This window comes from Schistocerca piceifrons, chromosome 9 (genome assembly GCF_021461385.2).
Source record: "Schistocerca piceifrons isolate TAMUIC-IGC-003096 chromosome 9, iqSchPice1.1, whole genome shotgun sequence".
NCBI classification, from domain to species: domain Eukaryota; kingdom Metazoa; phylum Arthropoda; class Insecta; order Orthoptera; family Acrididae; genus Schistocerca; species Schistocerca piceifrons.
In genome coordinates, this window is record NC_060146.1 from 16,939,552 (window position 1) to 17,083,730 (window position 144,179).

Genomic DNA, 144,179 nt, shown 5'->3' on the forward strand with positions numbered 1-144,179 from the left:
ACAACTACTTTAGATAACAAGCATAATTATGTAGTACATTATTGAAATCTTAAACAATATTTATCTTTACGAATGCAACTTACGAAAATACATAAAGTTTAAAAATTTAAACAATCTGATTGGTAAAAAAAGTATATAGAACTAAATACACAGTGAAGAACTAAAGCCACAAATAATTTTGAAAAATATTTCTATAAATTAAAGAATAATTCTGGCATTTGGCAAAGCAATGGTAAATATAAGAAATACACAAGATATAAAATTAGTTTCAAATAGTAAAATATGTGATAAACTTGTACCTAAACCAAACACTATATATAGAAATATATTTAATGAAAATCTAGCTGCTATTCTTATGAAAAAAACTAAAATAATATTTAACAAACCTATTTATGTTGAATTAAGTATGCTTGATTTACCTGAAGAATTAATGTATCATTTTTACTATAGAGTTATGAAACCTAAATATGAAGAAAATATTGAGTTATGTTAGCAAGATACAGATAGTTATATGTATAATATTAAAACTGAAGATTTCTATGAAGATATGAAAATGATGATTAATTACTTTGATAGAAGTGATTATCCAACAGATAATATATACGGTATTCCACAAGTAAACTAGAAAGTTGTTGGAAAAATGGAAGATGAATGTAATAGAAGGGTAATGGAAGGATTTTGTGGTTTAAGAGATGTATGTTTATAAAGTTGGTGACAAAATAGAAAAGAAAACTAAAGGAATTAAAAAATCTGTTGTTAAAAACAGAATACGTTTAGAAGATTATAAAGATCGTTGGTTTAAGAATATTGAACAATACAGAAAATTTAATTTAGTTAAAATTTTAAAACCTGAGTCACAGGTAGCACCTGAAGAAGGCAACGAGCTACGTGGCCAAAATACTGTGCCAGAGTGACACAAACATCTGGCTGTAGACCCGATTATTCCACATGTCAAGATCTCGCCGGGAAAGACCGACGAGCTACAATAAATATGATAATCTGTGAAGTATGATTTTCCACTTATATAGATAAAAAATTATTAAATTCTAAATTATTTCACAAAATACAATAATATTTACATCTACCACAACAGTTTTAACAGAATCTTTCAATGTTACAGTTATAAAATTTGATTTGTGTACCATAACTGATTAATTATTATTATTTATTTGATGTAGCTTATGAGCCACACTTAATGTAATATAAAAATCATCAATGTTTAAATTTATATTTATATTTTTACGAACTACAATAATCCATTTAAGTATGAAACCACATTCATAATTGTTAATTTTTTTATTCACCACCTGTTATAAAAGTATTATTTGTTTATCATACACTTTAAGGTTACTTCACTCATTTAAGTATGGAGGTAAATCTATTTTTGAGAAATAAACTGAAAAAACTTTTCTGCTTCCTTTTTTGAAAAGAAATTTTTGAACGTGTTGATTCTGTTAATTTTTGCATTAAATTGTGTATTGTTGACACAGTTATTTAATTGTGTTAGAATGCTTGTTTATTCAGGTTTTGTAACTTATTCCATTTATACTTTTTTTCAGTAACAGCATCCTTTGCATCAAATGGATCATTTACATTAACATGTCTTCCATTTTTTGAACCAAAATTGCCTTTACCTACTTTAAAAATGGCATAAAGATATTTAATTACATTAGTTATCTTTGGATCTATTAATGATTGAAGTTGTTTAACACTACTTTCTATATTTTCTAAATTTAATGTAGAGGTATTAAGTACTTGTAACTTATATCCAAAAATATCGAATTATTAAATCTAAAATATCATTAAAATTATAATTATCACAAAGCAATTTTAAAACAAATATACACAAATGACGACATATTACTCCATCATAATTTTATACTCATTTTGTATTGTAGTATAATTCATTTTCTCCTAAGTATTTGACTACTTTTTTTGGTATATGACCATGAAGTGAATCAAAAACAAATTTTTATCATTATTTTTATAATAACAAATCCAATGTGTACCACGATTATCAGAAGTATCTAAATTTACTATAACACAATAAATTTTTAATTCTTTATTTGGCAATTCATCCATTATGTATACACTACAAAAGTGTTTAATTTTTAATTGTTTAGTGAGTCTTTCTACATCAAAATTACTTAATGCATTAGGATATTTATCAATTACTTTTTTGAATTTTTTTTTGTTTTCTTTCTTCCATTAACAACAGCTTTCTTTCCCATTTATAAGTTTTGTCTATTTTGTTCTTCTAATTCTGTATCATTTTTCATTTTATTTAATACTGCATTTGTAATTGCTGCAGAACCACCAGCTAAAGAATCAAATGTTGTTAAATATGGTAAAGCAGCTAATAACAATGCTAAAAAGCCACCTTCATCTTGTGTTAATCCTGTACCTTCTCCTTTTTTTGTTAAATATTCAATAATTTTGTTAACAACAGGAATAGCTAATGTAACAAGTAAATTTCCGCCAACTTTCTTGCCTTTTTTGATTTTTGAACATCTGTTAAAAATAGTTCAATTGCAATTAATTGTTCATTATTTAAATTTAATTTAATTGATTTTGGTTTATTTTTGCCACTAGGTAGCATTCTATAATCAATTGTAAAGTTATTCATTTATATAGTTAAAAATTTAGTAATAAAGTTTTAATAAGTTTAAAAATGTATAAAGTTTAACATTTATAATGATTTTTTTATATAGTTAACAATTTATGCAGTTTAAAAATTTATAAAGATTTTTATAATCCCCAACCATTATCATCAAGATCTAAACCCATACCTAACAATCTTTTTCCATACATTATTCCTGTAATAGTTGTTGCTGCTACTTTTTCACCAAATGTAGTATCATTTGCATACATTATTTCATTTCCAGCTAACGGAAGTTCTTAATCAGACATAAGTCTTTTTCCTAAACCTTTATTACCTCTATCAGCAATACCATGTTTTTTGCAAGCTTCATCTAATGGATTTATAGCTTTATCACCTTTAGTATTTCTTTTGTACCTGGACCACAATAAACAAAACTTGCAATATGCATTTCAAATGCTAGTTTGTTAATTAAACTGTTTTCTAATTCTTTCCCATATTTATCACTTTTCCAAAATGTATGTGGAAGATTATTTAAAAATCTAAATAAATATGGAATTCCTTTTGGATTATCAATTGTAAAATTGCTTAATTTATTTAACATTTGTCCAATACTAACATTTTCATTATGATAATTCATATTTCCACCTAATTCTTCACCATAAAATACTCCTAGTCTGTCAATTAATTGGCTACCATCATTTACCCGAACATATTCAATTGATTTATCTGTATATTTTTTAGTTAAACATTTACCTTTTCGTTCTGGAGAACAATTATCTGAAGAAGCTATAGTTTCTTTTCTTAAATTTGGAAAATAAACATCGAATATTTCTTTTATTAAGTAGTTATATTTTTTACCTCTACTTGATCTTAATTTATTTGGATAATTATCAGAATATAATGCTCCTGAATTAAATAATATATATATGCATAATTTGATAAATTTACAGCATCAAACGTTTTATTTAAATCTATCATAGTAATTTGTTTTTCAGTTAAAAGTTTCATTAATCCGTCTATACCTTCATATGTTTTATCGCCAATTTTAAAATTATGGCAAATAAATTCTACAGGTAAATTACCAACTTATTTAAATATACCAACAGGTTTTATACCAAATACTTTATCTTCACTATGATCTGTATACTTTAACATTTTTTCACTAACATTTATGTTTTTAGTTTCGTTTATATTTTTACTTTAATTTTCATTTATATTTTTACTTTCATTTTTTTCTTCATATTTATTAAATATATCATTAATATCTGTATCTCTTAATGTATAATCATATTTTCCAGGTATATTATCAGAGTAATCTTTTAACGTTTTATTGGTGATAAATCTCTAAAATCTTCTATATGATGACAATATGGAATCATTTGTTTTTCGACTTCTCTATTTTCTTCAGTTGTTTTCAAAACATTATCACCTAAACCTTCAATACCTTGTTTTACTTTTTCAATAGCATCAATGACAGGTTGATCTTCCTTGTTATATTTTTTATATTCTGTTGTTGGTTGCTTTTTCCAAAGTTTAAATTTTTCTTTTAATTCTTCACCTTTCTTTCTATTTTCATGTGCTTTTTTAACAACTTCTTCATCATACTTTGCACCCATTTATGAAGGAAGGAAAAACATTAATTATGTTTAATGTTTATGTTTATGTTTTTTATGTTAAAGTTAATGTTACAGTTAATGTTTTTATTTAATGTTTATGTTTTTAAAAACGTTGTATTTTATTTCTAAATTTTCCTTAATTTTATTTTCTAGACATATCTATTGTTAAAAAACCAAATTCAGCATTTCAAAGTTTACTACATATTTCTTTAAATATCAAACATTAAATCTCCACCAACAAACTTATGGTAAATATGATTTAAATTTGTATCATCTTGTCTAAATATATTTCAAAATATTAAAATGCCTCTAACTAACTGTTTTGTTATTTTTAATATGTTTGAGCTAAATAAATCAATCAATACCTTGTGTATGCCTCTACTAAAATAATCTCTAACGACAGCTTGATATTATAAAATTAAATCATCAAATACTAAAAGTGAATTTTCTTTACAGTCATCTAATGGGATAATTTCTTCATTATTTTCAATAAAACTAACAATTTGTTTACTAATTTTATCTTAATTTTTTTACATTGTTAAATAAATTTTAATAAAATACTTTGGTTCTTATAAACGTATTAAATAAATATACAAATGTTTAATTTTACTCCAGTTTAACGATATGTAGTTTAATATAATTATCAATCATTAATGTTGCTTTTCCACAACCACGTGATCCAGTTATTGAACATCTTATAGGATTTGGTAAAAGCTTACCACTTTTGTTTTTTAAATTATTTTCCGGAATTCTTACTTTAGGTATCCCAATATTTTTTGTTCATTTATTTAATAATTTTTTTGTTTACTTATATTTTTCATTTAATTATATTTTTCAATACTTAATAATTTTTTATATGTATTTATAATTTTTCAGTAGTAAATGAGATGCCTTTTTCAACTTAGTGATAAATCTAGTATACTTTGAAAAAGATTAACTGTTCCAGTAAGTGATAATTATAATAATGTTTCATTAATTGGTTTTTTATCAACTTTTTTAACACCAAATATTACAACAAAAAATAATAAACTCTATTGTGATGGAGAAACAATAGAAATTCTTGTAGGTCAATATAGTTTTAAAAATTTTAAAACGTTTATACATTTTGAAAGCCTAATATACATGTTAAAGCAGATGAAGTTTTGAATAGAATTATTATTGAAAGTGATGTAAAATTATATATGGATATACAATATAGTATTGGAAATTTACTTGGTTTTACAAATCAAGTTGTTTTACCTAATGATAAAGATGTAGCAAAAGATGTTCCTAAAATAATTCCTTATAAATTAATAAATATAAATTTTAATCTTGCTGATGGAATGTATATAAAACATAATGATTATATTCATAAAGAAATTAAAATTATTGCTTCATTTAAAGCTAATGCAGAATTTGGTGGACCAATAATTTATGAACCAAAATATCCTGTATATGTTCCTATTTCTAATACAATTCAATATTTAGCAATTACTATTACTGATGAAAATGATAATTTAATTTACTTTAATGGTGCTACTGTAACAGTTATTTTAAAAACATCTTAATTTTTTTCCCGAATAAATAATTACTAAAACAATATTAGACTGTGTCATGAATAAAATTGAAAGTTATCACTTTTACTCATTTTCTGTTAATGAAAAAACTAAAAATAATTAAAATTTCCCTAAAAAAGATACAGAAATTGAAATAAATATTGGTGATGGTTGGCTACATCCAAATCATGCACAATTATACATGAATTCTGGTATTATTGGAAATGATGGTACTGATTATCCAACTTGTGATGTAAAATCAAACAAAAAATTAATCGATAGTTATGTTACTAAATTATTTGACATTGTAAAAATAAACAAAGGAAATAATATGTTATCTAGAAATGAACAGCCCTTTATTTCATCAACAGTTTGATTAGATTTAACTTCATCGGTTACTGACAAAATATGTTTAGAAGGACATATTCTTAATACAAGGAAATAAATAGTAAAACAAATGAAGTACTTTATCCATTATCATTACTTGGTGGATTTTTTAAAGATTATAAAGATATTATCTTTGAATAAGACTTAACTGTAATTTTTACATGTGGTTCATCTTCTGGAGATCTAATTCTACATTGGTCTGATACAAATGATGCTGGAATTGAAATAAAAGATAAATTACCTAAAGAAGGTAAAATTATCATAGAATCTATGGAAATTCGTGTACCTGTTATTAAATATGAATCAAATTATGAACTTGAACAACACGAAAATATTTTTAAAAATCCTAAAATTCTTATTTCTTTTTATGAACTTCAAACAAAAGAAGTTGCTAGTTTATCTGGAAAAAACAGTATGAACTAGATATACCAAATTACTATAACTCTACAGAATTTGATATGCCATATTTTGTACCTGTTGCATTTCAGACAAATCGTAAAAATAATCAATATGTTGATTCACCATTATTTGATCATGGTAAACTACAAAATATATATTTAAAAAATTGTAGAAATGAAGTTTTTCCTCAAGAAATGTGTAATATTACTCCGCCAAATAATTTTCTTGAAGCATATGATACATTTGTGATTTTATAAAAATTGCCTGACTAAAATCAGTTATTCATATTAGTCCATTTAGTTTTATAAAAAAATATCCAATTTATGTAATCAATATGACATGTAGAAAGAATGTTGTAAGTACATAAAAACAACTATGTAACTTTATGCAACTTTTAATGATAAAATTCCAAATGATACACTTGCTTATGTATTTATGTATGGTAAAAAGAATCTTACATATGATGCATGACAAAGGATACTTACTCAAAACTTTTAGTTATTAATATTTACTTCTATATAATTGAATGAAAAAATTAAAAAATTTATAAAAATGTTAACTTCATGTTTATATACATTTCTGAACATTTTAATAAAGATATAAAAAAATAAAAACTAAAAATTTTTATATAACTTAATTTTGTTAACTAATTCATTTTAATTATTTACTTTTGTTAACTAATACATTTTAATTAATTACTTACATTCCAAATGTGGTTTTTTAATATAATGTACTTTTTTGATTAATTCATTTTATTTAATTTTTAATATAATTTACTTTTGTAACAAATACATTTTAATTAATTTACTTACATTCATAAATATTGTTTTCAAAAAGTAGCTGAAACGAGGTAGATGAAAGAAAAGTAATGTACTTTTCTTACATTTCTGAATGTGGTAGAACTGTAAATAAGTCTTCCTTCATAAACTCATAATAATCTTATAGCTACTAAAGCAGGAACAATTGTTTTAGATACTTATTCTTTAATATAATTTTAAAAAACACGTTTTCCACAATAGTCAAAAATAGGACGATTTTGGGGCTAAGAAAAAGTTGAAAAAATGCTAACTTAAAAAATTTTTTGAAAATAATTTTAAAAAACACGTTTTTCACTAAAGTCAAAAATAGGACAATTCTTGCTACTAAGAAAAAGTTTTAAAAAAATCCTTTTTTAAAAATTGTTTTGAAAATAATAGTTAAATCTCTAATATATTTAATTTGATATATTTAATTACATTACATTCACCTATGGAAAATTATGTAAAGTAAGTATATTTTATTATAATTATTTTAATATCATATTATATTATTATTAGGTAAAAGGGATAGTAGATAATAAATGTAAGTTCTGGGGGAATAGCGCAATTTTATGAAAATAGCAAATATTGTGAGCGTTATCGAACGATATTTGTTATTTTCTTAAAATTGTCTTAGTGTCCCAGAACATACATTTATTTTCTACTAACAAGAAAATTCGTTTCTGAAATGTTTTTCCCAAAAGCACTCGCCCCACACACAAGACGAAGGTTTAGACCTGCCTCCGCTGCCCTCTATTAAACCCAAAGCAAACGATACGTTGCTAATGTTAGACATTATTCCATTTGCGATTCTAGTTTACAAAACTTGATAAATATGCCCATAGTGCCTCACCACCACCAGCTTGTTGGATGGCACCTGATGTTCAGCAGTGAGTCCCTTGTGGCCTGTGGCCAGTGGCCAGTAGCCAGTGGCTGCTGGTACTGGTGGCTGAGAAAGCGAAGCGACATGTCTTTGATGTTCCAACAGACTGATAACTAGAACACACTTGAAATGCGATTTAAGCAATAGAGCATGGAATGGGCCTCATTTCACTAGTTTATGTTTACATTGCCTGATGTTTACTATTAGGGGACGAGCGGACATGGTACTGTAACACCCATATAAGAAGTTCGTATTTCCTACAGATGCTATCGTATCATACAGCATTGCCATATTGGACTTATTGCTACACTTCGAGTTCTAAGGGCAGACAGTGGCCACCTTAAGTGAACTACTTTTTATGCCTTATGTGAACGACTCAGACTTCATCTCTGCGGCAGCCATCCGATGGCCAGTTATTATGTGTAAGAGTGTATACACTCTGTGTGATCAGGAGTATCCAGACACCTGGCTGAAAATGACTTACAAGTTCGTGGCGCCCTCCATCAGTAATGCTGGAATTCAATATGGAGTTGGCCCACTCTTAGCCTTAATGACAGCTTCCACTCTCGCAGGCATACGTTCAATCAGGTTCTAGAAGGTTTCTTGGGGAATGGTAGCCCATTCTTCACGGAGTGCTGCATTGAGGACAGGTATCGATGTCGGTCGGTGAGGCCTGGCACGAGGTCAGTGTTCCAAAACATCCCAAAGGTGTTCTGTAGGATTCAGGCCAGTCTATTACAGGGATGTTACTGTCGTGTAACCACTCCGCCTCAGGCCATGCATTATGAACAGGTGCTTAATTCGTGTTGGAAGATGCAATCGCCATCCCCGAATTGCTCTTCAACAGTGAGAAACAAGAAGGTGCTTAAAAAATCAATGTAAACCTGTGCTGTGATAGTGCCACGCAAAACAACAAGGGGTGCAAGCCCCCTCCATGAAACACAACCACACCATAACACCATCGCCTCTGAATTTAACTGTTGGCATTACACACGCTGACAGATGGCGTTCACCGGGCATTTGCCATAGCCACACCCTAACATCGGATCACTACATTGTGTACCATGATTCGTCACTACACACAACGTTTTTCCACTGTTCAGTTGTCCACCAAGCGAGGCATCGTTTGGCATTTACAAGTGTGATGTGTGGCTTGTGAGCAGCCATTCAACCATGAAATCCAAGTTTTCTCACTGTCATAGTACTTGCAGTTGATCCTGATGCAGTTTGGAATTCCTGTGTGATGGTCTGGATAGATATCTGCGTTTTACACATTATGACCCTCTTCAACTGTTGGTCATCTCTGTCAGCATGCATTTGTGCTGCATGTGTCCCTTCACGTTTCCACTTCATCATCACATCGGAAACAGTCGACCTAGGGATGTGTAGGAGTGTTGAAATCTTGTGTACAGACGTATGACACAAGTGACACCCGATCACCTGACCACGTTCGTAGTCCGTGAGTTCTGCAGAGCACCCCATTCTGCTCTCCCACGATTTCTAATGACTACTGAGGTCACTGATATGGAGTAACTGGCAGTAGCTGGCAGCGCAATACGAAAAACGTATGTTTTTGGGGGTATCCGGATACTTTTAATCACATAGTGTAGCACCCTTTGCTGGATGTTTGCCAGAGAATTCCGATTTTCTCCGTGATCATGATGAGATAGGTCCCCACTGGCCCAAAACCTGGTTACTTTTTGTTGATGGTTGGTTACTCCATGGGGTACAGTTGCTTTGTTCCCACAAAACATGATTGCTTAAAATGATTTTGTCTGGTGTTTCTACTAGTAGTTCAGGAACTGGTACTGTAAATTCTTCAAACGTCAAGTTTGCTGCCATACACTCCCCCATCCCTCACCATGTTACTACTTGCTCCAAGTCAAACACAAAGAAGTAAATTTTGTTAAAAGAGTTATCTCTTCTGCTAATTTCGCCAGAATAAGATTCACCTCTCTGCCTGCATTATTGTTACTAACATCTTCACAGTCGTCCTAACAAGGGGTTATTACAGGCATAATCACCTGCACCAGCTGAACCCTCAGTATTTTTTGAGGTTGTCACCATACCCTTACCTCTCTCCTTCCCATTGGCATGATGAAGCCCTAGGTTAGGGACCAGTAGAGTGGAGTTACTACTTTTGGAGGCTGTTGCCATTAATGTAGCTAGTGGATCTACCAAGGAGTATATAATTTTGGATCCAAGTTTTTCAATGGGAGTATATTTTGATTTTTCTGTGCTGTACTTGTGAATACAGTATCTGGAGGTGGCACTTTTGACTGTAGCCATTATTACTGGCCCTCACTGACTTACTTTGGACATTTTGAACCATTTTAAGACAGAAACAATGAAGCCTTTTCTATGATTTTTGCGATGACGAACTTATCTATGATTTTGCAATGACAGACTTATCTGTCATGTTGCCCAAGGATTAGTTTGCATGCGAGTTGGCAACGGCAATCAATGCTTCATGAAAAATAAAGGTTTGAAAGCAAAGGACATTCATGCCAATTTCCAGAATACACTGGAGGACTCTTCTCCTTGCTAAGGGGTCAAATGAATTAAAGTTTGGTCAGGAGAGCTTAGATGATGATCCATACAGTGGTCGGCCAAGATGTGTCACTACTCCAGAAATCATTACAAAAGTGCACAAAATGGTCAGGAATGATCGCCAATTGAAAGTGCGTGAGATTGCTTACATTTGCCAAATGTCATCTGACAGGGTAGATCACATTTTAACTGAAGAATTAGAAATGAAAAAATTATCTGCAATAGGAGTGCAGCGACTCTTCATGCTGGATCAAAAATACATGAGAATGGACATATCAGAACAATGTTTGGCCCAATTTAGGAGAAACGAACAAGATTTTTGTGCTGGTTTGTGACCACAGATGAAACTTGGGTGCGCTAATATTCCCCAGAGACAAAACAACAGTCAAAGCAATGGAAACATTCTGATTCTCCGCCACCAAAGCTAAGACCAATTCCTTCAGTGGGAAAGGTCATGGCTACAGTGTTCTGGGATGCGAAGGAGATTCTGTTTGTATTTTTTCTCCCCACTGGGCAAACAATTACTGGATAATACTAAGCAAACCTCCTGGACAAATTGCAACAACAAATACGAGAAAAAAGGCCAGGTTTAGCAAAGAAGGAAGCCATCTTTCATCAAGACAATGCGCTCCCGCACACATGTGCCGTTCCCATGGCAAAATTGTTGCAAAACCCGCCTTATTCACCTGATATGGCTCCGTCAGAGTTCCATCTCTTCACAAAATTGAAATTTTTTCTTGGTGGATGAAGATTCACTCCAAATGAAGAACTGATAGCTGGAGTTGACAACTATTTTGCAGGCCTGGAGGAAACTCATTTTCGAGATGAGATCAAGGCACTGGAACATAGTTGGACCAAGTGCATTAATCTCCAAGGGAACTAACAGAAAAATTAAAAAATAAAAGAAGGTTCAGTGATGTTAAGTACTTTTTTCTATTCCATTCCGAGAACTTTTCAAACCACCCTCGTAGTAGGAAACAACAAAGGCGACTGTAGCTGTGAGATGGCAGACACTGACAGTTGTAGTGCCACAAAGAGGTAATAACAATGAGGAGGAGGAGGAGATTAGTGTTTAACATCCCGTCGACAACGAGGTCATTAGAGACAGAGCAGAAGCTCAGATAGGGAAGGATGCGGAAGGAAATCGGCCGTGCCCTTTCAAAGGAACCATCCCGGCATTTGCCTGAAGCGATCTAGGGAAATCACGGAAAACCTAAATCAGGATGACCAGACGCGGGATTGAACCGTCGTCCTCCCGAATGCGAGTCCAGTGTGCTACCCACTGCGCCACCTAGCTCGGTGGTAATAACAATGAGCAGGGCGGAATGAGTGAGTGAGTGAGGTTGGTCAGTTTGGACTGAATGGGCACAAGAGATTTACAGCGAAGGACTAGTGGATGTGAAAGAGAGCAGCTTGTGCGAGTGAGAGGTGAGTTGAATGTTAAACAGAGTGTGATATGTTTGCATGCCAATACTTCCGCAAAAAAAATTTTTAAAGTGCTGAGGAACGTAAAGAGAGGCACCTGGTGCCCCAGTTTTGAGTCAGTCTTTTAATAAAGAGTGGCATATTCGCCTTTTTTGTGCTCTGATAAGAGCATTTTTCTGCTGGGAGACAAATTCGTAGCTTCTTGTTCCCCCGCCCCCCAAATATGCAGTGTATAAAGCCAATCAGTTATGTTCCGTGCAAGAGCTTTGTGCAAACCGCACAACATAATTTCCGGTAGCTCTTTGTCATTGGCGCAACATTATTGTTAACTTCAGTCAGTTTTGCTTCTCAGTTTGCATCATCACATTTTACGAATTTGATCAAGTATGCCTTCTTCACAGCACAATATGAGGAACAACAGCAACTAGCATATCTTACTCCATCCTAATTCTGTCTAAATAAACTAGACTAGTAATTACTGTGAAGTGCCAGAATGCATTAATTTTTCTTTCAGCAGATGTGCCTTGAGTAAGGAAAATGTTTGTTTTAGTCATCCAATACACACTTCTCATTTTTGTGACGACTACAGGAAATAAACGACGAACTATTTCATTGTTAATAAAATATACATTGTTCAAAAATTATCATAAGATCTGGGCTACAGGAACGTTTTAAAAAATATTTCATGACAGCAAATGTAAGTCTTGATTGTGGGAAGTCGTCTGTTGTGCAACATAATACACTGCCTCGATTTCGTTTCTTGTACCAGTCATTTATGTAACAATTACATATGCTACAGTTTTCAAAAAATTAACGATTTGACACATTTCTGGTACAGTTTAGGTACTTGAAGTTAGCGTGAGTGTACTTTCGACTTTGCTCTATTTAAGCGATGCTACATTCTCTCTTGTAACTTGTTATTCGCCAGATCACGTGCTAGGAGGGAAGGGATGAGCTAACAATAGACATTTATACTCTGTGGTGCAAACCGCTGTTATAAGCGAGTCTTCGTGCGACAAAACTGAATTTTTTTTAATGCTTGCATTGAAACCTAGGAAGCTAAAATTTTGACAATACATTTTTTTCGGTGTGATAAATTTCAGAGTAGATTTCGATATGTCGGATTGGACCAGTCCTTTGTTCGACAAAGCTATAAACATATAACAACAGGAACGTTGGATATAATCGCTAACGATGACGGAATCTGTTAATATGTTAACTGTGATCGCGGAAAGTTGGAGCTGGAGGAAAACAGTAACGAGCTATGCAGTTTCCGACCTGGTAATGTCTTCTTTCATGAACTCAGGGCAGATATTAAGTCTGTAGGTGGGCTAACTTTGGCTCTTTACCGCGAACAAGCAGAGCGTGTGCTCATCTTTTTGTAAGTTTAGCTGTTTTGATTTACTGCTATACACATGCTGCTACAGAATGATTTTAACAATATTACGGGAAAATACGGAAAATGATTTTAAACAACGTAACACAAGGGATAGAGCAGAAGTGCTGAACCTGCCGGTAACACCCATCTGTTTTGACTCACATCATCTCCAAACACTTAAGGCCCGTCCACATGCAACGATCTGTCTGCGCAAATGTCTGCGCACATCACATCTGCGCAGACAGATCGTTGCGTGTGGACAGAAGATCTGCACCAACCTGAGGTGTGTGCAAACCTGGAAGTTGGAGTTGGAGGTTTGAGCGAAACCTCTTAAATCTGTCGGTTCAAACCACATCTGCGCAGACAAGTTGGAGCGTGTGGACAGGAGATCGTCGCAAATCTGGCGCGAAACAGCTGTTTGCTCAGTCTAGTGTTTGTATTTGTGTGCACAGGACATTAAAATGGCTGATACTCGTCAGTGTTCTCGAGAGTTTGTAAGTGAATTCATTGAAATATACAGAAACCACCCATGTTTGTGGAAGATTAAAAGTAAAGAATATAGTGACCGAGACAAAAAGACAGCAGCATACAATGCTCTAATTGAAAAATTGCGGGCAGTTGGCGCCTCGGCAAACAGAGAAACGGTAATAAAAAAATAATTTCGTTGCGAACTGGCGATATTATTTGCGGATGGATGTCGAAACTTATAATTATCTCTTAAAGCATGTAACCCCTCATATTATAAGAAAAAATACTTGTATGAGAAGGGCAATTTCTCCTCATGAACGCCTGGCAGTAACATTAAGATTCCTAGCAACAGGAAGGAGCTACAATGATTTGGAATTTTCATCTGCAATATCGAAACAAGCATTGAGTGAAATAATACCCAACACATGTGAAGCTATTTACGCTTTCCTGAAGTATGAGTTCATGAAGGCAAGTCAAGTAAATTAGTCTGTCAGCGAACTGTTTACCGAAAAGAGTTATCCAAAGTTCAGAAATCTAGAAGACCTGGTGTAGGAGTAGATCAAGTATACCAGCCAACGTTATGGTATTTTGATCTACTTGGCTTTCTTAGTGATCAAGAAACGCCAAGACCAAGCAGGAGTACAATTGAAGATGAAATTGGAGTGCCAATGTGCGAGGAAATGGAACACGAGGTTATGTAAAACAAAACAGGTTCGCCCTGCAACTCTCGCAGTAAATTTACGTGACAAAACTGCTTTCGCTTTAGCAGCCACTGTCTGCACCATTTTGACCGCTTTCTCTGTTTCCTGCGGTTGGTCTGAATGTTTTTTGCAACACAAGTTGCGAACACAGACCACAACAGAACTTCCTCCATTTCTATATTTCAAAATAACTGAATTAAATTTTGACGTTTTCGGGGAGCGTAGTCGCTTGCCACTGATATTTCTTTTCTACACCGACAGATGGCGGGCGAGTAGTAGATTGGGGTTTGTGTCGCGTGAACACACCACATTTGTAGCGATCTTTTGCATGTACAGACATCTGCGCCGATGTCTACGCAGACAGATCGTTGCGTGTGGACCGGGCTTTACGATAAAGTCCCAATAAAGATCAAATCAAGTACACAGTCAATCGATAAATTCTTTTAATAAACTCATCATCCCGTTAGCTTTGTGGGAGCATGCTAGCTAATTCCTTTCCTAGGAAAAGATCATTTAATATTTTTTGCAAATCAGACGTTGTTTTTTAAATCATTTCAAATCGAATTTTGTCTCTCACTCACATCGACATATCTTTTTCATCGATTATCCAGACCTGCCATCAGATCACCAAAGCTTCATTTTATTACGAAACCTTAATAAAACGTTTTATCACTGAAAAATGCTGTATAATAACTGTGTATCAACACAATACTTAGTGCTTAAAATTGCGCAATTGGCGGCACATTATAGCAGTGCTTTATCACTGCAGCAAATAGCCTAAATATCTCTGACAATACCCCTTTGGCAACCCTATCGTGCAGTTCGACTAAACGTCAAGTTTTGTTTACAAACAGTGTCCCAGATGTTGCTGGCGTTAAGAAATTTACGAATAGAATATTTAAAGAAGTATTCCTGATTTCCATTTCAAAACACGTCGCTGTGAATATGGTGAGTATATGATAACCGTTGACTGAGCTGTGTACAACCTTTATCGTTGGAAGTGACATTTTTTAGCAAACTCAAAACAAATTTGTCTCTAAAGTTAAGTTAGTAGGATAATCAATGCGTAACGTGCAACATGAAATTAAATCATAATGAGAGTTATTTCGCACGAGAACAGCATATTAAATATAATATGTGGTGTTTTCATATGAATTCGGTGTAACATTAGTAGTCTTTTAAGGATTGTTATATTATTCCGTGCATTCGGACTTATTTATTAATTAGCTGATTACCCGGTTGCGTATTTGTCATATTTCATATAAGATCTGAAATGAAATGAAATCTGCCTTCGTGCAAAAATAAACGTAGAATACTGGATTTAGAGAAATGTTCGATACGAGTTCTAAAGCGGGCTACAGATCACACTTTTTTTTTTACCTTTCTGCTTTCTCCTCCTTCTTCTTCTTCCACATTAGGTGGCGTCACCAACAAAAAACAAAACTGTGGACATGTGCACCGAAAGGTAGCGTGACAGCAGCAGTTTACATTACCTCACCAGCCAAAGTCAACGACGCTTATTGAACATGCCACTTGACGCGGAATATTTACATGTTGGGACATCCATAGGAAGCGTGTCAGTGGCTCCTACATACCCATATCCACCGTGAATGGAATTTTACTTAGTTATTCCTTGTAGAATAGAAACAAATATGCGCAAAAGTTGAGGTACTACATAAATCCTGGTTTTATGAGGCTTTCAGTGGAGAGCTACAAGATTTATGGGATTTACAATAGTTTTGGAAAACAAGAAGGCTGCTTAAAGTGGAATCTGGTGCTGAATGTATATAAATATACGTATGAGATACATACACAACTTTTCTGCTCAACACACTTTTAACAGTTCAGTTTTATTAAGTTTCTACATATTTGGATTCAAAATTGGTAAATATTAACACCACCAATTTTTTATTTCTACTTATTAAGACAGAGCAGGTGTTTTTCTACTGATTTTTTTTTTTTTTGAGATGCTACGGATAAGGTTCAAATTATGAGCTAGAAAATACTTCTGTCAAGCATTCCCAAAGCATTCATTAATTACAGCTCTTACAAAAATTTTATTATTACACTTAACAGCCCATGTAAGACACTTCTAATCTTACTCAAAGAAAGCTAAAAACCATAGTTTTTATGTTATCAGAAAAGACTTGTGAAGCCACAGCATGGTACTGACCAACATTTTGTAGCAGCTGTCAACATTTACTAATCTCAATATGAAGAAACGCATTTTTTTTTTATTTCAACTCACTTTAGGTCATCATAACAAAAAAGAATATCATCACTACTGATTATTATAATTTTGTGATTTAAAGCCATTAGATCCTGCAATCCAACCACAAATTTTACTTTATACCTGACTAATCTTGCTCTTTATGAAGGCTTTTGTATCTTATTTTGAGAGTTTGACAATTTTAGAGGAGAATGGCCAAGATTTGGGAAAGTACAGTTGATTCTTTCTGCTGTTTCCATTTCTTTATCACCATGTTAAACCTTTCAGGAGGATAACAGAGCAACAGGTTTATTGTGACTTCATCCTGACATATTGAACATGATTTTTGTTTTATTTATTAGTGCAGCTGCTCTTGTTTTATCAAAAGCAAATAAGCCAATTTGTTGACCTATTTTTTTTTCTCTTCTTCATTTTTGGTAAGGGCTCAAACTGAGCAAGAAATAAGGCTTAATATTAGAAGCAGATCATTGAATCTGTTTCATTGTCTTAACCAGGATGTGATGTGGTATCAACAATCTTTGTTGATCAGGCTGGAATCTAGTTAGTGATACACCAGTTTCTTAAGCGATAAGAAAGGCCTGATGGTACTCTGAATTTTCCAAACAACCAGTTGTGTGAGATGATTATGTCAGTGCCCACATCTTGATTCATTTGTGTACACACCATAATTTTAAACACCCTTTGATACAAGAAAGTTGTACTTGTATTGTAGGCTCAACAACTAAACTGGCAAAGAAGAATGCAAAAGTTAATAATTTATGATTATAATTAGAAAAAAACCTATTTGTACAAATGTACTTTTTCACGTGCTAGCCATATCCACCCATAGCGGTTTCCAGACACATCTGGAGGCAGCATCAATAATTATCACCCTAACGATTAGACTGCCACTAAAAATTATAACACAGCATATGTCAGCCAGTGTGCATCTGGAATCAACAGTGCGTGAATGTGTTTTATTTTATACAAGTCATTTATTGCTGAATTGTAGTCTGTTCTCCTTTTTGGACATTTCCCATGTGTCATAATTTCATGAATATGATTAGATATCATAAATATTAAAAAAGTAGCAAACCCACAACATTACAGGACCTGAAAATTACAAATAGGTATAGAAACTTATATATGACAGTTTACAAATACACTGGTGTCTGAAATTAAAGCAACAAACCACTATTTCCCAATCTTGTGTCTAATTCATGTGATAAACATAGACTGTCAACCTGCGGCTGTCACGAGGTGCTGTAGGCCCATACTTCTTATTGATGGATAATAATACTCGACCTTACGGAGCATGGGTTGTTGATGTTTTCTTGGAAATAGAAAATATTGTATGCATGGCGTGGCCTGCTCACTCTTCGGTTTGAATCCTATAGAGCATGTCTGGGAAGCACTAGGGAGATGATTTGCGTCACATCAGAATTCACCAACCACTCTTCAAGAGAGAATGTGCATTATTGCCTCAATGTGAGGCAGCATGCCCCCCATCATTGTCAGGCCTGTATTGGTGCCAGATGTGGTCACACCCCATACCGAGCACATTAACTAGTTTTTGGAATGTGTGTGCAAATCCGTTATGCTGGAGAAAACAAAAAAAATATTTGTCTACCATTATGCATGTTGCAGTTGTTTACATTCTGCATCCTTTACATTGTTTCTACTATACTGTCACCTGTTTATACTGTTTTGTGGCAAAATGAATGCAGCCGTGGAAAATTTCTGTCTGCTGCTCTAATTTTTGACACCAGTGTATTTGACTCTATAACTTTGAAGATCATATTATAAATCTTATCCGCAGAGTCTTCAAAGCAAACAAAACTTTTTTTAGTAAAGAAACACTCTTTCTAATCAAAAAAAGTAAGAAAACAAGTGGTAATATTTAGTAACATGGCATGAAAGTACAAAGAAATTTGATAAATTAATTGCATGTTTACACTTTAACAACCTCTATAATACTCACAATAACTGCTGCAGTTTGGTAACATTGATAACAACTAACTTCTCTGCGAACATGCTAAATGGCTCTCAACGTGCTTTGTACAAAGAGTACTGAAGCCCCAAAATGGTTGAAAAATTGTCATGTTCAACTGTTCCTCAAATCTGACTTCACGTAGCATGAAAATGATGAATGTTATAGCCCTGAAATTTAAAAAAAATGGTTGTGTAAAGAAAGAAATTTATCTGACCCAAATATACAGGGTGTACATAAAGTCTGGGAACACTTTGAATTATTTATTGCACAAGAACCAAACATTGTACAGGTATCAGACATATGTCATTTTGAAGAGAAACCCTGAAAGTTTTTTTCATGTATACCGCCACAGCATAGTTTAGTAAATCGCCGATAGTCAGCGCTAGTCACCAACATGGCGAGTTTAGGTGCGGAGCGAACTTTCTGTGTGTTGGAGTTCGACAAAAACAGTGTGGTTCAGCTGTTCAATGGATGTTTAGAACCAAATGTGGTAAGAAACCACCAACAAGGAAGGCCATTCACCATTGGCACAACAAATTCATTAAGACGGGTTGCTTGTGCCCAGCAAAGAGAAGTCCCAGTGTGAGTGAAGAGAATGTGGAGCGCACATGGGAGATATGCTTGAACGGGTATGGTAAGAATTCAGTTACCATATTGACGTCTGCCAGTCACTCATGGTTCGCATATCGAATGTTAAAAAAAAAACTTTCAGAGTTTCTTCTCAAAATGCAATATGTTTGACATCCATTCAGTGTTTAGTTCTTGTGTAATCAATAATTGAAAGTGTTCCCAGACTTTATGTACCTCTTTATATTTTCAATTACTGCTAGTTTCAATTTTAAGCCATCTTAAATTTGGCCAAAACTACTATAGAGCTCTCATTTTTCTTAGCCTACCACTGAAACCATCCTTAAACATTTAATTTTTGCATCTGAGCTCAAATTGTGCCTAGTTTAGGTTTTCTCTACAGGGAACATCAACATGAAATTTGATTGAAACTGGAGATGGTCAGTCGAAGACCACTTGATGTGGTATTATCCTGTTATTAAAAGTGTAAATTAATTATTAACCCCTCTGTAGACAATAAACACCCCCCCCCCTTTCCTATGAACCACGGACCTACGGACCTTGCTTGTGTATCTCAGCGATACAGATAGATGTACTGTAGGTACAACCACAACAGAGGGGTATCTGTTGAGAGGCCAGACAAACATATGGTTCCTGAAGAGGGGCAGCAGCCTGTTCAGTACTTGCACGGGCAACAGTCTGGATGATTGACTGCTCTGGCCTTGCGACATCAACCAAATCAGCCTCACTGTGCTGATACTGCAAATGGCTGAAAGCAAGGTCAAACTGCAGCTGTAATTTTTCCTGAGGACTTGCAGCTCTACCGCATGGTTAAATGATGATAGCATCCTCTTGGGTAAAATATTCCAGAGGAGGCTACTCAGAGGATGTTGTCATTAGTAGAAACAAAACTGGCATTCTACAGATCAGAGTATGGAATTTAAGGTTCCTTAATCAGTCAGGTAGGTTAGAAACTTAAAGGGGAGTGGATAGGTTGAAGTCAGATATAATGGGAATTAGTGAAGTTTGGCAGCAGGAGGAACAAGGCATCTTCTCAGATGAGTACAAGGTGATAAGTACAAAGTCAAATAGGCATAATGAAGGAGTCAGTGTAATAATAAATAAGTAAACAGGAATGTGGGTAAGCTAGTATGAAGAACATAGTGAACGCATTATCATAGCCAAGATAGAGGCGAAGCCCACACCTGCCACAGTAGTACAAGTTTATATGCAAACTAGCTCTGCAGATGATGAAAAGATTGAAGAAATGTATTATGACATTAAAGGAATTATTCAGATAGTTAAAGGAGATGAAAATTTAATTGGGATGAGGGACTGAAATTCCATAACAGAAAAATAGTAGATGAATATGGGGTGGGGGAAAGGAATGAAAGAAGAACCCGCCTGGTTGCACAGAACATAATGTAATCATTGCTAACACTTGGTTTAAGAATAAAGCCTGCATATGTGGTTGAAAGCTAGAGACACCAGCAGGTTTCTGATTGAATATATAATGGTTAGACAGAGATCTAGGAACCAGAATTTAAACTGTAAGATATGTCCAAGGTGGAAGTGTGGACTTGGGCCACAATTTATTGGTAATGAACTGAAGAAATTGCAAAACAGTTGGAAATTCAGGAGATGGAACTTTAATAAGTTGAGAGAACCAGAGGGTGTTGAGAGTTTCAGAGGGAGCATTAGGCAACAGTTGAGAATAGGGGAAAGGAATACAGTTGTAAACAAATGGGTAGCTTTAAGAGAAGAAGTAGCGAAGGCAGCAGAGAATCAAATGGTAAAAAGATGAGGCCAACTAGAAATTAAATTTAATTGATGAAAGGAGAAAATTTAAAAATGCAGCAAATGAAGCTGGAGAAAGGGAATACAGATGTTTAAAAAATGAGAGTTACAGGAAGCGCAGAATGGCTAGAGGACAAGTGTAAGGATTTAGAAACATATTACAATAGGGGAAAAATAGATACCACCTACAGGAAAATTAAAGAGGGATTTGGGGTAAAGAGAAGCAGCTGTATGATTATGAAGAACTCAAATGGAAAACCAGTCCTAAGCAAAGAGGGGATGGGTAGAAGGAATATATGGAGGGTCTATACAAGTGGGATGAACTTAAAGGCAATATTATAGAAAGGGAAGTGGACGTAGATGAAGATTAGATGAGAGATAGGATACTGCGAGAAGAATTTGACAGAGCTCTGAAAGATCTAAGTTGAAACAAGGCCCAGGTGTAGACAACATTCCATCAGAACTACTTATAGTCATGGGAAAGCCAGACATGACAGAACTCTTCCATCTGATGCGCAAGATGTATGAGACAGGCGAAATACCCTCAAAATTCAAGAAGAATGTAGTAACTCCAATTCCAAAGAAAGCTGTTGCTGAGTGGTGTGAAAATTATGTAAAGGTTTTTAACTACTGCTACCAGCTATAAAATTTGTTAACTAATGTATTAGTTATTTATTGTGTAACATGTTTTGAGGGTGAGACACTCTGCTGAACCTGCAGGACAGGACAATTAGTTTAAATTGTGGAAAGGGGTCAAAATAAGTGGCTGCAGTTACACTTGAACATACAACTTTATTTACTTGATAAAACATTACAAGAACCTTAAGAATTTTTTTTAACACACAGCTTTAATTTTTGGGACTTAATTACTGGCTGAAAGCCACTTTAATTTAAAAACGGCTGAAGGTCAATAACTTAAAATGCAAGCATAATCAGAAATTTCAAAGGCAAGCCTTATCTTACAAAAGTTCTTTATTTAGGTTGACGGCCCAAAGAATCTGAGATTTTCAGAGCAAACAATTTGAATCCAAAATCGGCTGTAAGCCCAACACCTAAAATTCAACAACATTAAAATTTTTAAAATGCCAAAGGCCTTATGTGAAACAGTTCTTTACATTAGACTGAAGGCCTAAAGAATCTTACGCCTTAAGGGCAAAACAACCTGAATGTAAAAATTGGCTAGAAGCCATACAAGTACAAACAACAAGAACAAATAAAATAAGGCAGTACACCCAAAGGCGCTTAGGTGAGACAGGCAGTTGGCCCAACCATTCTCAATCCGACGGCAACCCAACCGTCAGACAGTCAACAGACCAACGACTGAGATCAGTTCCCCTCCACACTTGCACCAAAACTCAAATGATGCTAACAGCAGAGACAGTGGAACAACAACAAGAATGGATCACAGACAACCCATAAGCAGTGGACGACCCAAATACACATTGTTTAATCAGACGACCGACCAAACGGTCAAACAAGGTTGTTGCCACTCAAATGTGTGTATCAGCAATCGTCAGATGAGTGATGGCTATCCTGTCCTTCCTTGCTACTCCACGCCAACTGACGAATTCAGAGCCAGTACGCTGACAACATTTAAATTAACTTGTCAGTCAAACTCACATAAACTACCCACAGTTTCACGAACACTAGCACGAAGAACTAGATGATGCTAACGGCAGTGACTGTGCAATAACAAGGACTAATCATGAGTCAGTACACACAGGCAACCTATAAGCAATCGCTGGCCAAATACACGTCATCCAACAAGACGACCAACCGACGATCAACCATTCCCACCCATATCAAGTGTGTCGGCAATCATCGGCGAGTGATGGCTATCCGCGCCTCCGTGTCACTGCATGCCCCCACTGGTGCTACGACATGACTGCACCAATCGACCAACTGCTACACATCAGCGCGGAGACAGCACTAAAATAACTGGGCAGTCGACATCACAGGCTATACACAATTTCACAAACACTTGGACGAAGAACGTGAGGAATGCTAAAAGCAGTTACTGTCCAATCACAAGGACGAACCACGAGTTGAGACACAAACACCGCCAACCCATAAGTGATCAGTGAGCAGATACACGTTGTCCAGTAAGACGATCAACCAAGACCGTTCACACTCAAGCCATGTGTGCCGGCAATGGTCGGGCGAGTCATGGCTATCCGAACCTCACTGCTGCTCCAACCCTACCGAACTTTTGACGCATCCCAATTGTCCGACTACCAGGTCCGAACACCACTGCTGGTGCGTTCCAACTGACTGGTCAACACACGACGACCGGGAAATAAAATCCAGCAAAGATAATACCGGAGGGCCTATATCGATAAGCACTGCTGCTGCAACTCATGGGCAGGCAAAGCAACAACTCAGTGACACCAGTAAATGAAATTAGCATAATGAGGTGACAGTATGGTAAAAACAGGATATTAAATAAGAGATGGCAGGAAGACGAGCACGCACAGCTCAGAGGGTATACCCCATCCTCAGGCTGTATGGCATTACACAAACAAATTCACAATAGGAACATACCGATGTTAAACAGTCTTTTCATAAATGCTGTGGTCATCCTGTGGAAGAAGAGAAAACCTAGTAAGAGGCAATGTGACTTTGCAAGCTGGACTGATGTATGCATGAAAATGTTTTGTAACAGTCTCTCAGTTCTTACGGAGTAGCAGTCTAGTTCTGATGAACTGAGGCGTTTCCATTTCTGTGGCTCTCTTGGCTTTTTTAATCACTGTTCACAAATTTTCACAACAGGATAATCACAGCATTTATGAAAAGACTGTTTAACGTCTGCATGTTCCTATTGTGAAATTGTTTTTGTAGTGCCATATTGCCTGAGGATGAGGTGTACCCTCGAAACATATCACACAATAAATAATACATTAGTTAACAAATTTTGTGACTGATAGCAGTAGTTAAAAACCTTTACATATTTTCTGAGACAGTCACGGTCGAAAAATAGTCAAAATGGTGCGAAAATTACTGAACTATCAGTTTAATAAGTTATGGTTGCAAAATACTAGCACTAATTCTTTGCAGAAGAATGGAACAACTGGTAGAAGTCAACCTTAGGGAAGATCAGTTTGGATACAGGAGAAATGTAAGAACATGCAAGGCAATACTGACCCTACCACTTATCTTGGGTGACAGGTTAAGGAAAGACAAGTGTACATTTATAGCATTTGTAGACTTAGGGAAAGCTTTTGACAAAGCTAACTGGTAGGGAAAGCTTTTGACAAAGGTAACTGAAGTAGGGAAAGCTTTTGACAAAGCTAACTGGTAGGGAAAGCTTTTGACAAAGGTAACTGAAGTACTCTCTTTGACATTCAGAAGGTGGCGGGGGTAAAATACAGGGACGAAAGGCTGTTTACAACTTCTCCAGAAACCAGATGGTGGTTATGAGAGAAGAGGGGCATGAAATGGAGGCAGTGGCTGAGAAGGGATTGAGGCAAGGTTGTACCCTATCTCCCATGTTATTTAATCTGTACAAGCAGTAAAGGATACCAAACAAAATTTGGAGTATGAATTTAAGTTCAGGGAGAAGAAATAAAAACTTTAAGGTTTGCTGATGACATTGTAATTGTGTCAGAGATAGAAAAGGACTTGGAAGAGCAGTTGAACAGAATGGACAGTGCCTTTAAAGGAAGACATAAAATGAACGTCAACAGAAACAAAACAAGGATAATGGAATGTAGGCTAATTAAATAAGGTGATGCATAGGGGATTAGATTAGGAAATGAGAGATTTAAAGCAGTAGATAAGTTTTGCTATTTGAGCAGCAAAATACCTAATGATGGGCAAAGTTGAGAGGATATTAAAGTAGAGTGGCAATGGCAAGAAAAGCATTTCTGAAGAAGAGAAATTTGTTAACATCAAAAATAGATTTAAGTGTTTGGAAGTTTTTTTCTGAAAAGGTATTTGTCTGGAGTGTAGCCATGCATGAAAGTGACAAAAAGAGAATAGAAGCCTTTGAAATGTGGTGCCACAGGAGAATGTTGAAGTCTAGATGGGTCAATCACATAACTAATGAGGAAGTAGTGAATAGAACTGTGGATACAAGACATTTGTGGCACAGCTTGACCAAAAGAAGGGATTGGTTGATAGGACACATTCTGTGACATCAAGGGATCACCAGTTGAGAGAGAGAGAGAGAGAGAGAGCGCGCGAGTGAGTGTGTGTGTGTGTGAGAGAGAGAGAGAGAGAGAGAGAGACCAATGAATAAATACAATAAGGTGGAAATTTAAGGAGATGGGACCTGAATAAACTGAAAGAACCAGAGGTTGTACAGAGTTTCAGGTAGAGCATAAGGAAACAATTGACAGGAATGGGGGAAAGAAATACAGTAGAAGAAGAATGGGTAGCTTTGAGGGATGAAATAGTGAAGGCAGCAGAGGATCAAATAGGTAAAAAGACGAGGGCTAGTAGAAACCGTTGGGTAACAGAAGAAATATTGAATTTAATTGATGAAAGGAGAAAATATAAAAATGCAGTAAATGAAGCAGGCAAAAAGAAATACAAACGTCTCAAAAATGATATCGACAGGAAGTGCAAAATGGCTAAGCAGGGATGGCTAGAGGACAAATGTAAGGATGTAGAGGCTTATCTCACTAGGGGTAAGATAGATATTGCCTACAGGAAAATTAAAGAGACCTTTGGAGAAAAGAGAGCCATTTGTATGAATATCAAGAGCTCAGATGGAAACCCAGTTCTAAGCAAAGAGGGGAAAGCAGAAAGGTGGAAGGAGTATATAGAGGGTCTATACAAGGGTGATGTACTTGAGGACAATATTATGGAAATGGAAGAGGATGTAGATGAAGATAAAATGGGAGATACGATACTGCGTGAAGAGTTTGACAGAGCACTGAAAGACCTGAGTCAAAACAAGGCCCCCGGAGTAGACAACATTCCATTGGAACTACTGACGGCCTTGGGAGAGCCAGTCCTGACAAAACTCTACCATCTGGTGAGGAAGATGTATGAGACAGACGAAATACCCTCAGACTCCAAGAATAATATAACAATTCCAACCCCAAAGAAAGCAGGTGTTGACAGATGTGAAAATACCTGAACTATCAGTTTAATAAGTCACAGCTGCAAAATACTAATGCGAATTCTTTACAGACAAAGGGAAAAACTGATAGAAGCCGACTTTGGGGAAGATCAGTTTGGATTCCGTAGAAATGTTGGAACACGTGAGGCAATACTGACCCTACGACTTATCTTAGAAGAAGGATTAAGGAAAGGCAAACCTACATTTCTAGCGTTCTTAGACTTAGAGAAAGAAAAGTTTGGAGTAGGTATTAAAATCCATGGAGAAGAAATAAAAACTTTGAGGGTCGCCGGTGACATTGTAATTCTATCAGAGACAGCAAAGGACTTGGAAGAGCAGTTGAACGGAATGGACAGTGTCATGAAAGGAGGGTATAAGATGAACATAATCAAAAGCAAAATGAGGATAATGGAATGTAGTCTAATTAAGTTGGGTGATGCTGAGGGAATTAGATTAGGAAATGAGACACTTAAAGTAGTAAAGGAGTTTTGCTATTTGGGAGCAAAATAACTGATGATGGTCGAAGTAGAGAGGATATAAAATGTCGACTGGCAATGGCAAGGAAAGCGTTTCTGAAGAAGAGAAATTTGTTAACATCGAGTATAGATTTAAGTGTCAGGAAGTCGTTTCTGAAAGTATTTATATGGAGTGTAGCCATGTATGGAAGTGAAACGTGGACGATAAATAGTTTAGACAAGAAGAGAATAGAAGCTTTCGAAATGTGGTGCTACAGAAGAATGCTGAAGATTAGATGGGTAGATCACGTAACTAATGAGGAGGTTTGGGGAGAATAAGAGCTTGTGGCACAACTTGACTAGAAGAAGGGATCGGTTGGTAGGACATGTTCTGAGACATCGAGGGATCACCAATTTAGTATTGGCGGGCAGCATGGAGGGTAAAAATCATAGAGGGAGACCAAGAGATGAATACACTAAGCAGATTCAGAAGGATGTAGGCTGCAGTAGGTACTGGGAGATGAAGAAGCTTGCACAGGATAGAGCAGCATGGAGAGCTGCATCAAACCAGTCTCAGGACTGAAGACCACAACAACAACAAGCAGATTGAGAAGGCTGTGGTTTGCAGTAGTTATTTGGAGATGAAGAGGCTCAGACAGGATAGAGTGGCATGGAGAACTGCCTCAAACCAGTCTTCAGACTGAAGACCACAACAAGAACAACAATAGCAGCAGACAGTAAACATTGTATGGATGTTATTCATACCTACACGAACATTTTATGTAAATTAACTGCAAAGAAAATGCAACATACTACAATATTACAAACTAATCTATGTAACGTAGTACAATATAGGAACTCATTTCTGCTCTTGTAGTGATCATTGTCTGTTCTTCATAAGCCTTGGTTAGTTTGTTTTAGCATGTTCCATGGGTCATGTTCATGATAACTTGCCATGGTTTGGAACATGTTAATAGGTTCACAAATAAGAAACATTTTCTCTGTGAAAACATGGTCGCATGCTGGCTGTTTACACGACTGAGTTTGTAAAGCTTAATGTGTCACAGAATTGGTAAAAGTAACCCAGCCACTTAGGTACTATCTTCTCATCAATTTATCAATAGGATAGAAGGAATTGTCAAGGAGAAATTATTCAAGTTTGGTTTTATGCCTTTATTTATCTGCCAATGTCTTTAATTCACAAGAGATAAGGTCAAATATTTTTATAGCTGTGTACCTCACTCCTTTTTGTGCAAGAGTAAGTTAACTTTGTGGATAGTTGAATCTATTTTTGTTCCAAGTGTAAAATCAAACAATGAGAAATCCAGGATGGCATAATGACAATATTATGAAAAGGACAGTTGCTACTAACCATACAGCAAGGATGCTGAGTTGTACACACACACGTGTGTGTGTGTGTGTGTGTGTGTGTGTGTGTGTGTGTGTGTCTAATTCTGAAGGCCTGTTTGGCCAAAAGCTTTGTTTGACATTGTTATGCCTACCTACAACTCAGCATCTTTGCTGTATGGTTAGTAGCAACTGTCCTTTTCATAATATTGTCTTTGTTCCTAGTTTCATATTTATGAATGCAACTTTCAAACTGTGGCTGATTCTTCACAACGTACTTCAAGATTGTGAAAGAATATCCTTACAGCATATTTGTGCATAATGAACACTTTGGGCCTGTATGGAATTGCCCCAGAAAATTATTCCATATGACATCAATGAATGGAAGTATGCAGTGTAAGCTAATTTTCTAGTGCTTTCATCAGCAAAGTCAGCTATTACATGTAGAGAAAATGCTACTGAAGTTAAGCATTAGAGAACATCTATAATATTTTATTTCTAATTCATGTTCCGATCAAGAGCAGCTCTGTTGGACTTGATTCCGGTGCTTACATCAGCACTAAAATGCAATATTATTTCTGCTTTATTGGAGTAAGATGAAAGATAATTTACATATAGGGAGAAGAGGAGTGGTTTCAGACTTGAAACCTGTGGAATGCTGGTAGTAATTTGTCCCCATTAAGCAGATCATTCATCACAAGAGCTGCATGACATTTTGCTTCATATTAATGAAATGATAAGGGAACCATGTGCTCACTGTATGTAAAAAATCATAAACTTTAATTTGCTCCTAACAAATTTTGTCATTTGCTCAGTCAAATGGTTTTAACAGATCACAGAATAAACATCTAGGCAAAATCTCGTCATTCAGGTATTTTAATAAACAATTACTGAGATGGTAGATAGCATGTTCAGTGGAGAGGTTCTTGTGGTATCCAAATTATGACATACAGAATCTTATATTTGTCGATATGCTTTACCATCATGAAATACATTACCTTCTCCAGAATGTTTGAGGAGGAGGTTAATAGTGAAATCAGGTGATAGTTGTTAATGACTGCCTTACTAGTTACAGAGGGGTCTGACAGTGACTTAGTGAAGTCTGTCAGGAAAGCTACATTGTAAAAGCAATGCAGTGCATTAAATATATTTCTGAATACAGTAGCCATATCAGAAGAATATGCTTTTAATATTTTGCTTGGAAGGTTAGCAAACTCATGAGAATATTTGCTTTTGAGAGATATATTTATCTGGAAGAAGTTGGAGTGATCTTTTATTGGTAGGACGCTTATGGTGCAAGTTGTCACATATAGCCTACAGAAATTCTTTTTTCTGCAGCTAATAAGAGGGGCAGTTTAATATTTTCTCATTAACATAAGTGAATAGCTTTGAGCTTTTCTCAATTTGCCACCTTTTCATCAGCAGTCATTGTTCTAGATCTTCGGTTGTCTAGGAAAGTATTTGCTGCTGCAAAATATCATCATTGCTAACAAACTGGTTAACATATGACAGCGAGCTCTACGTAGCCTATGGCATCCTCAAAAAGTTTTTGTATATGCTTCGAGGTAGACATTTCATAGTTACTGTGAACCACAAGCCACTCATTTTCACCTTCCGTCAGAAGCCAGGCAATTCATCACTGCACTAATAGTGGGATTAGGACTTCATGGCGCAGTTCACTCCAGACATTTAACATGTTTATGGTAAACAGAATGGATGGGCAAATGCTCTGTCTCTCACTGATGCCATTGCAAAGGGAATTGGCTAGCTAGCACTTGCTGACACTCAAGTAGGAGACAATGAACCGAAGGCTTCCTGCCCAGGCTTCTTCATATTCCATACTAAAATGTAGCAGTGTATTGCAAAATGTCAATTTCACAAGTGGATCTGTTCATATCAAGTGTACTTGCTCCAGTAAGCAATCTTGCTGTCTACAGCTTCTCCTGTACAGGATTATAGTCTGCAACATGACTATTAATAAAGGCATTTGTTTGGCCATATATCAAGAAGGACTGCAAGGCATTTGTCCACTAGTGCAACAAAATAACGTGCCACATTGTGATTCTGCTCAGTACTTCCACCCCACTGACTCAGAGATTTGAGTGTATCCATGTTGACATCATTGGGTGTTAATGACTATCAGAAGGATATCAACACAGACTTGGCCAGCTGTTTCTCTCATTGGCTTGAGGTTTACCAGTGACAGATTCATTAGGAGCAATTGTAGCCACAATATTATTCCATAAAAATACCTCGTAAACCACATCTCCTCTGATTTGTCTAAATATTATGACTCACAGATCTAAATTCTACATAACTCAAATGTACATATTAAACAGAACTTTACTTTGATAGTGAAGAGACATTTAATAGGGGTCCATTTAAAGGAAATACTTTATTTGAAGTGTTAAACTAAAATCATTTGAGAAAATTAGTGGTATCCATAATTTGTGATTGATATACTTCACAGGAATAGGCAGCAGTTGCAGCCTGTGCCCGTTAATGTGTAACTTGATTCATTTCATGTCCCTAAAGGCTGCCCTTCATGATGAGATTTATTGAATGTGATCTGTGAATAAATGAGTGAATATTTGTCTGCTGACTTTGTTTTCTCTCCATTTTTGCTCATTCGTCTGGCCTGTTCTCTTCTCACAGGAATCTGCAGGAGAGATAGATGCAGTACCAGCGTATAGCGAAGTGGATATCAAGGAAGAACCAGTAAGTAATACGAATGCAAATACTCATTGTAGCTTCTCATTAACATATTGCTTACACACACACACACACACACACACACACACACACACACACACACACACAGATGTGAAACATTCCACATGGCTTGTCTGTATAGAAAGAAACATTCCACATGGGAAAAATATATTAAATAAGGATGCTGTGACTTACCAAACGGGAAAGCACTGGTAGATAGACACAATAAAAAACACACAAACACACACACAAATATCGAGCTTTCGCAACCCATGGTTGCTTCATCAGGAAAGAGGGAAGGAGAGGGAAAGACGAAAGGAGGTGGGTTTTAAGGGAGAGGGTAAGGAGTCATTCCAATCCCAGGAGCGGAAAGACTTACCTTAGGGAGAAAAAGGGACAGGTATACACTCGCGTGCGCGCGTGCTCACACACACACACACACACACACACACACACACACACACACACACACACACACACACATATATCCATCCGCACATATACAGACGCAAGCAGACATATACATATTGCTGTACTGTGTCCCATATGTGTTTTGTCCTCTCTCCTAATGCCCATCTGTATGTCTCACTTTGGTTTGTATCTCCACAGTTGTTACACTCATGTCTTCCCACCTGTCACTAGTGCATCTGTGCTCGATTTTGTGGTCTTCTGTAGCTCTGGTCACAGCCACTCCTCTTGCAGTGCCCATTATCGCCTACTGACCTCACTTACAGTCAAACATTTTCTAACAAGTTATCTCATTTTATCCCCTAACCGATCCACCCCTCTTCCAAAGACTGTTCTTGTGGTGTCACCGCCAGACACCACACTTGCTAGGTGGTAGCCTTTAAATCGGCCGCGGTCCGTTAGTATACGTCGGACCTGCGTGTCGCCACTGTCAGTGATTGCAGACCGAGTGCCGCCACACGGCAGGTCTAGAGAGACTTCCTAGCACTCGCTCCAGTTGTACAGCAGACTTTGCTAGCGATGGTTCACTGACAAAATACGCTCTCATTTGCCGAGACGATAGTTTAGCATAGCCTTCAGCTACGTCAATTGCTACGACCTAGCAAGGCGCCATATTCAGTTACTATTGATATTGTGAATCATGTACTGTCAAGACCGACGTTCTTCATTAACGGATTAAAGTTAAGTATTTCACCAGCTACGTCCGTTTTTCTAAATTCTAATTTCCTTGCCCTGTTCCAGACCTCACGCCAGCCTGCGTGAGCTAAAACGCGTGCCTTTCGGCCTCCTCTAGTAACACGGTGTTGGCTCTCCTGCCAACCAAAACAGATCTTGTCATTATGACATGCGATATCTGTTGTGATTTCCTTACCTCCAGGAATCCTAGTCCCGCAAAGTGTGCAGGAGAACTTCTTTGACATTTGAAATTTAGGAGACAGGTACTGTCAGAAGTGAAGTTGCTAGTGTGGATTGTGAGTCGTGCTTGAATACTAGGCAGAAATGCTAACCGTTACACCACCACAGCACCATGGTTAACATTGCTGAACGAACTACCCGAGCTGAGTGCCCTCCCCAACACACACGTCAGTTCATATCTTCTGCTTATTTTCCCTTACATTGTCACTACTGCCAGGGCTCTCTGGCATTGGAATAGCACCCCAGCATTGGATGTAATGGGAAAGTCCTGTATCGTAGGTGGCCTTATAGATATTATAATCGTATAGATAAAGAAGAGACTTAAATGTCTCAGGGCAAAATATAACTATAAGATCTTTAAGATCACCTATGGTACGAGACTTTCCCATTATGTCCAACGCTGGGATGTTATTCCAGTGCCGGAGAACCCTGGCAGTAGTGACAATGTAAGGGAAAATAAGCAGAAGATATGAATTGAAGTTTTTGTTGGGGAGGGCAGTCAGCTTGGGTAGTTCGTTCAGCAATGTTGACCATAGTGCTGTGGTGGTGTAATGGGTAGTATTTCTGCATAGCAAGCAAGAAGACCAGGGTTCGAGTCCCGGCTGTAGCACAAATTTTAATTCATGCTTGAATAGTTCAGCTGGTAGAGCACTTGACTGCAAAGGAGAGGCACCTGGTTCAAGTCCTGGTCAAGTACACAGTTTTAATCTCCCAATAAGTTTCAAATATGTTGTTGTTTTTGTTGCTGTCTCCACCACCACCACCACCACCGCATTGTTGTCATCATCGTCATCATCATCATCATCATCATCAGTGTTAAGAATAGTTTGATGTAGTTCTCCATGCTAGTCTATCCTGTTCAAGCCTCATCATTTCTGAGTAACTAATTCAACCTATGTACAAGACGTGATCAAAAGGTAACACAAATTTTTGTTTTCTTAAAGAACTTTTATTTATTCATCAACATAAACTTTGTCCCCTTCAGAACAGTCTCCCTCAGATACACTTATCCGGGCACTTTTTCCAGTCTTTGAAGCACTTCTGAAATTAATTTTGCATTATCATCTTTAGCTTTTGCAGCAATTCTGTTTTTATTACATCAGTGATGACAAAATGACATCCTTTCATAATTCTATTCAGCCTCTGGAATAGAAAACACTCACAGGGGGCCATTTCTGTTGAATACAGTGGCTGAGGCAACATGACAGTTTTGTTTTTTTGTCAAAAAATAACAGACAAACATTGAGGTGTGAACAGGAGCATTATTGTGATGCAATTTCCACAAATGGTTTTGCTACAGTTGTTTTTTCTTTGGAGTGCTTCACACAAACGGTGCATGACTTCCAGGTAGTATTCCTTATTGACTGGTACAATCATAAGACAGGAACTCATGATGCCCTATGACACTGTAATTGAAGAAAACAGTGAAAAGAACCTTCACATGTGATTGAACTTGATTTTTTTTTGTCTTGACTACTCAGGCAGTTTCCATTGGGAAAATTGGGCCTTGGTTTCATCATACCTGTATACCCATGTTTTGTCACCTATTATAGCCTCCTTTAGAAGTATTGGATCATTGTCAACATCATTCAGCAATCCCTGAGCAATCCAACAATTTCAGAACAAACTTTGCTGCTACAAATTTCATACCCAAAACACTAAGAAAAAATTGCTTGGCATGAGCCAGAGGATATGCTGACACCATCAGCAACCTTTCTGATGGGGATTATTCAGTACTGATTCCTTTAGTTTTTCCACACTGTCATCAGTAATTGTTGTGTTAGGATGTCCATGGCAGTTGTCTTCTTCAGCGCCTTCTCAACCCTCTTTGAAATGTTTCTACCACTCTTAAACTCTTGTCTTACTCAAAGTAGATTCACCAGAAGCCACAGTCAACATTTTGAATGTGACACTTATTCCACTATTTGAGCAAAATTTAATGGAAATTCTTTGCTCTGTTTTATTGCAAAAGTAAAAATTCACCAAGCACTTGAAAACACATATAACCGTTTCGACTGTCAACAGTAAACTAAATAATTGAAACATCTGAAAAGATAAATGTACATCAGGAACATGTGTACCAACAAGATAAAAAGAAATAAATTTGAAAATTATGTATTTAAAGCTTGCGAAATTAAATATTTCCCATTACTTTGTGATCACATCGGACGTCAATCTACTTACTGTATTCATCCCTTGGCCTGCCTTTGCAATCCCCCACCCCTCTTCCCCCTTCCACCCCCACCCCTCTGCCCACACACACAAACACACACACACACACACACACACACACACACACACACACAAACACAAACACAAACAGTTCCTTCCAGTACCAAACTGACAATTCCTCGATGCCCCAGGATGTGTCCTGTCAGTTGATCCCTTCTGTTAGTTACGTTGGGCCAGAAGGTTCTTTTTTCAACAATTTGATTCTGTACCTTCCTGTTTGTTATTCAAACTACCCATCTAATCTTCAGCACCGTGTTTCAAAAGCTTCTATCTCTTCTTGTCTGAACTGCTTATTGCCCAAGTTTCAGTTCTGTTCAAGAAAAAAACTTGCCTACACCTAAATTTTTATTAGATTTTTTCCACAGAAATGCTATTCTTGCTATGGCTTATCTCTATTTTATATCCTTTCTACTTTGACTGTTGTCAGCAATTATGCTGCCCAAATAGCAAAACTTATTAACTATTCTTAGTTTCTCATTTTCTAAGCTTATTCACTCAGCATTTCCTGATTTAATTTATCTATATCATTTATCATCTACCATTTATCATATAGCTATTTATCATTAACCTTCTTTTACTTTTGTTGATATTCATTTTACAACCTCCTTTCAAGAAACTGTCCATCTGTTCAGCCGCTCTTCCAACTTCCTTGCTTTCTCTGACACAGTTAAAATGTCATCAACAAACCTCAGAGTGTCTTATCCCTGAAATTTACTTCTCTTTCTAAATTTCTCCTTTGTTTCCGTAACTGCTTGCTCTGCTTACAGATTGAATAACATTGGGATAGGCTACAAGTATGTAATACTTCCTTCTCAATCACTCTTTTTATTTATATCCTTCAACTCTTACAGCTGCAGTCTGGGACAAATTGTAGATAATCTTTTACTCTCTGTGGTTAATCCCTGTCGCTTTCAGAATCAGAAAGAGTGTTCTGCAGTCAACATTGGCAAAAGCTTTCTCTAAATGTACAAAAGCTATAAGTGTAGGTTTTCTTTTCTTCAATTACATGCTAGGATAAGCCATAAGGTTAGCATTGCCTGGCGTGATCCTACATTTCTAATGAATCCAGACTGACCTTCTCCAAGTGCGGCTCGTATCAGTTCTTCCATTTGTCTGTAAATTTTTCATGACAGTATTTTGCCACCACAACTTATTGGAAATGAAAGTTCAGTAACATTCACACATGTCAGCACCTGCTTCCTTTGGGGTACAAATTATTCTTAAAGTCTGAGAGTACTTAACCTGTCTCATAGATCTTGCACACCAGGTGGGACCTGTTTTGTCATTGCTGGCTCTCCTACGGATCTTAATAATTCTGAGTGAATGTTGTCTACTTCAAAGGCCTTGTTTTGCCTGAGATCTTATAGTGCTGTGCTAATTTCTTCTCACGGTATCGTATCTCCCAACTCACATTTATTTACTTCCTCTCTCCGTTCTGTTACTGGGTGGTTATAATTAAACTTCCCTATTTAACACATTATAACATGAAAACTAATTACCATATGAAGACCAAACATGGTAACATTAATGTCAAGGACATGGGGAAGAGAAATAATGCAGACTCAATTAAATTGAAACACTTTTAACTGTCTCCAGTGCTCTTCAATTGTGCTCTTGAAAAAGTTGTTCGAGAATGGAGAAAAGCAGGTGCACCAGCACACAGACTGGGACCAAAATGTGAGGGCATAGAAGTAGACTGTTTAGCATTTGCTGACGACATGGCACTGATGGCCCAAGACATTACTGATTCACAGAAACATCTAGAATTATTACAAGAGCAGGCAGCAAGAATAGGATAGATTTATGACTGACATCAAAGATGCACCTTCTTATCTCAAAATTGGTAATAACTACATTTCTCGAGTAAAAGAATTGAAGTATTTAGTTGAATGAATTGCAGAAAATTGTAATGGAAAGAAATCTGTCAGATCAAGAGTACACAAAATGAAAACGGCATTTCAGCTAACAAAAAACATTTACAACAAAAAGAGTCTCTCATGGAACTGCAAAATACGACACTACACAACAGTAATTACGCATCTGAGACACTAAATCTTCAACACAGAACACTAAAAGGGGAATTAGAAGTGAAAGAATATAAAATAATGAGGAAAATCCTAGGACCAAGAACTAAAGATGGTGTGCATTATCCAAAACCCAATGCAGAAATATATAAAATATCTCCAAAATAACAGACACAATGCACATGAGAAGAGTCCAATTCATGGGGCATTTAGAAAGAATGGACTCACAGGTTAATGTGCAAAATCCATACATTTTTAAAGAACAAAACTACAAGGCTGAACTGGTACAAACAGATGGAAAAAGACATGAGAGAACTAGGGTATCCAAATCTACATGACAGAAATAAAATCAGAAAAATCACAAACACGCAGGGTTTTGAGGAAGAAGAGAGAAAAACTATCCAACATACGTGATCTCTGCAACGGAAACTAGCCCATTCGTTGCATATGAAGGAATACTGGGCGAAAAGGAAGGCCAACAAATGTTGATAGCCGTGGTCCTAAGTGAAGAAGAAGAGAAACACTTTTAATGTACTGCTAAGGTGCAGTGTACCATTATATACCAGTACCATTACTGCTACAAAAGGGGCTCAATATGGCACCCATCAGTGTCCAGAAGAGTCTGAAAGTGCAGGACTGCACTCTGCACAACAGAGCGAAGGCGTTTGAAGTTATGCTGGCTGCCTCTCTTAATATGCTGCACTTCAGATCAGCGCATGTGTGAATGTTCCCCTGGTAAACCCTGAACTTCAAATAGCCCCACAACCACAGATTATGGGGAGTGAGCGCAGGTGATCATGACAAAAAAGCATTTGGAAACAATTGGCTGATAATTCGATTGTTTCCATATGAGTTGTGGAGAAGCAAGTGTTCTTCAAGAGAGATGTGCTGTGAGGCCCCATCTTGCAAGAAAACTGAGTTCAATGCATCTCTCTCCTGCAGGGTGGGTGTGACATACTTGCAAAGCACATCACAGTAACACTGGCCAGTCACACTGCACGTCTTTGGTCCTCGAGCACCAACCTGGTCAAAAAAGAATGGGCCACTGATGAACATAGCCATGAAGCCACAAATACAGTGACACATTCACCATACAGAGGAAGTTCATGCAAAGTGACTGGAGGTGAAGATCCCCATTTCCATGTGTCCGCCCCACCCATAAGAGGGAAATAAGCTTCATCTGTCCATAGGACGGTCAAGGGCCAATCCTCGTCAACTTTGATCCTTGCGAGAAAGTGGAGTGCGAAGTCAACATGTCGTTATGTATCCTGTGGTGCAAGCTGCTGTACAGTATGGATCTTGTGCAGATACTATTTGAAAATGGTTCAAAGCACCTTCCGTACAGCGGACCGTGGGATGTTCAACTGTCATGACTCAGACGTGCACTGTCTGATGGTAGGAAATTGCACACAGTGTTGTCTTCCATAGCACAGAGATTTCATCAACCAACTGTGGTGGTTGTTGGCCTCTTCCCAGAATGATGCCCAGTTCTCTAGTTGATTTGAACTTCTTTATTGTGGAGGTAATTCTTTCAGTCAGTGATATTCTCAAAGTGCTGCTGTAGCATTTCTGTTGTTTTGATAATAGAGCTTCGCCAATAATGCCCTGCTCTTTTTGTCCAAGCTCATGTTGGCATGTCAACAAGTTCACTGTGACTGGTCAGATGTGTTAGAGTATGAATCATGATGACTGATAATGGCACCAGGTGGCCATAGGTAGAACTGGATGGTGGCACTATGTCACTTGGGAATCATGCACCCCATACTCTGGATATTAATGCTACCAAGTTTGGTACTCTTACAGTAATTATTTTCCATGCTTTCCTCTTTTTTCATCAGTCTTCTGACAGGTTTGATGCAGCCTGCCATGAATTACTACTCTGTGCCAACCTTTTTATCTCAGAGTAGCACTTGCAACCTACATCCTCAATTATTTGCTGGATGTATTGCAATCTCTGTCTTCCTCTACAGTTTTTGCTTCTACAGCTCCCCCCTGGTACCAGGTAAGTCATCCCATTGTGTCTTAACACTCTGCCCTCCGGCGACACCACAGTGGTGTTGTGAGCATAGTATCGTGCAGTGGCTGGTGACAGCACTTTAGTATGTTTTGTTTAGGTAACAGTAAGTTACACAAGCCAACAAGTTTTTTGTTTTTATAAGTACTTGTGGCCTTTCATCATATCGGACAAAAGAGACAACACAATTATTTACGATGAATGCGCGGAGCAAAACTTGGAGGTTGCCACTGCATTGCGTACGTCTCATCATGATCCGGTTGACAGCCTTCCTGTCTCATAAAGCAACACCAGCTAATAGGCCTGCATATTTCTGAAACGAATAAACAAAAACTAAGAAACTGCAATGTATGTTCCCAAAACAAAAACAAAAAATGACAAACTTAATATGGAAGTCTTGTGGAGTTGCGTTACATCTTGGAGACTGTTTTGCTGCATATCATATGAAATGGAGATACTAAGTACCAAAGAGAATGCAAATAAACAAATACATGGAACAACAAAATTTGTATTTATTTACAAAATTTCATGAAAGTAGGGGAACAGGATTGAGAACTTATGAGAACTAACGATGAGATTAGTCCAATGTTACAATTTATAATCACCCGATAATGTCAAGAACGGCTGGCGACAAGCCAAGTAATACGAATTAGTGCTGCCAGCACCAAGCGAATAAATTTGTATGAGAAGTGCAGACATCAAAGTGTTAACAGATGTCCTATCATCCTGTTCCTTCTCCTTATCAGTGTTTTCCTCTTATTCCTTTCCTCTCTGATTCTGTACAGAACCTCCGCTTTCCTTACATTATCAGCCCACCTAATTTTCGACATTCGTCTGTAGAAGCACATCTCAAATGCTTCAAGTCTCTTTTGTTCCGGTTTTCCCGCAGTCCATGTTTCACTACCATACAATGCTGCACTCCTAACGCACATTCTCAGAAATTTCTTCCTCACATTGAGGCCATGTTTGATACTAGTAGACTTCTCTTGGCCAGGAATGCACTTTTATCCAGAGCTAGTCTGCTTTTAATGTCCTCCTTGCTCCATCCATCATTGGTTATTTTGCTGTCCAGGCAGCAGAATTCCTTAACCTCATCTACTTCATGACCATCAATCCAGATGTTAAATTTCTCACTCTTCTCATTTCTGCTACTTCTCATTATTTTCATCTTTCTTCGATTTACTCTCAATATATAGTGTTCTCATTTGATTGTTCATTCCATTCAGCAGCTCATGTTATTCTTCTTCACTTTCACTCAGGATAGCAAGGTCATCAACAAACTGTATCATTCATATCCTTTCACCTTGAATTTTAATTCCACTCCTGAACCTTTCTTTTATTTCCACCATTTCTTCTTCGATGTCCAGATTGAACAGTAGTGTCTTACAACCTTTTTAATCTGAGCACTTCTTTCTTGCTCGTCCATTCTTATTAGTCTCTCTTGGCTGTTGTACATATTGTGTGTTACCCATCTCTCCCATTTTTTCTCAGAATTTTGAACATCTTGCACCAGTTTACATTGTCGAACGCTTTTTCCAAGTTGATAAACACTATGAAGGTGTCTTCATTTTTCTTTAGTCTTGCTTCCATTATCAACTGCAATATCAGAATTGCCTCTCTCATGCTTTTACCTTTTCTAAAGCCAAACTGATCATCATCTAGCACATCCTCAATTTTCTTTTCCATTCTTCAGTTGTCAGCAACTTGGATGCATGAGCTGTCAAGCTGATTGTGTGATAATTCTTGCACTTTTCAGCTCTTGCCATCATCGGAATTGTGTGGATGATAAAGACTGCTGCCTCTTACAGTATCACTTCATAATGTGTAATACAGACTGTGGCATAAATCTAAGTACTGAGTGCTGCGACGGTTTTACGGTCATTTTCCAATAATAATGTTCTCATTATTTACCAATAAAATGATGTAAGAGGGTCTGTTTGCTGGAGCAAAGCTGTGCTTTAACTGTTTGGTGGAACATTGATCTTAAGTCCTCCAAAGCTCTTTTAAATTCTGATTGTAATACGGGATCCCCTATCTCTTCTAAATTGACTCCTGTTTCTTCTTCTATCACATCAGACAAATCTTCCCCTCACTGAGGCTTTCAGTGTATACTTTCCATCTATTGGCTCTCTCCTCTGCATTTAGCAGTGGAATTCCTGTTGCACTCTTAATGTTACCACACTTGTTTTTAATGTCATAGAAGGTTGTTGTTTTGACTTTCCTGTATGCTGAGTCTGTCCTTCCAACATTCCCTTCTTTTTAGATTTCTTCACATATTTCACGCAGCCATTTTGTCTTGGCTTCCCTGCACTTCCTACTTATTTCATTCCTCAGTGAGGTTTAAAACCTTCTGAAAATAAAGCTTGAAAAGTTTTTCGTACACCGGTTATGTGTCAGTTGCTCCACCCCACTGCAGCTGCTTAATGCCTGAGCACAAACTGGTGTACAACAGAGTGACAGCCAGAGGCCTTCTGTTCACTGGATGTTGAAGGGGGAGGTGGACAAATCTGCCCCCACGTGTTTTGAAATCTTTTCAAGAACACATAATTTTACATGAAAAGAGTATGTAATATGTAAAATTCTCACACATTTATATCTCATGAGACATTCTGGTTCTGAAACTGTACTTTCTCAAACACTATCTTTGGAGGAACATCCTTAAGGGGACATTGTATGTACTATGCCACCAATATTAAATTATCAAATTTTCTGACCCATTATCTTGGAAACTTTTCAAGACACCAACTTACAATTTTCCGTAATTATTGAATGCACCTTTCTAGATACACTGAACCAGAGGTATTACTAAAATTGTATGTGGGGCATGTTATCCCTTTTTTTTTTTTCAGACACTCAATTTTTTGACAGAATTTTGTAAATAAATGAACATAAAAACAAAACAACCAAGGATATTTTAATTATTCTAGTTCCATATGTGTTGAATCTCACACTTGGCATGCTGTGAAAAGTTCATATCTCTACCATCAGTACTTTCTTAGAAAACGGGTCATTTATTGCAAAAAATGTAGTTCAGAGATACTGAGGTTTAAAACTTTTTTTATTGCAATTTCTTATACAGACTTACATTTCTGCATCTTTTATGCACTAGAATTGGCTTCTTCAGTGTCACAACAGCCCAGTGCTTGCCTCCTCCTTTTCTTTCTAGCTTCTTTTGTCATTTGCTGAGCAGCTAACTCTGCTACAGGTACACAAAGCTCATCCAGTTCCCGTATTCCTTTAGTTGTGTTCTGTCCAAATCTTACCCCTAACTTCTCCAGAACCTTAAGTCTTTTATAGTTCCCACCACTAAAAGTTATTACAGTGTCAGACACTGCTAACTTTAAAGTCATAAGACCAACAAACACAGCACCACACAACATTATTGAAAGAATCATTCTCATTCTGGATCTTCTCATGCAAACACTTCCTTAGGAGCTTAGGATTTGCCAAATCTCTGCAAATAGGTTTGATTGCCATAATATCATTACTTTTACCACTGTCATCCATTCCTAAAGTTACTTTCCTTTTTGATGCACTAGGGGCTGGGGTCACTTCAGAAACATTATCGTGGTTTCCTTCACTGTTAGTACACGTATTTTTAAGTACTTCAGAAGAAAACGCCCGTCTCACGTATCTGTTACCAGCAAATTTGTGTTTCTTGAAGTTACTTTTACACTTAGTCATTTTATTTACATATAAACAGCAATAGAAGTTTGCTTACTACAAAAATAGCTGATAATCACACTACTTTCAACAAAAACTAGTATCAGAAACAAAGGACTGATTTGTTTATTCGTAATGCCAACTTCCGAGATGTAGCAGTAGACACAAAACAAAGCAATTCACAGCCTTCTAGACTGTGTAGTTCCTAAGATATAACTGCTCAACTGTGGCTGTATATGCGTAGCCGCAAAATTTGACAGTCACATGCCAACATTAAAAATATTATTTGAAGGTATCACAATTGTCTGATTTTAATGTATTATATACCAAAATGTTCAGGAAAGTCCAAAGTACTTTATACAGTGTTCCCTTAAGTAGTTTTAAGTACCCAGATTGACAGTTTCACAGTTTTCAAGAGTCCCTGTGCTGTACTGCCCAGCAGCTTCATCGCCTCCCATGGAGATATCTTGGGCATCATCTCCTTCATCCAATTTACTGTTCCCCTCTCCTCACAGCCAAAGACTAGAGACCTCCTGAATTTGGGAACTTGACTTACACCTGCCCTGATCTTTTGAAAGAGAGCAAACTGAAATAGCTCCCCCTGCTGCACAGTGATGTTAACAAGTGGACATCCTTGGTGGATTACCACCATCCTGAAATATGAGACTGCTGTACTGTAAGTCTGTTTCCCTGTTTCCTGTCTCAGTTTTTGCTGGATTCAGTTAACCTGGGAAGTGGGAGTAAGGAACTCCTCCCTCATTCTCTTATTCACTGTTGTGGAAGTGATACGGATCTGTTTACCCCCTTCACTTGGAGATGGCACTTTTCTTGGAGACCTTAGGTTCAAGACCCTTTAATTTCCTCTATTCGTTCTTAGGAAGCCATTCTTTGGCTTCCTTTTCTCTTAGAAGTTTCCTCCTCTGTGCCCTAGACAAGGCTTTGATCTTGATCTAGTCCAATTTATTAGCAATGTTTTCCACATCTTGGACTTCTCTGTCCCCCAAACCAGTTTCGAAAAGAGCCTACATTGTTTCAGTGCCCGATTTTTGGTTATTTGAAATATCATCAAGTCCTTCACTTTTTAGATTAGTTTCTAAAGGACCACAGATTTTAATGGGAAACTGTACTACTGAAAAAATACATAATTTGGCGATGATTTGATTTTTGTTCGGCAGTGAAAATGTGTAGTTAAAAGTGGCACATTGGGGTAATATGTGATCCCATAACACCACACTTCCTGACATGCTATATCAATAACTTATAATTCTAAATGCATCATTTTGCAAATGCATATGGGATATAACACCCAGAAACTCAAAAGTATGCATTAGTATATAACAAGTAAAAATATTTCGAATATAGTGCCACTGGTGAAACCCAAGCTGCCAGACATGTACACTTAAGCGAACAGCTAGCCTCAGATATCAACATTTAAACAAGTCATGTTAACATGCGTTTAGGGCAGTTGGGATTGGAACTTCCAAAAATGGGCGTACTATGTGGGAAAAAGGCGGTAATGAGGAACGTACAAATGAACTGTATATCAGACAGTATTTTTTGATGTAATCATCTTGCTCTTTGTCCCATGTTTGAATGCACACTGGACCTCACCTTCAGTAGAAAATCCTTTTAACCTGTAAACAAATTCAGAGCAGTGAAAAGATGAAAATCTGGAAGTGTTACATCAGGGCTGTGAGCAGAATCCACATCCACATCCATCCTCTGTATACCACGAGGAGGTGCATCGCAGAGGGTATGTCCCTTTGTACCAGTTATTAGGATTTCTTCCTGTTCCATTTACATATGGAGTGCAGGAAGAATGATTGTTTGAATGCCTGTACACATGCAGTCATTATTCTAATCTTATCCTCATGATCCCTTTATGATCAATACGTGGGAGGCTGCAGTATATTCCTAGAGTAATAATTTAAAGCTGGTTCTTGAAACCTTGTTGATAGACTTCTTTTTGGGGTAGTTTACACCCATCTCCAGAAGTCTTACAGTTCAGTTCCTTCGGCATCTCTGTGACATTCTCACACGGATTAAACAGACCTGTGACCATTCGTGCTGCCCTTCTCTGTATATGTTCAGTATCCCCGTTAGTCCTATTTGGTACCAATATTTTAGAACCTGTCACACGAGTGCTTTGTAAGCAATGTCCTTTGTGGACTGATTACACTTCCCCAGTATTCTATCAATAAACCGAAGTCTACCACCTGCTTTACCCACGGCTGAACCTATGCTCAATTTTAATGACTTCAGTGATGCGAGGATTAAATCGGAGAAATTGTCCTAGGTTTTCCTTTGTAAAGGAACATTTGAAAATGGAGTGAAGCATTTCAACTTTTGCTTTTCTACCTTCAGTTTCAGGTCCTGTTTCATTCACTGTGGACTGGACACTAACTTTGGTACCACTACGAGCCTTTACATACAACAAGAATTTATTTGGGTTCTGTAAAGATCACTTTACAGTATTCTGCTACGATAGTCATTGAAGGCGTCACGTATTGCTCTCTTGACAGCCAAATGTGTTTCATTCAGCATCCCTCTAGCTGTAGCCCTACACTTTGTTTTACACATATTATGCTGTAATCTCTGTTTCCTTAGAAATTTCTTTACAGTGACTGTATGCCGTGGAGATTCCCTACCATTATGAACTATTCTACTGGATACATATCTATCCAGCGCATGGTGAACTATTCTTTCAAACTTGTGCTTCCGCCTTGTGCTGAAAGTTTCAAGTTCTTAATTGAGATATGAAACTACTGACTTTTTATCCTGTTTACTTAACATACATATGTGTGGTAATCATTGTTGCCACAACTGCATCATGGTCACTGATACCAGTTTTGATGTGGGCGTTCTCAAAGAGGTGAGGTCTGTTTGTTGCCATTAGGTCACATATATTTTCACCATGAGTGGAGCTCCTAACGACCTTATCTAGGTAGTTTTCAGGGAAGGCATTTATTAAGGGAGGAGGAGTGGAGAGCAGAAAAGGAGAAGAGCAGAGAAGTGGAAAAGACTGTTGGATACATTAGCAAAGAGTGGCACATAATGAGGGTGAGAGGACATGAATTGAGAGGAGGTGATTTGACAGAGGGGCAGAAACTGTTGGGTGGAGGACTTCAGGACAGTAGTTACCCTTGGTTGAGACAGGGATCATTTCTGGAGCCCCACTCGACATTGCTGCATCTGCTCAACATGATGTGTGTGTGTGTGTGTGTGTGTGTGTGTGTGTGTGTGTGTGTGTGGGCGCGCGCGCGCGGCAACTCAATGTGTCATCATTACAATTAGTAGCAATCTAACCTTTTCATAATATTGTTGAAAAATGTACTTAAGATGACTTGTGAAAATGAAACACATACAGATGAAGCAGATCATTGTAAAAGTGTGCAATCAGTGAAAAATAAAGTATAGCAATTTGAGATCCGACTTCAATGTTTAAATACTACAATAGTGTAGGGAGACAGAAATCCGCATATTGGAACATTAACTGTTATTGTAGGACTTCTATAAAGGGTGAGGGATCATGCATTTATATCTAAAAATTATCCCAGTTTAAAGAAAGTGATAAGCTTACTACAGTTAGTGGTGATGAATAGCTTAAAGCATCAGGCACTGAGCTAAGAGAGATTTGCATTTAGAAAAATATTAATCATTCTTTGAGTATATCAATCCCGGTGTTAGTATTCATACATTTTTATATGCATTAACTGAAGTTCTAGACAAAGAGCCAACTCACAAACTAAAATGTTATATACAGAAATGTATAATTGGCAGATTTATCCTCCCCCCCCCCCCCCCCCCTCAAAAAAAAAAAAAAAAAAAAAAAAAATCATGTGTGTCTAGGGTCTCATTGAGTTTTTTTACTGGCAGATATTAACTGAACCCAGCCAGCAACCATGTGAAGAAGATGAACACATCATCATTAAAGAAGAAAATATTGTGAGTATTGCCAGCTATTTCTTCCTGTATTTTATGTGGAGTTTTTAATTAATTAGTGTATATTACACAAATATTTGGTTTTTACATTACGAAAGTGTTAAAAGAGGGAAAATACACATTTATGGAATATAAATATATGAGGATTAAAAAGAAAGATTTAACTGGCTTTAAGACTTTTCCTCTTTAGCTGCTGCAGGCAACAAAAGTGTTGGCACCCACAGCTTGTAGATGGTTCATGTGGTAGTTGCATAAAATAACATTACTCTCCATCTAATGTAATTCTTAGGCCAGTCATAATATCCTGAGAATGAAGCACGCAATTCCTGAAAGATCATATAAGCTCGTAGTGGTACCAGGGCTCCCACATATTTCGAGCTGTTGCTTCTGATGTCACGTGTACACACTGTTCCACACAGATGAGTCCATACATTATGAACAGTTGCTTCATAGCATATTACTCCCCCTTTGGAATGCAGTAAGCAGCAAGCCTGTCATTGGTAGGTGTCTGAAGGTATGAACCACCAGATGTTCCATTAATTACTAGCTGTTGGCTTATGAGTGTGAAGATTGCACCCAATAGTGTCCCAGAAATGTTCCACCAGATTACGATTAAATGAAGTTGGTGCCAACACATCAGTGATAGTTCAGTGGCTTGCTCCTGACCATGTCACATGGACAGTTATCCTATTTAAAGATGCCACCCCGATTGACAAAGACATCACACTTGCAAGGATGCAGTTGGTCCATAATGAGGTTCACATCATCCACAGCTGTGTGTGTGCCTTCGACTACCACCACAAGCCTCGCAGAATCCTTGGTGAATGTTCCCAGTGACAAGATACTGCCCCCACCTTACACCACCATCAATCCAATATAACAAGAAACACGATTCATGTGACCAGCCGACATATATCCATTGATCCGTGGTTCTCACTTGATGATCCAGAGCCTACTGGAATCACAAATGATGATGTCATTGTGTCAACATGGGAACATGCAGTGGTCATATGCTGCAGATCAACATGCTCAATAGTGTGTGCTGGAAAAGTATGCTCAGAACCACTTGTGCCCATGACAACACTGTACTCTTGTCATCTGGTTTGCCATAGATCACTGGCTATTCTAGAATTAAATTTTTACTCTGCAGCAGAGTGTATCCCCCCCCATGAACCATGGACCTTGCCGTTGGTGGGGAGGCTTGCGTGCCTCAGCGATACAGATAGCCGTACCGTAGGTGCAACCACAACGGAGGGGTATCTGTTGAGAGGCCAGACAAACGTGTGGTTCCTGAAGAGGGGCAGCAGCCTTTTCAGTAGTTGCAAGGGCAACAGTCTGGATGATTGACTGATCTGGACTTGTAACAATAACCAAAACGGCCTTGCTGTGCTGGTACTGCGAACGGCTGAAAGCAAGGGGAAACTACAGCCGTAATTTTTCCCGAGGGCATGCAGCTTTACTGTATGATTACATGATGATGGCGTCCTCTTGGGTAAAATATTCCGGAGGTAAAATAGTCCCCCATTCGGATCTCCGGGCGGGGACTACTCAAGAGGATGTCATTATCAGGAGAAAGAAAACTGGCGTTCTACGGATCGGAGCGTGGAATGTCAGATCCCTTAATCGGGCAGGTAGGTTAGAAAATTTAAAAAGGGAAATGGATAGGTTGAAGTTAGATATAGTGGGAATTAGTGAAGTTCGGTGGCAGGAGGAACAAGACTTCTGGTCAGGTGACTACAGGGTTATAAACACAAAATCAAATAGGGGTAATGCAGGAGTAGGTTTAATAATGAATAGGAAAATAGGAATGCGGGTAAGCTACTATAAACAGCATAGTGAACGCATTATTGTGGCCAAGATAGATACGAAGCCCACACCTACTACAGTAGTACAAGTTTATATGCCAACTAGCTCTGCAGATGACGAAGAAATTGCAGAAATGTATGATGAAATAAAAGAAATTATTCAGATTGTGAAGGGAGACGAAAATTTAATAGTCATGGGTGACTGGAATTCGAGTGTAGGAAAAGGGAGAGGAGGAAACATAGTAGGTGAATATGGATTGGGGGACAGAAATGAAAGAGGAAGCCGCCTGGTAGAATTTTGCACAGAGCACAACATAATCATAACTAACACTTGGTTTAAGAATCATGAAAGAAGGTTGTATACATGGAAGAACCCTGGAGATACTAAAAGGTATCAGATAGATTATATAATGGTAAGACAGAGATTTAGGAACCAGGTTTTAAATTGTAAGACATTTCCAGGGGCAGATGTGGACTCTGACCACAATCTATTGGTTATGACCTGTAGATTAAAACTGAAGAAACTGCAAAAAGGTGGGAATTTAAGGAGATGGGACCTGGATAAACTAAAAGAACCAGAGGTTGTACAGAGATTCAGGGAGAGCATAAGGGAGCAATTGACAGGAATGGGGGAAATAAATACAGTAGAAGAAGAATGGGTAGCTTTGAGGGATGAAGTAGTGAAGGCAGCAGAGGATCAAGTAGGTAAAAAGACGAGGGCTAGTAGAAATCCTTGGGTAACAGAAGAAATATTGAATTTAATTGATGAAAGGAGAAAATATAAAAATGCAGTAAGAGAAACAGGCAAAAAGGAATACAAACGTCTCAAAAATGAGATCGACAGGAAGTGCAAAATGGCTAAGCAGGGATGGCTAGAGGACAAATGTAAGGATGTAGAGGCCTATCTCACTAGGGGTAAGATAGATACCGCCTACAGGAAAATTAAAGAGACCTTTGGAGATAAGAGAACAACTTGTATGAATATCAAGAGCTCAGATGGAAACCCAGTTCTAAGCAAAGAAGGGAAAGCAGAAAGGTGGAAGGAGTATATAGAGGGGTCTATACAAGGGCGATGTACTTGAGGACAATATTATGGAAATGGAAGAGGATGTAGATGAAGATGAAATGGGAGATACGATACTGCGTGAAGAGTTTGACAGAGCACTGAAAGACCTGAGTCGAAACAAGGCCCCCGGAGTAGACAATATTCCATTGGAACTACTGACGGCCGTGGGAGAGCCAGTCCTGACAAAACTCTACCATCTGGTAAGCAAGATGCATGAAACAGGCGAAATACCCTCAGACTTCAAGAAGAATATAATAATTCCAATCCCAAAGAAAGCAGGTGTTGACAGATGTGAAAATTACCGAACTATCAGCTTAATAAGTCACAGCTGCAAAATACTAACACGAATTCTTTACAGACGAATGGAAAAACTAGTAGAAGCCAACCTCGAGGAAGATCAGTTTGGATTCCGTAGAAACACTGGAACACGTGAGGCAATACTGACCTTACGACTTATCTTAGAAGAAAGATTAAGGAAAGGCAAACCTATGTTTCTAGCATTTGTAGACTTAGAGAAAGCTTTTGACAATGTTGACTGGAATATTCTCTTTCAAATTCTGAAGGTGGCAGGGGTAAAATACAGGGAGCGAAAGGCTATTTACAATTTGTACAGAAACCAGATGGCAGTTATAAGAGTCGAGGGACATGGAAGGGAAGCAGTGGTTGGGAAGGGAGTAAGACAGGGTTGTAGCCTCTCCCCGATGTTGTTCAATCTGTATATTGAGCAAGCAGTAAAGGAAACAAAAGAAAAATTCGGAGTAGGTATTAAAATTCATGGAGAAGAAATAAAAACTTTGAGGTTCGCCGATGACATTGTAATTCTGTCAGAGACAGCAAAGGACTTGGAAGAGCAGTTGAATGGAATGGACAGTGTCTTGAAAGGAGGATATAAGATGAACATCAACAAAAGCAAAACAAGGATAATGGAATGTAGTCTAATTAAGTCGGGTGATGCTGAGGGAATTAGATTAGGAAATGAGGCACTTAAAGTAGTAAAGGAGTTTTGCTATTTGGGGAGCAAAATAACTGATGATGGTCGAAGTAGAGAGGATATAAAATGTAGGCTGGCAATGGCAAGGAAAGCGTTTCTGAAGAAGAGAAATTTGTTAACATCCAGTATTGATTTAAGTGTCAGGAAGTCATTTCTGAAAGTATTCGTATGGAGTGTAGCCATGTATGGAAGTGAAACATGGACGATAAATAGTTTGGACAAGAAGAGAATAGAAGCTTTCGAAATGTGGTGCTACAGAAGAATGCTGAAGATTAGATGGGTAGATCACATAACTAATGAGGAAGTATTGAATAGGATTGGGGAGAAGAGAAGTTTGTGGCACAACTTGACCAGAAGAAGGGATCGGTTGGTAGGACATGTTCTGAGGCATCAAGGGATCACCAATTTAGTATTGGAGGGCAGCGTGGAGGGTAAAAATCGTAGGGGGAGACCAAGAGATGAATACACTAAACAGATTCAGAAGGATGTAGGTTGCAGTAGGTACTGGGAGATGAAAAAGCTTGCACAGGATAGAGTAGCATGGAGAGCTGCATCAAACCAGTCTCAGGACTGAAGACCACAACAACAACAGAGTGTATGTGCTGATATGAAACTTCCTGGCAGATTAAAACTGTGTGCAGGACCAAGATTCAAACACAGGACCTTTACCTTTCATGAGCAAGTGCTCTTCCAATTGAGCTAATCAAGCACGACTGATGACCCATCCTAAAAGCTTTGCTTCCACCAGTACAGGCGGAGAAGTGAGGAAGACTACAAACTACATATTCTACGATGAGGTGTGGATGTCCAACTCCTCGTTGCCATCTCATGGTTTCACCGTAGTTCAGCCACTTTCCATAGTTACTCATGGCAGCAAAATGTGAACATTCTACCAGAATCACTATTTCCAAGACACTTATTCCTAAGCATCAGGCTATAACAATTTCCTCTTTGTCAAAGCTGCTTATGTTAGTGAATTTCCCCAGTTATGGACCGTGTCATGGCTAGAATGACACCTCGTTCCTCTCTGCTAAACTTAAATACTTTCCTTAACATGTACACTACACTACACTACACTACAAGCCAACATCCAATGTTGGTGGGAGGAGGGGGGGGGGGGGCAGTTGTCATAATGTTTTGGAGTACATGACTTATAATCATATCGATTTTGTCATTGAATTTAGCTTTGGCAGTATAATTTGTCTGTTGATTTCATAATCATGAAATATTTGCCTTTTTAGTAAGTTATTTCTTTATGACACCAACCTTTCATACTTGGTCATTAATGAGCAACAATTAGTGCTCAACTAATTAAAAGATATACACAGTTACACCTCATAATTTGCAGACTATGGACGTAGAACAAGAAACATTGATTGTATTTCACTATGGCCTTTAAGACAATCCAGTGAAGACGCGAGCTACAGTGTGACATCTGTATTTTTGGAACGAGATTGGCATCTGCTCCATATGAATGTCACTGCCCTCTGTAGTGTATTAGTTTCTGATATAAGAGTAACAAAAAGCAAGTACCAATTTGTGTAGTAAATAACACACACAGTTTGGGAGTAACTGTTACATGCACATGAGACCATGCCTCTCTCAGCTATAGGTAATGTTGTCACATATGTAACATAAGTTTTTATGCAAGTTTTTATACCATCATGACATATAGTTACAGCTGTGGAGACCCATCTACAGCCATATTGTTCGTACCTCTGTGGTATGACTTGACAGCGATTAATTCTTCACAGAGAAACTGTTCCAATTCCTATAGAGGTGCTGGACCATAATAACGGACCTGTAATTGTGCTCCAGGGCAGACCACAGAAGCTGGATACATTGGGTGTTCCAAAACTATTCATTCAAATTAATACTGTAGATAGAGACCATCAAAACCAAAGAAATTTAACTGTGGTATATATGGTCTCTGAAATTAATTTCTGATGCTGGGGGCTATTTATGCAGAAGGTAGTTTAGCATTCAGGATGCACAATCATTATCCTGTACGCACACATTATATCATCGGGCCATCGACTGTTGTGTCTGTTAGAAGATTCCTGGCACATCCACAACGGTACCAGCAGCAACGGCAATTCCAGCAAAGAGATCTTCATCTGCTCCCACAGCTGTTTCAAACACCTGGTGCTTCATATGCTTCCAGAGGAATAAATCTGGACACACGAGGTCAGGCAACATAGGTGGCCAAGCAGTGGGGCCACCTTGGTCTGTCCATAGATTTTCTAAGATTACTCTCACAAGGCCTTAACCTTTTCGGTGCTCAGAATTTGTCTTGATTTTTTTTTTTGTTTTGCTATGGGTTGTGAATGATGCCATCCCATTGACTGGCATTTTATTTCTGGACTTTCATGTGAAACCCAAGTCTCACCACCAGTAACAAAGTATTTCAAAAACACCTCACAATCCTTGTCATACCAAGCGAAGAAAGTCAGTGCAGACCCCTGGTGCTTCTTATGCTTCCAGAGGAAGAAATCCAGACACACGAGGTCAGGAAACCCACCTGACACACAGACTTCTCTGTATCCAGTTCACCATAACAATTGGATAAGGAACTGATCATGAGATTTCAGGAAAGCATAAGCTCATTTCATTAATTGTGAAACATCTCTTCTGTTGAAATTTTTACTCAGTTCTTGATTTTAGTTTTGTCAGTCACAACTGAAGGTCACCATGAACATGATAAACATTTCCATAAATTTCAGTTATCTGTCAATACATTTTGATCGAACAATTTTTTCGTTCAGAAACCATATTACAGTATGAACTTCTCATTCGTCTGGTTCATTATTTTTGTCACATTTTTTAAAATCAGACAAATAGACAATAAACAAATGTTCCTGGTCATTGTTAGCATTGTACTGGCACTGATGATTCTCCCCCACTGACAGTAGCAGTGGGGGGGAGGGGGGGGGGCGAATTGTTGTGCAGCTTCTAAGATCTCAACATTTTTTACTTTTGTAATAATCCTCATATATTATGTAGAGTTGTGGTGATGCAGCAATACCACTCCTGTATCATAAACAGTGTCTGCAAGCAATTGGCCAGTCTAATTCTGAAGCCAGAGTTCAATTGTTTCAATGTTTTATCCAGCATTAACTGCTCATGATGAGGCCTCTTTTAGCTGTGTTGGTTTCATCAACTGCCATTGGAGCCAGCTGTGGTGTGATGGAATTCCACAAGTCACACTTGTGTCAGAACTCTAGCCCGATTACATGCTTTGAGACTGAGACTGGCACTCACCACTATGGCCAGTTGCTTTGGGCTTAAGTTGTTGCTGTAAGGTGTAAGTTGTTTATAATAATGAAAAACAATGTGTTTATTTCTGATGATTAAGTCTTATCTCAAAGTACTCAGTCTACAGTCCTCCACCGTGCATGTTATATTGATGCCACCGATTTGAAATCTGCTCCTTTCACCACTTGTCAATGTTATATTGTTCTATATCCTCTTCAAAAGTTTCTTAAATTGATCACAATCTACTGAGTGGAACTGTGGAATGAAATGACAATACTGAATTACCATTTTGTGTGGCTTCATGTTGTTGCTGTTCTTATGGGTATTGGTCCAAATACTGATTTTATGTAGCTCTGTGTGTTAGCCCACCCTTTTCAGGCCTTTTCATCTCTACATTACTACTGCAACCTCCATCTATTTGATCCGTCTAACAGTAGTCAAGTCTTGATCTTCCTTAAAAAATTTTACCTCCACACTTCCCTCCCGTTGTAAGCCTCACTTCAGGGCACAACATATATTGGAAATAAATAACTTCAGTAAATTGTCACTTGGTCCATGGATCAAACATTAAGAGTTTTTGGTGAAACATTAATCTTATCCACAAATAGAAATTGTCCTGAGATCATTCCCAAGTAGTAGAATAAAGCCCAAACACAACTTAGCTAGATAACAAGTATTTCATAATCAGAGTTCCCAATAGGCTAGCACTAATCACACAGTAAACAGTCAGAGCATTGCAGAGTCCAAAGCCACAGGTCAAATGAGGTGGACAGCACTACCGTGTAACCTTGTACTTGTACTGCAACAAAAGTTCATGTGACCAACCTGTGATACTGGCTTTGTTCCTGATGCAGTGCCCTTGTCAAGTGTGTGCTACATATTCTGTGGTGGGCAGAAGACCCTCTCCACTGAGGACGTAACCTAAGTAAGTGATTGGTGACTGAAAAAAGGTGCATTTTTATATCTTGCATTAATGTCCTTTCTGTGCAAGGACTGCAAAGACCAGGCAAAGATTGCTCGAATGTTCATCCATTGTGCAACCAGTGGCCAAAATATCATCAGTGGGACTGACACAATACAGAATTCTGGCAATAATCTTTGAAGAAACTTCTGGAACACGATGGAGGTGCTACTCACATGAAAGAGCAATGTGTGAAATTGGCATAGTCTGAATGGTGCATTTGAGACTAATATCGTCTCTGAATCTTCATCAGGAGGCAGCTAAAAATATACTCTTTGCAAGATCAGTTTTGGAGGATTGTTTACCTCCTGAAAGTTTAGAAAAAGATTTCATCTGAATGAGGCAAGAGATCAGAATCATTGCATGATCAGTAATGGTTTGCTTGACATCTCAAAACGCCCAAGTTTCCTGACCATCATCAACAGTGAAGCCTAATGACTGTAGGAAATGGGGACTTGTTGTTTTTGTAATTGATACAATTGAGTCCCACCCCATGAACCATGGACCTTGCCGTTGGTGGGGAGGCTTGCGTGCCTTAGCGATACAGATGGTCGTACCGTAGGTGCAACCACAACGGAGGGGTATCTGTTGAGAGGCCAGACAAACGTGTGGTTCTAGAAGAAGGGCAGCAGCATTTTTAGTAGTTGCAGGGGCAACAGTCTGGATGATTGACTGATCTGGCCTTGTAACACTAACCAAAACGGCCTTGCAACACTAACCAAAACGGCCTTGCTGTGCTGGTACTGCGAAAGGCTGAAAGCAAGGGGAAACTACAGCCATAATTTTTCCCAAGGGCATGCAGCTTTACTGTATGGTTAAATGATGATGGCGTCCACTTGGGTAAAATATTCCGGAGGTAAAATAGTCCCCCATTCGGATCTCCGGGCCGGGACTACTCAAGAGAACGTCGCTATCAGGAGAAAGAATACTGGCGTTCTACAGATCGGAGCATAGAATGTCAGATCCCATAATCGGGCAGGTAGGTTAGAAAATTTAAAAAGGGAAATGGATAGGTTAAAGTTAGATATAGTGGGAATTAGCGAAATTCAGTGGCAGGAGGAACAAGACTTTTGGTCAGGTGAATACAGGGTTATAAATACAAAATCAAATAGGGGTAATGCAGGAGTAGGTTTAATAATGAATAAAAAAATAGAAGTTCGGGTAAGCTACTACAAACAACATAGTGAACGCATTATTGTGGCCAAGATAGGTATGAAGCCCACGCCTACGACAGTGGTACAAGTCTATATGCCAACTAGCTCTGCAGATGATGAAGAAATTGAAGAAATATATGATGAGATAAAAGAAATTATTCAGGTAGTGAAGGGGAATGAAAATTTAATAGTCATGGGTGACTGGAATTCGAGAGTAGGAAAATGGAGAGAAGGAAACATAGTGGGTGAATATGGATTGGGGGAGAGAAATGAAAGAGGAAGCCGTCTGGTAGAATTTTGCACAGAGCATAACTTATAGCTAACACTTGGTTCAAGAATCATAAAAGAAGGTTGTATACATGGAAGAATCCTGGAGATACTAGAAGGTATCAGATGGATTATATAATGGTAAGACAGAGATTTAGGAACCAGGTTTTAAATTGTAAGACATTTCCAGGGGCAGATGTGGACTCTGACCACAATTTATTGGTTATGAACTGTAGATTAAAACTGAAGAAACTGCAAAAAGGTGGGAATTTAAGGAGATGGGACCTGGATAAACTGAAAGAACCAGAGGTTGTACAGAGTTTCAGGGAGAGCATAAGGGAACAATTGACAGGAATGGGGGAAAGAAATACAGTAGAAGAAGAATGGGTACCTCTGAGGGATGAAATAGTGACGGCAGCAGAGGATCAAGTAGGTAAAAAGATGAGGGCTTTAGAAATCCTTGGGTAACAGAACAAATATTGAACTTAATTGACGAAAGGAGAAAATACAAAAATGCAGTAAATGAAGCAGGCAAAAAGGAATACAAACATCTCAAAAATGAGATTGATAGTAAGTGCAAAATGGCTAAGCAGGGATGGCTAGAGGACAAATGTAAGGATGTAGAGGCTTATCTCACTAGGGGTAAGATAGGTACTGCCTACAGGAAAATTAGAGAGACCTTTGGAGAAAAGAGAACCACTTTTATGAATATCAAGAGCTCAGATGGAAACCCAGTTCTAAGCAAAGAAGGGAAAGCAGAAAGGTGGAAGCAGTATATAGATGGTCTTTACAAGGGTGGTGTACTTGAGGACAATATTATGGAAATAGAGGAGGATGTAGATGAAGATGAAATGGGAGATACGATACTGAGTGAAGAGTTTGACAGAGCACTGAAAGATCTGAGTTGAAACAAGGCCCCGGGAGTAGACAACATTCCATTGGTACTGTCTGTGATGCGGACATTTAATGTCGCTTGCCTCGAGAAGCACCACAAAGCTTTCTTGAGGTATTTACCATTATTGTTGAACGTTGTTAAATGACTGAAATGTGAGTGTGGCTGGGACCATCTGTGACTACTGGGGCTGCTGTTGTCGTTCATTTAAGTGCTGCTGCTGTTCCTGTAAACAAAATAAGTGCTTGGTCAACTTGTGGTGATGTTACTGTCGTTAGTTTAGCTGTTGCTGTCAAAGCTCAAGAAATGTGGCATCCATTTAGCACTTGTTGAAACAAAACTGTGATCGCCTTGTCGTCAATGTTGTAAGGCTCACATCAAGCAACAACGTTTATTGAATATAAATAACTTAGATAACGATGACGTAAATTGTCAGTTGGTCTGTGAACCAGATGGTAATAGTTCTTGGTAAAATATTCATCTGAATCACACACAGAAATTATTCTTAGATCATTCCGGAGAAGTAGAATAAAGTCAGTTGTATAACATGTGTTTCGTAATCAAAGTTCCAGTAGGCAGACCACAAGTTCCTGATTTATCACACTAAATACACAGTAAACAGTTGGAACATTGCACAGGCAGAGGGGAGTTGGAATACAGCAAATGAGGCAAGAATACAGTATTGGCATTTTTCCTGTTGCAGTTGCCCTCACCAGATGTGTGAGATCTGAACTTCGGGGGCATTCCTAAACATAGTTTACCAAACTCATAATTTCGTGATGCTTCAAGATGTGCCCTATGAGCCATTCCTTAGTTCAGTCATGTTGTGCCACAAAAATTCTTTTTTCCCCTCAATTCAATTCAGTACCACCTCAGTAGTTATTTGATCTGCCCACCTAATCTTCAGCATCCTTCTGAAGCACCAAATTGCATAAACTTCTATTCCCTTCTAGTCTGAACAGCTAGACGTCCATGGGTGACTTCCATATAATGCTAAATTCAAGGCTGATACTTTTGGAAAACGCTTCTTAACACTTTTGGACAATGTAAAGTAATTGGATGGGTAAAAAAATGTACTCACGATTTGGCAGCATGAGAACACACAGCAAGTCTTCCCTAACCCGGTGTTATAGGTGACTTTTCCAAACTCTTCCCGTTTTTCTAAACCTCTCCATTCCTTTTTTTAAAATTCTTTATTTATGTGTGTCTTCTTCTGCCACCGTTTGGCAAGTAGATTTTTTTATCTATACAATTACTTTTTGACACTTTAATTTATACACGATATAACAAATTCCTCTTTTTCACAACCACTTCTTTTCTTGCTAGGGCCAGGTTGCAGTTCTCTCTACTTCAGCCATGTAAAGTTATTTTGCTGCCAGAATAAAAAGAAACACATATACTCTTTTCAGTGTCCCATTACCCTCAGCATCAGGTGGTTTATAAGGGGTGATCAAAAAGTTTTTGTCCGAAAACCATTACACTGTCGAGAACCAGTATTCCAATTGGGCAAAATCATTGTGGGCATTGAGGGAATCATCCAACCAATGCACCAGCTTGTGGATACCCATTTAGTAAAACACCATGTCCTGCTGTGTGAAGAGGTCCGTAACAGCCTCCTGCACATCATTGTGCTACAGAAATCGTTGACCCTTCACGGCCTCTTTTAAGTGACTGAAGGCATATTAATCACATGGGGAAAGATCAGGACTATCGAGCTGGTGCTCATGTGTCTCCCATTTGAGTTGGCATAATTTCTGTCTTAAGATATTTGTGATCTGAGCTCACGCATTATCATGAAGCAGCAGCACCAGCTGTCATACCATTCCACAATAGTGCTTTTTGACAGATATGCTGTCCCATACACATTCTTCATTCTCCGGTTCTCTGGTGTTTGTTCTTTGACAGCTAAGAAAAGAATTACAGCAACTTGGTCCTGTGTGGACACATTTGGTAAGAACGTTGTCATATTTCATGTTTTCACATTTACCACACACATGTCAGAAGGACACAAATGCCACACTAATTCCTTGCCTGTATGTCAGTGCTTGTATATCTTCATTAGAGTCACACTTTGTTGCACGTATGTTGCAGCAACACCCTCAGATGGAATTCTTTTGAGCACCCCTTATAATTTGAATACATGCCATTGTCCTTGACTTCCTTTGGTTGATGTTCATCTTATAACCTCTTTTTGAGACATTAAACCTTGTTCCGATATTATGGTTGACAACCTTTCAGTCATTCTCGAGGTAAGGTGCTCGCAAAATTAAAGTGCCGTACATTGTGGAGTAAACACACACATGTCAGAGATAACACTGTTGGTAATGAGTGTCAGTCATAGATAAAACTTTATGCCTCTAAGAATAAGACAAAGCAAGTGCGGTATCTAAAATGATTGACATTTACACCGATAGTGAGTAATGTAGATGCACCTACTTATTGGTTGGCCAAGTATTTAACCTCGTTGTTGAGACCTTTTGAAAGTAAATGTGAACATCAGCAGATTTTATTAGATTAAAAAGCTTGTTTTTTGTGATGGTATGGGAACAGGATACGATTATCGGTTGAATGCAATAACTATCCAACTATCCCCATTAAATTCCACATAGAGATATATTTCACAGTAAGTCATATATGTGTACACAGCTTGTGATACAGAACAGAACTAAAAACTAACATGGTGGCTCGCCAGAGCAATCAGAGTCCAAAGATAATGTTAATCGTGGTCGATACGACCTATCGATGCCACACGGATGGTGATACCAGTCGGGCAGCCGAACCTGCCAATAAATGAGGAGACGAAACCGTTGGCCACAGTTTCAGCAGTTATGTTGGGTAAAGGAACAGCTTCCACCCCATGAGACATGCAGTCGGTTGTGGAGAGAATATATCTGTGGCCCTCCGACGGTGGTAGTGGACCTATAAGGTCAATATGTAAATGACGAAATCGTCCTTGTGGAATGTCAAACTTGCCTAGTGGAGGGGTGGTGTGGTGGCCGATTTTGTTGCATAGCCAGGAGACGCAGCTGCGTGCTCAGTTCTGACAGACCCGTACAACATTTTTCCAAATGAAATGCTTGGATACGGGCCACGTAGTGGCACAGACGCCAGGGTGAGCAAGGCCACGCAAGGCGTCGAAGGCTTGCCTGCACGACGTGGGTGGGAGCAGCTGCCGCAGGGTGCCGGTAGAAGAATCACACCACACCACGCCTCATCCAAAACAATGGAGAACTTGGCTTTGGTAAACACAAGAGATGTTTGAGGATCCGTGAGGAGAGCTTGAGATTCCTTGTCGGAGGCCTGGAGAGCGGCCAGGTTGGGTAAGTCGATGATGCGTGAGACAGTGTTGGTCCGCGAGAAAAAATCAGGGGGGATGTTTTCTGTACCTTTGATGTAGCGGACGTCTGTTGTGAATTGAGAGACTAAATCAAAGTGGTGGAAATGCCGAGTGGGTTGGTCCTCGGGACGGTTGCAGAAAGCATCTGCTAGTGTTTGTGATCGGTGAGGATGAAGACAAAGCGGCCCCCAACATCGGGGCGAAAGTGTTTCTTCTGAACTGTTGACAGTTTTCTAGAGAAGAAATGAAGGGGAGAAACTGTGTCGCTCTTGCGTTGCTGTAGTACTGTCCCCACAGCGATGTCGCTGGCGTCCGTAGTGATGAACAACTCGGCCAACGGGTCGAGATGGGCGAGTGTCGTGGCCTGAGGTAAGGAAGTTTTTAGAGCCTTGAAGGCCTCCAGCATAGGCTCAGTTCAGCAAACTGGTTTAAGGCCTGAAGTCTGTTTGCCCAACAACAAGTCTGTCAGCGGGGCCTGCATGGCGGCAGCAGAAGGCAGATGCCGATGGTAGTAATTTATTGTACACAAGAAACGTTAGAGTTCTTTGTAAGTAGCCAGAGGCGGCAGTGACGTGATGGCCTGCATTCTGTCTGTGGAGATGGTGTAACCCAAAAATGTGACAGAGGACTGGTGCAATTGGAATTTGTTCTTGTTGACCTCGACACCGTTGGAGTTCAAGCTCTGGAGAATCTTGTATAAATGATTTTCGTGTTCCTCAGCCGAGTTGCTGAAAATGAGTGTCATCCAGATATGCAAAGCAAATCTCGAACTGTCATAAGATTGAGTTGATGAAATGTTGCCATGTTTGTGCCACATTTTTCAAGCCGGATGGTATGAAGTTGTATTGGAACAAACCGAGCAGCATGATAATAGCTGTCAATGGAATGTCTTCAGGCACAACAGGAATCTGGTGATAGACACTTTTACTGTCCATCACACTGAAGACTGTGGCACCTGATAACATACGAGTGAAATTGTTTATGTTCAGCACGGGGTAATTTCCCATGACGGTACGAGTGTTTAAGCATCTGTAATCACCGCACATTCAAAAAGAATCGTTGTGTTTGGGGACGAATCGGTGAAGACCAGTTGCTGTCCAACGGTTGTAGAATACCTGCCTCCAAAAGTTCGTTAATTCGCTGCCGGGCCACGTGCAATTTAATGGGGTTGAGGCGTCTAACCTTGTGCCTAATAGGAGGGCTGGCAGTGGTAATTATCTGGTGTGTCATTCCGTCAGTGACAGAAGAAACTGAGAACTCCACACGAGACTGAGTTACAGCCTGACGTGAAGTTTTTGGACGAGTGGGGCACAACGAGGCGTAACCATTAGCGCGGATGGGAAAAGTCAGCACGAAAGTCACATGTCTATTACGTGAGCACAGTGTGCGCTTGTTTGGAGAGGTCGGATGCACGTGCAGCACGGAGCGGGTCAGGATGCACAGTGACTGTCTGTTGTCAGTCTTGCCTCGGGTAACTGGCGGGGACGAGAGAGGTGTTGGGGTCGCGCAGGGAACAGCGGTGACCGCCGAGTCATGTGGTTGGCGCGCAAGAGAAGGGGAATGTTTATCAACACGCGGGGCAGCTGCCTGCGCGGTGGATGTGCTCGTATCGCACGCACGACTGTCATTAGAAACACTGTTTGAAACACGTGGCACTGAATGTGGCGAGCGCATCAGGGGTACGGTGTCTACCGAACGCGAATCGTCATACGCAATTAATGTTTTTGGTGTAACCTGCTGAGTGTCCGAGCTGGTGTCTGTTGGAGAAACAAGGTTATGTGGTGGCACTGTGTACTGCAGTTTCAGCAGTGAGGTACGAGCCGCGACAAGCTCGTTGTAAGTGTGTGCTATTCATTGTTTCAGCTCGTCGTTTTCCTGGCTGAGTTGTCCCGCCAAGTCGTATTCTGAAAGTGGGTTAGTGACGCAGGTCACAGTGTTGCCCGTGAGGGCAGAGCACTCGTGTACTAACTCACATGTTGCGAGAGAAACAGAACTTGGAACACAAGTGCGGGAGCACAGTATTTGAATGTTAGTGGGATGGTGTAGCACTGAGCCCTGAACCATGTTCAGAGAGAGTTTGTAAAGGGACAAAAAATCCATACCACGAATTGGTTCACCAGTGTCGGCAATGTAGAAAGTCCACAGAAAACACAGAGAAGGAGATAGGTGCACTGTAACTTTGACATAGCCTGAGGTTCGTAATGTTGATTTGTTGACAGCTCACAGAAGTGATCTCGTCGGTGAAAAGACGGGGGGGGGGGGGGGGGGGGGGGGGGGGGGAAGCCATCGATGTAGGTATGACGGACACATCAGCACCATGCTGACTAGGAAAACGAGTGATGAAATGTCGGTCACGTATAAACGACTGCTCGGCCGGGCTACGAGTGGACGGAGTGCAACGTATGGGGACACCTGTGAGGTTCCCTGCAGGACTCGGAATCTTTCAGGTCCTACGGTCGGCTTCGGTGCTGACAAGGTAACTGGCATTTCTTAGGATTATCGCCGAAAATCTTGTGGTACCAGCAGTACAGATGGTGGTGGTGGTGGTGGTGGTGGTGGTGGTGGTGGTTGTGATGGTGACTGCAGCAGCGGAGGAGGCTTGTCCTTGTCGATTTGTTCTGGCACGTATACCGGCACATACGGTGTGTGGGCAATCCTGGAATGTTTGGACAGTGGAGAGAGCAAGCGGATACTGCCAGGTGGTGTAGAAAGTGTGGATTGGATGTGGGGTGAGCTGTGCCTGGCAGCAGACAGCAGGTAAACAGGAGCAGTTGTGGCGAACAGTGGTGAGTGGTGAGCTGGCATAGGAATCCGTACAGCTGGTATGTGATGCAGAGACCAGAGCCGATAGACTCGAAGGAATGCAGTAGCAGGTGAATCTGTAGGTCGGTAGGCAATTTGGCGAACCATACCGCCCACTGAGTGACGTCCGGCATTGTATGCTCACTCGTGAGCAACTGAAGGTGACGCCAGAGTTGTGACGGAGTCCGGTCCCCCAGATGTTCCTCGTACAAGATCTTGATGATTAATTCTTGTGGTAAGCAGGTGAGTCAGTCCACGATTGTTTTTTTCGTGGACTCGTACTTCGGTGGCGGCGGTGGCGAGAGGAGTAGATCGCAAATTAAGTCTAAGTGATCACGGAGGTGCGTGACGAGACACAGGAATTTAGAGTTGTTGTTAGACACGTGATGCAACTCGAAAAGATGCTCGACAAGGGCACACCACGATACAGGGTTGTCCTCGTATAAAGGAAGCAGCTTCGGCAGACGACCAGGGGGAGGAGACGAAGGTGGCTTCGGTGTCCCTTGGAAAACCGGGTGGTCCGTGGTAGGAGAGGCCGTACAGCGGGCCGGCACAGTAGGCGTACGTGTGTTACTGGCAGGCACGCCCACAGCAACGGCGGGCTGCATTGTCCTTGACGTGTCGTGAAAACATGATGTGGCTTGCACAGCCAGTACCATAGGAATGAGTGGTTGCGCAATACGTGCAGGGGTCCCGTAAACTGGACCGGGGATTACAGGTACTGAATTGTATTGAGCCACTCTGGACATAACATGGAATGCTGGCACGGCAGACACAGGCGGTGCTGTGAGAGAGGCGAGTGGCTCAGCAACCGAAACCGGGGCCCCCTGCAAGTGGGGGGGGGGGGGGGGGTGGCAGTAACTTGTGTGACCAAAGTTTAAGTTCTTCTTAAGTGAGCGTGGAGAATTGTGTGCACTAAAATGTTCTTGATTATTTTGCCAATGAGGCAAAACTGGAACAGGTCACAGTTGATAGTGGCCAGGTGCATTTTGCAATAATGGCGGTGTTGTTGTTGCAGTCTGTTGGGAGTCAAAGTATGTGTGCGAATGTAGATCACTTTGAGCATTATATGATCGATCAGTAAGTACACAGTTCTGAATATTATTCACTTCACGTGTTGGTGAGCCCAGTCCGGCGACACAAAACCCAAGTCCATTGTTTGTGTTAGTAGCGTAGCACTCAGCCATTGTAGAGTGACAAAGTTTGAAGTTGATGTGGCTGGAGATCGTGAATCACTATGAATTAATGTGGAACCGGTCGTTGGCGAAGGAATGAAGATGTCCGACGATCATTGTTGTGCTTCCAAATCTTCAAACAAAGTATTGGCTGAGGTAGCCATGGCGTTGGGCACATAACCTATTGATTTACAACACCCACTGCGGAAGTCGCGGAAGACGTAGAAACTTCGGGGTCACCAGTATGGGAACGGGATACAATTATTGGTTGAATGCAATAACTATCCCCATTAAATTCCGCATAAATATATATTTCGCAGTAAGTCATATAGGTGTACACAGCTTGCGATGCAGACCAGAACTAAAAACTAACATGGTGGCTCGGCAGAGCAATCAGAGTCCAAAGATGGTGTTAATCGTGGTCAATATGACCTATCGATGCGACAGTGGCTTGTATACATGTCGAAGAATTTTAAACTCTGGCATGTGCTGAAGCATAAATGTTTGCAGTACCACTTGAAAATGGCCCAAAGACTGAAATTGCAATTGTGAAATAAATAACTTCTACAGTCAATGGTTAATACAATTTCCTTGGGGGGGGGGGGGGGGGGGGGGAATGAACTACTGAATCTGAAAAATAGGGGGGGGGGGGGGGGGGAGGAACATTATAACACAGTAAGTGAAGCAGATAAAACTGAGTTCATACATAAAAAGAGAAATTGACAAAACATGCAAATATGGAGCAGTAAGAATGAGTATGTCATATACAGGGAAATTAAAGGAAACATCGGAGAAAAGCGAAGCAGCTGTATAATATCAAGAGCTCAGATGGCAATTCAAGACCAAGCAAAGAAGGGTAAGCTGAAATGTGGAAGGTGTGTACAAAAAGGCTATCTGTATAAAGGAAATAAACTCAAAGACAATGTTACTGAAACGGAAGAGAAAGTAGATGAAGATGACACGGCATGTGTAATATTGCAAGGAACGTTTAACAGAGCACTGAGAGAAATACTAAAGTAAGACACCTAGAGGAGAGAACATTCCCTCAGAATTATTAAGACCTTTGGGAGAACCAGGTATGACAAAACTATTCGCTATGTAGAATGTATGAGATAAGCAAACCACCCTAGACTTGTTCCAATACCAAAGACCTGTGTGAATGTTAACAAGTCATGGTTGCAGAATAATAGCACAAATTATCAGTAAAAAAATGAGACAACTGACAGAGGCAAATTTGGGGGCAGAGGGGAGGGAGATAAATTTGAGTTTCAGAGAAATGTAGGAACATGTGAGACAGGACATCTTAAAAGATAGATTGAAAAAAGGTGAACCTTTATTTACAGCATTTGTAGATTTACAGAGAACCTTGGTAATGTTGACTGTAACAGAAAGTGGTTTCCAAAAACTGGTTTCTGTAAATCCTTTTGCTATTTTACTATTTGTATTTTGTTACTGGTAGCTTCAAAATTTCAAGGAATGTATTTCTGTCAACATAATCAAAAGCTTTATGTAAATATAGAAATACTGTAAATATAGGTCTGTCTGTTTCAAATCCATCTTAAAAATAAGTCATAGAGCCAGTATTGCTTAACATGTTCCCACATTTCTCTGGAAAACAAATTGATCTTCTCCCATGTCAGTTTCTGCTGGTCTTTCTAGTCTTTTGTGAATAATTCATGTTAGAATTTTTCTGTATGGTTGGTGGTTTGGTAATACTAACGCCTACCAGCATCTGCCTCATTTGGTACTGAGGTTATTAGTCTTCTTGAAGTCTGAGAATATTTCTCCTGTGTCTCATATCTTACACATCAAGTGGAACAATTTTATCATTGCTGGAACTCCTAGGGATAGTTCTGAGGGAATGTCGGGTAGCCCTGGTGCTTTATTTCAACTTAGGTTTCTCAGTGCTGTGTTAAATTCTTCTGGCAATAAGTCTTCCATACCATCTTCATCTGCTTCCTTCTCTCTTTCTATAATTTTTTTTTTTCAATTTTGTTTCCCTTTTATAGACCCTGTATGTATGCCTTCCACACCTCAACTTCCTCCTCCTTGCTCAGTACTGTTTTGCTATCTGCGCTCATGATACTGATACAGCTACTTCTTTTCTCCAACAGTTTCTTCAGTTTTTCTTATAAGTGACTACTTTCTTTCTTATAGCCATGTATGTTTCTACAGCATTACGTTTCTCCTCTACATGTTTCCACTTTGCCACTTGGCCTGCCATGTCCCTGTAATTTTGTAGGCATATTTACTTTATTTTGTCTGATTCATTTGCTGCAGTTTGATATTTTTTTTCCTTTTATCGATAAATTCAATATCTCATGTTTCATGAAATGATTTATATGAGGCCTTGTCTTTTTACCTTTTTGATCACCCTCTGCTGCTTTCACTACTTCATCACTCAAAACTACTGATCCATCTTCTGTTGTATTACTTTCCCCTCACTGTTACCTATTATCTAATGCTCTCTTTAAATCTGTCATTAATATGGTAAAGTTCAGGAAATCTACGGGAGGAGGAAATATGTTAGAGGACAAGTTCCTATATCTGGAGTTCTAGGAAATGTAGTTTAGGTGGGAGCAAGTAAATGTTATGTGTGTAATTGCAGTAGTAGGCACTCAGCTCCTTTTAGAGCATGCTCAACAGCTGGATTAGAGGGGTGGAGACTTCCTTTGTATCCATTTGTGCCTTTGCTGGATTCGTACATTTGTTTGTGAAAGGCTATACAGTGGGAATATGTTAGACAGATTTTACTTGCAGCAATGTTTGACCGAAAGTACACTGTTCCACAAAGTGCTCAGATTTCTAACAGCAAAGTCTTTCACTTGAGTTTGGCAGCTGATTTAATTTCTGTGTGTTAAATGATATATGACTAAACTAAAATATGGCCCGCCTGGTTAGCCGTGCAGTATAACGCATTGCTTTCCGGGCAGGAAGGCGTACCGGTCCCTGGCACGAATATGCCCAGCGGATTAGTGTTGAGGCCCAGGGTGCCGGCGGCCAGTCTGTGAATGGTTTTTAAGGCAGTTTTCCATCTACCTTGGTGAATGCATGCTGGTTCCCCTTACTCTGCTTCAGTTACACTGTGTCGGCAATCATTGCACAAACACTTTCTCCACATACGCATATGTCATAATTACTCTACCACGCAAACATTGGGGTTACACCCATCTGGTGTGAGACGTTTCCGGTGGGGTCCACAGTGGCTGAACTGCACAATAACTCTGGGTTCAGTGTGGGGCGGCGGTGGGGTGACATGGACTGCTGTATCCTGTTGTGGGTTTGTGAACCACTGAGGGCTACGATGGGGACGAAGCCTCTCTGTCGTTTCTAGGTCCCCAGTTCTATACAATACAAACTAAAATATAGCCATTTCAGAATCGAGTTGCAAAATGAAACTATCAGATAAAAAAAGACAAATTTTTTATTTAAACAGTTTTCAAAAAATTGGTCTGAACAGATTGTGTAGTGAATCCAAACAGGTTTGATTTCACTTGATTTTTAAAAAGGTAAAATGTGTACAAAAAATGGCACTTCATAGCTGCATGCTGTTACTGAGCCTGAAGGAACAGCATTATTGTTTCTGACATAGCCTACCAGAGATGTAGGAAAGAGAATATGCTTGCATCTTGTAAGGTTTTAGGTATCAAACAAAGTGTGTGTTTTATTTGGACGATGAATAGCACATAACACATAGTAAGGGAGTAAGCGTATTTTCTAAGCACAGCGCTTAATATGTTCTTGTCATTGAGTTTGAGATAAAAGGTCTTACTTTTATTATTTTGAAAGCCACCAGTTTCTTATATCGTGTGATTTTCAGACTAAGAATAGGAATTATAAATACAAATTTATTTGTGTATGTACATACTAGTATGTTGGAATGAAGGTAAATTAATATAAGCCACATTAATTTTTGCAGATTTTTGAAGATTCTGATGTATGTGACCCACTACAGATGAAGAAAGAGGTAAGTGATACCTTATTTGCAATATTCTGGTCTATTTAATGTAGATGTAATTGCCATAATTAATAATGTATGACAGACAGACATGAAGTTATATAAGAGTCACTTTGAAAAAAAAAAAAAAAAAAAAAGTTGGTTGGTTAACTTTTTGCTGGGAACAGTAGGTTACTGTAGACACGCTGGGATGCTTTTGGCTGTGGAGAATGTGTCGTAAGGCTAACTCTCATCTGCGAAATTCAGAAAAGTTGGTGGTGGAGGGGAGGAACCAGACGGCCTGAGTTGCGAGCTCACAACCTGGGCCATCTGGATCTTCCCTCCTCCATCAGCTTTTCTGAAGTGCGTAAATGGGAGATATCCTTACAACACAGTATCCGCTCCCAAATTATCTCATCCTCAACCTACTGTCCCCAAACCCTCCACCAACAGTTTCCACTGCCTCTGTTCTGTCACCTCCTCCCTTTCATGTCCCCACACCCTCATTGTGTCCTGCCCTCTGCCAACACCCCTACCTATCTTTCTTCTCCCTTGCTTCTCTACTTTTCTGCTCCCCTCTCCCTCCCCCCGCCCCCCCCCCCCCCCCCCACCTCCCACACCAAATCTCCCTCCCCTACAGACTCCCAATGCTGCACTTAGCAGTTATGTCATGCCTGCATCTAGTTCCTGTATGTTCCACTAAACAGTGCTCTTCTCTCTTCCCATTCATCTCTTGCTATCCCTCCCTCTTCTTTGCCCCACTCCAGATTGCCACTCAGTGTGACAGTTGCATTCTGGTCCAAGCTGCCAGAGATGGCAGTCATGTATGCTAGAGATATGCTTGCTTGTGTGAATGCGTGTGTGTTTTCTTTTCTGCAGAAGGCTTTTGCCAAAAGCTAAATGTGAAACAGTCTTTTCATTGTATCTTTCATATGTACGGTTAGTAGATACGCAGTTTATTTATTTCAAAATTGTGTTGGCTTTCATGGCCAGTTGCTGACATATTGTGTGTTGGCTTTTGTCTTGGAATCTGCATCCTAAGTTTGTTCTACAATTTTTCTGACATTTTGCCAGCACGAGTAGCTGGCATTACCGAAGATTCACACTCCATTGCTAGTGGTCCGCCACTAGCAATGGACGGTGCATCTTTGATAACGCCAGTGACTTTTCCTGGTGTAGTGTTAGAAAAGTCATAAGCAAATGTCAATCAAAGATCACAAGATACGGGCTAACTTTATTTATTGTTTATAAAGTGTCAAGAATTAGAACCAAAAAAAATTGAATGAAGTATTAAAAAAATTGCACTGTGACATCAGTCTAATTGCCACAAATCTATACGCCTATATGAAGCAGTCCAAACAGTTTATCACAGACTAGACATTTGCAGTGATCTGTGAGCTATAGGACAGAGGTAAGGCAACAGTGTAACTGTGAGCGTAGGTCGTTTGTTTTGCCCAAATATGTTGTTCAGTTAGGGCACGGCCTACAAAAGATGGGGCTCTAGCTTCTAGGTCATTGCAAAACAGCACAAATGGCACTACTTATTGAAACATACATTCCGAACTAAGATCATTCATTCTGACAAACTTTAACTGTTACACATTGTTTTCTTTGAACTAGATAATACATCTATATTTGTATTTCCAAATCCTTTGTAAATAGCTACAACATTTAGTAAGCTTGTGCCAATAATTATTTCTATGACTACTTCTGATACCATTTTTCCACCCGTATCGGAGGTGTAATGCAATCTAGTGTGAGAGCACAAAGAAAGCTGGCAGTCCACACGGCTAAGTGCTATTACATGCATCTGCTGGTGGACACAGCACACACTTGTTAATCTGCCAGTTGAGGTGAAGCAGCATTGCAATCAATAGGATATCTCTAGTACACTGGTTGCTTTTCACTAGTACGCTGGTTTTAAAGAAAATATGTGGTAAATCATAGCCTCATTTGTCAGCTTGATAGTGAACTGCCTATCTTTTTGTTAATAGTCATAGTTATGGTGATATATGAAAATTAAGTAACCCACCACACCAAATTTGAATAGTTTGCAATGAAAAATAGGAGTCACTATAAGTTTACATTTGATGCAATGTTGATTATACGTTACTGCATATGACATGTAGCCAACACATACTTTTTTTCTTTAAACTTGGGAGGACATGTCCACTCTCGAGGAAATTAATTATGTGTAGCACTCACTTCTGTCTACATGTGTAAACAATACAGCAAGAGTGAACTATTCATAACATCCCTTGCATCTTAAAAATGCTTCCAGGTATCAGTACAAATTTTAGCCAATTATTGCACAGCAAGAGGAAAATATTTCGGGATATGATTAACATGCAAAATTTTCTTATCTATCCCAATATGCAAGTACAGGAGAGCATCCATTATCCAAAACAATTCGGGACTGGAGGTGTTCAGATGACTGATTCATTGAATAACCAATCCTTGTGGAGAAAATGTGCCATTATCAAGAGACCAAAATGAAACAAAGAAACAGATATATGTGGTAAACAAAAAACTGGATATATTTTATATGTATTGTGAATTCTGTACATACCTTACATCAATTAGTCATTTAATGTTATAGTAGCCGTACAGTTTATGAAAAGAATTCCAAAATTGACTTTAGTGTCAGAGCTGAGACATGCTTCTTTGCTTCTAAATCAGCACATCTGATTAAAGACAACAACTGGACAACATCTCACTCTTCTTGTTTTTCAAACTTCTTAATAGCCATCTCAAGGCTGTTAAAAGCTTCGTCGTTGAATGGTCCTTTTACAGTATGGTTGTTACTAGGTTCTTCTTTGTTGTTGCAAGGCTGTTGGTCTTCAATGTCACTAACAATGACTTCATACCCTCAGTAACTGATAACCAGGGTCACCAGCATCACATTCCATCCAGTCTTGAATGTTTTTGTGGTCACAGTCTTCAAATCCTGAAGATTCTTTAATCAGCCCAGGCAGTTGTGAAACAAATTGGCTGTTTGGTGGGTCTTCACTTGTGGTGATAATCTCATATGGTAGGAGCAGCTTATTGCAATTGTTTGCTACGGTGGTGTCCTCCACAGTAGCCCCATCTTCTGCTGCCATGGTACGCAGTGTTCCTCAAGTTAATTTCAGTGTACTCATCCTCAATTGCTTTTTGACTTTCCTCCCCAATCTGAACCACACGTGGAAATGCCTTTCTATAATACAAACTGAAAATTTCAATGATTGCCTGATCCAGCTGTTGGAGGGCTGAAATAATGTTAGGAGGGAAAAAAAGTAAAAAGACCAACCTTAAAATTGTCATTTTCTCTTTTCATTGAAAGGTTTGAGGGAAGACTTGGGGTGTTATCGATCAAAAACAAAACATTGCTAAGAACCACCAGTTGTATGTTGATGCTTTTTGACCTCAGAAGTAAATACAGTGTCATACCATTCTGTAAAAATGCTTGTATCCATCTACGAATTCTTTTGATACTTGTAGGTGACAAGCAGTTTTATGTGGTCCCTGAAACCACTGCAGATTTGTAGACTTTCATGTAATCAGGAAGTGTAGCCTATGCATTCCAGTAACATTTCTGTATACTGTAGCAGTGATGCAGGTTTTGCTTGCCTTAAAACTAGGTGCTGACATTTCTTTCTTGTAAACTAGGGATTATAATATTACTGATATTTAAAAAATTAAATAATATTATATTTATCACTCTTGCTAGTGACAAAGCTTCAGAAATGGTGAAATGGTGCATAGAAAATTTTTCTTGTTGATAATGAAATTATATTCCGCCAACTAGCATCAGATTACCATCAGACTGACAAGAACGTTGACTGACGGCATTGTTTAGAGGCCAGTGACCAATCTCAAACTTATGCAGTTTGCGTAATTACATTGCCCAGACACTGATTGAAAAGATCAGTAAAAGAGACCTCAGTGACGCCAAATTAAAAGTTTGATAAAGTGAGTGACAGTTGAACACTAGTAGCATTTGGGTGTGACCACCAAACAATTTGTCGGCTTCTTTCCTTTGCTGCAGCGTGAAAAATTTCTAAAATGCAACATAATAAATTGAGATTCAATTTATCTGAGCATCCAGATCTGCATTTTCCGTTGTTCCCTAAGTCACTTCAGTTGTGTGCTTCAACATTTCCCATGATGAGGCCACATCCATCCTACTTCCCCCTCCCTCCCCCTCTCTCCATCTCCATCATTCCCTGTCCATAAACTAGTCTCAAACACTGCATGTTTTCCCGAAATCACTTCAGGCCATCATTAGGATGGCAGTAAGAAATCAGCTTCAGTTGCTTGCAACGCTATTGTACCCAAAGTGCATTGTGATTAGTACATTAATGCTCTTACTGTTCTGTGATGTATCACTTAAATGGTATGCTAGAACTTAACATGATGTACCACATTGTGGTGATAACTGTTTGTCATTTCTGTCAATGTTATCACACATTATATGTGTAGTGTCGAAAAGCAACTGAGGTCATTAATTAGATATACTTTTTGTTCCAAAGATCCTTAGTGGGGAGATCCTGTAGACAGTAGAACATGTTCTGACATTCCTATCAAAATGGCCGTGTCTTGTTAATCCTCATCTCGTAGTCCATCGTATTTGGTCCTTTATTATACAATAGGTCAAAGTCTCTGTTCTGATTTAATATCATTACAAAATATTCTTAATTAGCATTGGACAGTAATGTAGACAATTTACATTTGTTACATGAACACCAAATAACAGACTACATAATGTCTATCACCTGTGTGCCAGAACTTCCAATAAATCTTTCCGCACTGAAAGTGTAAATCAGCCAAATTTTCTGAGATGACTAGTGATGTACCTTCACTTGTGACATGTGCCATTTCAGAGATTGTGCATCCATACAGTTCACAGGCCTGCTTATAGAGGCCACCTGGCTCGGCTCCCTGGCATACTCTGGTGAGCTGCCAAAGAAATAGTATTATTTAAGCTATCACAAATGAATGCTCCACCTATTCTGTAAACTGAATTACTGTTGTTCAATCAATGTGTTCAGTGCTACGTACAACCCGTACTTCATTGTATCGTGTATGTTGTTCTATAAAGTGCTATGTTCCATAAATCGTGTTTGTTCTTGCTATAACAAACTTGGCGATGAGAGACAGCTATGTTTTCTCCACATGTTAGTGTCAATGCTCCATCAACTGACACAGTCTCAGTGGAAGAAATACTCCAACATATCATTGCCTGGCAGCAAGCTTTTACAGAAGAGCTGCAGGCTCCAGCCACTGCTCTCAATCAAGTGGCATCTGCATATTCGTGGCAAGGTATTCTTCTGTCAGTTCAACTGTCACCCCTTCCAGCATATGATGAGTCAGCTGAACATTGGAACTCCTAAGAGACACGATTATGCCAACATTTCCAGGTTTTTCACATCGGCAATGCAAACAGGTGTAGGTCTTTCTTTCTTGCCTGGCTGTCAGCATGCATTCATCAGTTGTTCTCCATTTGATGAAATGTGAAAGCTTCTCTCAGTGTCTTGCTATGACAGTTTCAGAAACATCCAAACCAATCTTACAAAGCCTGGGCTGCAGAATTAAAAGGGTTGAGCCATCGTAAATTTGTCACTAGTAACCAGCATCTACTGATCACATGGCACACAATGTTATTATTCGTCTGGCTCTGAATAGGGAAGTCCGCGAGAGAGCAGTTCAGTGTGAGAATCAGACACATACAGATGTGCTCAATATAGCACACTTGTTTGAAGTGTCACAGGTTGTAGGCAATCAGATTGCTGCATTGGGGGGGGGGGGGGGGGGGGGGGATATTGGAAGTTGCTCATTCAACCCCTCTGTCAGTTACCTAGACAATATATTTTCAGCTGTCAGTTAAGTACCTAGCTTTCAAGGTTTCTCAGACAGGGGCGAAGCTGTTGCATCATAATGTTGATACACATGCAACTTTGCCATGGTTGACCTCTGTTAAGGAACTTGTAGGGAAGCAGCCTACTCACACTGTAGTAAATTCACATCAGTCTTTCCATTGTGTGCCAGCCAGTCTGTTGTAACTAGCTCTGACGTCATAAATGTTGCGCCATACTTTAAAAATCAAGCAAATAACCTAAAACATTTCTAGCATGTCAAGAGTAATACTAAATTAATATGTGTTGAATATCAGTTCGATAACTTTAACCATTTTCGAAATTTGGACGTTTTTCTGTAAAAATCATTGGCGCAACAGAAAAGAGCTAGAGAATTAAAAATTTATATTTAGATTCCTCTTTCATAATAATTTAATAAAAACAGTACTTTGGATTTCACAAATTAAAATTTTAGTGGAAATTCATGATTTTCTGGTTTTCGTCTTAAAACTTAAGGAAGCAAGATAGATTAAGTAGGCTAATAAGTAAGGCTAGGATGTTTATATTTAAGTAGAATGGAGATCTGCTATCACCATAAGGATGTGAGAAGTTTCGTTTGAATACCTATAAAACTATAGTGATAGCGTATCTCCAAAGGGCCAGTTCAGAGCTCGTCTACTGCGTGCAGTGTAATTAAATTAATTCTCTCGCCCAAAATATTTAACTTAGCCACGTCAAACTTTTATTATGATTACTTACCTGTGTGTTGAATGCACATTTAAATTGAGAGCTTCATCGGCCATCAGCAAAAGAAGCTATGATTTATTCAGTAACTTAATGTGGTGCATTACTAGCCCAGCGGCTAGTCGGGAGAGCCGATTTGATCAGGCGTTCCCTTAGCCGTCCGCACCGCGGCTTTATATATAAGAACGCTGCGCGAGGAAGAAAGGCCTCAGTTCTCTCCAGACGCTGAATGACACGCCATCTGTGTCGGGAGTCGGCGTCGCGTCGGTATCATTGCTACAAACAGCCTTGGATGCCGTATTAAGTTATTCAGGATACGCGTAACCATGAAATCATTTTCGAGAGAAGTGTTAATTCTGGGATGACTTTAATGATATATCTTCAGTTTGCGTATGTCGTATTTTCACGTGCCGCCGTGGGACAGACATTCTACCATTATTTAGCGTGGCGTTTGATGAACCTAATCATCAAATTATGGCGAGCATTCATTTAAATATTTAACTTGGACAGTTATAGTGGCATCAGCGCATTAGACTCTGAACTGCTCTGTTAGTTAGATTGTGTGGATTCTTTTTGGTCTGTGACTTTCAGAATATAGTGAACATTTTAGAGAGAATGGTTTTTGATTATGAATCCCAGACAATCTCGTAATTCCTCAGAGCTGTAATCTGTAGCTATAAATGTATTTCTCACAAGGGAACCTCCCCATCGCACCCCCCCTCAGATTTAGTTACAAGTTGGCGCAGTGGATAGGCCTTAAAAAACTGAACACAAATCAATTGAGAAAACAGGAAGAAGTTGTGTGGAACTATGAAAAAAATAAGCAAAATATACAAACTGAGTAGTCCATGTGCAAGATAGGCAACATCAAGGATAATGTGAGGTTGGGAGCGCCGTGGTCCCGTGGTTAGCGTGAGCAGCTGCGGAACGAGAGGTCCTTGGTTCAAGACTTTCGCCGCACGAAAATTTTACTTTATTTATTTTCGCAAAGTTATAATCTGTCCGTTCGTTCATTGACGTCTCTGTTCACTGTAATAAGTTTAGTGTCTGTGCTTTGTGACCGCACTGCAAAAGCGTGCGACCGTGCGATTACTAGACGAAAGGACGTGCCTCTCCAGTGGGAATCGAAAACATTTGATCGCAAGGTCATATGTCAACCAATTGCTCCACAGGAAAGCACATCTGATACATTCTATACGACACTGGTGACGGCATGTGCTTCACATGACAGGAATATGTTGTCGTCCCACCTAACTTGTATACTTGGCGAATGGGTAAAAAGATTCTTCTACCTTGCCCGATTTAGGTTTTCTTGTGGATGTGATAATCACTCCCAAAAAGTGATGAAAACATAAGAGTTTGTCACATAAACTGAAAATGAAGAATTAAACTTCTCACTCGAGAGAAGACTTGAACCAAGGAGCTCTCGTTCCGCAGCTGCTCACGCTAACCACAAGACCACGGCACTCCTTTGCTCACATTATCCTTGATGTTCCTTATCTTACACATGGACTACTCAGTTAGTATATTTTGTTTATTTTTTCATAGTTCCACACAACTTCTTCCTGTTTTCTCGATTGATCTGTGTTCAGTTTTTCAAGGCCTATCCACTGTGCCAACTTATAACTAAATCTGAGGGGGGTGCGACGGGAGGTTCCCTTGTCAGATGAAGTGGGCACTAGGAATTCTAATTACAGGCTTCACGTTTTGCTAATCACTTTCTGGTTGCCAATATTGTAGTTAGAGAGCCAGTGTTGAGAACGGCGAAAAACAGCATAATTAACATTCTAAATAATGGGAAATGCAGTGTTTCTACATTCAAACACATTTAAATAATAACATTTAACTCCACCCGCCGCCCCACAAACTGCAGACATTTCTAGGTAAAGTACATACTACCATTAGTTCTTGCTGTATGCATCCACTGTTGCTCAGCACCTGCATGCACTTTTGTGGAAACATGATTTTTTTTTATGGTCCCCAGCTGGTAACTGAGTGTTTACTTTGCTTAAATCTAAGCTTCAATCCACCCCATATCTGGCCACTTTTTAGCCAGGTCAGAATGTTGTGTTGGCTACAGATGCCGCTCAGCATCCTTGGTGCAATGTTGGTGCACATATAAGAGGACAGGTCTGAATGACCCATTGCCTTACACTTCTAAGACTTTAACTTCTGCTCAGCAGCGGTATTCTCAGATTGAAAAGGAAGCTTTAGTGATGGTGCTCACCCTCAACAAATTTCATGTCCTCTTGTATGGTTCCAAGTTCTATTTAATCATGAACCACAAGCCCCTGGTTGCTCTTTTTAACCCTTTGGCTTTAATACTGGACAAGACAGTGTATCATTTGCAGTGGTGGGCTCCCTTCCTCTCCCGTTATCATTATCAGATCCATTACCATCCAACAGTGCCACACACCAACAACAGTGCCTTATCTCGCCTTGTGATCAGGCTGGACCCAGCGTTCGATCAGGACGAGTTGCTTTCTTTCTATTTAGACACTGAGAACCGGAACACAGTCGATGGTTTTTCCGTCACTAGTGCCATGATGGCATTGACCATTGCCACAGATCCTGTACTCGGTCATATCCTCTCTTGTGTGCAGCACGGTTGGCCAGAAAAACCCTTGCGCCATGCCTCGGATCCCTTGCATAATTCCTTCTCCCTCTCACACCACATATCTTCATTTGATGGGGTTCTTTTGTAACTATGTAGGACGCCTCCCCCGCCCCCCCTCCCCCTGCGCCACCGCTTCAAGTCGTTGGCCTGCCAGTATGTGTATTGACTGGGCATTGCACTCACTGCATTCAGAAATAGGTGGCCCCACAGGTGTCTTTTTCCCCTGGCTGACACCATAGCACCCGTGGAGCATCTACACATCAATTTTGCTAGGCCCTTCCCAAATCATTATTGGCTCACTGTAGTGGCCACCTATTACAAGTTTCTCTACGTGGCATGTTGTCCATCCAGATCTGTGGTGGCCACTGTTTAGGCCCTGTCTAAAACTTTTACAATTGAGGGACTTCTGTGCACCATTGGCCCCAGTTTGTTTCTTGAGAATTTGCATGTTTTTGTATGTTTAGTGGTATTCACCATCTCACAGTTCACTCGTTTCATCCTGAATCTAATGGTGAGGACGGTCGCACGATTCGGATATTTAACACTTGGACGGAGGAAATACGTATCTGGGAAGTCGCCTGAAGCTGCTTTAGACCACGTTTTGAGTTTGTACCGTCTGGAGGGCCCACTGCCTCCTCCACCATCGATACCTGTTCCTAGTCGCAGGTGGTCGGGTTCGCATGATAGTGAGGGTCCTTGCCTGGCAGATCGCTGTCTGGAGTTCCTACCTGTGTCCCCCTCTTCGACTGTCGTCACTGGTTGCAGCTCCCCCTGCAGCTGATGCTACAGCCGCAGCTACCTCCATTGCTGGGTCCTGTGCAGCTGTCGTATCAGATGCCCACCGCTGATGCCCTGTCACCGACTACTGGCCTCGATGAGGACATCACTTATGGAGATGCAGTCCTTGGTTTTGCTCTGTGGCCTCTCACAAGACAGGTGAGATTAGGTGGAGAGTGGGATCTCATGCCAACCTGACCCCTCATCACTTACTTCCTTACACGCTGGTGACAGCCCGCCACATGCTACAGCATCATCTAGCAATAAAATGGACGTCAGCGCTGTCGTTGGTGTTTTCCATGACTCGTAAGCTCAGTGGTTCTGGAATCAGTGCTTTTTTCATGGTACCAGTGCTTTTTCAGCACCAGTGTCCTCTTTTTCTCTACCATGCATTTTTCTGTACCATGTATCTTTATGTACCTAGTGTTTTTATGTACATATGTGGTTTTCCAATCCCCTGTAAGGGCGAAGTGAATACTTTCCCTCCTGGTGCATGTGATTTCAGATATCCTGCGTCTATACAGTTCACAGGCCTGCTTATAGAGGCCACCTGCTTTGTCTCTCTGGTGCTCCCCGGTGTGCTCTGGTGAGGGCCCAAAGAAACAGTATTATTTAAGTGATCGCAAACAAGAGCCCAACCTATTCTGTAACCTGAATTACTGTTGTTCAGTCCATGTGTTCAGTATTACGTACAATCTGTACTCCGCCAGTATCTCAAATGTCACCTTATATAGAACTATGTTCCAAAAATTATGTTTGTTCTTGCTGTAGCAACTAATTAATCTAATACTAAACATCTCAAATGTACCATAATCAGCAGTACAGTGTGCTCCAACACAGATGTTGTGCAGCAACATTTCAGCCAACTGCAATCTCTCTACTTATGAATGAAACTTAAAACTACAAATTGCTACCACTACTACTAATTTATGACAACACCAAAGATCAGCTCCAAACACTGTCTCAAGCAACGGTAATCTTCTCTCACTCTGCACACATAACTAACTGTGCTTTGCGACTGTCAGTTGTCATCAATCTTACAGTTAGAAGAAAGAATTAACTCAGCAAAAAATTTTCCAAAAAAAATAACCATTATTTGTGACAATTGAGTGTACAGGATGCTCACAATGTCTATAATACAAAAAAATATGTAACAGACATTTTAAAAAAGAGATATGTTAAGTTCACTCCACAGGTCCTAAGTGAAGTGATCCTCACAGGTGTGTAATAAGTCAGAAAAAAATCTGAACTAAATAAAGCCCTGGGACACAACAGAGTTACTGAAGAGATTAAGAGTGCATTGAAGGTGGAACCAGAATCTTCATACCTGCTAGGTGTACATTATGTAACTGTGGGGACCCTAAACTAGGCAGGTAACAGTGACGAGGAGTTAAAAAAATTGTAGTGCACTAGTGCACTAAATCCATTGATGTCCTTTTTTCTGCATACTAAACTAAATAAAGCGATCAGTTGATAGGACACAGCCTGAGACATCAAGGATCAGTTAATATGGCAATGAAGGGTAGTACGGGTGTTCAGAAAAATTGTAGGTGGAGACCAAGGCTTGGCTACAGTAAACAGGTTCAAGTGGATGTAGACTATAGTAACTGTACAGAGACTAGTGCAGTGAGGTGCATTAAACCAGTCTTTGAACTGAAGTCTGCAACAAGTAGTTCAATGTTAGTATTCCTAGCATTTCTACTATGAGAGAAGCGTAACTTCATTTGTAGCTAGTGGAAATATACTCATGCTCATAAATCAAGGATAATTGCAGAATGTGGTGCCACACAATGTGGCACTACACAAAACTGGCACTAACAGCATAGGCACATAGGGAACACACACGACACAGATCTGTAAGTCCACGGTATTGGTGATAAGTTGAGAAAACCATCCCAAAACATATGTGCTACAAAACGCCACTGTTTCCTGTGCCTATATCCTGACATCAATATGGGATATGATCACCATGCACATGTACAAAGGCCGCACAATGAGTTGGCATACCTTGGATCAGGTGGTCGAGCAGCTGCTGGGGTATAGCCTCCCATTCTTGCACCAGTGCCTGTCGGAGCTCCTGAAGTGTCCTCGGGGTTTGAAGAAGTGTAGCAGTACGTCGACTGAGAGCATCCCAGATGTGCTCAATGGGACTTAGGTCTGGAGAACAGCAGGCCACTCTATTCACCTGATATCTTCCGTTTCAAGGTACTCCCTCCATGATGGGCAGCTCTGTGGGGCCCGTGCAATATCATCCACGAGGAGGAAGGTGTGAACCCCACTGCACTCCTGAAAAGGCAGACATACTGGTGCAAAATGACATCCCAATACACGTGACCTGTTACAGTTCCTCTGTCAAAGACATGCAGGGGTGTACGTGCACCAATCATAATCCCACCCCACACCGTCAAACCACGACCTCCATACAGGTCCCTTTCAAGGACATTAGGGGTTGTATCTGGTTCCTGATTCACGCCAGATGGAAAACCCGGCAAGAATCAGTGTTCAGACTATACCTGGACCCATCTGTGAACATGCACCTTATGGTCATACTCCGAGGTGATTTAAACCTGCAAACCAGAGTGCTGTTTCACCATGTATCAGGATTATCCTTAATTTATGAGTATAAGAGTATAAGTGAAGATGCTGAAAAGTTCCTGACTTTGCTTAGAAAGGGTATAGCTAGAGTTTTTAAGGTACTCATTTATTCAATATATTCTCCCCTGTGAATGATACACTTGGAACATTGTTGTTGCAGCCTTTTCTAGTCCATGCAAATAAGTCGTGTTCAGTCGCGAAACCAGCACTCAGCAGCCTCCTGAAGATAGTTACTCTTCGGGTGTTTCTTCAAATTTTAGAAACAGATTTTAATCCAAAGGGGTTAGGTCCTGGCACATAGGGAGGATGGTTGACAAGTTGCAAGTCTAGGATCATCAATTTGGCAGCCACGATGTTGTCATGCAACAAAAGGATTCCCTTTGGTAAACTTCCCTTGGCATTTATTCTTAACTGCTTCCCTCAACTGATCCAGCAGATAGTGTAATATTGTCCAATTATTGTAGGTCCCCAAGGTAAATAGTCCACCAACACAATTCCATCTTTGTCCTGGAAAACAGACATTATCATTTTTTGGCTGATTACTGAGTGTGAAACTCCTCCAGCCATAGGGACCAAATGTAACACAATTCTTTTGATTGTTCCTTGGTTTCAGAGTCACAAATGTCAAGCCAGGTTTCATCCTCAGTCACTAACCTCGCCAAAAAGGTCTCTATAGCTTCAAAATGACTTTCAGTGTCTCACTGTGTTCCTTCCACTGATCACAGTTCAAATACGATTTAGCACCCATTTCGCTGAAAGCTTGCACATGTCTAGGATTGTGGTTATAATGAAAACATGCTCCCAGGAGATGTCCAGCATCTTGGCTATCTTTCTGGTAGATATTTGTAGGTCCTGAAGAATCGTCTCAAGGACAGGATAGCATCCAATGTTGCAATATCTAGTGAAGTTTGAGAGCAACCACTGCTGGGCTTGTGTTCAGTGGTCAGTCTTGAAACTAGATGTCAAAGTCTTTGCAGTGCTATAGGAACCAGTATTTTTGACATCTCAGTGTGAATGTCCTTTGTGAACTTGAGAAACGAAACTTCATAACAGCTCATTACTCCCATGACGACAAACTTACTTGTGACCTTGCCATCTTGGTTATCAGCTGCAACAGTACACATTGTATCAATAATTAACACCTGATATTTACACTGTTACATGTTAAGATTACAAACTTCCAAATGAACCGCCAATTGTTGTTTTATTTCAACTGTAGGGCAGCGATGCCAGGAACTTTTCGGCATCCTCCCATAAACAGATAACTGTTTTAGTTCGTTATGCATGCTTTGTTGCACATTCAATGTGTAACTGCTGTTCTTTCTGGACAGGATGGCGTGTCAGAGGAAGAAATCACTTCTCCACATGATGCAGTGCACATAAAGGAAGAACCTGTAAGTAATACAAACATACAAAAGTTGCCATATATTTTTGTAGAATTGGTACTTTTGTTGATATGTCATAATAGAAGCAATAGCTGGATATGTTCCAATCTCTGCCATCTCCTACAGTTTTTACCCTCTACAACTCTCTCTAGCTGCAGGGAAGTTATTCCTCAATGTCTTTATACGTGTCCCATCATCCTGTCACTTCTTCTTGTCAGTGTTATCCACACATTCATCACCTCACTAATTCTGTGAATAACCTCCTCATTCCCTATCTTATCAGTCCACCTACCTTCCAAAATATTTCTGTAGCACCACATCTCAAACACTTTGATTCTCTTCTGTTCCGGTTTTCCCACAGTCCATGTTTCATTAGTATACAATTCTGCTTTCTCAAAAATTTGTGCCTCAAATAAATTTCAATGTTTGATACTAGATGACTTTCTTCATTCAGGAATGCCCTCTTAGCGTCTACATGTTTGATTTTTACATCCTCCTTGCTTCATCTGTCACATGTTATTTTTAGATTCTAATTTTTATGTTAAGCTTCTCTCTATTCTAATTCTGCTAACTATCCTTAGTTTCATCTTCCTTTACTTCACTCTGAATCCAAAATGTGTGCTCATTACTGTTCATTACATTAAACAGGTACTGCAATTGTTCCTAACTTTCACTGACAACACATACTCGGACATAATTTTGAAACAATGATTGTAGATCACTTGAAAATGAAAATGCTTATGATCCTCAAACAGCTGTAGTGTACTCAGAAGGAAATAAAGAGCAGTCATATGGTGAAATCATTATGATTTAGTTGAGTCTAGATAACTGTGAATCCTAATACTGTGGAAAACCAAGACTGGGACGATGTCTTCCCTCCAGACTGACTGGCTAAAATGCGCACGCATACACACATGCCTAACCCCCTGCCCCCCCCCCCCCCCCCCCCTACACAAACACACACACACACACACACACACACACACACACACACACACACACACACACAGAGAGAGAGAGAGAGAGAGAGAGAGAGAGAGAGAGAGAGAGCGCTACATTATCATGGCCATAGCACTACATCACCACACTGATGGGGTAAGGAGTTGCATCTGGTGGAGTGGGTGACAAGAAAATTGAGGAGGAGAGGGATGGGAGCCACGAAGGAAGAAAGACTTATGGCTCAAAGAGAGGGAGAGGCATCAAAAGGACACAGGGACTGAGATCTGTCTTATGCACTCAACCAGCTTGTCCTACTTGATTCCCATCACACACATGTCCCACCCTAACATGAGCAGTATGACCTGTGAAAGCATTTGTGTCATATACCAGCTCTGTTGTAACGTCTGGACAGCCATTTAGGTGGGTGTGACGTCTAGCCAGCCATTCGGCCCAGTCCGGTAAATGGCTACCACTAAACTGTGGCTGGGAGCACAGTAGACTAATAGGGTTAGAACATGCTGCCAAGCACAGTGTGCTTGTATCCAAAGGACACTTCGTAACCTGTGCCAACTACGAGGGCTGATCAACAGAGACTCAGACTGATTCTTTTTTTGTGTTATGTTTATTATGTCATTTCACTGTTTACAAGATATTTTTCATAGTACTTCCCTCCAACTTGAATGCACTTTGTATAACATCCGTACCAGTCCTCGAACACGCGGCGCGTGCCATTCATCATCAGGTCCTTAGAATTGTCTCACTTTACTCGATCATTGGTTCAGAGTTCTCAAATTGAATGTCCCAAAGCTTTGACTTTAGTGACGGGAATGAAAAAAGAGGGCAATCACAGGCTGCGAGATCAAGGGCTATAAGGCAGAGTTCTCAAATTGAATGTCCCAAAGCTTTGACTTTAGTGACGGGAATGAAAAAAGAGGGCAATCACAGGCTGCGAGATCAAGGGCTATAAGGCAGATGCGGTACACAGGTAATGCTGAATTGAACCAGAAACTGCAAGAGTTGATTTGTGACACGAGGACACACATTTTCATGATGAAGTTGCCACTCAGTCCAAGAAAGTTCTGGTCATTTCCTTGCAATGTGCTTATTCAGTTTAGCCAATACTGATGTATAATATGCTGCTGTAACAGAAGTGTGAGGGAGAACTGCATACTGATAAATCGTTCCATGACAGTCAAAAAAAATGTGATCACCATCGATTCCACTGCAGATGGAGCAACTTTCACCTCGTTTTAGTGTTCGAGAACCTGGTGATTTCCACACCATTCTGTGTCATTTTCCTTCAGGATCATAATGAAAAAGGTATGATGTATCAGTGGTGGTAATCGATTCCCTTCCGATGTTGAGCGCCCATAATCCCCAACACACACACACACGCACACACACGCACACACACACACACACACACACACACACACACACACTCGATTCCCTTCCAACAACAAAGAGACTCAGTGTTGTGTTGGCAGAAGAGCCAACACCGTGTTACTAGAGGAGACCGAAATGCACGCGTTTTAGCTCACACAGGCTGGCATGAGGAGGGAAGGACTATACTTACGTGAGGTCTGGAACATGACAAGGAATTAGAATTCAGAAAGCGGACGTAATTAGTTTGATACTTAACTTTAATCCATTAATGATGAACGTCGCTCTTGACGGTACGTGATTCACAATATTATCTGTTAGTAACTGAACATGGCGCCTTGCTAGGTCGTAGCAAATGACGTAGCTGAAGGCTATGCTAAACTGTCGTCTCTGCAAATGAGAGTGTATGTAGTCAGTGAACCATCGCTAGCAAAGTCGGCTGTGCAACTGCGCCGAATGCTAGGGAGTCTCTCTAGACTGGACCTGCCGTGTGGCGGCGCTCGGTCTGCAATCACTGACAGTGGCGACACGCGGGTCCGAGGTATACTAACGGACCGCGGCCGATTTAAAGGCTACCACCTAGCAAGTGTGGTGTCTGGCGGTGACACCACACTCAGCACCTCATGGCTTGTCTCTGTTCGCACAACCTTTTGTTCGGGGGCGAACAGATGTGGCACCCGACAGGCATAAACACAGATCATATGGAGATGATTGTGCATAATGTTAAGAACACTACCATATGGAATTCTCAACAATTCACTGAGTTATATAATGTTATCCACTGATCCTCTCAAACAGTCACAGCAGCTGTGTTGATGGTGACTTCTGTCACAGCAGAATCCAAAACACCAAGCCCACCTTGCAAGACAGACTAGTTGACCTCCATCGAAGTCCGTGAACCACTTAAACAATGTTGCACAAGGCATTGCATCTTCGTCATGTGCTTGCTGCAGCTTTTCATAAGTTTCAGAGTCTGTATCCTTTGCATCACCTCCACTGTTCGATAAGCAAAATACAAAAAGTATTACAAAGTAGAGCATTACTGCCAACTTATTGCTATAAGAGTACTGCTGCCTATGGACACTATACATAAAAACCCACTCTTTTCAAATATTCATGGTGCACATAGGAAACTATCGCAGAAGCTACAGGAAAAAATCAATGGGTCTTTGTTGGCCAGCTCTTGTAAATACTCTTCCTCAATACCAGCTTTTCTGAATAGCATAGATGGTAGTTATCCTTAGAACACATCTTGAACTCGCAATGCTGCTTGCCTAAATTTCCAACAGGTCCTGTTGCACATGTCGGACACTGGTTCAACATCAGGAGAAAAGAAGGCATTCCAGGCTATTTTTGACCTATCATCGAATATTCTACTCACGTCTAGACTCTGCATCTGCAAAGTTGTCATGAATATATTATCAGTGATCACTGTTTCTTGTTTGGGGAGTCAATAGATGTATCAGTATGTGAGTAGCCCAGAAAAAGAATTACAAAGTCATGGTTCATTTGTGACCTGGGCAGTAGGGGAGTGAGGATTCCCACAGAATAGCACTTACTGTTTCACAGCATGCTTTGTTCCAGTAGAAAAATCATAACTGGTACAAAGGAGCTTCTGTAGATCAGTTAATTTCTGAATATTTGCAAGCTGGAGAATTTGGTTTTATGTGAAAAGTACTGGGCCAGAAAACAGAGAGGCATTTCTTTCACTGCTTCAGAGGACATAACTTTCGATGTTGAAAGCATTAGTCCAAGACAAATTCTAATACAGCAGTTCTGTACTTTGCCTACTTTGGTGAGTGCTGACTCAATGCCACTGTAGTGAAAGACAGCGCAACGATCAAATTGAGGTGACGCTAGCAATCGGTATAGGGATAAATGCCCTACCAAGTACAAGCCAATGCATAGAGAAAGTTTATCACTATTTTAGCCTTTAAAGATGATGTCTGATGTTTCCACATCATGTCAGCTGTAAATTCCAGGAATTGTGCAGTCAAAGTTATTGATACGGCCTCCCAACATCATCCACAAAGCAGGGTGCTTGAAACACTAGTGAGGTTTGGTAGGTGATACCGCTGACACTTTCTTTTTTGTCAGCCAACCTGATGCATCATCCAGTATTTGTATAAAAACACACATCATCCTTCATTTTTATGTAGTTTCACTTATTTTCTTGTTGTCATCACTTTAGTGAAATTACAAATCATTTTTGCAGCAGGAAATTATATTTTTCTGCAAATTCTTCAAAATCATTCTTAATTGCATTATTGTGTGCATTAATATCAGTATCAGTAAGATTTAAACACCTCTTATCGTGAGTGCCATGGGCATAGCCATAAATGTTTAATCGTCATTTCAAAAAATATAAGTTACATACCTTTTTTGTTTTCTGGGAGGCACATGTCTGTATTCCTGGGTACAGCAACAATGAACCATCACGTGCTGGAGTGGTGGTGGTCAAACAAGCCTACTGAGCATGGTGGTGTAGTGGTTAGCATACTAGACTTGCGTTCAGGAGGTCGATGGTTAAAACTCGTTTCTGGCCACCCTGATTTAGGTTTTCCATGATTTCCCTAAACCACATCAAGGAAATGCCAGGATGGTTTCTTTGAAAGGGCATGGCTGTTTTTCTTCCCCATCCTTTCCTAACACAAGTGTGTGCTTTGTCTCTAGTGAACTCATTGTTGAGGAGACATTAAAAACTAATCTTCTCCTCCTCCTCCTCCTCCTCCTCCTCCTCCTCCCACCCAAACAAGTCTGTCTGATGAAGAACAAAGTAGCAGATTATCTCTCTGTGAAGAATTAACTGCATCAATAACACAAAACACCACACACTACGAAAAATCATTACAGTATTAATTACAGTTTGTCACTGGACAAAATTCACTCGAAGACAAAAAAAACACGCACACCATGAAGAAATTATCTGAATGGGATGGAAATGAATAGATGTGATGTACATGTAAAAGCAGCTGATTACAATTTCAGAGAAATCGGATGATTTATTCCGGAGAGAGAATATCACAAATTGAGCAACACAGTAATGCATTGGCCCACCCCTGGCCCTTTTGCAAGCTGTTATTTGGCATGATAGTGATTGATAGAGCTGTTGGATGTCCTCGTGAGGGATATCATGCCTCATTCTGCACGATTGGCATGTTAGATCGTAAAAATCCTGAAATGGTTGGAGGGCACTGCCCATCATGCTCCAAACATTCTCAGTTGGAGAGAGATCCAGTGACCTTGCTGGCTGAGGTAGGGTTTAGCAAGCATGAAGACAAACAGTAGAAACTATCACTGTTTGCGGGCAGGCATTATCTTGCTGTAGTGTAAGACTGGATGGCTTGCCATGAAGTGCAACTAAACAGGGCATAGAAAATCATCAATGTACCGCTATACTGTAAGAGTGTCCTGGATGGCAACTGAATGGGTCCTGATATGAAAAGAAATGACATCCCCAAACAATCACTCCTGGTTGTCAGACTGTGTGGACGGGAACAGCCAATGTTCAGGGAATCTCCAGACACGTCTTTAGCCTGAAATCTCATTGACTGGAGTAGAATTGTATTCATTGCTGAGCCCCAGTGACCAGCAAAGACATGTCCAGGGATGCCCCGGATGGCAGTGGGTACTAAACTGATTCGTCCACAATACAGCCGGCTGCTTGGAGTTTTGGTCATGGGCACCACTTCTTTTCCCATATGGTAGTCATCTGCAGCACCTTTATAGTGTGGGGCTACTTCGACAATATTTTACACCCCACTTTGTTGCCTTGCGTGGCAAGCCATCCTTGACTTACATTTCAGCAAGATAATGCCTGCCCGCACACAGCAAGAGTTTATACTCCTTATCTTCATGCTTGCCAAACCCTAACCTGGCCAACCGAGTTACCGGATCTCACTCCAGTTGAGAATATTTGCAGCAATATGGGCAGGAACCTCCAACCATCTTGAAATTTTGACGATCTAGCGTACCAGTAGGGCAGAATTTGGCATGATCTCCCTCAGGAGGACATCCAACAACTCTATTAATCCATGCTGAGCTGAATAACTGCTTGCATAAGAGCCAGATGTGGACCAATATCTTACTGACTTGCTTAATTTGTGACACTCTTTCTCTGGAATAAATGGCCAATTTCTTCTGAAATTGTAATCACTTGTTTGTCTGTACATTTTATATCACATCTACCTCATGGTGTGTTGTCTTTTAAGTGCGTAATTAATGTGTGATTGTTCAGAAGAAACAGATAATGGTGTCAGGTGCAGTTATTCGCAAAGGTACACAGTCTAATTGGCCAGTGGTTCGCACACCTACTGCATTCAGTGGAGCTATCAATGTCATTCCTTTCAGTGGCTGCTGCAAGGCAGGCCTCAGTGGGATGAATTCACGGTCCTATGCTGTAGAACATTTAACAGCAAAATTCATTCATCATTTTGTGTAATAGCCTTTGGGTGAATTTTCCTGTTTGTAAACCTGAAGTTAGAAATTACTTCAGCAGTCTGTGAACAGAGACATTAAGAATATTTCTTGCTAGTCAACCACTTTCTAATCTTGGTGTCTCCATAATCTGCCAGTTGTTAACCACTGCAGTTTGTCTATTAAACTATGTCACATTTATCTATCGCTGCACGACCAGACGCCCTGGCCTAACTGTATATGTATGAGATGGAAAATTCAGTTCAAAAAATTGTTAATTCCACAAAAGCAGGATGGACTGATAAGTACTTACATTCAGGGAACTTGTCTTCCATTCCTCTCAGTAAGACAAATAAAAATAGACACTACTCCTTACAAGTTGAAATAACCCAATAACTTACAAAAAGATGCCCTGTATAATCTATCTCCATTATTTATATGTTGAAAATGTCATAAAGATGACAAAAATTATTGCCAAAACTCTTCAAAATAAAAAGTAAAAAAAGCTATTTGAGGTACAATGCTCTTTAGCAAGAATAGATGACAACCTACAATCTGAGGCTATACCTACTTGTAAAAATATATATATATATAACTTTAATATCTGCACATTTTGGAGAAAATTTAATAGCCAAGATTGCATTCCATACTATTTATTCCTGATTACTGGTTTTAACAATTAAGACCATCATCTTCTGATGTTGTTGTTGTTGTTGTTGTGGTCCTCAGTCCTGAGACTGGCTTGATGCAGCTCTCCATGCTACTCTATCCTGTGCAAGCTTCTTCATCTCCCAGTACTTACTGCAACCTACATCCTTCTGAATCTGCTTAGTGTATTCATCTCTTGGTCTCCCTCTATGATTTTTACCCTCCACGCAGCCCTCCAATACTAAATTTGTGATCCCTCAATGTCTCAGAACATGTCCTACCAACCGATCCCTTCTTCTAGTCAAGTTGTGCCACAAACTCCTCTTCTCCCCAATCCTATTCAATACCTCCTCATTAGTTATGTGATCTGCCCATCTAATCTTCAGCATTCTTCTGTAGCACCACATTTCAAAATCTTCTATTCTCTTCTTGTCTGAACCATTTATTGTCCATGTTTCACTTCCATACATAGCTACACTCCATACAAATACTTTCAGAAACGACTTCCTGACATTTAAATCTATACTCAATGTTAACAACTTTCTCTTCTTCAGAAACGCTTTCTTTCCCATTGCCAGACTACATTTTGTATCCTCTCTACTTCGACAATCATCAGTTATTTTGCTCCCCAAATAGCAAAACTCCTTTACTACTTTAAGTCTCTCTTTGACCATCACCCGACTTAATTCGACTACATTCCATTATACTCATTTTGCTTTTGTTGTTGTTCATTTTATATCTTCCTTTCAAGACACTGTCCATTCCCTTGAACTGCTCTTCCAAGTCCTTTGCTGTCTCTGACAGAATTACAATGTCATCGGCGAACCTCAAAGTTTCTATTTCTTCTCCATGGATTTTAATACATACTCCAAATTTTTCTTTTGTTTCCTTTACTGCTTGCTCAATATACAAATTGAATAACATCAGGGAGAGGCTAAAACCCTGTCTTGCTCCCTTCCCAACCACTGCTTCCCTTTCATGCCCCTCGACTCTTATAACTGCGATCTGGTTTCTGTACAAATTGTAAATAGCCTTTCGCTCCCTGTATTTTACCCCTGCCACTTTCAGAATTTGAAAGAGAATATTCCAGTCATCATTGTCAAAAGCTTTCTCTAAGTCTACTAATGCTAGAAACATAGGTTTTCCTTTCCTTAATCTTTGTTCTAAGATAAGTCGTAGGGTCAGTATTGCCTCACGTGTTCCCATATTTGTACGGAATCCAAACTGATCTTCCCCGAGGTCGGCTTCTACCAGTTTTTCCATTCGTCTGTAAAGGATTCGCGCTAGTATTTTGCAGCCGTGCCTTATTAAACTGATAGTTCGGTAATTTTCACATCTGTCAACACCTGCTTTCTTTGGGATTGGAATTATTATATTATTCTTGTAATCTGAGGGTATTTCACCTGTCTCATACATTTTGCTCACCAGATAGTAGAGTTTTGTCAGGACTGGCTCTCCCAAGGCTGTTAGTTGTTCTAATGGAATGTTGTGTATTCCCGGGGTCTTGTTTCGACTTAGGTGTTTCACTGCTCTATCAAACTCTTCACGCGCTATCATATCTCCCATTTCATCTTCATCTACATCCTCTTCCCTTTCTATAACATTGCCCTCAAGTACATCACCATTGTATAGTCCCTCTATATACTCCCACCTTTCTGCTTTCCGTTCTTTGCTTAGAACTGTTTTTCCATCTGAGCTCTTGATATTCATACAAGTGGTTCTCTTTTCTCCAAAGGTCTCTTTAATTTTCCTGTAAGCAGCATCTATCTTACCCCCTAGTGAGATAAGCCTCTCCATCCTTACATTTGTCCTCTAGCCATGCCTGCTTAGCCATTTTACATTTCCTGTCGATCTAATTTATGTTTGTATTCCTTTTTGCCTGCTTCATTTAATATATTTTTATGTTTTCTCCTTTCATCAATTAAATTCAATATTTCTTCTGTTACCCAAGGATTTCTACTAGCCCTCGTCTTTTTACCTACTTGATCCTCTGCTGCCTTCACTACTTCATCCCTCAAAGCTACCCATTCTTCTTCTACTGTATTTCTTTCCCCCATTCCCGTCAGTTGTTCCCTTATGCTCTCCCTGAAACTCTGTACAACCTCTGGTTCTTTCAGTTTATCCAGGTCCCATCTCCTTAAATTCCCACCTTTTTGCAGTTTCTTCAGTTTTAATCTACAGTTCATAACCAATAGATTGTGGTCAGAGTCCACATCTGCCCCTGGAAATGTCTTACAATTTAACACCTGGTTCCTAAATCTCTGTCTTACCATTATATAATCTATCTGAAACCTGTCAGTATCTCCAGGCTTATTCCATATATACAACCTTCTTTTATGATTTTTGAACCAAGTGTTAGCTATGATTAAGTTGTGCTCTGTGCAGAATCTACCAGGTGGCTTCATCTTTCATTTCTTACCCCCAATCCATATTCATCTATGTTTTCCTCTCTCCATTTTCCTACTATCGAATTCCAGTCACCCATGACTAATAAATTTTCGTCTCCCTTCACTATCTGAATAATTTATTTTATCTCATCATACATTTCTTCAATTTCTTCATCATCTGCAGAGCTAGTTGGCATATAGACTTGTACCACTGTCTTAGGCGTGGGCTTCATACCTATCTTGGCCACAATAATGCGTTCACTATGTTGTTTGTAGTAGCTTACCCGAACTTCTATTTTTTTATTCATTATTAAACCTACTCCTGCATTACCCCTATTTGATTTTGTATTTATAACCCTGTATTCATCTGACCAAAAGTCTTGTTCCTCCTGCCACTGAATTTCGCTAATTCCCACTATATCTAACTTTAACCTATCCATTTCCCTTTTTAAATTTTCTAACCTACCTGTCCGATTAAGGGATCTGACATTCCATGCTCCGATCCGTAGAATGCCAGTTTTCTTTCTCCTGATAACGACGTTCTCTTGAGTAGTCCCGGCCCGGAGATCCGAATGGGGAACTATTTTACATCTGGAATATTTTACCCAAGAGGACACCATCATCATTTATCCATACAGTAAAGCTGCATGCCCTCGGGAAAAATTACGGCTGTAGTTTCCCCTTGCTTTCAGCCGTTCGCAGTACCAGTACAGCAAAGCTGTTTTGGTTAGTGTTACAAGGCCAGATCAGTCAATCCTCCAGATTGTTGCCCCTGCAACTACTGAAAAGGCTGCTGCCTCTCTTCAGGAACCATAGTTTTGTCTGGCCTCTCCACAGATACCCCTCCGTTGTGGTTGCACCTACGGTACGGCTATCTGTATCACTGAGGCACACACAAGCCTCCCCACCAATGGCAAGGTCTGTGGTTCACTTGGGGGGGGGGGGGGGGGGGGGGGGGAGGTGGGCATCTGATATTAAAAAAAAAAAAAAAAATATGTTATATTCCCCATTCCATTACAATTGTGTCACACATACCATGTTGACATTCTATTGTATATTATGTAGCACATTCCACACAGGTTAGTTAAAAGTCAAAACCAGTTTGTTACAAATGAAAACAATACAGTTAAAAAGCACCTTCTGTCCAAACACACAACATTCTGCTGATTCTTATTAGATATTGAACTATGTAGCAGTGCATATTTCTTCACTAGTTTTATGGATTAACATTCCTTGAAGTACACAGTTCAACTGACTGACAGTAATTCATAGATAAGACATGTCTTATTCTTTAAAACTGTACACCGGAAATGAGTCATTAAAATGAATACAGTACACTTGCACTCCCGCACCGCAATCACCTTTCGTTCTCACCCCAGACTCTTTGTGTTTCTCTCTTTTGATCTGTCAGTATGTTTCTACATCTCCAAACATCTTGCTAAACTTCCAAAAATTCCAAGTACTTCAATTTACAAATTCATTTAAAGACACGTCATCACATTCTTAGGTTTGTGGAAAATAGATTTAAATAACATGTTAATAAATGTGCAAATTCACAGCATCAGAAAAAAATTAAAATAGCAGTTCCATTAATATCAACTCCATGACATAAACAGAAACAGAGTCGCACAAAGAAACAAAGTTACAGAATCTATTGTACAATAACTCTTTTAATGTACCAAGAAAATAAAACAGAAAATTATGGGAAAGAAAGACAGGAAAAATAAAAAACAATGTTTATTGTGCTCTTCACTTTCTATAACATTCCCTTCCAGTTCATTTCCCTTGTATAGTTCATGTTTATACTACAGCAACCTTTCAGCTTTCACTTCTTCGCTTAGTGTTGGCTTTCCCTCTGGGTTCTCGATATTCATACAGCTGCTTCTCTTTTCTCCAAAAGCCTCTTTAATTTTGCTGTTGGCAGTATCTATCTTTCCCCTCATTGTACACAATTTTATAGAGGTATATTTGTACTCTAGTGATTTTGCATTTTTTGACTGTCTGATTTTTTAGATTTTTGTATTCCCTCTCACCTCCTTCATTTGCTGCATTATTATATTTTCTTATTTCATGAGTTAAATACAATATCACCTCTGATACCAAAAGATTGGTACTAGACATCATCTTTTCACCTATTTCATCCATTCCATTATTATTTCATCTCTCAAAAGCTATCTATTTGTTTTTAATTGCATCCCTTTCCCCAGCTTCAGTCAATCGTTGCCTAATGCTCCCTTTGAAACTCCCAACAACGCCCGGTGCTTTCAGCGTACCCAGGTCCCATTTCTTTAATTTCTTACCATTTTGCAGTTTTAATGTACAGTTCATAACCGATAAATTATGTTCACATCTCCTCATGAAAATGTCCAACAGTTTAAACTCTGGTTTTGAAATCTCTGTCTTACAATTATATAATCATTCCGAAACTTTCCAGTGTCTTCAAGTCTCTTCCAGGTATACAATCTTCTTTCGTGGTTGATAAGCCGAGTTTTATTATTATTATTATTTATTATTATTATTATTATTATTGTAAATTATTCTCTGTGCAAAATTCTACTACGCAGGCTCCTCTTTCACCCCCTCCCCCTTACCCCACCCCCAATTCATATATGCCTACTATTTTCCTTTCTCTTCCTTTTCACACTTATGGATTCCAGTCCCCGACAACTAAGAAATTTTCCTTCCTCTGTACTATCTTAGTTTGGTCTCTTCATTATCTGCTTAGTTATTTGACGTATACAAGGTGATCAGAAAAAATCTGAAAAGCTTGTAAGGGTGTTGCAGGGTAGCATGTGCTGAGAAATAATTTTTAAGAAAAAAAATGATATATTGCACTGTCTCAGAGTTAATCAACATTGGAATTGAGAAATGAGGGTGTGGTGTGCGCAAATTCCAGTGGCCTGCTAGATACAGTTAGTGTCAGTTGTCCTCGTAGCACAGATGATAGTGCACAGGACTGTTCTCCAATTTTTGTGTCACTCTCTTGTTTGGTTTGAGGAAACCAAACAAAGGACAAATTTGCCAACACCGTCTCTGGCAGGCCACTTGAATTTGCATGTGCTGTTTCTCAGCACAATCTACCACGCAACAGCCTTACAAGCTTTTCAGACTGTTTCTAAACACCCTGTATATAAACTTATACTGCTGGGGTGGGTGTTGACTTGATTTCCGTTTTGGCTACGATTATGCGTTCACTTCTCTTTTCGTAGAAGTTTACCTACATTACTGTTCTTTTATTCATTATTTCACCTATACACCTACACATACATTACTTCTGTTTGATGTTGCATTTATAACTCTGTTCACATGTGTGCAGTAGTCCCTGTTTGTCCAGCTACAGAACTTCACTAATTCCCACTATATCTGACTTCAACCCATCCATCTCACCTGTGGGACACATTTCTTTGGTTCTCACTCTGTTGTTACTTCTGGGTCTGTTACATCTATCATCTGGACTGGATGGAGAGTCACCTGATCTAAAAATATCTTGTGTGTACCCCCATACAGTTCCCTACGCGGGCAGCAGCCTCTGATGTGTTGTGCACACATGACCCATTTAGGGGGACTTTACAGTTCTCAACCCTATGGCATAGATGTAGGAAGTAGCAGCCTAGATTGCCACAGAACCTTCCACTTGACTCGGGAGGTGGCCACAATCAGCTCCTGGAACAATGCTTCAAATTGTGGGCATGGCTTGTCATCTCAGTCTTTTCTGCCAGTCATTGGAATGATGCAAGTGTGGTATCAGAACACAGATGACAGGAATTGTTTGTTCCAACATATGCCAGAATATGTAGTTTGTTGTGCTCTGTTCCATCAATGACTTCCAGAACAGCTGCTCCAACATTTTGAATGAGGCCCACAGGCATACACACTGATTGCAACTGGTGTTTCTTCTAATTCCTTGCTGCCATTTCTACACTAGGTACCATTATTTACCACACAACAGAACTCCCAACTTGTTTGTGGGATAGAGGTGCTTTATTTTGAGTGACCTGTTCATGGTTTCCTAACATTCTAGAGTATGAGATGTAATTAATGGCTTTTTCTGAATAGGTGTGAAAATATTCTTAAATTTCTCATTCTTTCTGCCAGTTGGCCATTTCACAGAGCAGAAGTATTTGTGAGAGTCAGAAATTTTTATATATCATGGTGCAAAATGGTGAGATTTTTATTGTGCTGAATATAGTTATTTGCTTATCTGTCTTTCAGATTGAGCTTTTATTTAATTCAGTATAATCATCATTCATCCATGCTGAGGGTTCAGACCTATTCTAGTTTTATGAGTCACTCCTTTGCTTGTATGGTTAGTTGGCACTGCTTTTCCCAAATCACATTATACCATCTTTTTGGGTTGCGTGACTTCTTCTGTTTGTTCCACATGTTGGAAGCTCCTCATGTGTGTTATTTGGGACATTATGTCAGAAGTGACATCCTTGGCATTTCTTGCAAATTTCATTTCAGCTGTCTGAATGAACATTATTTTATTAGCTGTGCTAATGGTCCATGTTCCAGTACCCACAGCAGTAATTGATCTGTTATTATTGTCATTATTATTAATGTTCTTAATCCTTTCAGGAGTTCCAAAGTGAAGTGGAGTTGACAAGTTGTGCCAGTGAACCAGAAAGGTATTGTACAGTTGCAGTTATTTTTAATTTGATATACTGACACTTTAAAATTCCCCATTTTTCTTGCTTTCTCTCTTATCCTCTTTAATCTAAAAATCTGTCAACACCTTCTATGCTATTTTTGATGGCTAACCATTTATTAATTCCCAAGTTCTGTGAAATTAATTTCTATTTGCAAACTGCATATAGTATTTTTCAATTCTGTTATAAATACAAGAACTGTCCTGAAAGTAACCTTTGTTAGACAGTAGATAAAATATTGGAATCATTATGGGAAGCTTATTGGAAAAATTTTAAAGCTGCTAATAATCTTTAGTATTTCTCCTCTACATAAGTAACCATTCAGATTTAAGTATTTATCATAGATCTTAACAAGTTCACAAATTCCCTGTGCATAAAATTCTGCTGTCACAGATTACAGCCTTTCCAATGACAGTATCCTGAAATTCATCATCTAGGTCAAAATGTCTGGAGCCAAAGCAAGGCTGTGCTGTAGAGTGAATGCTCGAAGATCCCATTTAAACTGAACTGATGCAACAACTCTCCCCTCCATGCCCCCTCCCTTCCCAGGCAGAATGCACACTGCATTTTTGTGCAAAATTGTGACACCCATATTCAAGAGATACAACATTGGTTGTTTTGAATGGATTTTCTCAGTTCTGACTGGAGACCAGTTTTGATCTTACAAGGGGAAGGCCTCAGACACGGCCAACCGATTAGTCTCAGATTTGGCAGGTTGCTTGTGTACAACCTAAAATGAAGGAATCTAAGATATTTTGGGTCAACACCCCTGCGTTTTTGAGAAAATCACCCCTAAAGGTTATGATGAGCAATCAACTCAAAATTGGCGGGATCGGTAGATAATTGTAAATAAGGCATTTTTCATCATCAGGTATGGGGTCCGAAAATGCATACTTTTCCAGAAATCGAGGTAAGGAACTTTTACAACTGCCGCCTCTACCCTCATGGTAAATGCTTTTTGCTGACAGCACCGATAGTGCAACGGCTAAGGAAAAATTCAAATGAAAAGAATAACATCCACTAGGTTTCTTCGAGATTCAAGCCCGAGTTTTCCGATTCCCAGCCAGTTACCTTGGCCGTTGCGCTATCGGTGAAAAGCGTTTACCATGTGGGTACAGAAGTGGCAGTTGTAAAAGTTTCTTTCCTTGATTTCTGGAAAATTTTGCATTTGCGGACCTCATACATGATGATGAAAAATGCTCTATTTACAATTATCTATCAATCCCACCAATTTTGAGTCGATTGCTCGTCATAACCTTTAGGGGTGATTTTCTCAAAATTGTGGGGGTGTTGACCCAAAATATCTTAGAGTCATTCGTTTTAGGTTGTACACAAGCGAGTTGCCAAATTTGAGCCGAATTGGTTGACTGTGTCTGAGGCCTTCCCCTTGTTAATTGAGAAAATCTTGCGTCAGCTGAATGCGTTTCAGCATTGACTTGAGTTAGTGTGGGGCAAGTTTGGCAACACTGCTGAGGCATATGTCTACATGATTGTTGCCCCTTGATTGCTGACATTAACTATGCATTGTAAATACACAGTATGTATTATTGGAGGTTTTGTGTTGTAGAAACGGCAGGAAATAAGTGCAAGAAACTTTTCAGACTTCTTCAAAAAATATATCCACAGTCAAAAAACATTGAAATAATCAGACATCCATAAGAAGTTCTCAGATATATGTAAAGTAACTTAAAAAAAACAACATTATAATTGTTTGTAATTGGCAGCCTTGAACATAAAACACTTCTACCACAGCAGCCCGGAATGCTAGAAAACAGCACGTGGCAGATTCAGATGGCATAGTTTCAAAATGGTGTGCTTTACAGTTATCAGTTTAACCAATCTCATACCGAGTACATCGTTTAGCAGTTAATAACTCACATCCACAGTCTACTGTTGGCCTTCAGGTGGCTCGGCCAATTTGACTCCGAATGCAAACTATAGACAACAGAGTTTCAGAAGTTTGCTGAACATGTTGAAAACAAACATAATACATATCACTGTCCATGGACTTGCACAGATTTCTGTGCAATATTTGGCAAGTTTTAAATCCATTGCTATTCATTGCTAAAGAAACTATCAGCTCGGAGAGCAGCAGAAGTATGTATTTCATTGTCTGTTAGATAGAGCTGTCATGCACAAGCAGGTTTGTTTGAACTCCACAGTAATTTAATGGGCATGGTCCTTTTGGATGTGGAATACCCATACCATCCTCAGGCATTGGGACTGAGAGAGGTGGTGCAGTGTTTAGCACACTGGACTCTCATTCAGAAAGACATCAGTTCAAATACTTATCTAGCCAACCAGATTTAGGTTTTTGGTGATTTGCATGAATTTTGCCAGGCAAATGCCAGGATGATACCTTTGAGAAGAACATGGTTGATTTCCTTCCCCATCATTTTGTAATCCATTCTAATGAAACCCATACAGATATGTGGTGACCTGCAATTTAATGTCACCAAGTTATGATGCAACTCGGCATTTTGCACATTAACAAATATTGCCAGAGGCAGTAGGATTGGCAAGTGAAAGGCTGGGGGAGGGAATTTAAGCACTGGCCTGAGAGCAAGTTGCAGACCTTAAGCACTGTAGTCTATCAGGTAACCACAGAGCCACCAAAATCATTTCTTCCTAACAGATGTCTAATAAATATCACATCTGTAGTTGACTTACATATGCTTACTGTTTCTGTTTATCAACATAGCAGCTTAATTGTGTGTTCAGAAGTAAAACGTTTTAATCAGTTACTGCTATTCAAGCCTAGAGAACATTTTGTAAGAGATTATTGTCTACATTTTGTGTACTATGGATAGTTGTTATTACCTTTCCTTATTCTATCATGGAGTCTATTAAATGTTGACATTGACATTAATTGACAGTCATTTTACTAAATGAGAATAACTTGGCATCAACTGTATTAGAGACAGATGTTCTACTTGATGGTGGCATATGAAAATTTTTGTCAGACTGGGACTCAAACCTGGATTTCCCACTTATTGCAAGTGGTCGCCATACCACTAGGTTATCTGTGAATACCTCTTGGACCATCCCAAGTGCCATACTGTCTACATTTGTATACCATAGTTTCTTACTTTCATCACTGAATGCTAGCAGCTTGATTCTGTATTCCCACATTAGTGAAGTAAGGCTGCAGGGAATTGAGACCTATGAACTATTATATAGTGCCCATCTCGGCATGTAATGTTTACATTGATGATCATTGACAGCCATTCAAAATTAGATCAAAATAAATTTGCTGAATGTGAATAACTTGGTGTCACTTGTATTAGGCACAAATGTTCCAACTGTTGGCGATGTGAAAATTGCACTGGACTGGATTCAAAACTGGATTTCCCGCCTGTTGTGAGCGGTCACCTTACTATTAGGCTATCTGTGCATGACTTCCAGACCGACCAAAGCTTAGAGACTAATGTATAGGTATGCAGACAGTGTGACATTTTGAAGTTAAGGTTGGTTTGGGAGGTGTGCACTGACTGTCTATTTGTAAGGCAACCACTTGCAATAAGCAGGAAATTTGGGTTTGAGTACCCGTCTGGCACAAATTTTCACATTTCATCAGCTGGTAGAACATCAGAGCCTAATACAGCTGATGCCAAGTTATTCACATTCAATGACTTTATTTCGATCTATTAAATGTCTTTAGTTTAAACACATTAATTATTAGTCATCTCTAAGAATTGTTGAGAGATCATTTATTATCTGCTCTTATTACTAATGTTACTGGTAATTTACTTAACCTAACTCAACTGATTGGGGGGGGGGGGGGGGGGGGGGGGGGATCTGACTTCAGTGGTGTAGGAGTGTTGTCTTCACATCTTTACCTGCCTGTTCTTGTTTTAATAACCTCTTCACTATTTACCTGATTTCAATGCATTTGTCCGAAACAAAATTTGTTGTTTTGTAACAACTATGTTGTGAACTTACAGTTGCAGTTGAACTGGACCTGATCCAATTTTCCCAACCAAAGATGATCCTAGTTCACAGTGATATAATCTGAGATTAGGAGTTATACAACAAAGATTTCAGAATTCAGTTTGATCAGAGTTAGTTTTTTGTGCTAATGTAAGGGTATGTTTATGCAGCAGCCTCACTGCTATCACCTTGCTGCTCGCCAGGAATCTTGTTACGTTTATGCTGTTGCCTCAATGTTCACCAGGAGTAGTTACCCTGTAGCTGTTCACATATCTAGCATAGTGTTAGCAGTGCCAAACATGGAACTGCTAGAGTGACCTCAAAATAGCCATATGCTGTTCAAGTTTCAGGATGCACAGCAATGGTTGCAGCACGAAACGGAGACCAGCTCGATATCGTCATCTGGTGAGGATTGTGGTTAGCTGTGGGGTGAACAGTGATGGTGCAGCTTAAGTGGTTCGGTAAGACTCAGTGGGCTCATTTCATTATTGCCAGGCTGTGGTGGAGAGCAGCAAGGTGGCAGCATAAATGCAACCTAAGATCAGCTGCTTTATAGACCGGGCTCTTAACATCTCACAGTAAATTTCAGCATTGGTAGTACTTTCAAGTCCCATATATCAAAATCTTTATGGTTGACGAAGTGTGTCATGCCGTTTTGCTTTGTTGTGTGCAGCGGTATAACGCCCCTCACCATTGAATGCTGTTTCATCTCCCCGTTAGCATAGGAAATCCATGTCTTCTCAGTGGCCAAATTCAGTTTAGTAGGCCTTCTCTCCTATGTCATTACAAAAAAGAAGCAATCATCCACTGAGTTTTTTTGTTCTTAGCAAGAAGTTTTGGACCCATTGAGTGCAGAACGTGTGGTAACCCAAATTTTTAGCCATAAACTCATTCAAAACACTGATAAACGTCTGGAGAGTTTTCCTTGAGCTGGTATCTTGAAATGGAAGTTTTCACAAATTTCTTATCAATTTTATGCAACAGTTTGTTGCACATTCCAGACATAAGGCCACTTTAGTCATCGTGAATATTTGTCCTCCCATTCCAAAAAAAATGACACCGTTGACACAGAACACCCTTTTTCAACACATTCAGTCCACATACAGCACAATTTTTCTAACAAGTGCCAACAGCTATGAGATTATATACAACTAAAATCATATTAATGAATGGATTTCACATTTGCTGTGATTTTCAGTTGTAATGATCACTTCGAATGGCCAATGGGGTGAACAAGAAGCCCCTGTTGTAACTTTAAACACACAGATGTACTGTGTTTTGGAAATCTTCCAGTGACCTCGCCCCCCTCCCCCCCCTCCCCCTCCCTACTATGCACTGCTTCCAGTCTTTGCCTTTATGACAGTTTGAACACTGCTGGCGGCACACTTTCTGTGAGATGTCTGGGTATCCATGGAGGAATGGTTGCCCATTCGACCTAAAGAGCTAAAACCAGTAGATTGTGGTTTTATTTATTCATAATTATAGGCTGTTATCTGCAAAGCTAAAATAGGGTATACAAATAACATTTTCTTGGATAGTAATAAATTAATACATAAACTACTTCTTTCTGATACTTTATATTAGAACTACTTCTACTACCACAAAACTACAATAAAACTCTTAACCAGTTACCCAACTAGTAACACTATTATAAGCCCTACGTAATCTGTTAGTTCATTCTTTTGATGCATTTAACTTGTAGATGGTTGTTTCCATTATTGGATCCACCCTCACACTACCCCGGTCAGCAGCTATTGTCTGCTCGATTCCTCGGGTGTCGGGCAGCACATCAGCAGCGTTTCCACAACAGCAAGCAATTTCACCCATCACTGTTATGTCATAAAGTCCACACTTCCATGATTACTAGCACCGCAACAATGTAGATTCTTCATAATCTATTTCATTGGGTGGTCACCAGCCCTGTTATCTTGTCTCCATCTGCAGAGTATGTTGTCTATCCTGGATGGCAGTTTGCTGACCTATGGTTGAATGCCATGTGAAGTCTCCCTTGATCTTCTTGGACACTGCAGCTGCAGTATCGACCAAGATGTACCAGGCTGATTCGCTCCTTAGAACTGCTTTATGACCAATATCCTTAATACCTGATGTCCATAACCCACTACATCTTCATAGAGCATGCAGTCCCTCAGTGTGTGTGCTGCTGTGCCCACACTGCTGCAGGCACAGCTATCATTCATCTGTATTTTGATGTTGTATAGATATGTAGCGTACAGGCCACCACCAGTCAAGTAATCTATCAGTCCACTCAGAGGTTAAGAAATCTCGCTTGTAATCTCTCCTTGATGTTAGGGAGAAATTTGTATGTGCTCCTGGCTGTGCCTGAAGTGTCCCATTCATTTTGCCACAGTTGTCTTTTATTACATCTTTGAATTGGCTTCAGTTCCAAGCATCCTCCGTACTTCCATTTGATAGCCTTTCTTTAATCAGTAAAAGGCTCCCCATTTCCTGATTTCCAAGTCCAGTGGATATATACCTAGAATTACTAACAAAGAATCATTTGGGGTAGTGCAGTTGGTATTTGTTAATCTTAGTAGCACTCCTTGTTGAACTCTTCTCACTAATAAGGCTGAGTTCACTTGCTGCAATCTATGAGCTCACACCATATCCTATGACTGACAGTAATATGGATTGGTGGTATACTCTTGATTGTTTTTGAGGGAAGCCAAAATTGCCCCTGTGTGTTATAATTTTATTCATCACATTTGTACCTTTTCTGCCTGCTCCTTCTATATGATACACTTTTTTTTTTTTTTTTTTTTACTTCAATCAGGCCATTCCATTTCAGGAATGTAATTGTCAACAAATGATTGCATCGGAGATGCAGCTTCATGACAGGGTGCATTGTCATAAAGTCATCATCTCCAAACTGTTCCTCTACTCTAATCAGTAGACAACCTTGTAAAAATACTAATTTCAAGTTTTCTTAAGTGCAAGAAGGGGATCATATCCTAACTATGAAAAGCACCCTCATACTGTAACATTTCCTCCAGTGTGTAATCTCCCCCCTATTTCCTAATTCCATCTATTGTCCATTTTAATCTTTTATGAAGATTTGAGAGGAGCGAATATTACAATTAACTTTCTAGTTTACTTAGCTTTTTGTGTGCAGTTGGATCCAGTTCTTCTTGCCTAAGAGTCTGATTTTGGAAGCTAAAAGTGTCACATTTTAGGTCCTCACAGTTGGATTGATCTAAATAAATTTGAAGATTGTTGTTGCAGAATATTTCTTTTTATGTAAATATATTTTTTCACATTTTAGTATATCATACAATCTTTTGATTTTTCACATTAACAAAGCTGAAATTACATTGTTTGCACAAAAATACCTCTGATCACATCAGAGCCATGCTTACGACTCTCACACTCCGCAGAAAGAATCATTTTCGAAATGAATTCCAATTTTTCTTAACAAATTAATTTCTACAAGTTTCTGTTACATTGTTACTTTCAATTATTATTTCATAAATAAATCCAGAAATAAACGTAGTAACCAGTACAGTATTGCGTAATTAATAATAGAAATTTTAAGTGTGCCATTCGTTTGTAATTTCATATGTTTCCAAAAGAAAAAAATTTTAACTGTACATCAAAACTAGTACTTATCGATTATAAATCAAGACTAAAACATTTTATAAAGTAATCCATTTACATAAATATTAGCTTGAAATGTAACATATTGTGTATAAAATTGATGAAAATTTTCAGAAAAGCAACTGAAATAATACTGACCTGTCCAGAATTTGAAAAATAATCCTGGTGTCGACAACTACTGTTGAGGGAAAGCAATGCTAGAGGAGGATGTCGTGTTACAAGTGTTCTCAATACACTTGATGAAAGGTAATTTTCTCCAGGCATTCACCAGATCCAAAATCGTCCATCATGTTGCCGCAAGGTATAGTGTGATAATTATTCCAAATCACTGTCCAGTGGCATGACTGTTAACACCATCTCGTGTGTCGCTTATCAGGAGCTGTTTGACCATTGCAGCCCATTCTTCTTAACTCCATGTGTTCAGTCATTCTGCTAGTTGCATGCTGATAGCACGTTGGAACTCGAGTGATTCCTTCCACTGATTTCGTGCAATTTTTTGCAACCACCCAACCACCCTCTGCAATGCACAATGGTCGCTGTCTGTCAGTATGTGAGGTCTCGCTGGTCTCAGTTTAGTTGCGGTTGTTCCTTCACATTTCTTCTTCACAGTCACATCACCAACAGTCAATGTGGGTAGTTTTAGAAGGGTTTAAATGTCCCTCGTAGATTTGTTACTTGGGTGACATCGAATGACTAGTCCACGTTCGAAGTCACGGAACTCTCCTCCTAGAGAAATTCTGCTTTTACTGATTTTCTATTGACAACACAATACTCTGCACTTCCTTTTATGCTGGTAGGTCTGCCTTTAATGACATGTAGTGGTCAAATCCGCGTTACATATGGTATCTGGATACATTTGGTCAGGTAGTGTAGTTAATGTTATAACTGGCATTTTGAGTCAGAGATGCTAAAACTATTCATTTTGAGTCATAGATGCTAAAACTATTGTTGTTATGTTCTGTTCGAAAAAGTTGCAGCAGTAAAAATTAAGCACAAAATATAATTATTTATTTTCAAGTCACACTCCACAACAACGTTGTTTATTAACATTGTATTTAGATACCAACTGCAGTGTAAGCTTGAACTGAGGATGGTAGCTAATCAGCCTAAGCCAGTTATCATCTAGCCAGCTATAATCTAGCTGTTATTACATTATATTGTGATCTAGGCCATTAACTGACTAAGTCCCAGTGTCCTATTTAGAAGACAGTAAACATATTAATTTACAAATCAATAATTAATTATTATTTGTTTACAATTACTGCTCTGTGACATTTATTGATGCTTTTTGAAAAAATTACTCTCACTGAAAATTAAAAACAATAAATTCCACCCGTAATTGCTTCTTGAATACTGAGTGACACTTTTTGTTATTACAGGTATTTACGCTATTGATAATGTATGGATATTTTAAGTATGTGACAATGACCTTTCTGTGGAGTTTATAGCCAACAATCTGCCTTTTGAACTCCTTGCATTGTTAGCTAGACATTGGATATCAATCTTGTTCATTATTTTACATTGTTGTGAATTTTGGTGTAAATTAAATAGGACACTGGGACTTGGTATTATCATTCCATTCAGTCATATTGGTGCCTGTTCCAATGTGACGTGCCGGGACTGCAGATACCAAGTGATGTGTTTAAACATTCAGTATACTATTTTTGTGTGAGATACTGAAACTCAAAATATTTATGTACTGAAGTAAACAATGATTTTTTAATTATATTTTTAAATATATTTTATGTTTATATTAAATATATTTTATTACTTATGAAGTAACTTAAATTGTCAAATGGTTAAGACACCACGTTATTATATAAAGAAGGTTACTTATTTCTTAGCAGCCATAGGGATATAACTGCAATTCTGCAGAGATTATTTGTCTTTGAGTGAGGAGTTTCGTAGTGTATTATATAGGTTTATTTATTATCAATATGTTGCCCTTCAGTAAATCATGCAGATGGACTAAGGAATTTACACATCCCTTTTCCCCTAGTGTACATATGTACAGTCTTGTTGAGAAAAACAGAACGTCTTGAATGACAAGAGACAGTAAGTTCATATTCACAGTGTGTTCTGCAGAAATGATTAGCATTTGAACCACGTCTGTCCACAGGTTCGAGGTCAGCATCGATATCGCAGTGCAACATTACCCACCAGTAAAATGTGCCTGGGGCTCTCCCATTGTCACTATAAATCAAAGGTAATGGATCAGTGTGACTTGAGCAGACATGTAGGATGCTTCACAAACATGTGCACAAACCGTACTGTCAAATCAGTGAGTTTGAAAGATGGCGCAGTATTGGCATGAGGGAATGTGATGCATCCATCCAGGAAATTGCTGTTTGTGTGGGACAAAGCGTTTCAGCAACGCAAGGGTGTGTGCAGAATGGTTCACAGTAAGCCGTAGAATACAATGAGATGGTTCAGGTCACACCATCCAGACCACCCCCCAGTAAGATGTACACCTCATCCGAATGGCGTTACAGGACAGATCCGTGCCGTCCTCAGGTCTGGTGCAACAGTGCAACACACACCATACACTCACTACCGGGTGTGAAAGAAGTCTGTAACCATTTACACCAGCACGGTGACGTGCGCATCGTCCACCTACCTTTGACGATGTGCAGGAATGAGCTACATTGGCAGTGGTGTATAGAATGATGCCACTTGGAACATGAATGGTATCAGATAGTGTTTTGGACGAATCCAGGTCCTGGTTGTTTGGAAATGATGGCCACATTTTCATTCTTCACAGACAGGAAGAGTGACATCACAGTGATTGCATTCACACAAGACATACAGCACCTACTCAAGGTCTTATGGTGTGTGGTGCTATTGGGTACAACCACAAATCACAGTTGGTGCATGTTCAGGACATTGTGAGCAGTGTGACCTACGTGAACGACATCCAGCAACCCGTAGCCATAGCCTTTCAGCACAACATCCCAGAACGCCATTTTTCAGCACGACAATCTATGTCCACATGTTGCTGCACGAGCACATTCCTCCTCGGTGTTGGCGGGATCTCAGCCTCTTGCCCAGGCCTGCCAGGTCACCCAGGATGTTAGCCTTTTGCACTGGCCCGTCGTGTCACCAAATGAAACAGTGGCTGCAGTGCTCTGACCCAATACCGACCACCATAGATGAACTTTAGAACCAGGTGAATGCAATATGCAGACGTGCCAACTCTCCCGATTTAAGCGGGAGACACCCGATTTTTCCTTCTTCCTGCCGATCTCCTGACAGTGTAGACCGATCTCCCGATTTTCAGAGCAGTTTCAATACTTTCCTTACTATTTGAAAATCCTGCACCTTCGATATATTGGTGGATGACGAGGTATGGCTGCTACTTGTCTATGTTAACTTGGTAGATTGGTGCGGTGGCTGTCGGGAGCGGCAGTAGGCGTAGCTCGTGCTTCGTATCTACAAGGAAGTAAGGAACTTGTGATTGGCAGTGTTCGGAGACAAATGAATACGAGGTGTGGCTAGAAAAAAACCGGACTAGTACCGGTGAAACAATAAAACGAATGCAATAAGGCTGAAAGTCGCGTGGCCTGTCACGTGACTCTCGCTCCGCCTACTGCTCGAGTTTCATCTGCCTCCTGCACTCAGTCTGCCCGTGGCGTCTGTTTTAAGTAGTTGACGTTTTGTCTGCACGTCGGAAAATGTTGAGTGTACAGAAAGAACAGCGTGTTAACATCAAATTTTGTTTCAAACTAGGAAAATCTGCAAGTGAAACGTTTGTAATGTTACAACAAGTGTACGGCGATGATTGTTTATCGCGAACACAAGTGTTTGAGTGGTTTAAACGATTTAAAGATGGCCGCGAAGACACCAGTGATGACACTCCCACTGGCAGACCGTTGTCAGCAAAAACTGATGCAAACATTGAAAAAATCGGTAAACTTGTTCAACAAGATCGCCGTTTAACAATCAGAGCAGATTCTTCATGAAAGTTTCAACATGAACAAAGTGTGTTCAAAAATGGTTCCAAAGTGTCTCACAATTGAACAGAAGGAACGCCGAAGAATGATTTGTTCTGACATCCTGGAAAACATTGAAAGTGACCCCACTTTCTTACAAAATGTTATTACTTGTGATGAATCGTGGTTTTTTTACTTACGATCCCGAAACTAAATGCCAATCGATGCATTGGAAAACTCCTGGTTCTCCACGACAAAAAAAAGCACGAATGTCAAAATCGAAATTCAAGGCAATGATGATTGTTTTTTTTTTTTTGACCTCAAAGGGATTGTGCACATTGATTGGGTACCAGAGGGACAAACAGTGAATCAGCATTACTGCATTAGCGTCCTGGCTACCCTACGTGAGCGAGTATGGAGAAAACGGAACGATTTGTGGAGAAAAAAGTCATGGATCCTTGACCAAGACAATGCCCCAGCTCACAGTGCATTGTCAGTGAAGACGTTTTTGGCAAAACACAACATTCCCATCTTAGATCATCCACCCTACTCACCTGATTTGGCCCCCTGTGACTTTTTTCTTTTCCCTAAAGTCAAGTCAGCTTGGAAAGGAACTATATTTGAGACTGTTGAAGCAGTAAAAGAAAAAGCGAGGGAAGTAATGTATGGAGTTACCGAAAATGATCTGCAGCATTGCTATGAACAGTGGAAAATTCGTATGGAGCGGTGTAGAGACCGAGGAGGAGAGTACATTGAAGGAGATAACATGAAATTGTAAATAATTGTAAATAAATGTTTTTTCCAGCATCAGTCCGGTTTTTTTCTAGCCGCACCTCGTATCTTTCATCTAGTGCCAATTTCCTCTGCTTCTGGTAGCACCAGCACAATCGTAAAGTTATCGTGGACAAGGAGTAGTCGATAGTTGTTCCAAGCAAAATGATTAGCATTGTTGTGTTTAAAAGGCAGTGTTGCCAAGTTAGGGGATTTCTCCCTAAATTTAGGGGGAATTAAGCTGCGTAGCGGGAAGTCAGAGAGAGAAATGTTTCAGGGGGAAAAATATTTAGGGTTACTACCCTCCCCTCCCCGCCCTTCTGCTCGACAATATCATTCTTGACTCCCTTTTACCGCCCCACTACCCCGCTTGCTTACCGAAGGTGTGATAAATTATTTAGGGGAATTTGAAGTGCAATACAGGGGGAAACGGCGTGCGAGGGTTGGCATCACTGCTACAAGACCATTGTCTAGAACGTAGGATCATTGTGTTCTCAGTTCTGTTGCGCGATTTGTGTACTCAAGAGTAGTTGTTGGCTGCGTATCTTGGAGGTGTTGATTATTTTTCGTGCAGAATGGTGAAGAAATATGGTGCAGTGTTCAGAAACGTGTATGAGGAAGAGTTTCCGTGTTTAAGTGAATCGAGGAAGGGACGAACTTACGCATTTTGTAGTGTATGTAGATGTGACTTTTCAGTAGCTCATGGCGGGAAATGCGACATTCTTAAACATGTGTGTGTCCATTGTGTAGAATGGAACCAGGCACTTAACTTCTCGTGTAAACTCCAAAATGTAGATTCTGTGACGAATGCCGAGGCTTTATTTACCGCATTTATTGTAGAGCATATCTTGCCTATAAACTGTGCCGACCACACCGGGCCTTTGTTTCCCAAAATGTTTCCCGATTCTGAAACTGCGAAACGATATGGGTGCGCCAGAACAAAAACGACCACTATCCTTACGGAAATGTGCATGCAAGAAAAAGCAAAAGTTATTACGCACTTGCAGTCAAATCTATTCGCTATTGCTACCGATGGTAGTAATAAAATGGACTTTAAGTTATATCCTATTATCGTATCGTTCTTCAGCCCTGAACTTCATGAAATAGGAAATTGCCTACTCTCTGTGCCTAATTTAAAAGGGGATGCCACTGGAGCTAATATTGCTGATCTACTTTCAACTTTATGAGAATTCTGTATTCCATTAAAAAACTGTCTGGCTTTTGGCACCGATAATACTCCTATAATGGTAGGGCTAAAAAAGGTTGTGGCAGGATGTTTGAAGTAAGAAATTGCTAACTTAATCATTGTAGGCTGTTCTTGTCACGTAATTAATCTTGCTGCTGAGAAGGGGGCGGCATGTTTGCCTTTAAACATTGAAGAAAATATTGTTGACATATTTTGTTATGTAGAAAGTTTCAAACTTTGCATGACACAGAAATGAGGAAAATTCTGAAACATGTGCCTACACGATGGTTATCGTTGCAAAGGTGTTTAGATAGGATTTTGGAGCAGTGGGACCCTTTGGTTAGTTTGTTCAAGAGTGAAATTGTAAGTAAGGATTCTGAAGTGGAAACTTTGAAGAATTATAAAATTTCAAAACATACTCAAAATGTAGATGTGTCTACTTCATATCACAAGTCCAGGCACTGTGCTAAGATTTCACCACACTCCTCACTTAAAAGAAAAACCCAATCATCAGTTTTACGGAAAACCATTGACACTGTGGACCATGCTTTATCATGTGAGGAATGACTGTTCATGTTTCTGTCATCAAATTTACATAAATCTTTATGCCTTTTCCTTTCAAGTTTTATCCCTGTCTTTGAGAGCCCAAATGTAGCTCTTCAGTCAAGTGCCCCACATATCCACTTATTGAGGTCAATTTTGGACAAACCATTGAAGAATGTGATGGCAGGATTTGTGAGGCCACTCATTATTAAAACCTCCAGCCCTCTTATTGATGTAGATCATCACACTCCAGCAAATCAAAAGGATGATTGTGATCTGATGATAGGGAATTCTACATCTGCTTTGGTGACCACTTTGAAGCCTGAGGAGAAGTCTATATTCTTTAAGTCTCTAAGAAAATGTTTCTTATCATCAAGTGATTACATGATACACAAATTTCCATTCAAAGATGAAGTTTTAATGCATGCAGAAGTTGCAAATATTTCTATAATTGGCAAAGCATCATTTTCCAGCCTTAGATTTTTCATTAACAGATTTCCCAACATTCTAGTGAAAGTGAACACTTAGATACAGAAGTTGATATTCGTCACTCTCAGTTCTGTAACTTTCAGCTGGAAGAAACCAACTTGGCAGCAGAGAGAATTGATGTTCAGTGGGCGTTGGTAGGTCAGAAGAAATCGGGTGATGGGGTTCTTCAATGTGATAACCTTGCAAAGGTGATGCTGCCTATTTTGTCAATTCCACATAGTAAAGCGGAATGTGAGAGAATTTTTAGCACAGTTACAAAGACCAAAACTCAGTTCAGGTCCATGCTTTCAGAAACGTCTTTGGAGAAATTTTGTAAAATCAGTTCAAAAAGGCAAGTGCTTTGAGCAGAAATTTAGTTCAGAGTTTTTGAAGAAGGCTAAGTCAGCTACGGGTGTGCTGCATAAGTAACTACCATAATCAGACAAATTCAGACTGATAAACTATTCAGATTATTTGCTAAGCCTAACATGTACATCCGGTATAAAACTGATTTAAATTTGGGAAAGATGTCTTACGGATATAAGATGCCACACAAATATGGGTTGCATTATGAAATGAAAAAGTGTGATCATTTAACAGTGATTTATTCATGCAAAAACTGGGCTAATGACAAAACAGAAATCTAATATACATTAATTTGTTTCCTCAGATCGTAATTTCGAATTGTAGTTTGCTCGAGAGTGCTTAATTTGAATGTGTCTGCATCCAACGAAACCTGCAGACCTCATCATTCATATTGTTCAGCATGTTGAATGATAACTTATACAGTCTGAAGGCTCAGGTATGTCCATTATTTAGTATTTACATATAGAGAACCACTTGTATGAATATCAAGAGCTCAGATGGAAACCGAGTTCTAAGCAAAGAAGGGAAAGCAGAAAGGTGGAAGGAGTATATAGAGGGTCTATACAAGGGCGATGAACTTGAGGACAATATTATGGAAATGGAAGGGAATGTAGATGAAGATGAAATGGGAGATACGATACTGCATGAAGAGTTTGACAGGGCACTGAAAGACCTGAGTCGAAACAAGGCCCCAGGAGTAGACAACATTCCATTAGAGCTACTGACAGCCTTTGGAGAGCCAGCCCTGACAAAATTCTACTATCTTGTGAGTGAGATGTGTGAGACAGGTGAAATACCCCCAGACTTCAAGAAGAATATAATGATTCCAATCCCAAAGAAAGCAGGTGTTGACAGATGTGAAAATTACCGAACTATCAGTTTAATAAGTCACAGCTGCAAAATACTAACGCGAATTCTTTACAGACGAATGGAAAAACTGGTAGAAGCCGACCTCGGCGAAGATCAGTTTGGATTCCGTAGAAATGTTGGAACACGTGAGGCAATACTAACCCTACGACTTATCTTAGAAGAAAGATTAAGGAAAGGCAAACCTACATTTCTAGCATTTGTAGACTTAGAGAAAGCTTTTGACAATGTTGACTGGAATACTCTCTTTCAAATTCTGAATGTGGCAGAGTAAAATACAGGGAGCGAAAGGCTATTTACAATTTGTACAGAAACCAGATGGCAGTTATAAGAGTCGAGGGACATGAAAGGGAAGCAGTGGTTGGGAAGGGAGTGAGACAGGGTTGTAGCCTCTCCCCGATGTTATTCAATCTGTATATTGAGCAAGCAGTGAAGGAAACAAAAGAAAACTTCGGAGTAGGTATTAAAATCCATGGAGAAGAAATAAAAACATTGAGGTTCGCCGATGACATTGTAATTCTGTCAGAGACAGAAAAGGACTTGGAAGAGCAGTTGAACGGAATGGACAGTGTCTTGAAAGGAGGACATTAGATGAACATCAACAAAAGCAAAACGAGGATAATGGAATGTAGTCGAATTAAGTCGGGTGATGCTGAGGGAATTAGATTAGGAAATGAGACATTTAAAGTAGTAAAGGAGTTTTGCTATTTGGGAAGCAAAATAACTGATGATGTTCGAAGTAGAGAGGATATAAAATGTAGGCTGGCAATGGCAAGGAAAGCGTTTCTGAAGAAGAGAAATTTGTTAACATCGAGTATAGATTTAAGTGTCAGGAAGTCGTGTCTGAAAGTATTTGTATGGAGTGTAGCCATGTATCGAAGTGAAACATGGACGATAAATAGTTCAGACAAGAAGAGAATAGAAGCTTTCGAAATGTGGTGCTACAGGAGAATTCTGAAGATTAGATGGGTAGATCACATAACTAATGAGGAGGTATTGAATAGAATAGAGGAGAAGAGGAGTTTGTGGCACAACTTGACAAGAAGAAGGGACCGGTTGGTAGGACATTTTCTGAGGCATCGAGGGATCACCAATTTAGCACTGGAGGGCAGTGTGGAGGGTAAAAATCGTAGAGGGAGACCAAGAGATGAATACACTAAGCAGATTCAGAAGGTTGTAGGCTGCAGTAAGTACTGGGAGATGAAGAAGCTTACACAGGATAGAGTAGCATGGGGAGCTGCATCAAACCAGTCTCAGGACTGAAGACCACAACAACAACAACAACAACAACAACAACAACATGTAAATAATAAAGCAAATGTAATTGAATTCTTACAGTTATTGAATTATTGCAACTTTAATCATCAGGGATGTGTTGTAATTCACAATAGTACACCAACTAAATTCTCCTGATTTTCCACTTTTGAAAGTTGGCATGTCTGAATATGGATGGCCGTACCACAGGACGCCATTTGTGTAATACACGGGTGGAACAAGTTATCAGGGCCCATGCTGGACACTGTGCCTACTAGGCAACAGGGCGCATGTTGAAACCATGATGACTGAAATGCTAATCATTTCTGCAGAACATACTAATATAAATGTCCTGTGAATACGAATGTCCTCTCTTCAGTCATTGTGTTTTTTCTGAACATGAGTGTATTATTATTTTGTTTCATTTCCCTATATTTTATTTTATTTCATTTCACTGTATTTTATTTTATTTTATTTCACTGTATTTTATTGTATTTAATTCCATTGTATTTGATTTTATTACATTTTGCTTTATTTCATTTCATTTTATTTAGGTTATATGGCCTTCAGAAGAAACTGATACCTCACTGAAGAAGAAATAATAGACAGTAATGCAGTCTAAATGCAATGTCAGATCACCTGGACCTTATTGATGTTGCCATATATCCTTCTGAAGTAACTATCTGACTGATGAAGAAAGAAGTCCAGATGATCTCAGAACTGTAGAAGTCACTGATTCACCGGGGGCTATTGAATTGCGTTATGCAACATCAGAGAACGGCAAAGGAACTGTACATGAAACTTCACTGCTGGGTACGTCTCAAGTTTCCAAAAGTAAATTGCAGAAGAGACGTCTTAATGATGAGCAAAGCAAATGGATGCAGTCAGCTCCAATTTATATGAAACTATCTGAAACTAACAAGGATGAGGGGATGACATCAGCATAAAGAGAGAGGAATTGATGGAAAAGCTTTCTCAGTTGACTCCAAGGGAGATGTTCAAATAACTGGTGAATGAAAAACATAAAATTTCATAGTAAAAGAACTGTAAGATGTTCAGTAAATATGAAGAAAGTGCAGTATTTTATCTTCACAGTTGAAATGGAGATCTTTGGCGGATTTCTTCTCTTTGCTGGCTACCATATGCTCCCCACTAAGAACCTATATACTGGTCTGTAGATCATTATATATCAGCTGCCACCCATTCCACATCAAACGGTCCCTTCCCTACAGCCTAGGTCTTCGTGGCAAACGAATCTGCTCCAGTCCGGAATCCCTGAACCATTACACCAACAACTTGACAACAGCTTTCGCATCCCGCAACTACCCTCCCGACCTGGTACAGAAGCAAATAACCAGAGCCAGTTCCTCATCCTCTCAAACCCAGAACCTCCCCAGAAGAACCACAAAAGTGCCCCACTTGTGACAGAATACTTTCCGGGACTGGATCAGACTCTGAATGTGGCTCTCCAGCAGGGATACGACTTCCTCAAATCCTGCCCTGAAATGAGATCCATCCTTCATGAAATCTTCCCCACTCCACCAAGAGTGTCTTTCCGCCGTCCACCTAACCTTCGTAACCTCTTAGTTCATCCCTATGAAATCCCCAACCACCTTCCCTACCCTCTGGCTCCTACCCTTGTAACCGCCCCCGGTGTAAAACCTGTCCCATGCACCCTCCCACCACCAACTACTCCAGTCCTGTAACCCGGAAGGCATACACGATCAAAGGCAGAGCCACGTGTGAAAGCACCTACATGGTCTACCAACTGACCTGCCTATATTGTGACGCATTCTATGTGGGAATGACCAGCAACAAACTGTCCATTTGCATGAATGGACACAGGCAGACAGTGTTTGTTGGTAATGAGGATCACCCTGTGGCTAAACATGCCTTGGTGCACAGCCAGCACATCTTGGCACAGTGTTACACCATCCGGGTTATCCGGATACTTCCCACTAACACCAACCTATCCGAACTCCGGAGATGGGAACTTGCTCTTCAATATATCCTCTCTTCCCGTTATCGACCAGGCCTCAATCTCCGCTAATTTCAAGTTGCTGCCACTCATACCTCACCTGTCATTCAACAACATCTTTGTCTCTGCACTTCCGCCTCGACTGACATCTCTGCCCAAACTCTTTGCCTCTATATATGTCTGCTTGTGTCTGTATATGTGTGGATGGATATGTGTGTGTGTGTGTGTGTGTGTGTGTGTGTGTGTGTGTGTGTGTGTGTGTGCGAGTGTATACCCGTCCTTTTTCCCCCTAAGGTAAGTCTTTCCGCTCCCGGGATTGGAATGACTCCTTACCCTCTCCCTTAAAACCCACTTCCTTTCGTCTTCCCCTCTCCTTCCCTCTTTCCTGATGAGGCAACCGTTGGTTGCGAAAGCTAGAATTTTGTGTGTATGTTTGTGTTTGTTTGTGTGTCTATCAACATGCCAGCGCTTTCGTTCGGTAAGTCACCTCATCTTTGTTTTTATATATAATTTTTCCCACGTGGAATGTTTCCTTATATATATATATATATATATATATATATATATATATATATATATATATATATACAAAGATGATGTGACTTACCAACCAAATGAAAGTGCTGGCAGGTCGACAGACACACAAACATACACACAAAAAAGAACAGGTATACACTTGCGCGCACTTGCTCGCCCGCTCGCTCACTCACACACACACACACACACACACACACACACACACACACACACACATATTCATCCGCACATATACAGACACAGGCAGAAATATGTAAATTCAAAGAAGTTGGGCAGAGATGTCAGTCAAGGCGGAAGTACAGAGGCAAAGATGTTGAATGACAGGTGAGGTATGAGCGGCGGCAACTTGAAATTAGCGGAGGTTGAGGCCTGGTGGGTGACGGGAAGAGAGGATATATTGAAGGGCAAGTTCCCATATCCAGAGTTCTGATAGGTTGGTGTCAGTGGGAAGTATCCAGATAACCCGGTCAGTGTAACACTGTACCAAGATGTGCTGGCCGTGCACCAAGGCATGTTTAGCCACAGGGTGATCCTCATTACCAACAAACACTGTCTGCCTGTGTCCGTTCATGCGAATGGACAATTTGTTGCTGGTCATTCCCACATAGAAAGCTTCACAGTGTAGACAGGTCAGTTGGTAAATCACGTGGGTGCTTTCACACGTGGCTCTGCCTTTGATCGTGTACACCTTTCGGGTTACAGGACTGGAGTAGGTGGTGGTGGGAGGGTGCATGGGACAGGTTTTACACCGGGGGCAGTTGCAAGGGTAGGAGCCAGAGGGTAGGGAAGGTGGTTTGGGTCTTTCATAGGGATAAACCAAGAGGTTATGAAGGTTAGGTGGATGGCGGAAAGACACTCTTGGTGGAGTGGGGAGGATTTCAAGAAGAATGGATCTCATTTCAGGGCAGGATTTGAGGAAGTCATATCCCTGCTGGAGAGCCACCATTCAGAGTCTGATCCAGTCCCGGAAAGTATCCTGTCACAAGTGGGGTACTTTTGGAGTTCTTCTATGGGAGGTTCTGGGTTTGAGGGGATGAGGAAGTGCCTCTAGCTATTTGCTTCTGTACCAGATTGGGTGGGTAGTTGCGGGATGCGAAAGCTGTTTTCAGGTTATTGGTGAAATGGTTGAGGGATTCAGGACTGGAGCAGATTCGTTTGTCACGAAGACTTAAGCTGTAGGGAAGGGGCCGTTTGATATGGAATGGGTGGTAGCTGTCATAAGGTACTGTTGCTTGTTAGTGGGTTTGATGTGGACGGATGTGTGAAGCTGGCCATTGGACAGATGGAGGTCAACGTTGAGGAAAGTGGCATGAGATTTGGGGTAGGACCGGGTGAATCTGATGGAACCAAAGGAGTTGAGGTTGGAGAGGAAATTCTGGTGTTTTTCTTCACTGTGAGTCCACATCATGAAGATGTCATCAATATATCTGTACCATACTTTGGGTTGGCAGGCTTGGGTAACCAAGAAGGCTTCCTCTAAGCGACCCATAAATAGGTTGGCATACGAGGGGGACATCCTGGAGCCCATGGCTGTTCCCTTTAATTGTTGGTATGTCTGGCCTTCAAAAGTGAAGAAGTTGTGGGTTAGGATGAAGCTGGCTAAGGTAATGAGGAAAGAGGTTTTAGGTAGGGTAGCAGGTGATCGGCGTGAAAGGAAGTGCTCCATCGCAGTGAGGCCCTGGACATGCAGGATATTTGTGTATAAGGAAATGGCATCAATGGTTACAAGGATGGTTTCCGGGGGTAACAGATTGGGTAGGGATTCCAGGCGTTCGAGAAAGTGGTTGGTGTCTTTGATGGAGGATGGGAGACTGCATGTAATGGTGGTGATCTACGTAGGCAGATATATGTTCTGTGGGAGCTTGGTAACCAGCTACAATGGGGCGACCGGGATGTTTGTTTGGGTTTGTAAACTGTAGGAAGAAGGAAGAGGTGCGAGGTGCCGGTGGGGTCAGGAGGTTGATGGAGTCAGGTGAAAGGTTTTGTAGGGGGCCTAAGGTTCTGAGGATTCCTTGAAGCTCCACCTGGACATCAGGAATGGGATTACCTTGGCAAACTTTGTATGTAGTGTTGTCCAAAAGCTGACGCAGTCCCTCAGCCACATACTCCCGACGATCAAGTACTACGGTTGTGGAACTCTTGTCAGCCGGAAGAATGACGATGGATCGGTCAGCCTTCAGATCACGGATAGCCTGGGCTTCAGCTGTGGTGATGTTGGGAGTAGGATTAAGGTTTTTCAAGAAAGATTGAGAGGCAAGGGGCTGGAAGTGAGAAATTCCTGGAAGGTTTGGAGAGGGTATTTTGAGGAAGAGGAGGTGGGTCCCGCTGTGGCAGAGGACAGAACTGTTACAGGCAGGGTTCAATTCGGACACACACACACACACACACACACACACACACACACACACACACAAAGCTATGTCAAGGAACAGATTTCAAAAGTTGAAAACACTGATTCATCCCAAGATAATGACATATCCAGTGAAAATAAATACAATCGGAGATTCAAAATAAGATTTCTCTTGAAAATTATAAATAAATCTTCGCAATAATTTGGAATATTTGAGAAAAATCTGCCAGCTGATTAAATGATATTCAAATACTGTGGAAAGAGTTGATTGAAACACTTTATCCAAGGCAAGCCTATTACATTTGGCTATAAGCTATGGTCTCTTTGTGGAGAAAGTGTGTACTGTTTCAAATTTTATTTGCACTGTGGAAAAGATCCAGCAGATACTGAAAGGGATGACCTACTGTTGGGATCAACAGTAGTCCCAAACATGCTGGATTGCATTCAAAAGCCAAAAACCATTGTGTGTACTTTGAAACTTTCTTCATTAGTAGAAATCTTCTGATTCATCTCAGATATCTGGGTTATTGTGCAATTGGGACTGTCCCCTCCAGACCAGCAAGAAACTGAAAAATACAGCTCAAAGTGAGTCAGACTATCTGTTCAAAAGGAACTGTGAAGTCTTATTTGTTAGATGGCCTGTCAAGAATTCTGTTACATTTGGCACAAATTTTGACAAAGTTGAATATTTGGGAGCAGCTACCCACTATTTTAGATAACCAAATAAGCAGACACAAATACAACAACTTACTGTTTTGAAGATGTTTAATGTGTGCATGAGAAAATTTGACCATCATGAGTGGTTAGTGGGAAAATATGCAACAGTCATGAACAGTAAAATTGGTATTTACAGAAATGGGCATCTTGGAAGAAATTGAAATATTCATCCATGGCCACATAGGGAATAACAAGATCCTTAATGAAATGGCAGACTTCAAAAATTCACATTTCTTTTCCAGTTTCACTACAGTACTCTTAGAATAAAAGATACATAACATGACAGTCATTTGACTCTAACCCCAGCAATAGCTTGGAAATATGTAAAATAAATAGTTCATATCAAGATTTGTACACTAATACTGTAACAGGTGCTTAATTTGTAGTGTGTTTTGTCAACCTACATCTATAATATGATAACAAGATGTGCAGAAGACATGTAAACGTCTGACACCACATAGATTGAAAGATTGATAGTCTAATCAAAACCAACTGTATTTTGATTACCACCTTGTCCACTGCACTACAGACTTGTTTTTGTGATTGTGTTTCCAAGTTACTGTTTCATTAGTGAAAATTTGTGAACAGTGATCAAGAGAGCCACAGAAACAGAAACACCTTAGCTCATCACAATAAGACTGCCACGCCAGAAGAACAAAGTGAGTGGCGGTTACAAAATTTTTTCATGTGAACATCAGTCCAGCTTCCAAAGTGACATCACCTCATACTAAGCTTCCTCTTTTCTCAGAGAGAAAATAACCACAAACCTACTACAAGAGAAAACGATATGAAAATAATTAGAATAAATAATGAAAGACATTCCTAACATTACAGGAAAATTATCATATATACAAAACAAAGTCTGAAAAGAAACAACTACTAAATGACCAAGTAAATATGACTAACAACTCACTGTTTACACTGACTGATCATATAATAGACAGAAATCCCAACAAATGATTACACATCTGATTCCTCTCATAAGTATATACAGGAAAATATAATAATAATAGTAATAATAATAATTATAATTATTATTATTATTAAGAATAAATAAATTAATAAAAATAGTAATAAAAATAAAATAAATAATTTTTATTTTATTAAAAAATAAGAAATATCTCTCCCTCTGTAATACACACACACACACACACACACACACACATTCACATAACAGTTGACTGCAGAAAACTGAGAATGTTGGTAACATTTAGAAAAACAAATGAAACTCTTTATTAAAAAGATGGTAGTTACAGTGATGTGCAATGTAAACAGTGAACTGAAAGTGAACTGTAAGATGTCCACCTGGTTGCCAGAAGAGAAAAAGCAGTTTCCATAGATGCAATGAATTAGAAGTTACCTGTAAATACCTTTCCATTTCATAAAAGAAATGTTAAGGAACTGTTTTTAAATCTATAACCTAGATGTGAAACCATAACCTATGTGTAAAAATGGACAAATCATGTAATATTTAAGGACACCCAATGAGGATGCCGTGTTAAAAAGGCAAAACACGCCTGGGTGCATAAATAAAATTAAAAATTTCGATTTGAAGCACAAAAAAAAGGCATTTTCTTTGAAACAACTGCAATTTATATACAGCTGCTGTGAAAATGGCCACTACAAGAAATGTGTTATATAAGCCCTGCCAGGCATTTCCAGTTGGCCTCTACCACAGGTTCAGAAGACTACATCTCAGCAATCAATATTTGTCAATCTAATAACCTTGTACCTAACCACATCAATGTAAAGGTTAAAAACAGTTCGTCTAGTGCTATAAAAGTGAAAGAAAGAAAGTTTGGCTAAAATACGAAATCAAAGCTCTACACTCGAAAACTATATAATACACATGTACAACTTGCAAATGACATTAATAGTCCTGCTGTTTTTTCTGATCTGCTCAAAGAGGTTCAAAGTTACAGACACTGTTTTGAAAGAAATTGAAGAAAAAGATAACACAGCGCATGAGACAACAAACACAACAAAGAAACATAAACAATAAACAACCAAAAAACACACCACAGACACACAATTAAACAATGAAGAAAAAGAGCTCTTAGAAAAAGGACTGAAATATAACGTGAATGCAAAAGTAGATGAAGAATACATAGAAAACATCAAAATACAATCAGAAGACATTCTAAAGTGAGATGAGAAAAGTGGAAACAGCAATGTAAACAGTGGGCTAACAAGGGAATTGATAAAAAAGAAATACATAAAATTATTACAGATACAAAAGGGCAGACTGACAAAAACAGTACAACACAGAATTTTAAACACGCAGAAAGAAACTCCAAAATGAAAACGACATTATTACTGAAGCAGACAAAGGAAATACAGTAGTTCTTATGCCCAAACAACAATACATTGACAAAACACAAGAGTTCATTTCACAAAATAATATTAAAAAATTGAAATAAGACCCAACAAACAGATTTCTGGCCACACATAAAGAATATGTTAAAAAATATAGACTACACACTGGATGACAGAGAAAAAGGTAAATTAATACAGAACAATCCTACAGCACCCACCCTCCAATGCCAACCAAAAATCCATAAACCAAATATTCTAGTAAGATCCATTACAAACTTCAAAAAAGCTCCCACTTACAAACTTGCAGGACACATGTTGAAATTACTAACAGAAACATATAAAATAGAAGGTGACAGAACTATAAGGAACACCTCACAGTTAATACAACTTATGAAAGATAACAATAAATATCGTAGAATAAAACCTGAAGGACAACAGCCAGCTACCAGATGAACATATCAAAGAAATACACAAGTTGCTGGAACTGATATCTGAACAGAACTACTTTCATTTTAATAATGAATACTATTTACAGGAAGATGGGTTACCAATGGGATCCCCAGTATCAGGTGCCTTAGCAAACATTTTCATAAACCATGTAGAAAACTTAATTTTCAAAAATGTTATCAAGATGAATTACAACATACTTTATTGGGTCAGATACATGGATGACATCCTTTGCTTAATAGATGAACCTCAGGCAAAAATTGACCAGTTGCATACAGATATAAACACAATACACAGAAAGATAAGATTCACAATGGAAAAAGAACAAGCAACCAAATAAACTTTTCTTTTTATATATAACCATAAAAAAAAAAAACAATCAGCATAGCTTTGAAATCTTCCGTAAATGTACAACAACTGACACAATCCTACATCAAACTTCTAGTCACCCACACTCACAGAAACAATCAGCACTCAGATACATGCTTCGTAGACTCAACAACACAGAAAGTTACCAGAAAGAACTATACATCATCACACAAACAGCAAAAAACAATGGGTACAATAGGGATCTAGTCACCAAATTAAACAAAAAAATTAAAAAACAAATACAGTCAGTGAACACAGTACATAAACACCCACAAATGTCAGTACAACAAAACACTACACAAACAGTGACAGAACAATAACGACACAAAGAATACAGGAAAACAAGAAAGAAGATTCAAGATGATACGCAATGACATACAAACACAAACTCGCACATAAAATAACATTTTCAAAAGACAAGGGCTAAACATAGCATTCAAAACAGACAATGCAAACCAAAAGCACATTCCAAATAACAAAAAACACAGATATCTTCCAAAAAGCAGGAATATACCGACTACAGTGCAACACGTTTTGGAAAGGTAATAGGACAAACCAGCAGAACATTTGACACCCGGTACAAAGAACATATCAGAGCATGGAAATATGGAATGAGCAACTCAACTTTTGCAGAACAGAGAGAAAATAACCACAAACCTACTACAAGAGAAAATGATATGAAAATAATTAGAATAAATAATGAAAGACATCTCCTAACATTACAGCAAAATTATCATATATACAAAACAAAGGCTGAAGAGAAACAACTAATACACACATGATTCCTCTCATAAGTATATACAGGAAAATATAATAATAATAGTAACAATAATAATAATTATTATTATTATTAAGAATAAATAAATGAATAATATAAAATAAATATTTTTTATTTTATTAAAAAAAAAAAAGAAATCTCACTCCCTCTCCACACACACACAAAACAGTTGATGCAGGAAACTGAAACTGTGAATGTTGGTAACAATTAGAAAAACAAATGGAGCTCTGTATTAATAAGATGGCAGTTACAGTGATGTGTAACGTAAACAGTGAACTGTAAGATGTCCACCTGGTTGACAGATGAGAAAAATCAGTTTGCTTGGATGCAATAAATTAGAAGTTACCTGTTGGACCTTTCCATTCCATAAAAAAAAGTTAAGGAACTGGTTTTAAATCCATAATCTAGATGTGAAACCATAACCTATATGTAAAAATGGGCAAATCATGTAACATTTCAGGACACCCACTGAAGATGCCTTGTAAAAAAGGCAAAACGTGTCTGGGTGCATAAATAAAACTAAAAATTTCGATGTGCAGCATGCAAAAAAGGCATTTTCTTTGAAACAACTGCAATTTATCGTACATTTTCGTTGAACTTTTCAGTTTCTTCATGAATGCCCTCTCTAACTGGTTCTTAACTTTTGTTGCTTCTGTAACTATCTTCACTCTCGGATTGAGATAATTTTACTTCTTCTATGCCATTTTGATCTGGTGCTTTTTGAATACTTGATGCTGACGTAGAAGTTTTAACAGTTTCAGCATTGAGTTGGCCAGTTACTGGACATCCAAACTCTTTTGCTTTGCTTTGTTTCTTTACTGTCCTCCACTTGGTAATGTCATTTCATATTTGTGTATATATTTTTTAAATTATATAGGGTGTATCAAAAAGAATAATCTGATTTGTCACCTGTCAATTTCTGAAACGGATAAACATATACATTGAATTTTGTATTTTGATGAGCAGGAAACTCAAAGTTTTTTCTCATTCCTTTTCATAGGTGTTCAATACACCCGCTTGAGATGCATGGCATATGTCAGTGCGGTTTTCAAATTGTTCCCACATTGCAGCGGACATGTTTTGAGATACAGCTTCCACAGCTGCTGTTATGCGATACCTCAGTTAACTGAGTGTTGTTGGTACTGGAGGCACATGTACAGAGTCTTTTATAAATCCCCACAAGAAATAATCGCATGGTCAGTTCTGGTGACCTTGGAGGCCAGTAATGTAAGGCTGAATCATTTGGTCCAGTGTGACTGATCCATCGTTCAGTAATCCTTTGATTTAAAAATTCCCACACTTCCAGATGCCAGTGTGGCAGTGCCCCATCCTGTTGGTAAATGAAATCATTCAAATCAGTCTCCAACTGTGGGAAAAGACAGTTCTCAAGCATATTGAGATACATGCTACTTGTAACAGTGTTCTCGGCAAAGAAAAATGGACCGTACACCTTTTCCTGTGAAACTGCACAAAACACATTAAATTGTACAGCCCTCTCATGTTTTATGGCTTCATGTGGTTGTTGTGTACCCCACATTCTCACATTATGATGGTTCACCTTTCCATTAAAATGATACGTTGCATTACTAACCACTAAGCATGGAAGAAAACTGTCATCCTCCACCTTGGCAGGGACAAAATTACAGAACTCCACACATTGTTGTTTGTCACCTTCATGAAGAGCTTGCAGTAGCTGAATTTTGTATGGTTTCATGTGTAAACGTCAACACAACACATGCCAGATGGACATCGGGAGCATGTTGAGCTGCACTGTGAACGGATTTCTAAGGACTCCTTGTGAAACTGGCAGATCCATTCGATGTCTATATCGGACACTCAGGGGCAACCCAGCGATTTGCCTTTACACAACCAACCTGTTTCTCAGAATTGTCCATGCCATCATCTAATGCTCTGTGCTGTAGGAGAATCCACCCACCATACCTAGTATGAAAGTCACACTGAACAATTATTACTGACCTGCACTGTGCAAAACGTAGAACACAAAATGCTCTCTGTTGTCCCGACACCATTTTTACTAGAACTGAAGTGGGTGCACATTGCTGCTACCTAACAGGAACCATGTAAAACTCTAAGAGTTTGCTCTTTCTTACAGTATGCTGTTCACTCACATATCTCGAATAACATAATAGTTGTGGCCTTTTCTTAAATAAGATGAATATATTTGTTCCTTTCTGAAGAAATAAACTTTATCAAAAAATTTATTTATTCTGATCAGTAAGAACTATTCCTCATTGATGAAACAAAATAATTATAAAAGAAACTGTTAATTCCTTAAGTACAAACAGCTTTTCTGATCAGGAATTAATGACACTGTAATTATTATGTACAAAGTGAAGGAAATCTAACTTAGTATGCAAACTGTTTCAGAACTGTAGCACAAAACTATTTTTTTAGCATGAAAATACTTTAATTCAGAGAAACATTTTGTACATACAATACTGGAAAGCATTTTACACATACTTCCCTTGTAAGTGGTACACTGTGTTGAAGGCTAATTAATGTTTGTGTTAGAACAGATGTGACGTCTCTTCATTTTCTGTCCAGTTCTAAACTTCTTGTGTTTTTGGTGGTTCTTCTGTGTATACTAAGTTTGTGCTTCTATTCCTCTGTCCACCAGAAACAACCTCATTCTCCCCAGTAATATGTGGTATATGGTTATTACCAATGTCCTGATAAATACCCTGATTTGTGCCTTCTTACATGTGTTCATTTTGTAAATGAAATAGGTCTTTAATAGTGACATAGGTCTTTAATTGCAGATGTTTAAAAATTAGAATTGTTTTGTACCCAAAGCTGTATCTCTTGTATGGATGATCACGAGTTCCAGTCTCCCTTGTTGCAGTTGTAGAAACTCAATTTTTTTTTACAGGCACCTGCATCTTCATGTATGTTGGAATCACATCACATCACATCACGTCACATTGCATTGCTCCTGTTAGAACTAAACAGAAAGACTTCCTCGGAACATAAAACACCATACACCTTTGTGTCACAAAGCCGAGGAAATTGAACTCAGCTTCTCTGTGTTTATTGGGCAGGAGCACAGCAAAACTCCACCTTTTTTTTTTATACGTAATATTCCCACTAAAGTCAGCTTCAAGCTGATCAGTGTTCTGACAAGTGGGATACTGTTATGCCAGTTGCCAGTGATTATGTTTTTCCCAGAGCCTTTTTTGTGAGTAACAAAATATTCAAGAACACCTGAAAGACAAGTAGATTACTTGAACGAACCAGTAGACTGCATTCTTCCACACACCTCAGATGTGTGCAAATAGTTTTTTTTTTTTTTAATTGTCTAGATCACCATACTACACAACATTAAAATTTTATAACTTGTTTTGGGTGCTCTTAGGACAATTTTCCAATCTGATAGAAAAAGCAAAGCAGAAAATTATTTTAAGTTAAAATGAATGAAATAGTCTTCAAGCCTATACATATCTGAATATAAGGCAACATATGAAAGTAATGATATACCACTCAACGGTAAAATACACTGAACTGCCAAAGAAACGGGTATAGGCATGCTTATTCAAATACACAGATATGTAAACAGGCAGAATACGGCACTGTGGTCGGCAACGCCTATATAAGAAGAAAAGGGCCTGATGCAGTTGTCAGTTACTGCTACTACACTAGCAAGTTATCAAGATTTAAGCGAGTTTGAAAACGATGTTGTAGTTGATACACGAGCGATGGGACACAGCATCTCTGCGGGAGCAATGCAGTAGGGATTTCCCCATACGACGGTTTTATGAGTGTACCATGAATATCAGGAATCCAGTAAAACATCAAATCTTCAATATATCTGTGGAAAGAAAAAGGTCCTGCAAGAATGGGACCAATGACAACTGAAGAGAATCATTCAATGTGAGGTGCAACCCTTCCGCAAATTGTTGCACATTTCAATGCTGGGTGATCAACAAGTGTCACCATGTGAACCATTTAATGAAACATCACCGATATGGGCTTTTGGAGCCGAAGGCCCCTTGATGACTGCACGACACAAAGCTTTACACCTTGCCTGGGCCCGTCAACACTGACACTGAACTGTTGATGTCTGGAAACATGTTGCCTGGTCGGAAAAGTCTCGTTTCAAATTGTATTGATTGGACGGACATTTATGGTTATGGAGACAGCCTCATGAATCATTGGACTTTACATGTCAGTGGCGGACTGTTGAAGCTGGTGGAGGTTTCATAATGGCGTGAGGCATGTGCAGTTTGAGTGATGTGCAACCTGGCCACCAAAATCCCCAGACATGAACGTCATTGAGCATATCTGGGATGCCTTGCAATGTGCTATTCAGAAGAGATGTCCACACACCCCCCCCCACCTCCCCTCCCGTCCTGTACTCTTACAGATTTATGAACAGTCTGTAGGATTCCCTCCAGCACTACTTCAGACATTAGTTGACTCCGTTCCACATCATGTTGCACTTGTGTGTCCTCGTGGGGGCCCTACACGATATTAGGCAGGTGTACCAGTTTCTTTGGCTCTTCAGTATATCATGCCAGCATTTAGAATAAAGAGGGCTGTATTGTCTACATAGCTAGGTATTACATAAAAAGAAGAAAGGCAGCTGTCAGATGACTGAACCATGATCAAATTTTGCAGTATTACAAAAACTGGGAAATAATACATATGACAATCATACCATGAGACGACTTCCATAATTTTCTGGCTGTACCAACAAGATAAGAGACTTATTCTAAACCTGTGGGAGTAAGAGAAACAAAGAAATACATTTCAAATAAAGAAATAAGAATTTCTATATGCTTCTATAGCAACTATCTTTCATTTCAAATTTCTTTGGATCTTTAGCCAAATTTTCCTTAAATGAGCAACGCCCCCAAAATGGAAAGAGTTACTCATCAGCTGGCAGATATGCTGCAGGAATATATGCTTTCATGGTTTTTTTTTCCTGTAAGTGACAGAAATTCATGAATAGCAAACTACTTTGTCTCATAATCACATAATTAATATGTAAATGCGAAGTAACATCACTCATTAAATAATCAACCCATTCTAGAATTTGTTGTAATTTTTAATGTCTTTTTGTGACACTATACAATGTAATGTAACATACAGGTATTTACAATGATAAACAGCTTTGATTTTATACTAAACCTGTTTTACAGTTGTGTCCTGGTTTTCATACCAGAGCACTTGGTAACCCTACTTCCAGGTAAATGTGCGATGATAATATTGTGCCTTTTAGCATGGATGTTCCGTCTAAACAGCTGCTTGTTTCATTCAGTTTTACCATTCGGATCAGAAAAAAGGAGCCATTTTTCCCAGTGGCTGTTTCACCACAAGAAGTGACAGTAATCTGTACTATTAATGAATCTGTAAGACTGTTGTGCCTGTCTGTTTCCCTGTTTGAACACATTTCTGCAAAACCACTAGATGAGTTTCAATAGGGTTTTCACAGATAACTTGAACATAGCCCGGGGCACTATATAGAAGAAAGTTTTATCCATATTAATATTATAAATGCAAAAGTAATTCTGTCTGTACACTTTCACGTCTGATCCAGTGAACTGATTTTGAAGAAATTTGGTATGGAGGTAGCTTTAATCCTGAGGAAGAATATAGACTATGTTAGAAACTATGTAGCACAAGATACTTAACGATTTGAAGAATATTACATGAATTGGGGAAAATTTACGCTTTGAAAAAGCTATTTACTCTTTTGACATTTGAACTTCGTCATAAATGTGAAAGTGCTTTTATTGGTTAATATATGCTACACAATGTGATTCAAAGTAACGAATACAATGCTTATGGTATGCATTCTTCAATGTGTTTAAGGGGACTGGTCTGCGAATACCGTGGGAAACCGTACAAAAATTGTTGGTTTTCTAAACAGTTTGAGTCAAAGAATAAGATTTGTATGCCCATATAATGGTTACCATCTTTTGGGGATATTTTTATGTATGAACCACAGCTTTAGATCAATCACACTTTTTTTAATTGTATTTTTTTTTGCTACAAGTGAAATAAACCTTGCTAATTATTTATGTACATGATAGGTACACATTACTCAAAATACAAATAAAGTAAAGATTACTGGATACACCAGTTCCCCTGAGATCACCAAAGTTAAGCGCTGGCACTTGCATGGGTAACCATCCAGCCGCCATGTGCTGTTGCCATTTTTCGGGGTGCACTCAGCCTCGTGATGCCAATTGAGGAGCTACTCAACCAAATAGTAGCGGCTTCGGTCAAGAATACCAGCATAACGACCGGGAGAGCGGTGTGCTGACCCCACGCCCCTCCTATCCACATGCTCCTCTGAGGATGACACAGTGGTAGGCCACTCGTGGCCTGAAGTCGGAGTACTTTTTTTTTACCCTATCATCTTTAAAGCAGACTATTGAAAAGATAGTGCTATCATAAATTGTGGTACAAAAAATTTTAGTAGGATTATTAAAAATTTTGGAAACAAAGTCTGGGTTTTTCTTCAAAAAAGCATTTTATTTTTAAAGTTAAGTCAAAGAGTAGTCTACATTTTTGTTAAGCATTCCATCCCTTCACAATAACCTAAAAATTAATCAAACATTTATGATTTTCAATTCCACTGCTACAGCCATGACAGTACTTGGTAATACATTCCACGTCGATGTCCAAGAAGGTAGCTGTCACTACACCATTTATGGAACTATGGTCTCTTCACTGCCAGAATGCATCCAGCACTACAGACACATGTATTGCTGTCATTCATGTCTACACTTTCCAGAACAGCATTTCTCATACTATTATTTGCTACTTCTTCTAAAATCTGTAGAATAATTTTATTGTACCTGTCAAACTTTGTAGGGGTAGGTAAGTCCACAAGAGCACGGAAAATTTGAGCCTTCTCTACACCTCATAGCATAAAGCTAGTTTAATATTTTTGTTACACTTTGTATAGTTACACAAGTATAACCACAAAACTATTCTCAAATTTTGATTCACAACTTCTTCTACCACGTCTCCCCTCACATTCCTTACACTGTAAAGTTTTATTTATTAGATCAGATAGTTCAACAATACCACAACTTGAATCAATAGTTGGCGTCTCTACGTTATCAGCATTAATACTGTGAAGCGCATTGTCTAAATATTTCAGTTTTACCTTCGAAGCACTTGGAGTAGTTGAAACAGATTCAAGTGTTGTATCACGTTGTAATTCAGTGTTAGCAGAGTTAATCAGTTTGGTGATTTTCACAAAATTTACGTTTCTTAACACCAAACGTCTTAATTCTACCCCTTGGTTTCAAACGGAATAAGAAAGTCATGCACACAATAAGAGAAACACAAAATTACTTCGCTGTATGGGTGGGCAAGAAATCGCGTATTGTTTATAAATCACAGTGATTGATAAGTCAAAGATAACACAATAACAACTTGGAAGAATCTGACTGCAATTTCAATCACTACTACGAGTCGCAAGTAGCCTTTAACATTCAATACTGTGTGCCATCTGTTGGCCAAATTTCGTACTTGTTCCTCTGTAGTTGTTGTCTAGCTACGATTTCAATGGCAAGTCGCGACTAAAAAGCACAGTTAACATTAGATGCCGTATGCGACCTGTTGTTCTACGTCCGTACTTTGTCCTGAGAAGCTTGTGACTGACGATATGGATGTATTACATTCTTATGGTCGAAGAAATGAACCAAGAAGCTAATTTTCTCTGAGAAAAATTTTATAGTCGGTTAAGAATTGCACCAAGGAATGTGAAGGTCGAACAAAGATTGTGCCAATAGACAGACCTATAGCGTAGCCTGGAATTTTCGTGAGAGATTTAAACACACTCATCACCATAAAAGCTAAAACCTGCAGGGTAATTTCAAAAACAGATAATGGATGAGTCCTCGATGAGTATTTGATGCTCATTACACACACATATAGTACATAAACCACTAAAAATGCAATCTGGTATCTACTATGTAACTTTTACCAAATGTTTAACAGCTGTATTCACAAGACGGATAATTTTTTCCAACAGTACAACATGCAGTTAAACTTTTGTCTGTATTTTCAGATATGGCATTAGGACTATTCCCAATGTCAACTTGTAACTGTCAGATCAGTGTTTTCTACTGTTTTCACTTGCACATCATCAACCTTAAAACACTCAATCTACCAATCTAGCCTAGACCTTGGGCTACACTAGTTCAGTCTGTCATCACAACCAACATTCAAGGCGGGAGGGATGAACAGATCAATATCACACTCTAGCAAGCCTTTATCATTAAACACATTTTTGGGGTATGGGATGAAAGGTGAGAACGTAGTTTTCATTATTACTCACAGTACAGTTCACATTTATTTATTATCCCCATCACTTAATGACTTAAATAACACACTATACCAATACCCATTTTGCACACTTTGTTATCAGTTATGGCTCTTTTACTCTGTGAATTCTTCAAGAGTCTTCTTGAATCTTGACGATTCTCTCTTATGGAAGTGGATGGCTACATAGAGCAACCAGCAATGGAAATAGGAACCGTCTGGAAATCGCTAGGTCCTTCTTCGCTGTAAACAAAATATTCGCGCCAAAACAACAGCAAACAATGACTAAACTGTATGTTATGTATGAATGAAAGATAAGCAACTGTACCGCTTTCGCAGGTTAGCCAACTTAAGGGACTAAATAGTCATAAAAACGAAACAAATGAGAGCAAAACTTTATTTTTAACAGAGCTGACTTTGTGCCAAGGAGACGACGTGCTGCGTGCAGCCACTTTTAAATTCGTCTAATTTTGGAACTTTCTGTGGTCCATTTTCATGGAAGTAAACTTTTTCTCAGTGATCTCTATACTAACTGGATGTGGAACTGCAGTTGTCAGAGCGTGCCGGCCAAAGATCCTATCACTGAGTGTCCGCCAGAGATCACTGGTGTCCCCCATATCTGAATTTGGCAAAAAACGGAAGAAAATGTTTTGCGTTCTGCGCCCTCATAAGTCTTTTATATTGGATGTTCTAGATATCTACACATCAACATAATGAAGTGTTTCTAATCTAGTGAGAAAAAACAGTGACAGTTCTGCTATGAAATTCCTAAATTCGAGTGTGTTTTGGATGTTTGACAAGCTGACCTATAAATTGTTTACTATTAATTTTATGAGTGCTTTCGTTTTAAAACACTATTTAAGCTTCAGTGGAGGTCAACAAATTACCTTACTTGCCAAAGCTTTTAAATACAGGTATAATTCGGAAAATCAAGTGTGGAAAACAGTGAAGACGTCTCTTGAAAAAAGTTGACATCGTTTGCTTAGGGGTATCTTTACTGACAACAGAAATTACAACTGAACTATTAAAGTATTACTTCCGTATAAACTAACGTTTTCGACACAATTCGCAGGTTCTGCATTGGACAAATGAGACATGCTTTCCAGGGAAGAATTATCATTGACAACATTCTCCACGCAATCAGTAGCTTCAGTGGGCAAATCGAGCATGCATTCCATGACAGGACGCTAAAAACAAAAATATGGACTGTATTACAACATTGCTTAGACCTACGTAGCCCATTTGTGTCCGTACGAAATAAATTCACAAAAGTAAAAAGCACACCCATAGCAAGGAAATTAATTAGCTACCTCAAATGGAGAAGCATCATTGTCACTCAAAATCCTAACAACATGTCGTCTTGGCTGCTTATTTGGTGGCATCAAATGTGTCGGAAAGTCAAAAACTGATGGCACTGCTTCAGGTTTGAGACGTTTCTTGCACGTTCCAGGGCTCACTGCGTTATCATCTTGTCGGAAATGGTTTCCGCAAAGAAAACTGCAAGACGTAAGATTAAAACCTTTCCGCTTCAGGGAAGTAATCCTCTTATTTAGCAGCTCTGGGTGCTTTAGAGGAAACCTGTTCAAAAACATCGAATTAGCAAACGCACTAAGTCTGTATTTTTATCGTATGGTATCGGTAGTCCTATAACCTGTGAAATGGTAAGTCATCCATCGCTTCGTACAATTGAAAGCGGAACAAGAAATCACCATTTCGATAATCCTTAATTCCTTATACACCGTAACTTCTTGCCAAATTCGAATATGGTGGATAATACAGATGACAGTAATCAGCTTGCACGCGGAATCTCTATGCTCTGAGACCAGAGTACTACATCCAGTTAGTATAGAGATCACCGCTTTTTCTCGTTCAGAACACTACAGAGAAATTTTTAATACGAAAATTAAAAGATCGATTTTTTGACAGTTATTCACGAACAAGTCCTTTTAATCATATTTACCCACTATTTGTTGCTCGATGTACACGTTGTATAATGTATAGCTACTGCAGCAGCATAATGCATAGTCCTGCCCACGCTGCTCTGTGCGCACTGCTTGGCAGGGGCGCTGCGCATGGCGACGCATTGAGCATTGGGACAGCTTGGGAGGGAGGAGAGCCGTGTGCACATCGCAAGCTGTGCTTACCTGAACAGGCAGAAATGTTAGGACAGCTGATGTTAGTGCACATACAGTTGCTTACTTACCGTCACTCGCCATAACAAAGCTACTAATGTGTTAGTTAACAGCTAGTATCTGAATAATACATCGTATTGAGTTTCTTCAACCTTCTCATTTTGAAGCTCAGAAAAACGTCTCCCAGAGTCATTGTCATTGTCACAAAGTAATTCTGCAAGAATTTTCAGGCATTTTGCATCAAGAAAAAGGAAACCACTTGTCACCTCCCCAACAACTAAGAGAAGTTTCCAGAATGAGATTTTCACTCTGCAGCGGAGTGTGCGCTGATATGAAACTTCCTGTCAGATTAAAACTGTGTGCCCGACCGAGACTCAAACTCGGGACCTTTGCCTTTCGCGGGCAAGTGCTCTACCATCTGAGCTACCGAAGCACGACTCACGCCCGGTACTCACAGCTTTACTTCTGCCAATATCTCGTCTCCTACCTTCCAAACTTTACAGAAGCTCTCCTGCCCCAGGCTGTGGCTAAGCCATGTCTCCGCTATATCCTTTCTTTCAGGAGTGCCAGTTCTGCAAGGTTTGCAGGAGAGCTTCTGTAAAGTTTGGAAGGTAGGAGACGAGATATTGGCAGAGTAAAGCTGTGAGTACCGGGCGTGAGTCGTGCTTCGGTAGCTCAGTTGGTAGAGCACTTGCCCGCGAAAGGCAAAGGTCCCGAGTTTGAGTCTCGGTCGGGCACACAGTTTTAATCTGCCAGGATGTTTCAACTAAGAGAAGAATAAATGATACATAAAATATATTTGTAAATAATTCCATTTAGTTAAGGTACGTTTACCAGGCCATAAAAACTGCATATTGCTGACAATACATACATCCCGACATTGTTGCCCTGCAACACTGCGACCACTTCAATTACAGCCACATCTACTACAACATTGCCAGCCATAGTTGCCCGGCAATGTTTGCGACAGTACATTACGGACCATAAGTGTTTGTATGGGGCCACACTATTGCTACAAAATGAGCAAACGCGAGCTAGCGGAAGTGGGTACGGCTGTCCCGATTTTACATCACACAAGGCATAAAGTCAGAAAAGTAAGAGAAATTGGATTGTGTGGATTTGTTCTTTCATGAGCAAAATGTCTAAAAAAAATTTAACTCGTGAACTGATGCTGGGTACATGTCTGTTACGGAATTTTACCAGAATGTCGTACATCTCATACATGCAGTTGGTCAGTGAATTGCTAAAATCTATACAAATATGAGAGAGTGTATACCACCTACAACCAGGCTTGTGATCACACATCAGTTTTTATCAACTGGTGATTCATACAGAAGTTCAATGTATCACCTTAAAGTGCCCTAGTCATCAACGAGTCTCTTGGTGCCAAAAGTATGCAATGGTTTACTAGAAGGATTGAAAGATTTAATTAAGTTTGACATAGGAGTACTATTATTATTTGTGTTTTATCTTCGTTTACAAACACAACAAAACACACATGATAAAATCACAACAAAACTGAAATACTGAAGCGTGCATCACTGCTGAAGATATTTTTCTAGTATGACAGTAACAGCAAGAATGTCTGTGCGTGCATTCCCATGTCAATTGTCGTACTAAAAGTCTGGCAGCAGTAGTTGGTCGAGACAAAAACAGAAACAGGGAAGTAGCCAATTTTGTGGCATTTTACTAGTTCCTAATTAGAAGCGAATTATATAGTTCCATCTGTGTGCTTTAGTACTTTAGTTTTTGAATTTCTGTGTGATAATTTAATATTTCATAGACACAGTTCTCACGTTTTTGTTGGAAAGTAAACCGATTTTGTGACATATTACAAGTTTCTAACCAGGAGCAAATTTTTTAGTCTCACCTGTGTGCTTTTGTAGTTTAGTTTTTGAATCTCTGTGTGTGCCAATCTAATTTATTAGACACACTTCTTGCGTTTTTGTCAGTGTCTACAGTAGAATTCTATAGCATGTATCAATAGGCCTTTGTTTGTCTGTGTAATATAGTTCTCCACTGTCTTTAGCGTGGATAGGGACTATAATTGCTGTGTGTGGATGCAAGCGGAGTTGGTGACACTTTGCTCTCAGCTCCAGGCTGTGATGGCTTCAGTTACACAGCTTGAAGCTGCAGTGGATTGGCATCACTATTGTGGCCTGGCCATGCGGTTCCAACAGACATCCAGAAAGTCTGGAGTCTGCCGATCGGTCCTCACCGGTGGCCCGTCGAGTTACTGCTCACATTAAGGTCAACCTGTCTCTGGTAGACGAGTGGGATGTCACTTCGGGGTGTGGCAGGCTGCAAAAGACTTCCTGGGATTTGAACATAAGGCCACCCCAGTTAGTCTGGCAAACAGGTTCCATGTGCTGTCTGTGGCTGGCACTGTTCCTCAGTCAGATGGAGTCACCTGTCCTGTTTCAGAGGAAACCTCCCATTATGCAAGACCCAGGCAGTCACAGAGGGTGGGATTATTGGTAGCTTAAGCCTTATGGGCCCCTTAAGGACATGGCTCCCAAGGAGGGGAAGAAAGCCAGTGTGCACTCCATGTGAATACTAGGCAGAGTCATTCCAGAAGGGAATGGGTGCTTCCAGATGTCATGAAGAGCACAGTTTGCAGCCAAGTGTTGGTGGTAGCTCACTTTGTTGCCAATAATATGTGTCGCTTTGGATCAGAAGCAATTCTCTCGGGTTTTGAGCAGTTAGATGCGGTAAAGGCTGCCAGTCTTGCTTGTGAGAAGAAAGCAGAGCTCACCATTTGCAGCGTAGTAGCCAGCGCCAATTGCGGACCTCTGGCTCAGACCGAGTAAAGGGTCTAAATCAGAGGTGCACAACAGTGTAGGTTGCAGATTCCTCGACTTGCGCCATAGGGTGATTGGGTTTCGGGTTCCGCTGAGTAGGTCAGGAGCCCACTGCACACAGGAGGTGGTTACGTGGGTAGCATGGGATGTGTGTCGTGGACTGGTCGGTTTTTATGTTAGAGGCTCTCAGGGAAACACAAAAAGAGCTTTAGTCTCAAAGGGCGGAGGTCAAAGACAGGAAGAACGTAGATGTAGGAGCGATCGGTAGCTGTGTTGTGGAAGTACCGTAGCTCTAAGCGCTAATAGAAAGCTCTGATGCCCAAATCGTTATAGGCACTGAAAGCTGGCTAAAGCCGGAGATGAGCTCAGTGGAGATTTTTTTGCAAAGTACCTAATGACGTTCAGAATAGATAGGCTAAATACAGTTGGCGGTAGCGTGTTTCTTGGTGTTAGAAGTGGTTTATATTGTAGCAAAATTGAAGCAGATAGTTCCTGTGAGTTAGTATGGATCATGATGATTGGATCCTTTTACCGACCTCCCAATTCAGCTGATACAATTACTGAAAGGTTCGAAAAAAACTTGAGTCTAATGTCAAACATGTACCCAACCCATACAATTATACGAGGTTTTTGGACAACATGGATGTGGAGATAAAGCAGCAATTAGTATGATTAATCATTATTCAAAAACAGTCTTAATCGCATTTATTATCATTATACGGCCAACCGGTTTCAACCCGACGTAGGGGTCATCTTCCATTGGTCGACTGCTGGTGGTGTCACTCTTGTCTACATAACGGCAGGAAACTATCAACTAGTTTCCTTTACCAATGGTGTAAACGCCCAGAAGATGACCCCTACGTCGGGTTGAAACCGGTTGGCCGTATAATAATAATAAATGCGATTAAGACTGTTTTTGACTAATTGATTATACGAGGGTTGGAACTTTAATAGGGGCAACTATTTATTTACAGCTCGTACAATATAGATACGTATTTCAAAGTTTTACTGACCTTCAAAGTAGTCACCAGCATTGTGTATAACCCGTTGCCAGCGATGTGGAAGTCGTAGTATACTCTTAGCAGTGCCAGTTGTGTTGACAGTTCGAAAATGGCTCTGAGCACTATGCGACTCAACTGCTGAGGTCATCAGTCGCCTAGAACTTAGAACTAACTAAACCTAACTAGCCTAAGGACATCACACACATCCATGCCCGAGGCAGGAGTCGAACCTGCGACCGTAGCGGTCGCTCGGCTCCAGACTGTAGCGCCCAGAACCGCACGGCCACTCCGGCCGGCTGACAGTTCGAGCGGCGCGGTCTATTGCCCGGTGAATTTGTAGCAGTTCTGGAGCGAATGCCGTGAAGTGTTTCCTTCAGTTTAGAAATCGAGGTGAACTCACGAGGGCTTAAGTCAGAGGAGTGCAGTAGCTGGTATAACACTTAGCAACCCCATCAGTCGAACAAATCAGTAACAGCTTGCACTGTACATGCTTGAGCACTGTTCTGCAAAATGATGAACAGGTACTGCAGAAAGTGTAATCACTTCTGTGTATAAGCTGGTCGTAGGTTGTGTTCCAAAAATGAATAGCATAGAGACAGAAGTGATGACACTTTCTGCAGTACCTGACCATCATTTTGCAGGACAATGCTCAAGCACGTACAGTGCAAGCTGTTAGTGATTTCAGAATGAGATTTTCACTCTGCAGTGGAGTGTGCGCCGATATGAAACTTCGTGGCAGATGAAAACTGTGTGCCGGACCGAGACTCGCACTCGGGACCTTTGCCTTTCGCGGGCAGGTGGTCTACCAACTGAACTACCCAAGCACGACTCACGACCCGACCTCGCAGCTTCAATTCCGCCAGTACCTCGTCTCCTACCTTTGTTAGTGATTTGTTTGACTGATGGGGCTGCTAAGTGCTATACTACCTACTGCACTCCCCTGACTTAAGCCCTCGTGAGTTCAACTCGATTTTTAAACTGAAGGAAACACTTCACAGCATTCGCTTGAGAACTGCTACAAATTCGTCGGGCAATAGACGGCGCCGCTCTAACTGTCAACACAGAGTATCCTACGACTTCCACATCGCTGGCAACGGGTTATACACAATGCTGGTAACTACTTTGAAGGTCAGTAAAACTTTGAAATACGTATCTATATTGTACGAGCTGTAAATAAAATTATAGTAGCCAATATTAAAGTTCCAACCCTTGTAGTTGGTGGTGACTTCTATTTACCCTCGATATTTTGGCAAAATACATGTTTGATACAGTAGGTACGCATAAAACAACATTCGATATTGTGCTAAACGAATTCTCTGAAATTATTTCGAGCAATTAGTTCATGAAATGTCGTGTGGCGAGGGCCTCCCGTCGGCTAGAACAGTCGTCCGGTGCAAGCCTTTTTTAGTTGATGCCACTTCAGCGACTTGCGTGTGATGGGGATGATATGATGATGAAGACAACACCCAATCCCTGAACGGAGAAACTTTCCGACCCAGCTGGGGATCGAACCCGGGTCCCTTTGCACAGCAGGCGGCGGCGCTTACAGATTTTATTTTAATTTTGTTACCATTCGTTCTATTTGGTCGTAGCGGACGTCACATGGCATCTATTGAGGTTCATTGTTCGTCGCTTCAGTCATGTTTTTTATTACAGAGACCAGCTAGCTCTTTAACCGAACACACTGAGAGCTGCACGCTCAGCTATTGAGGCGGACAATTAGTTCGTGAGCCCACTCTAATAGTAAACGGTTGCGAAAGCACACTTGGCATCTTAGCTAATAACGAGCATCGAAACGTAAGCAGAGATTAGTGAACACAGAGTTGTCGTAGCGAGACTGATTACCGTAACTCCCGAATCCACCAAAAATAAACGAAAAATGTACCTATTCAAAAAAGCAGATAAAAATAAGCTTGACGCCTTCCTGAGAGACAATCTCTGCTCTTTCCAAATTAACAGTGTAAGTGTATACCAGATTTGGCTTGAATTCAAAGAAATAGTATCGACAGCAGTTGAGAGAATTTATATCAAATAAACAGAATCTTGAAATCTAGCGTGGACTTCAATCTGAGATGCTTATACAGCTTCCGCAACCATACTCTTGCCTCGAAACGTGGTAGATTATGGTCGTATGTAAAGTATGCTAGCGCCAAGACACAATCAATGCCCTCTCCGCGCGATAGCAATGGAAATGTTAAACATAGCCCTCCGAAATTCCTTCACCAAAGAAGACGAAATAAATATTCCAGAAATCTAATCAAGACCAAGTGCCAACAAGAGTAACAAGTAGATATTCTCGGAGTAGCGAAGGAACTTAAATCACTTAATAAAGGCAAGTCTGCGGGTCCAGATTGTATATCAATTTAGCTTCCTTTCAGAGTACGCTGATGCAACAGCTCCATACTTAACAATCATTTACAACCACTGGCTCGACGAAAGATCCTGTAGTGTCGGCAGACTTGCCAACACTGCGCACACTAATTGAAAGAGGCGGCCAAGATGCACGCGCTAACTCACGAAGGATGGAGTGAGGTCTGAAACAGGATACGTAATGAATGCTATAAAGAAAAGTACGTAGCTTGTGGAATACTTAACTTTAATCCATCCTTTGTATACATCGTTCTTGATGAGACATGCTTCATACGATACAAGTGAGACTCTATAGTTTCAGACAATATACTGCTAATGGCGCCTTGCTAGGTCGTAGCTATTGACTTAGCTGAAGGCTATTCTAACTATCTGCTCTGCAAATGAGCGAGGCTTCGTCAGTGTGCATCGCTAGCGAAGTCGTCCGTACAACTGGGGCGAGTGCTAGTACGTCTCTATAGACCTGCCGTGTGGTGGCGCTCGGTCTGCTATCACTGAAAGTGGCGACACGCGGGTCCGACATGTACTAATGGACCGCAGCCGATTTAAAGCTACCCCCATGAACCATGGACCTTGCCGTTGGTGGGGAGGCTTGCGTGCCTCAGCGATACAGATAGCCGTACCGTAGGTGCAACCACAACGGAGGGGTATCTGTTGAGAGGCCAGACAAACATGTGGTTCCTGAAGAGGGGCAGCAGCCTTTTCAGTAGCTGCAAGGGCAACAGTCTGGATGATTGACTGATCTGGCCTTGTAACAATAACCAAAACGGCCTTGCTGTGCTGGTACTGCGAACGGCTGAAAGCAAGGGGAAACTACAGCCGTAATTTTTCCCGAGGGCATGCAGCTTTACTGTATGATTACATGATGATGGCGTCCTCTTGGGTAAAATATTCCGGAGGTAAAATAGTCCCCCATTCGGATCTCCGGGCGGGGATTACTCAAGAGGATGTCGTTATCAGGAGAAAGAAAACTGGCGTCCTACGGATCGGAGCGTGGAATGTCAGATCCCTTAATCGGGCAGGTAGGTTAGAAAATTTAAAAAGGGAAATGGATAGGTTAAAGTTAGATATAGTGGGAATTAGTGAAGTTCGGTGGCAGGAGGAACAAGACTTCTGGTCAGGTGACTACAGGGTTATAAACACAAAATCAAATAGGGGTAATGCAGGAGTAGGTTTAATAATGAATGGGAAAATAGGAATGCAGGTAAGCTACTACAAACAGCATAGTGAACGCATTATTGTGGCCAAGATAGATACGAAGCCCACACCTACTACAGTAGTACAAGTTTATATGCCAACTAGCTCTGCAGATGACGAAGAAATTGAAGAAATGTATGATGAAATAAAAGAAATTATTCAGATTGTGAAGGGAGACGAAAATTTAATAGTCATGGGTGACTGGAATTCGAGTGTAGGAAAAGGGAGAGAAGGAAACATAGTAGGTGAATATGGATTGGGGGACAGAAATGAAAGAGGAAGCCGCCTGGTAGAATTTTGCGCAGAGCAGAACATAATCATAACTAACACTTGGTTTAAGAATCATGAAAGAAGGTTGTATACATGGAAGAACCCTGGAGATACTAAAAGGTATCAGATAGATTATATAATGGTAAGACAGAGATTTAGGAACCAGGTTTTAAATTGTAAGACATTTCCAGGGGCAGATGTGGACTCTGACCACAATCTATTGGTTATGACCTGTAGATTAAAACTGAAGAAACTGCAAAAAGGTGGGAATTTAAGGAGATGGGACCTGGATAAACTGAAAGAACCAGAGATTGTACAGAGATTCAGGGAGAGCATAAGGGAGCAATTGACAGGAATGGGGGAAATAAATACAGTAGAAGAAGAATGGGTAGCTTTGAGGGATGAAGTAGTGAAGGCAGCAGAGGATCAAGTAGGTAAAAAGACGAGGGCTAGTAGAAATCCTTGGGTAACAGAAGAAATATTGAATTTAATTGATGAAAGGAGAAAATATAAAAATGCAGTAAGTGAAACAGGCAAAAAGGAATACAAACGTCTCAAAAATGAGATCGACAGGAAGTGCAAAATGGCTAAGCAGGGATGGCTAGAGGACAAATGTAAGGATGTAGAGGCCTATCTCACTAGAGGTAAGATAGATACCGCCTACAGGAAAATTAAAGAGACCTTTGGAGATAAGAGAACGACTTGTATGAATATCAAGAGCTCAGATGGAAACCCAGTTCTAAGCAAAGAAGGGAAAGCAGAAAGGTGGAAGGAGTATATAGAGGGTCTATACAAGGGCGATGTACTTGAGGACAATATTATGGAAATGGAAGAGGATGTAGATGAAGATGAAATGGGAGATACAATACTGCGTGAAGAGTTTGACAGAGCACTGACAGACCTGAGTCGAAACAAGGCCCCCGGAGTAGACAATATTCCATTGGAACTACTGACGGCCGTGGGAGACCCAGTCCTGACAAAACTCTACCATCTGGTGAGCAAGATGTATGAAACAGGCGAAATACCCTCAGACTTCAAGAAGAATATAATAATTCCAATCCCAAAGAAAGCAGGTGTTGACAGATGTGAAAATTACCGAACTATCAGCTTAATAAGTCACAGCTGCAAAATACTAACACGAATTCTTTACAGACGAATGGAAAAACTAGTAGAAGCCAACCTCGGGGAAGATCAGTTTGGATTCCGTAGAAACACTGGAACACGTGAGGCAATACTGACCTTACGACTTACCTTAGAAGAAAGATTAAGGATAGGCAAACCTACGTTTCTAGCATTTGTAGACTTAGAGAAAGCTTTTGACAATGTTGACTGGAATACTCTCTTTCAAATTCTAAAGGTGGCAGGGGTAAAATACAGGGAGCGAAAGGCTATTTACAATTTGTACAGAAACCAGATGGCAGTTGTAAGAGTCGAGGGACATGAAAGGGAAGCAGTGGTTGGGAAGGGAGTAAGACAGGGTTGTAGCCTCTCCCCGATGTTGTTCAATGTGTATATTGAGCAAGCAGTAAAAGAAAGAAAAGAAAAATTCGGAGTAGGTATTAAAATTCATGGAGAAGAAATAAAAACTTTGAGGTTCGCCGATGACATTGTAATTCTGTCAGAGACAGCAAAGGACTTGGAAGAGCAGTTGAATGGAATGGACAGTGTCTTGAAAGGAGGATATAAGATGAACATCAACAAAAGCAAAACAAGGATAATGGAATGTAGTCTAATTAAGTCGGGTGATGCTGAGGGAATTAGATTAGGAAATGAGGCACTTAGAGTAGTAAAGGAGTTTTGCTATTTGGGGAGCAAAATAACTGATGATGGTCGAAGTAGAGAGGATATAAAATGTAGGCTGGCAATGGCAAGGAAAGCGTTTCTGAAGAAGAGAAATTTGTTAACATCCAGTATTGATTTAAGTGTCAGGAAGTCATTTCTGAAAGTATTCGTATGGAGTGTAGCCATGTATGGAAGTGAAAGATGGACGATAAATAGTTTGGACAAGAAGAGAATAGAAGCTTTCGAAATGTGGTGCTACAGAAGAATGCTGAAGATTAGATGGGTAGATCACATAACTAATGAGGAAGTATTGAATAGGATTGGGGAGAAGAGAAGCTTGTGGCACAACTTGACCAGAAGAAGGGATCTGTTGGTAGGACATGTTCTGAGGCATCAAGGGATCACCAATTTAGTATTGGAGGGCAGCGTGGAGGGTAAAAATCGTAGAGGGAGACCAAGAGATGAATACACTAAGCAGATTCAGAAGGATGTAGGTTGCAGTAGGTACTGGGAGATGAAAAAGCTTGCACAGGATAGAGTAGCATGGAGAGCTGCATCAAACCAGTCTCACGACTGAAGAGCACAACAACAACAACAACAACACAACCTAGCAAGTGTGGTGTCTGGCGGTGACACCACAGATCCGTACCCAAAGACTGGAGTGTTGCACAGATCTCAGCAATATTCAACAAAAGACAGTAGGATTAATCCACTACTCACTTCCCGCATCCGGGTTCCCGGGTTCGATTCCCGGCGGGGTCAGGGATTTTCTCTGCCTCGTGATGACTGGGTGTTGTGTGATGTCCTTAGGTTAGTTAGGTTTAAGTAGTTCTAAGTTCTAGGGGACTGATGACCATAGATGTTAAATCCCATAGTGCTCAGAGCCATTTGAACCATTTTTTTGATTAATCCACTAAATTACTGGCCCATATCATTAACGTCGATAAGGAGCAGGATTTTTTAACATACATTGTGTCCGAACATTGTGAATTACCTCGAAGAGAATGAAATACTGACACACAGTCAACATGTATTTAGGAAACATCGTTCTGGTGAAACACAACTAGGTGTTTACACACACAAAGTGTTGAATGCTATTGACAAGGGATTGAGAATTGATTCCGTATTTCCAGATTTCCAAAACGCTTTTGAGACTGTACCACACAAGCGGCTTGTAGTGAAATTGCGTGCCTATGGAGTATCGTCTCAGTTATTTGACTGGAATTGTGATTTACTGTCTGAAAGGTCACAGCTCGTAGTAATTGTCGGAAAGTCATCGAGTAAAACAGAAGTGATTTCTAGCGTTCCCCGAGGTAGTGTTATAGGTCCTCTGGTGTTCCTTATCTATATAAAGGATTTAGGAGACAATCTGAGTAGCCGTTTTAGGTTGTTTGCAGATGATGCTGTCGTTTATCGTCTAGTAAACTCTTCAGAAGAACAGAACAAATTGCAAAAAGACTTAGAAAAGATATCTGAATGATGCGAAAATTGGCTATTGACCCTAAATAATGAAAAGTGTGGGGTCATCCACATGAGTGGTAAAAGGAATCCGTTAAACTTCGGTTACACGATAAATCAATCAAATCTAAAGCCTGTAAATTCAAATAAATACCTAGAAATTACAATTACGAACAACTTAAATTGGAAAAAACACAGAAAATGTTGTGGGGAAGGCGAACCAAAGAGAGCGATTTATTGGCAGAACACTTAGAAATGCAATAGACTGCCTACATTACCGAGCGGGGTGGCT

General features: G+C 39.5%; 1 protein-coding gene across 1 annotated transcript; it reads left to right on the top strand.

Moving 5' to 3' along the window:
• Positions 1-15,569: 15,569 nt before the first annotated feature.
• Positions 15,570-114,358, top strand: LOC124717157. Its single transcript, XM_047243926.1, has 8 exons — positions 15,570-15,689; positions 30,830-30,892; positions 46,079-46,147; positions 67,769-67,816; positions 81,685-81,747; positions 96,090-96,139; positions 103,817-103,948; positions 113,641-114,358. Exons 1-7 carry the CDS (start codon positions 15,687-15,689, stop codon positions 103,860-103,862), a joined length of 342 nt encoding a protein of 113 aa, XP_047099882.1. The 5' UTR covers positions 15,570-15,686; the 3' UTR covers positions 103,863-103,948; positions 113,641-114,358.
• Positions 114,359-144,179: the final 29,821 nt, after the last annotated feature.

Excerpts from the sequence above, each read along its gene's own strand:
- LOC124717157 (XM_047243926.1), top strand. Across the intron at positions 30,893-46,078 it reads TGGATATCAAGGAAGAACCA|ATATTAACTGAACCCAGCCA; the intron begins GTAAGTAATACG and ends TTTTACTGGCAG. Across the intron at positions 46,148-67,768 it reads TCATTAAAGAAGAAAATATT|ATTTTTGAAGATTCTGATGT; the intron begins GTGAGTATTGCC and ends TAATTTTTGCAG.